The 128,338-nt window shown below is 39.3% G+C and overlaps 3 protein-coding genes across 13 annotated transcripts; 1 reads left to right on the top strand and 2 right to left on the bottom strand.

Annotated features, from left to right (window-relative positions):
* Window positions 1-11,608: 11,608 nt before the first annotated feature.
* On the bottom strand, window positions 11,609-42,539 carry ERCC8 (ERCC excision repair 8, CSA ubiquitin ligase complex subunit). Of its 10 annotated transcripts, XR_007505089.1 has the most exons (14): window positions 42,440-42,539; window positions 40,238-40,333; window positions 39,987-40,088; window positions 35,218-35,341; window positions 34,569-34,650; window positions 33,866-33,934; window positions 31,372-31,438; window positions 28,460-28,563; window positions 25,530-25,654; window positions 20,607-20,804; window positions 16,385-16,437; window positions 14,474-14,560; window positions 13,167-13,339; window positions 12,700-12,775 (listed from the first exon to the last, which is right to left on the bottom strand). XR_007505089.1 is itself a non-coding variant. In XM_049795381.1 (12 exons), exons 1-12 carry the CDS (start codon window positions 42,514-42,516, stop codon window positions 12,707-12,709), a joined length of 1,200 nt encoding a protein of 399 aa, XP_049651338.1. In that variant the 5' UTR covers window positions 42,517-42,539; the 3' UTR covers window positions 11,609-12,706. The 10 variants fall into 10 exon arrangements, 6 of the variants coding, with proteins under 6 accessions (XP_049651338.1, XP_049651339.1, XP_049651333.1 ...); XR_007505088.1 differs by lacking the exon at window positions 42,440-42,539 and having other exon boundaries at window positions 25,530-25,651; window positions 40,238-42,235; XR_007505087.1 differs by lacking the exon at window positions 42,440-42,539 and having other exon boundaries at window positions 40,238-42,234.
* Window positions 42,540-42,756: 217 nt separating this feature from the next.
* NDUFAF2 (NADH:ubiquinone oxidoreductase complex assembly factor 2) lies at window positions 42,757-110,186 on the top strand. Its single transcript, XM_049795400.1, has 4 exons — window positions 42,757-42,942; window positions 82,046-82,135; window positions 90,922-90,962; window positions 108,902-110,186. Exons 1-4 carry the CDS (start codon window positions 42,816-42,818, stop codon window positions 109,157-109,159), a joined length of 516 nt encoding a protein of 171 aa, XP_049651357.1. The 5' UTR covers window positions 42,757-42,815; the 3' UTR covers window positions 109,160-110,186.
* A 1,153-nt stretch (window positions 110,187-111,339) lies between these two features.
* SMIM15 (small integral membrane protein 15) lies at window positions 111,340-112,895 on the bottom strand. Of its 2 annotated transcripts, none has more exons than XM_049795402.1 (2): window positions 112,803-112,895; window positions 111,340-111,855 (listed from the first exon to the last, which is right to left on the bottom strand). In XM_049795402.1, the coding sequence occupies exon 2, from the start codon at window positions 111,826-111,828 to the stop codon at window positions 111,604-111,606; it is 225 nt and encodes a 74-aa protein (XP_049651359.1). In that variant the 5' UTR covers window positions 111,829-111,855; window positions 112,803-112,895; the 3' UTR covers window positions 111,340-111,603. The 2 variants fall into 2 exon arrangements, with proteins under 2 accessions (XP_049651359.1, XP_049651361.1); XM_049795404.1 differs by lacking the exon at window positions 112,803-112,895 and adding an exon at window positions 112,016-112,256.
* Between the last annotated feature and the right edge of the window lie 15,443 nt (window positions 112,896-128,338).

Here is a 128,338-nt window from a genome sequence, read left to right as displayed (position 1 = left end):
TACTATTCTCTCTTACCGTTTTTAAACCAGCTTGTGTCTGTGTTGTATATTGAAGATGAGGAAAAAGAAGTTACGTCCAAGCATATTTGTTTCTTCTGGTGGCAGTATTTTCATATACGAAGCCATATAGGAATTCGTGCTCTTTATCAGGACATGTCCCCTCATCTTTCTGGTCTACAATTCTGCAAATTGCAGAGGATACTGAAGTAAATCATCCTACATACTACCAGTTGATGTAACAACAACAACAACAACAACAATAACAAAAACCCAATAAAAAATAAATAATTGAGAAAAGCCAACATCATTCCCTTTCTCGCACTCTCTTTTTGGTTGGCTTTTGCATTAGTTCTTGTCCTAGGATGTTCAGTCTTTGATTCTGCTAGAGGATCTAGATGTTTTCAAATCACAAATGAATATATAATAATACTAATTACTTTTATTTTTAAGGTGGAAATTGAAAAGCCATTTTAAATTTCACTGAAATTCCTAAAACCGAACAAATTTCACAGTCTAGTCTGCCTTACAGTCTTTCTTTAAAAAGAGTTTAGCTAATTCAGTCCAAATGGTGAAATGGCTTCTACCCTGATTTTATGGTGAGGTAGAAACAAATATTTCAATATCACTAAAAAGGGACTATGCAAAATGCTGTGTAGGAAACATCTCACTGACAACTGGAAACTGCTTTTGATCACTTTGTTTAAAGGGAAGATCCAAACATCGGTTAATCTTGTAGGGAAATCCGAATAAAGCTTTTGAGTTTTGAGCATTTAGACCATGTTTGGCCCCCAAATTCAGCACGAGTGTAGATACCTTTTGGAAAACTCCTACCAGTGCCGTAGCAGTGAGTTTTCTTATCTGAAGCATGTTGTGTGCTCTGAAACAGTAAATTCAGAGCTTTGCTCTTCCAGCTGCACATGCACATCATCCTCTCTAAAAAGCCCTTTTTTGTTTGATGTCCCCCACCTGGGCCTGATTTGCTGCATTCACCCTTCTTCCTCTGTGCACGGCATGTGTGCAGCCCTCCTCGCTCCAACTCTGAAAGTGCCCAAGCCACTCTCAGAATCAAAATCTCCCCAAAATTGTGCCACTGAAAGACACGTTCTTACACTTGCTTGCTCTCAGTTAGAGGCATTTGTGGCCCCCCACCCAGGCATATGATAGTAACCTGCATTTGTGTATTTTCCACATAGGATCTGAGCTTGTCTTCCTATCAACCTGTTAAGCGTGAACAAGCTGTTGAAGGATTACCAATAGCTGAGTTTCAGAATGCGGGCGGGCTGGAGTCAAGTGTCAGGGAAATGTGTGCTTTTCCACAGATGCTTTAATGGTTAATCTTTAACAGTTAAAAGGCTTTTAGATTAGAGTTCCTAAGAAAACACCCTGGTTTTCCAAACAGGCTACAAAGAAAGGTGGGGAGGATGAGAATGGTCTAAGTAATATAAAAGGGAGATGGATGAGACAGAAAAACAGGAGAGAAATAACCTGAGTAGACAAAGTAGGGGAGTTTCCCTACAAACTCCTTCCATTGTGCTGGATTTGTTGTTAAGATTTTGCCAAAACATAGCAGGATTTTCATGCATGGAAAGTAAAGAAGCAATTCAGTTCTGTGGCAGGGCTTTCCTTCTTGCCACCTGAGGAGAGGTGAGGCAAAGTTAATTTTAACCATTTTGAACTCTCTCACCCAATTGCCAAGGACGTCCCTGTGCCAGTTTGGCTTGTCTCTAACGGAATAGCCCTGAGGGGCTCAAACGCTGCAGATGCTGGTGGCTGCTGTGGTGTAGACCAGGCAGACAGAGGTGGTGGAGACACAAACAGGCCACTTTCTGCCGATTGTCCCTGACTTTGTCATCTCTGGTAATGCCTTTGTCTTCTCGAATAGGTGATAGCTGTGAGCGGGATAACATTGGGTGGATTTGGAATAATGCAGAATATCTACTTACTTGCGGATTTCTGCAGAGTCCAGTCACGCAAATCTTCTCTGTTTTGTGCAGCATGAGCTCAGATTTTATAAGATTTGGGAGAACTGTTATTTTCCTCAAAGCAGTTTTGAGAACAGCTTTTAACAAAGTTAAGCATCTCTGCCAAGGCACTGTAATGCAATGTACCTTAGATATCCCCTGTATTTCTTAGTTAATTACCTTGTAATAATTTAGAATACACCCACAGATGTAATAAACACTGGGGTTTTTTTCTGCTAATGTTAGATGAAGGTTTACCTCCTATACTAAATCATTCATATGTTTACTATACCTGTGTTACAGTATCGAGTGATGTGAGTACTGACACAAAGAAGGGGTTAAAGCTTTAGGACATGAGAAAGGAAGAGGAGTGGATGATGTGATCCTGCAAAAGAAGCAAGGTCTAATGTTTGTCAGCTATGGCAGTTGTCCATTGTTTGGGTGAGTGATGGTCTGGACACCCATGACAATGGGACAGCCCGGGATGCAGCTGAAAGCACAATGCAGAAACATCTCATGAATATTTAAGAAGTAACCATAAATAAACATCTGACTCATTTTCTAAACTTGAAATCTGCTAAAAGTGGAAAGTTACAACCTGGGTAGACCAGCTTGGGGTAAGGTAGTAAAAAGGGTGGAGAGAGTTGCTGGAAGAGTAAATGAACAAAGCTTATGGAGACAGGCTAGGTAAGAATTACGAAATTTATTGAAGAAAAAGAAAAGTGATTTATTGAAGAGAAGTGAAAAGAGCTGTGTGTGGGCGTGGCTGTGTGCAGCAGAGAAAGGAGAAGCAAATTAACAGCAATGGTTATGAACAGCCTGCTGGGGAGAGAGGAAGCAGGAGTTGGGAACCATGAAAGATACGTATTTAATTGACCGAAGGTAAAGCAATGAAGATGGAGGGAAGACGGAGCGGTGTGAAAACCACTGCTTTCATGGCTCCCATGCACTGGCCCACGAGGAGCAGGACCTTGAGCTCGGGGTTTGGGAGATCAGGGCGCCACAGAACTGAGCACTGGCCTTGGCGATGCACCACTGCAGCACAGAAGGTTGTCAAACGTGCACACCCTGTGCGTCTTGGGGCACAAGTAGGGCTCTGCCTTTCCTTCTATAAACTTGAACGGCTCCTTTGTTTCCTTTCTCTATGTGCTGGGTTTGGTTGGTGTAGAGTTAATTCCCTTCACAGGAGCTAGTATGGGGCTATGTTTTGGATTTGTGCTGGAGTCGGTGTTGAAAAGTCAGGGATGTTTTAGTTACTGCTGAGCAGTGCTTGCACAGAGTCGAGGCCTTTTCTGCTTCTCACCCCACCCCACCAGCGAGGAAGGGGGGGGGGGGGGGGGCACAAGAGGTTGGGAGGGGACACAGCTGGGACAGCTGAACTGACTACAGGGATATTCCAGACTGTATGACGTCCTGCTCAGCAATAAAACTGGGGGAAGGTTGGTGGGGCGGCCGCTGCTCGGGAACTGGCTGGGCATCAGTCAGTTGGTGGTAAGCAATTGTTTTCGTTGGTATTATTTGTCTTTCTTGGATTTTAGTTCTCTCTGTTATTTTCCTTTTCATTACATTTATAATTATTATAATAATATTTTATTTCATTATTAAACTGTCCTTGTCTCAATCCAAGAGTTTTCCAATTTCTACTCTTCCCCTTCTCATCTCCCCATCCTGCTGAAGCAGGGAGAGTAAGTGAGCAGCTGTGTCGTACGTAGTTGCCAGCTGGGATTAAACCACAACACTCTATCTTCATTTTTCTTGTGTCTGTCAAGCTTGGTGCTTGAGCAGTCTTCTGAAATCCTGGTCCACCTTCCACCCTTTGACTTGCATCACTTTTCATCTAGCTGGCAGGGAAAAATCTTTGCTGGCACAGTTTTCAAAGCCACTGGAATATATAAGAAGCCTTCCTCCTGATACAAGATGTACCAGTGAGACCTTATACATGTTTAGGGCACACAGAGCAAGCCTCCTGAAGTCCTGAAAACCTGTAATCCCACACAGGGGAATTCTGCTAAGCAACCGTATAATTCTTATACCCCAGAGTTCTGCATGTCTCACAGGTATCTACATTTAATAGAATAGCCCATCACTGAGTGTTATTTAAATTACTCTGATATACTTAATTAGTCAACCTAAACTTTAATAGTTATCCATAGTGGCAGAACAGGATGAAGCAGCTGTTTCAAACATTCATTTAGGCCCTCAGGTACATTAGCTGTCTGCAAAATGATTAAATGTTCTGGAAACTTTCTTTATAAACAATGATGAATAGCATTCACATGGCAAAGTTTCATGCAACTCCAGAGATGTATTTTTTTTTCCTTGGGAAACAATTTATGTACTACCCTGAGAATGTGCAATGCACTCCAAGTCAGTGCCAAATGTCACCATTTCCCGCAGAAGATGTGCAGAAGAAATGCTCAGTATAAGGCTCTTGTTGCACTAGTGGCAGTGCAAAAAGACAGAACAGCATCAGATACTTAAGATACTTAGCTTCAACTCACATAGCCCTCACAAGATATGATTCAGGTACAAAAATATATTCTCTGGGCCATATACTCCATGTGGAAGAACTAGTGATGGGCAAAAGAGCTTCATTCAAATCTACTATTTTATAAAGTCCCCAAACGTTTTTTTTCATGTTTGCTAGCATGAGAATCATAATCAGCTGTTTTCCTGAGGTGTTACAGAACAGTGTAGGAGGTGATAGCAACAGTAATTAACTGTTGAGCAACATGAGACACTCCCTACTCACTGCCACAAAACATGAGAACTTGATATTCTTACCATACACCTACTATTTGGTATATCTTCTATCACAGCAAATATGAGCTCCCCAAAATGCTGCATTCATTGTGCCCTGTTGACACAACATATCTACAGAAATTAGGAAAGAAGCATATTAACACAGTAACAAAGTAGTCTAGCCATGACGGTATTAAGCTTTAAGTAGACGAACTGATGCAGCATCCCAGCAAAGTACATTAGCCTGCGGTGGAGTTGCTCACATAAGCTACGGTTAACATCTCTGTATTACATTGCTGACTGCAGAACAGACGTACCCCTAAGTTAGAGGAAAGGATTATCTTTTTCCTCTTTCTTTTTCCTAGGCTACCCCCTTTCTAAAATGGTACTGACAGATTAAAGATCCATCATACAGACCAAGATATACTTGTGTGGATGAAAGTAAAACATTGCACACAGGCATTAATAGCTACAGTTCCTTCAGACGCCATCCTGAACTACCAACAGAGAGGATCAAGAATGAACTTTAAATTTTAAATGGAACTGGCTGGCTACCAAATATAAGTTTATTCTTGCCAATGATCTCCAGCAACAGCATAATACATTTCTTCATTTATCATGAATACATTTTTTGAACTAACTTTTCTAAAAATATGATACCAAATTTTCTTAGAATGTTTTAGTAATTCTGTTGGAGGCTAAGACCTGTAACTAATACAAAGCAAGTGTCCTGTTAAATAAATGCTTTGCAGTCAATAGAAAAGAAAAATGCCCAGTATCTTTCAAATGTGGCTGCTAAGAAGAGCAAAAAAAAAAAAGTTTTAATAACCCCCCCTTTCTCTGCCCCCCCACATTAATCTATTCTGTATTAAACAAAGGCATATTATTTTTGTTGCTGAATAAATTAGCCCATTCTTGTTTAAACATGTTACTCTAGATTACAAACATATGGCTGTAAAAATAATTGGTTGGACTGATTTAAACTGCTGATTTTAATCTCCAATTTGGCATGAGGAAATTTCCTATAAAACCTGTTTAGGATTGCAGATGCATCTCTGTCCCATAGCTGCAAGAAAAGGGTGCATTGGTAATCTTCCAAGTGTAGAGACCTCAGTGACTGAAAGTCACTAAGTTAAGCTAAAATGCTTAACTAAAAATATCCTGGTTTCTTCCTACCTTAATTTGAAAGCAAATGGTGATAAAATGAAAATTAAGACAAAGCTGTATGCCTATGCAATTAAAAAGTTCTTTCATATGTAAATAGAAAACTGCCTTAATAGTCCCAAATATTTTTTTCCAGTCTCTTGGGCTTGGTGGAATTTGGCAGGATTGGGAGTGGTTAAGGGTTGCCAGCATGGAGGATGACATTGGTTAGCTGTCATCTGGGCAGAATGTGTGGGCTGGTGGACAAGGCTGACTACACAGCACACAGATATGATTAGAAGGGTGAAGTTGTGTGGAATAGTTATGCACCTGCCTGAATTCCTGGCCACTCAGTCATCCCATTATATTCTCCATTCCCACTGTTTTTACAAAATAGACTAAAAGAAAACAAAAACAAGGGGAGGATGGAAGAAGGCATGCTCATTTCATAACTCAGCTTTAACCACACCAAAGGACTTTATTGATATGGTTTACATAATTTCGTTTAGTTGGGTATTATAAACATTAACTGCTGTCCACTAAAACCAACACACTGCCTTCAAGAACATCTCTGAGGTGTCAAAACCTCAGCAGAGATCTTAGTGACTAAGCACATGGCCAATACTCAAGCTCTCTTTCTTTATGGACTACTTTAACCATCTTAGTTCCTATGTTTTATGTGCCAAAAATACATGCCTGGACAGTTCCCATGGTTTAACTGATATGCCCATAACTGGACTATGTATCGCAAACTTTACTTGTACTAAGCTAACAATAGGCTTACCCATTCATTGTGGCAGATCCTAGGCCAATGTGCACTGAAGAGCTTACCATTCTCAACTGTATGCATTAGACTTTTACCTGCATTAAAAAATGAAGTAGGAAAAAACCCCAAGAACTATCCTCCAATGGTGCCAAAGCAGTAGTATTTAAAATATATTTATATCTTGTGTGCATATATATATGTGTGTGTGTGTATACATATATATCTCTGTATCTCCATTCAAGGTAGGATAAGGACTGTAACACAAGGGTAAACATAAAGGAAAAAAAACCCCAGTCAATTCTATTGATGTCAAATCTAAGAGGTTTTCAGCTTTACAGTGAGAGGGGTCTTAAATTCTGGGCCCTAAGCTGACTGAGCATATAAGAAACTCATTCTTGATGAAAAAAACCCCCTCACAGATGTCTTGTACAGTGAGAAGCCTGGCCTGACTACAAATTCAAACAATGCAAAAGAGAAACCACCAACCCAACAAAAACCAAAAGAAGCAGTAAACAAATCCCTGCATTTTTAGTCTTGTCAGCCTGCGTGTGAAAGTACGTATACTGGGGACACAGAAAAGGGCAAAGGGAGTTAACCACATGGTGTTAACTCGTTCTTCCCAATACTTGGGAATTAACCATATTTAAATTCTCAAGTGCTAATGCTTTCTTCTAGGTCTGTGTACAGGAGGGAAAAAAGAACCAGGTTTTTGCTTGGATGTCTCAATACCAGATTCCTTCTGAGCATCATAACTTATACATAATCAAGAGTCCTATCCTACTGTCTCTACAGAACTCAACTTTCACTCAAGTTGAAGGAGGCTTGTCTTATGCTCTCTGGATTTCTTCACCTAGGCTGGTTCAGACTAACTCCCACCTCCATTGTTTCCTTAGGCTAGAAGGGAAAGGAAATTCTTTGATCTCTTACAAGAACAAATAAATTATTTTCCCTCTTTTGGTACCTGCTGTATCAAGCTGAAATAAAAATCTCTGCCTTGGCAGGCAAAGCAAGTCTTCTAAGCAACAGTCAATACCCAGAATAGCCTGAAAAGATGAAAGCACTTCTCTACATATTCTGATGCAGAGTATGACTACTAAATCCCAGTACCACTACTGCGATAAAGGTGCAGTCCATTCCAGTTAAAACTCTCTTTAAACTCTTAACTTTCTTACTGTTTTTAACAGGAACTTAGAATCCAGCTATCAGCTAGTTGCGTTTCAAGTGCATAACTTTATTTCAACATGAATACAGCACCCCTTTTGACACCTGATGGGATTTTCAAATGTGCTTTCTTCCTGATTGACATTAAGGATGGGAAGTGCAATTAAGTCTATACCACCCCACTTGCTGCATTTCTGATTCTGAAAAAGCTCTGATACTATAAAAACAGATGGTATAAGCACAGAAACAGAACAGGCATAAATTAAGGGGAAGACTCAGATTTAATTGTCACATTTAACTTACACACAAGCAAGAAATGCACAGTTGCAACTGACACTGTTGGCTTAGTACTTGGTTCTTTCCAGTGAAAAGTAATACAACATACCATCCTTTAAAATTTTTTGTTTTGAAGTTACCAAAACTCTAATTAGTAATTAAGTACAGCCACCATAAGAATGCAGTAGAAATAAAATAAAAATAATCTTTTTTTTCTAGGAAAAAAATAATTACCACATCTACAGAAAACTAGAAGTACTGAAGGAAATCGTAACAAATATGCCACTATCCAAAGTAGAATTTCCACAGAAACTGGTGTTTGAGATACTGGCTAGTACCAAGAGGTTTAAAAACTCACGAACTAAACACCACCTAACAGCTACTGCCATTATATGGAAGGCTTGCAGGTGCTGGATTGTACAATGTCCTGGATTCTTGCCCAGATGAGAGACAGATGTTTTTAATTTCCCTCACCAGAAACACCTGTCCTTCCAGCAGAGAACAACAGTCAAGAGGGATAATAATGACATCATCAACCAGAAGAGAATTTGGAAAGATTCCTGTATAGAAGATACTAGCTGTTAGTAGGAGCAATAAGCCCCCAAGGCAACTAATTTCTATTTTCAACTGTTTGGGACAGCTTCAGACACTCAACCAAAAGGTGTCTGGGTGGACAGCTACTCAGGCAAATAATCCCCAGCCCACCTCTTCCTGAGCTGAACCCCTCATTGTGTATTCATGGTGCAACTTAGCAAAACGGATATCAAAAAGTTATCTAGCAAGAGCATGAAAATGAGCCCCATAGAAGTATAAAGGAAAGTTTCCGCATTTCCAAATGGATCCCTATTCAGGGTTCTGCCTGGAAGAATTCCATGGGATATGGCCCTGATGAGAAGGAGGGTCAAGGAAAGCTGGTTGAGTTTCAAGGATGGTCCATCTCCACATGCAGGAAATACAGCTAAGGTGGAGGGATGTCTGCATGCATGAAAAAGGAGCTCCTGACAAAATTAAAGATGCAAAAAGGAAGCATACAAGAGGTGGAAACAGGGAAGAATACAGAGAAACTGTCTTAGCACGCACAGATAATGGTTATGAAAGCCAAAACCCATCTGGAGTTAAATCTGGTGAGGAATATGAAAAGCAAAACTAAAATCTACAGGTATATCAGTAGCAAAAGGAAGATTAGGGAAAATGTGGGCCCATTGCTAAATAGGGCAGGGGAACTGGGGACAAAGGACACAGAAAAGGTTGAGGTACTCAATGCTGCTTCACCATGGTCTTTAGTGGTAAGACTGGACTTCAGCAACCCCACATCCCTGAGAACACTAGAAAGCCTGGAGCAAAGAAGGCATACCGTTGGTGAAGGAGGATGAGTTAGGGAACACTTACACAAGCTGGACACACACAAATCCATGGTACTTGACTGGATGCACCCACAACTGGCTGATGTCACTGCAAGACCACACTCAATTGTCTTGGAAAGGTCATGGTGAGCAGGAGAGGTTTATGAGGATTAGAAGAAAGCCAAGGTCACCCATGTCTTCAAGAAGAAAGATCCAGAAAATACAGGTCAGCCAACCTCACTTCCATCTCTGGGAAGGTGATGGAGCAAGTAATCCTGGAAACCACTTCCAGACACATAAAGGACAAGAAGGTAGCAGTCAGCATAGATTTATGAAGGAAAGATCATGCCTGACCAACCCAATAGTCTTCTGCAACATGGTATGTTGCTTGGTGGATGAGTGGAGAACAGTGGTTGATGTCTATCTTTACTTTAGCAAGGCTCCTGACATCTTCCAAAACACTCTTATAGATAAGCTGATAAATTACAGACTAGATAAGTGGACAGTGAGGTCAAAAACTGGCTGAAGGGCCATGCCCAGAGGGTTGCAATCAGTGGCACAAAGTCCAGTTGGAGGCCAGCCACTAGTGGTGTAGCCCAGGGGTCAGTACTGGATCCAGTCCCATTGAACATCTTCATTAATGACCCTGATGATAGAATAGAATGTGCCTTCAGCAAGTTTGCAGATGATACAAGACCAGGAGAAGTGCTTGATACACCAGATGGTTGTGCTGCCAGCATTCAAAGGGACCTCAACAGACTGGAGAAATAGGCAAACAGAAATCTCATAATGTTCCATAAAGGCAAATGTCAAATGCTGCACCCAGGGAGGAAAAAGCCCAGGGACCAGAAGAGGCCAGGGACTAACCTGCTGGAAAGCAACTTTGTGGAAAAGGACCCAGCACTCCTGGTGGACACTAAAGTGACTACAAGCCAGCAATGTGCCCTTGCAGCAAAGGTGGCCAACAGCATCTTGGGTTGCATTAGGAAGAGTGCTGTCAGCAGTTTGAGGGAGGTGATTCTTCCTATGAGGAGAGGCTGAAAGAGCTCAGACTGTTCTGCCTGGAGAAGAAATGGCTCACCAATGCATAGAAATATCTGATGGAGCCAGAGAAAGAGACAGAAAAGAAGAGGAAGTCAGACTCTTCTCAGCAGTATTCAACAACAGAGCAAGATGCAATGGGTGCAAATTGAAATGCAAAAACTTCCATTTAATTCTAAGAAGAAACTTTACTCTAAGACTGTTCAAACACTGGAACAGGTTTGTAGGCTGTAGAGATACTCAAAGCCCGACTGGACACAAGCCTGAGCAACCTGCTTTAGGTGACCGTGTTTTAACCAGGGAGGTTGGACTAGATTATCTCCAGTGGTCCCTTCCAATGTCAGTGATGGTGTACTCAAAGCACAGGAAAAAAACCTCATGAGAAAGGCCATTCCAAAAACCAGGAGAATTAATACAACATTCTTATTGATGGGTTTAATTGTTATGATTTCCTACCTTTTTAAATAAATGTAATTTTTCCACCTCTCCCATTTTATATAACGTTCCCAGACCACCATAGGGCTGGTGGCTTTTTGATTGTTTTAAAATCAACACCATTTATAGTCACATTACAGATAACTGAAAACTGATTGAAAAAAAATAATGCATTTACTCTTGGATAACTAGCTCTATGATTTACTGAGCACATTTTTAGAAATTCAAATACCAAATACAGGCACTGTAGTTGGCATATAGAAATGATATGCACAATTATAACATGCAAAAAAGTCATCCTCTTCAAGAGAAAAATCAGAATGTGTAATCTTTCTTCAAATTTGTTCCCCAGTTTTTCCAATTCTAGAAGGAATAGCCACCATTGGTAATGAAAACTATCATTTGAAAAAAAAATTAAAAATTCTCTGCTGTATTCCTGTAAAGTAAGAGTGTCAGGCTGGCCCTTAACTTCAGCTGAAACTTCTGGAAGTCTTCCATCCTGCAGCTATCCACTTAATAGTGGGTCTCTCCCCACTATATGCACTACATATGAAGCTTGTTTAATCACAACATTCCCCTGATATGCCCACTCCTCGCTTTGTATCATTTTACAATACTAGACTCTAGATTGATATAGAAACAGACAGCCTGCATCTTGTATAAATACTGAAATACAGAAGCACAGTGAGTTAATTCTAAGATGCATACTAATCATAGAAATAATACACACTATACAAAGATTAAATTATCATCTTGAATTTATTTGTACAATACTTTTTCATTTTGTCTGAATTTGTGGTCTTAATATCTACTCTGCTTTGGAAGGAATTTTTCCTTTATGGAGCTGCATCTAAATCTGATGGGAACCTCTAATGTGGCTTTCAGCTTGGTGACTACACTATATCTGAAGCACAAATTAGTGATTGAGATGACACAATAAACCCACGAAGCTCCTTCCTTTCAAAACACAGCAAGCATTAGGACTATAAATTCAGATGAAAACAGTTTTGAAGCACTACATTAATATTTCTAACTTGAAATGCGATCCAGTCTTTGCCTTGTACTGTACCTCATGCTGTTTCTGTCCAGGAGTTCTTCACACTGGCTAGGGAAGTGTGAGAGATTCATATGTAGAAGATTGAGCTTAAAAACCTGCTAAGAGGAGCAACAAAACCTCTCATTAAACTTGTTTCTACTCCTAACTTTCTGGGAGAGATTCAGATACTAGTTGATGAGGTCACCATATAAATGCTTGAATGGAAGATCCCAGCTATACCTCCTTCTGAACCAAAGACTGCATTTATGGAGAAACTTATGCAAAACTGAAAATGGAAAAGAACAGGCACAAAATCCTGTTGACTCTCATGGCACATAAGCCCTTGAAAATGGACACAGTCTGCACCATCTAGACATTGATAAAAGTAAGCTGGAAGTATTCCTGAGCTCGTCCTCCTTCAGGCAAAATCCTCTGTATTGTGTCTCTTGGAAACGAAGGGATTATCTCCTTATGTATTAGTGATACCAGAAACAATGCAGTATTAACTGGTCCCAAGAGCTTTTGTTTTTCCTTTATGAGCTGTTCAACACTGAATAAAGTATACCAATGCATAAGGATAAGTATAGAAGTCAGTAAGTATGAAAAAGTAATCCTTTAGATTTAACTGTAACAGTAAAGAAAGAACACAGAGAACAGTGGAAAATTATTTCTGAAAGACCTTGCTCTAACAGAACCGTACGAAAAATCCAGTCGTAATACATCTGACAATATCCAATTCTGTAGATAAATTCTGTGAATGCAGTGCTTGAACATCAATTTTATATCAGCACATAATTGAAATTCAGCCTTCATCATCGCTGCTGCTCCATGCGTCTTCATATGCTGGATTTAAATGTTGTTGAGGCAGAGACTAAAGAAAATAAAAATTCTCTCAGTGGTTTGCTTAATTGAAAATACTAAAATCAAATAAGGCCAATGCTAAAGGCATTTCTTAAATTACTATATGTAGACAAACTATTGTGTCTCTCATGGGTACTGCATTTTTTTTAACCACTTCTTTGGCCATTCTGCTGATTAGAGACAGACGATAAATTATGAAAAGAAATAGTACTCTATTTAATTCCAGTTTCAACAAAAAATATCTGGAGCACTAATGGGAAGTTTCATAAATATCTGGTATGAAATATAACAGATATTACTGTCTTTTGTTTGTGTCATTGGTTTTAAGTCATAATTTCCTGAGCACTACTGTCTCAAGAAGTAGTCCTGGCCTCTATCCACATCCAACAACTATTCCTCACCTCAGCCCCGCTACGGTCAAGCTAAAGGGTTTGTGCAGCTATGCAGTGGACTGAATCACAGTGACTCAGGATAAAATTCTTTTCTTGTTTACTTCTATCCTGGGTTCAGATTCTGGTCATAAAGGCACTCAAATGGCTGTTCTAGCACATCAGAGGTAGTGGGAACTAGTGGCCTGTGGAGAACAGAACTGCTTCTTTCAGAGGCAGTGCTAATCTACAACATTTGCAAACAGCATATGCAGCTTAACAGATTTCAAAACAATGGCACATATTACATACCTCCACCATGTCAAATTTAAAGGGGCAGTTCTAATCAGAGCTGGGTAAATAATCTTTTTGCTGTGGGTTTGTTTTTGCTTTTCAGACTAAGAAAAAACAATTCACACACATCAAAATTCTCAGTTACGGCTAAAATTTTAATTTCAGGTCAACTGAACACATTTTGGGTTTAGGGTATCTAACCTTTGAGACTACTTTTTTCTTCTTTGCTTAAGTGTAGGATAGTTTTGAAATAAGTTGTCTTACAAAGCAAAGCAAATGTTACAGAAATTTTATGCTTCTTATTTCCTCATCCAAAATGCAACATTCAAAAAATCTAAAAAAGTGGAATTTTTGTATGCTATGAGCCAAAACATTAGTATATCCTGAATTTTTAACATTAGTACAGTTAGCCAGACTCTGATTCTGTGAATGGTTTCAGTTCCTTAAAATCTAGAATTTTTCATGCTCAAACTGATTACTGAAATTTTGATGGCCCAGCTTTAATACTAAGAGAAAGAAAATACTCTCCTGGAAAACAATCTTTCATATGATCTTCCCTGTAACAGCCTGAACGTCTTGCCTCAGATGCTAAAATAAGTTTGTTTAGAATTTTATTACATTTCTGCATCAAAAATATATGAGTATGAACTGTGGCATTCCTAATCAGTATATTCTTAAGCAATTTAAAATACAATCTTTGGCACCTTTCCAATTCCAAAATAGCATAAACTACAGAAAACTTTTTGGAAATCAAGGAAGCTAAAGTAGAAATTGAAAGACTGATAGCCAAATAACAAGTACTACTTTTAAGTGAGAAGCTAGAAGTCTGCAAAAGATTTTACTAGACTATGAAAGAAAATGTCCTCTCGAAACCCCACAACAATCAAAAATTGCACAGAAACAGCAGGTGATTCTCCTCTTAATTAGGAATTGTTACAACTTTTGATGGTGAAAAACATACTTCATATTTAATTTCCACACCATCTCCCCAAGTATAAAAAGTCCCCTGCCATAAAAAGTATAGTTCAAACTCTCAAACTCATTACCTTTTCAGAAACGTCATCAGGAACTGGCTCTCGAAGAGCTGGTATCCAAGCAAGGATATTGCAATCTTTGCTACCACTATAAAGTTCCTTTAAGAAAACAAGCAAAAATTACCTTTAGACAAATTTATTGAACAGTCACATGATATAATGTTGGGAAAAAAGTGTATGAAATATTTATTTTAAAATAAAGATATAAAATTTCGAATTTGTACTATAATCTTGATAAACAGTATTTTAAATATGCCAAAACAAAATTAGTAAGTTTTTATATTTTTCCCAGATTGCTCACCAAAACAGCACTACCCACATTTAAATGAACTTTATTGCTTAAATGCACTTTTCTTCTTCCCTCTCTGTCTCCTGAAAAGACACCTATTTTAACAGTTAGGACGCTTAAGAGATGATTTATATTCAATGAAGCAGCAAGATGAAAAAAAAGGGAAAGATTTTTTATTATAATTAAAAAATCTGAATCAACTCAAAAGCATCTAGTAATACATGCTAGAAGAGTGCATATGTATGGAACAAAGAAGTATTAAGTAAACGTAGTTTCAGTATGCCTAGGGAAGGAAAAGAACAAATAAAGAACAATTTGAAGCCTGTATCCTGTTGGGACGGCAGAGATCAGAAAGACCAATTTATTATTTTTAATATAAATAACTCTATTTATTATGGTAATGACTAAGGACTGAGATCCCATTGTGCAAGGCACCCTGGAAACACATGGAAGCAAACAGTCTCTACACCAAACAGCTAACAGTCAAATATAGCTTAGTTTTTTGCACTAATAATGCTTCTATTTTCCAACATGAAGATATTCTCATATCCCTTCAATCTTGAATCATACTCCTGCATATTATATGCAATGTCTGACAACACTTTGGTATTGCCGTGTGTTTAAACTGCCTGAATGAAACATAAATTTCTTCTGTATTCAGGCTGGCAGTATGAAAGCTTTGCTTTAAGCATGTTGGCTTTTACACTTAAACTAGCAACTCTGTGCATATCTGCGCATTATTAATATGTTGATTTAACTTAAGTTCAATAAATTATTATAGTTCTGTCATTGCAGAAAGTCTCCTAAATTATGTATATTTAATTCTCGAATTATGCATGAATTACTTTGACAGTTGGTGCAGGAACTTAATGCCCAATTCCTATAAATGCTCATTTATGTGGGTAATATTATTCAAGAGAGCTGACACTCACTTTTGTAAAACTGGTCCCATGCACGAAGTTGTTCATGCATAAAACACATACAAGAATAAAGTTTATAATTTTATGAGAAAGAAACATCCAACTTATCTTGCTTAAAAGAGGACAAGTCAGTTACACCAAGGTATAGGTCAAATCCCACTTTATCTTGTCAGCAGTACCCTACTCAAACCTCCTGTCTTTGACAGGATTCAGAATATCACTAGAACTTTAAAATCTCTTTCCATGCCAAAATCTGACCTTGTGAGCAATGTCGTAGTGACATCAGCATACTTCCATTTAATCTTTACTACCACTTGTCTCACTTTCGGATCCTGGCACTGCAAGATCTTCAGTTAATATGCACTGCATTGAGTAATACTTACAATTAATTATTACAACCTGAAATGGTGACTCATACCTTAAGCCAGTCAAAGGAAGAGCAAGCCAGTGAGGTCCACGCATGTTTATGGTACAGTATAGAACATACACATACATTGTACTACCAACATGCTCCATGCATATTTATGGTACAATATATGGAAATATTATGCTTTAAGACTCTGAGGAAAGATTGCAAATAAAACCTAGTTTAACGTTCAGTTATCTTTACTTAGTAGTCTACCACTGGATTTGACGCCTTTGCAGATGTCACTGGCGTTTCTTGAATGATAGAAGTAGCTATAATTTAAAGCTAAATTATTTCCTGATGCATACCTAGTATTTTGTGACATGTTATTTGTGCATGGTGCTTTACTGCATTTCTTTTTCTGAAAGGGAAACAGAGGTCTTGTTTGTTTACTTAAATTATTTTAGGCAGCTAATATAGTACAATGGTATCTAGCAGATTAGATCCAACAGTAAACATCATCTAAGAGATTGCACAATGCAGATTTCCTCTTCCACACCACCCTTGAAATTACCGACCTCCTATTAAATTAATAGCTCTTACTAAAGGAACAAATTCTGCAGTTCTTATTACTCAAGCAGACTAACATCTTATTAACTTTACAGAGATATTCACATAAGAACAATTTAGGCCAACAATAATACAGTAGATTTTATGGCTCTATTCCCAGGATCTCAAAAGGCATATATATACACACATTAACTAAATCTCACACCACTCTGTGGGGACAGCTCCACACAGTATCTCAAACACAAAAGGTATTCCACACAAACCTAGTAATTAATTTGGACCTCATAGGAACAGATAAAGACTCGTATCATTGGATTGCAAATAGCTAGCTGCTTAGGTATCAGTGATCATATTTGATTACATGGTTCTGAGCAAACAGAAGACACTTCTCACCTCAAACACATAATTGGTAGCAAGTTAAAGTTCCTTTTAGAGCCTATTCCAGCTACAAGGTGAAACAAAGATAGTGATTAAAATACAGGTAACGAATAGAAAGAACGTGAGGGATGGGCAGCAACCAGTAATTCAATTAGAAGTTTTGAACACAGAAAAAAGAAACAGAAAGAAAATCTAAGGGCCAGATTTGAGGGTGGGCAGGGCAAAAATCACTTAGCAGGGTTAAAGACAGCAGAAAAAGTTTAGAAGACTTAATGTGAAGAAAACTCTTAACAACAACAGAGACTCACTACTAGATGGAGATGGTAGAAACTATGTAGAAAAGATGTAGACCTTGTTTCATATGAAGATAGTGTACCAATTTCAAATGTGTTAATAAGTAAGAAAAATGTTAGAAAGCCATCTGCTACACATTTCACCAGAAGATGCATAACATATCAGAGAGCCTTAGAAGAGTTGTCTAAGAAAACTTCCGTCTTAAGTTAATCATGTTTTAATACTCATTGAAATACTACAGAGCTGAAAGTGAGCTAATATGCCATTCAGAAGAAAAGAAAAAGTGGAATGGTATAGATACAAATGAGCTAACTGACATTTCTTTAATCCTAAACAAGACAATGGAAAAGGTGATTAAATGGTTCAGCTACTGTACAGTTAAGATATAGGAATATAAACAACATCAGTCACCACAGTTTGCAACAAAGCAGGTTTTGTCCAGCAAAACTGATTTTACTTACAACTACTGACTGAAAATAGAAATGCACAGCTGTGAAAAACTTTGTAACATATTTACTTAATATTGATTGCAGGAGTAAAATAAAACAGGTAACTATAAATTTTACAGATAACTGCATTCTTGGAAAAGGAATTTTAACTGGGAAATCATAATTTCTATTGGAATTATATGAAGACTGATGAATGTACTTAATTGTCTCGAGATAGAATGAGCTATTTGGAAGCATAGGTATGAACACAGTCAAAATAACACTACCACTACTTTTGGTGTTGACACACTGACTGTAGTAATGTTATTCCATTAGAGTAACAATTTAACGCAACTAAAAGCAGAACATTTAAAGAAAAATAAAATCCAGTCACAATTCTCAAATATAGAACTGAACTCTGGAGAAGGGTGATTCTGAAAGAAAATCAGGAATCACAACAGGTAACAAATGAAGTTGTTGCCAACAAACCTATGGCTACAGTGACTGGTGCAGTTCTTGTGTTCACGCTCACATGAGTGATCCTTTTCTGAGGATCTTAAAAGCCAAGATAGAGACTCTTTATAGAGATTTGCATTTCCAGGGCTGGAAAACAGTGAGAGTCAATGAGCCTCACCCCTTCAGCCTATCAAAAAGAACAACAAAGATGACTTAATATAAACACATGAGTACTTTTGTTGGGAAACTATTCTTAAAAACATAAAGGGCTTTTTAAGATAGCTAGGAACAGTCCAGAAAAGATGTGCCACAGTTATACTGTAAATATTCCACCTTTCGGTGAATCTAGTACCTCACTGCCTATTCATGCCAGGACTGCTTTCCAGGTCTAGCAAGACTTATTAGCTTGGGCTCTACTGCCTCATCTGCAATGTGTCCAAAACTTCCAGTGAAGTCCACCTCAGTGATAGGGAAACGTTGTTTGAGTCAAAGTTACTGGACTCAAAGCAAGAGCTTCCAGATTCATTTCTATGATGCATTATATGAAAGGTCATGAAAAGGTACCCACGTGCCCTTTCTGCCTCAGTGTATTAGGTTCGTGTGGTGGGGTTTTGGTAGCGGGGGAGGGGCTGCAGGGTTGGCTCCTATGAGAAGCTGCTAGAAGCTTCCCTGGATCCAAGTCAGACCCGACTCTGGCCAAGGCTGAGCCCATCAGTGATGGCGGTAGAGCCTCTGGGTGAACAGATTTAAGAAGGGGAATCTGCAATGAGTGAGGGCAGTGGGATGCAAGAGAAACCCCTCTGCAGACAGCGAGGTCAGGGAGGAAGGAGGGGGCAGAGGAGCGGGGCAGGAGGGGATGCCCCTGCAGCCCGTGGTGAGGCGGCAGGCTGTCCCCCCAAGCCCATCGAGGGGAGTGGGGGAGCAGATGCTGACCTGCACCACAGGGAGGACCCCACGATGGAGCAGGCAGATGTTCCCAAAGATGGCCATGACTCCATGGGAAAGCCTGCGCTGGAGCAGTCTGTGCCTGAAGGAATACAGCCTGTGGAAAGGACCCACACTGGAGCAATTCATGAAGAACTGCAGCCCGTGGGAAAGACCCACATTGGAGAAGTTCATGGAGGACTGTCTCCCATGGGAGGGACCCCACGCTGGAGCAGGGGAAGAGTGAGGAGTCCTCCACCTGAGGAGGAGGGAGTGGCAGAGACACTGTGTGACAAACTGACTACAATCCCCATTCCCCATCCCCCTGTGCCACTGTGGGGAGGAGGTAGAGAAAACTGGGAGTGGAGTTGAGCCTGGGAAAGAGGGAGGGGTGGGGGGAAGGTGTTTTAAGGTTTGGTGCTATTTCTCATTATCCTGCTCTGATTTAATTTGTAACAAATTAAACTGATATTGTTTTTCTTCCCCAAGTTGAGTCTGTTTTGCCTGTGACCATAATGGATGAGTAATCCCTCCCTGTTCTTGTCTCAACCCATAAGCTTTTCTTTATATTTTCTCCTCATCCCACCGAGGGGGGAGGAGCAAGCGAGCAACCGCCTGGTGCTTTGTTGCCAGCTGGGCTTAAACCATGACAGTCAAATATTTCTGCCCAACATTTCAGAAACAAAATACAAGAAAGGAGAAGCTGGAACATGAAGTACAATCCTCAACACCTGACAGCAAATATGTAACAACCTTAAAATCCATACTAACATCCATTCTGCTCTTGTTACACCACAAGCTGTAAGAACAATCTGTTGTAAACTATGTCATAATAAATTAAGCTTTGTTATCCTTAAGTCTTTTATTACAAGAGAAAAATATACCATAGGGGGAGAGGAAAAGAAAAAAAAAAAAAAGCAGGCAAAAAAAAAAAGGCTGTCAGCACCATGAGTCCCTGTAATGCTATGGTATTTCTTAGGTGAAATGTTCTCAGATTAATTTAAGAAGATCATCAAGTTCTCAACACTTCATCCAAACTGTTCATAGATCCAGTGATTGGTATAACTAGAAGCATTTGAGCAAGACCACCTTAGCAAAGTACTTGAGAGGTTTCTCAGTACTGATAGCAATACTAATGCACTTCAACTAAATGCACTTCACATTCATTCTTACTGTGATTGGTCTTAGGCATCTCAGAGAAAGACAAATGCCTCGTCTTCAGTCTTACAGGAAACAGGCAAAAGCCTTAATGCATATAATTTATTACTGACAATATAAGACAAAAAAATTACTATAGGTATATTGAAAAGTTACCTATGTGAGATGAAATGAATAGTGGAAGGAACCCTATGTAGAAAGGGCCATCCCAAGAACTTGACCAAACTTTCCTTGCATGACATATAGGCCACAGAACTCCCTCTTATGTCAAGATCTTTGATTAAAGCACATCCCTGAAAACTTAACACTTTTTGTGCAAATGGTTTGGCAATTTGCATAAATACTCCAGGTTGTCTGGAATACTTTTTTGTACTCTACTTACCTGAAAATTAGGTTGAAATACACAGCAGTCGACAGTACTGTAATGCCCTCTAAGCATCGTTATCAGTTCTCCTGTGAAAACTGTATAAACAGCAATGGTACTACCATACGGAACAAAGGCAAACTCTGGACTACAGCCACAGGAGACGGTGAATTTGAGTCCTTTTCTACTTTCATTACAGACTTTCCCATAATTCACCTGTAAAATGAAGGATTATGCAGTGAGCTATTAACTAAAAATACAGGAAATAAATTACAAGAAAAGGTCAATTTCCTTTTTTCTTTAACACCCAATAAAATTAATTTTAAGCTTCCCAATGTTAATACAACTCTTGAGAGTTCCAATTACAGTTGTCTATCATGAGAATAATTTTTCTGTTCATTAAAGTTCACTCTCCTTAATATCAACTTCAAGAAAGGGAAAGAAAGATACACCTAAAATTTAGCAGTTCCAAACTAGAAATAGAATTTGCACAGGCTGTTGCATGCCCAATCTAGACTGAGTACCTAAACTACCACTGAAATTAGAACTGGTTGAGGAATTACTGCCTTAAACATTTTCCTAGATTTTCCAACACAATAATTTTCTCTCAGATATTCAAACTATCTGAGAGAATATATACTATACTCCTTATGCACAACAGTATACAGTTATAAATCATAGAATCATAGAATAGTTTGGGTTGGAAGGGACCTTTAACAGTCATCTAGTCCAACCCCACTGCAATGAGTAGGGACATCTTCAACTAAATCAGGTTGCTCAGAGCCCTGTCCAACCTGACCTTGAATATTTCCAGAGATGGGGCATCTACCACCTCTCTGGGCAACCTGTTCCAGTGTTTCACCACCCTCACTGTAAAAAATTTCTTCCTCCTATCTACTCTGAATCTACCATCTTTTAGTTTCCAATCATTACCCGTTGTCCTGTCGCAACAGGCTCTACTAAGAAGTCTGTCCCCATCCTTCTTAGAAGCCCCCTTTAAGTACTGGAAGGCCGCAACAAGTTCTCCTCCCAGTCTTCTCCAGGCTGAACAACCCCAAGTCTCTCAGCCTTTCCTTACAGAAGAGGTGCTCCAGCTCTCTGATCGTCTCTGTGGTCCTCCTTTAGACCTGTTCCAACAGGTCCATGTCTTTCCTGTACTGAGGACTCCAGAGCTAGACACAGTACTGCAGGTGGGGTCTCACCAGAGGGGAGTAGAGGAGCAGAATCACCTCCCTTGACCTGCTGGCCACGCTTCTTTTGGTGCAGCCCAGTATACTGTTGACTTTCTGGGCTGCGAGCACACATTGCCAAGTCATGTCCAGCTTTTCATCCATCAGTACCAAGTCCTTCTCGTCAGGGCTGCTCTCAATCCCTTCATCCCCCAGCCTGTATTGGTACTGGGGGTTGCCCTGACCCAGGTGCAGGACCTTGCACTTGGCCTTGTTGAACCTCATGAGGTTCACACGGGCCCACTTCTCGAGCTTGTCCAGGTTCCTCTGAATGGCATCTTGTCCCTTAGGCATGTCAGCCACACCACATGGCTTAGTGTCACCTGCAAACTTGCTGAGGGTGCACTCGATCCCACTGTCAATATCATTGACGAAGATATTAAACATTAGATCCCAACACTACAAGACTTCAGTCCACAGATTGAACAAAAATTGATCTACACTACCTTCTACCCTGTAAGTGCCCTTTGTTTATCAGAGTTGACTGATGTTCCAGAAAACTACGTTTCTGAAGGCTATGTCAGTAGGATGGCAAAGACCAGAAGCATCAGTCTAGACAACACAACAACTAGCCTGAAGTATTTCTCAGCAAGTCATCCTTTGCTCTGCGAAGAAGGAACAGAGGACAAATGTCTGCAATGTAGGGAAAGATTCTGCATCACTCCCTCACATGTTACCAGGAAACAGTGGGAGATGACTAGGCAGTATGAAAACAACTGTAGGGCAAGCAGAAGGATGGTATAAGTAAAGGACAAAGTAAATGGATTAGAAGAAAGAGACTCATGAAGTAGAAGCAAATAAAGAATAATTTGCTAAATTATTATGGAGTAGATAAGAGTGATAAAAAAGCCTATTTTCTAACCAAAGCTAAATCACCACTGAGAAATTCCATACTGTTCCCTATAAGGGCAGCTAGGATAGGAGCAAATGCTACATTTCTAAGACCTGGCTTGTGAGGTGTATGGGAAGCCTTGCAAATAAAAGTAGTGTAAGAAGTATAGCTTACTAGCGTCTGTATGTTTCAACATCTTGACAAGTCCTATACAGATATAAATCTCACTAAAAGTTGAAAGTGGAAAGTTTCCAAACATGCTAGGAAATATTCCAGTTGGATGTATCAGTCTAATTAGGTCCTATCAGACATCAGAAGTGTATTCATGAGAAAAATGCAGAAACATATTCATTAGAACAGTACAGCTTACCTCTAAACAAACTTAATTAAAACAAAGCATTAGAATTTTGACAAATAAAACATACACATATAAATTTTTTTTCATTGAGGTCCACAATGAACACCTGAAAGTCATACATTATTTTATGATTTAAAAGAAGTATTTTTTCTAATAAAAATAACAGTATTTTAAATTTAAATTCATTAATACTACAGCGCTTTATATATAAAATATTTTGTTTTCAAGTAGTATTGCCCTACAAGCTATGCTCTTAATTTCTGCTGAAAAACAGAGATTCAATTATATATACAATGTTAGCAAAGCTCTCTGTGTTAATTTTAAAGCTCCCTACCTAAACATCATGCCCTACAGTTAAAAAAAAAATATAATTCCTAAGTGTGAAATCTTTTGACTATAAGCTAACAGATTTGTAAAGTTTATCAAGTAAATATTCCAATACAAATGTCTTGCTTTGTCAGGTTCTTGATCCATACTATATCAATTGCCTGAGTCCAAAGTTTGAGGCAAATGTAAGCTCAATCAGCATGACCCAGGCAAGGAAGAAGGCTACTTGTTGCTCTATTCTTAAAGTATACTCTTTCATAGCAAAGAGCACTTACGTAAGAAAAGTATAGTAAAAAGAAGTCCTGAGAAAATCTCTCTCAATCATAAAAATGTATACAAAGAACGTGTGAACAGCATACAAGTAGGTTGATATTTTTTCATGGAGAGGATATTTTCATGAGATGTGGAGCTTATGTCATGTCCTTTGTGAAAAGTACTGCTGATTTTGTAAAGACTGTGTTTGTAAATATTAACTGTGTTAAGTCTTGTTAATGCTGGTCATTTTAAGAGGCATATTACTCTGCTGGTACTCCTTTACATAGCATGTGAGCTCTAATGGCAACAACTCCCAAGCCACAACACTGCTCATAACAGAGACATGTACAACGAAAGGGAGGAGTGGAGGCTGGGAAAAGTAAATTATATGGATATGCTTGGTGTAAATGTTCCTGCCTGACAGAGGAGCAATGGAAAGGAAAGGATGCTGTCAAAACAAGAACTGAAGATCTTAAACACTGGCTTTGTCCTTTGAGCACACAGACGAACAGAAAACCTGCTTCCTCCTGTTTGATTCTTCCTATACTCAGTGAATCAGGGCTTTCTATTCTTTTTTGTGATAAAGGATGTATGCAAGATGTGTACGACTCCAACATTGATTTCTCTTACTAACTGAAACAATCCACTAGGGCCCCAATTGGGCTCATTGCTCAAAAAAATTCATACGCATGGCTTAATTTCTGTACCTTTTGAAAGGTATAGAAAAAAATTGTGGAGATCAAAAGAACTGGCTTGTAGGGGAAATAAAGGGACTATGGTGTGAACTTTTATTACCTGTAGATGTATTCATTTGTCTGCTGGTGCCTTAAAATTGTTTTAAGCAATACCTCTGGGCAGTGTGGGAAAATACAGTACTCTGGATCATATAATTCTGGACTTGAAAAAACAAGGCAGGATCAAGCTATTCCACACCAAATAAGAAAACTGTAAAATAGCCTATGAAACAAGTCAATGAACTAACAGGCACAGAAAAACAAAAAACAGTGATCCAGCTGGTGACAGGGAAGTGAACAAACTCTATTATCTACTTTGGTGATGGTGATTTGAAGACAGAAAGATGTCTGTATATGAAGTGCTCAGAACAAGCTGGCAAATATGGGTAGCATGGAGATAGAAGAGTCCTTTTATTTGAATGTCTATAAGGAATTCTTTTTGCTGTGTTCTGAAACTCAGCAGCAGAAGTAAAAGATTTCTAAGGCAGAGTAAAATTTCTTCGTTTCCTGATAACAATGACAAACCATAATCAGGATAAGCTAAAATTCCATGGAAACTGACTTGCCTAGTATGTTCTTCTTTCAAAATAGACATAGGAAGGAATTTTCTTTACTGAACAGAAAATTAAAACAGGAATCTTCAGAAAAAAAATAAGCCATAGAAAGGACTCGAGCATCAGTAGAGATTTAATTCCGCACCCCCACCCCGTTTGGTTGCAATGCAGATGTAGAGGGATAGATATTCTTAACACTGCTACAAATTTTCACAAAAGAGGTTCCACAAAAACGCAAAGAAAGTTGCAAGAAAGCCAGGCAGTCAATCAGTGAAACTTTCAGGTATGGAAAACTGCCCTGTGGATAGCACACTGACAACTTATAGTTAAAAAAATAAAAATTTTTATCAACAGTAACTGCATATTAAGGTTTTCATTACTGTCTGAAGTGTTTTCAGCTATGCTTACAAATTAATGAGCTTAAAGTTACCATATTCAATCTTTAAGTAGATCCAGGCTTCTTCATACTCTTATTTTTTTATAAAAAGTAGAAATAAGGAAAGAAATCTGAAAAAAATGCTCACAAAATCTCCTAATGATAAGATTAAGCAACTATATCCTTTATGAAAATGAATAAATATCCAAAGTTATAATGACAATTGAAGAAGTTAAGTGCAAGTAAAAACATAACGAAAGATCATTGAAAACTTACTAACGTGTTTTCTCCAGTGGAGCTGTTCCAGAGTCGCATGCGATCATCTGTACCAATGGTTAAGAGATGAAGTCCATCATTCGTATAGCATAAACCATTAACTCTCCCATTGTGAGCAGTGCCTGCTGTCAAGAAAAAGATCTGGTTCAGATTTCTATAGAAGAATTATTATTTTGTATGTGCATTTTCATTTCAATGTATAGTATGGAAAGTGCTGTTTAAATGGTAACGTATCTCTAAATTAATAATTTAACTCTTGGTTTATAAAAGCATCTGGCCAGTGGCAAGTCACCAGCAGTGTTACTCAGGGTTCAATTCCAGAGCCAGTTCTGTTCAATGTATTTATTAGTGATCTGGATGCAGAAGTTGAATACACCATTAACAAATTTGCTGATGATACCAAACTGGGAGGTGCTGTTGACTGCCTTGAGGGACAAGATGCCTTGCAGAGGGATCTAGATAGATTAGAGCACTGGTCAATGATTAATGGGATGATATTTAACAAGTCAAAATGCCAGATTCTGCACCTAGGATGGAGTAACATCAGGCACAAGTATGAACTGGGCGAGGAGTGGCTGGAGAGCAGCCCTGCAGAAGGGGATCTGGGGGTGCTGGTTTGATGCTAAGCTCAGTAGGAGCCATCAGCGTGACCCGGCAGCCAAGAGGGCAAACCGCATCCTGAGTGCAACTAACACAGCGTAACCAGCCGGTCAAAAGAGGCGATTATCCCCCTGTAGTCAGCGCTGGTGCGGCCTCACCCTGAGTGCTGTCTGCAGTTCTGGGCTCCACAATTTAAGAAGGATGTTAAGTCCTTGAATGCGTCCAGAGGAGGGCAACAAAGCTGGGGAAAGGGCTGGAAGGCATGTCCTGTGAGGAGCAGCTGAGGACTTTGGGCTTGTCTAGTTTGGAGACAAGGAGGCTGAGGGGGGACCTCATTGCTCCCTGCAGCTTCCCGAGGAGGGCAAGTGGAGAGGGAGGTGCTGAGCTCTTCTCCCCGCTACCCAGGCACGGGACGCAGGGGAATGGTTCAAAGCTGCGCCAGGGGAGGTTCAAACTGGACATGAGGAAGCATTTCTTTACCGAGAGGGTGGTCAAACACTGGAACAGTCTTCCTGGAGAGGTGGTCGATGCCCCATGCCTGCCAGTGTTTAAGAAGCATTTGGCCAATGCCCTTAATAACTTGCTTTAACTTCTGACCACCCCTAATTTGGTTAGGCAGTTGGACTAGATGATTGTTGTAGGTCCCTTCCAACTGAATGTTCTATTCTGTATTGTTTATACAGTACTATAAATTAGTTCTATCGAGTTCACCCTGCAATACTGCACGTTCTTAAGTATGTTAAAGTAGCTAAAATACAACTCAGTGCTACCACAGCAAATCTAATTATGGGGCCCATAAATTAACTCACTGAAAAACGGATAAGGTATCTGTGCATTACACTGTAGTACACAATTTGGACAGATCTCTTAGGTAAAGTGTTACCTGATTTTCAAATTTTTTTTTTTAAAAATTGTTAGCTGCATTTGGTTTAGTTCAGCTATATTTCAATATATTTAATATCCTAGTCTATGCGATTGGCATTAGATTATTAAAAAATCATCTTGAACCTGTCAGACAGGGGAAAAAAGTTGAAAAGAAAGTCATTGTGCTTGAACAAGTCAACACATCTTTCAAAGGAATGTATAAAATGGCACTAATTATCTTGGGAGTTATATGGAATTTTGTTTTTCCTAAAATAAAATTTGTGCAATTTTTTCATTTTTCCTAAGTCTTAGATTTCTTTAGAGCATTTTCATCTCAGTAATTTCTTGAATTTCAAGGAAATTTAAAATTGTCAAAACCAAACATCTGTATTACCACACTACAATTTACATAATAGAGAGCATGGTTATTAAAACAGATACTTACTGATACTTCATATCCTCTAATTGTACATATTGGAAAATTAGTTTGACTTTACAGAGATTTGCAAGCATTTTTCTACAAACAATTTCAGTTGCACACAAGTCAGACTGACTTGTAACTTTAATCACTGTGATTTATGCTATGCAAATCCCTTTGTTTGGAGCCATGATACAGACTTTCTACTTTATGATTCAATTCAAAATACTATGTATTCCTACCTCAGAGCAGTTCAAGTACTGTTTTGGCCTGCCAAAATTAAGTATCTTCTGTCCAGAATTAACCAAAAATCATGAACTGTAATTTAAAGTTCAGAAGCTTCCCTTTAATTTAGTTGGATTTTTTTGTAGGTACAGAAATGTGACCTGAAGATACATAAAAAAAGTTAATGCTGTAGCTAATAACGACTGATACAAGGCACCATTAATGCATTTGACTGTACTAAGAGTGTAATTTAGCTTCCTGTAAAATTAAATATAATCATAAATTTATACTCAATTGTATACTTTATGCAGTATAATATAAAAGGAATATAATTGATTTTACAGGACCACATAGGAGAAGATATTTTAGAGGCTTGCATTGGAAGCAAGACTATTTTAAACAGGAAAAAAAATGTGCTTTTTTTGGGTTTTGTTTTGTTCTTTGTTTTTAAAGGAGAATAATTAACTACTGGAACAGTTTATGAAGTATGAAGTGATTGCTGTTTATATGAAACCTATTCTACAGCAGGAATTAATTCTTCCACCCATAAAACAGATTTAAAATTTCCCATTTTAGGGGGAAAAACATTTAGAACAGGTACAATACTGTTGCCAAGAAGATTTCTCTACACAAGATCCCCAACCACAAACACTGTCTTTGTAACAGAAGTAACTAAATAAAACTCAATGGCCTGTGTTACACAGTAGGTAACAACTGGATTATCACTAGGCTCCTTGCTGGTCTTAGTATTCAACACATTCATGAAATAAAAGAATGCTTCTAGTTACACATGGACTACAACACCAGTTATATTCTGTACTACCTGCCTCGGAAGATGCTTTGGACTTTTCTTCATTGTGCTGATCAAGCGTACGCAGACATCCAGATGCTCTCCTCACATCCCATAATTTTACTCTATTGTCAGCACTAAGAAAAACAGATTTGCATATATTAGGGAAATTGTGTGCTCCCTGGTTCAATAACTGTCTTTAGGCAACCCACCCAGCACTCACCCTCGTCTGGTCACTATTCTGAACTGCTCCTCATGCAGTTACATTCAAGCCAATAGAAATTTCATGAAAAGATTTGCAAGACAGACTTCAGACATTCATTTACATGTAGTAATAAATATAGCTGGTACTCTACAGACACCCAAGAGTAAATCTTTGTCTACAATACCAATACGCTTGCCTCTTTGTCTACAACATAACACCATTGCATACATACACCAACTAGGAATAAACTTCCTAATTCTTCTGTTGATTAAACTGTAGCTACAGACTCCAGCATTGTCTGGGAACTCAGGCTCTTGCTATCACAAATCTATCTAGTATGACTGGTCCAGAAGTTGGCTACACATATGTAGGCTGGATAGGTCTATATCCTCTGTTGTCATACAGTGCTATGGCAGAGAAACCCTGAGAGCTTGCTTCAGTAGGAATTCACTGGCATTGTCTATGTTACCAGGGTGGCACAAGTTAGGAAAGACTAAGGTTCAGGCTGCTGTCATTCATTCTGGTTCCCAGGCTGCATGCTCATGCTTTGCTCACACTGGGTCTTTGCCAGCAACAAAAGCTACGATGACTGTTGGTACTAGATACATGCTTAGACAGCAACACTGCGGGCAGTGCACTTTGTATGGCATCTTGATGTGCAGCTTGATTTGAGCATTCCAGTAGCATACTTCCACGTGTACCATAAGACTTCTAGGTATAGATAGGCAGTAAATTCATAGAAAAGACCACTTCCCATGCACTAAGTCACCAGTGTAGATGTATTTACTGAAACTATTTAGAAAGTTCCCAGCAGCTTACATGTCCTTTTGGAGAAAAAAACAAAAAGCCAAAACATAAATCACTTTTCATGCCAGCTGAACAAAACCAACTGCATCCCCTTGATCTACAGCTGGAAAATATATGGAATGAAACTGCTTCTTAGATATGCAGTCTTTACTGAAGTATTACATGCTTTTTCATGTGTGTTCTCAAGTTAGATCAGTGCATTAATATCGGGAATATATATATAGTATACATATAACAACTGACAAAAGCAAAACCAACTGTTATTCCTTATCTGTTCTGCATCTGACAAAGCTAATGACGAATTTGTTCTTTTGTGCTCCCCTTCACTACGGATTGATTCTGTTAACTTCCAAATGGTATTCCAATTGAATATGCTGACAACACATTACTTTGCTGCAAACAAATATTCTAAGACTATGAACAGAGATATCGCTGAGGTCTGAGCTCACTGTAAAGTGAGCAACAAACTCCAGGTAGTTCATTGAAATGTTTTTAATAAAGGTGTAGGAAGAGCTTCCTTATTAGAAAAGCCTACAGTTGTCCATTTTTGTTGATGCAGTTTCTACTGGCTAATCTTTTCTAGACAGTTCTAATGAGCAAGAATGTGCTTATCTTTTCTAGTGCCTGAAACTGAAGTGTGTGAAAGACACTCAGAAACATGTCTCTTCCCTGACTGTTCCAATTACCTGCCAAAACTATGGAAGATCCAAGCATCACAGAGAAATCTGAAATAACAAGTTTCGCATGCAAGCCACATAAAACCCCAAAATGTATTTTCCCTCCCCTGAAGTGATCACAAGCAAACATATAATTGTCTTGGAAAACCGTAACATCTCCTGATACGCAAGATTAGTCCAGATTCTCTTTTTAGCAGTACCAGTCAGTTTCTCCTCACTATCTCTTCATTACTTCAGTGTTGCCAGTTCTTGCCTGTATTTGTCTTAGCAGATGGTAGAACTGAGTTATGTTATTAGGAACTAGAAGTCCAATTATAGTACTGAATTAAGTAATGGAGCCATAAGAAACATGTTTAATATGCAATTATCACAAGGCAACATGACAACATGGGTAGATGCAGTTTATAGTTACATGACTTTGAAGCATAATGTTTCAGGAGAGATCAATAAGTCAATATTTAATAAACAAATTTTGCTACTATTTCTGTGATGGAAAAACAAGGAAATTATTTTTTATTTGCTAAAACAAACAAATCACAGTTAGAAAATTTCCCAACTATGTTGAGCTTTTCAGAAGCTCGGCATCAGAAGCCAAGGGTATGCAATTCTGGTATCAACAACTTGTTCAAATTTTCACTTTCAACTTATAAAATGGCCATTCCTCTCTGCAATTCAAAAGAAAAAGCATGCCAACCATGAAAATGAGAAATGTCATATTATAATCAAAAGCTAACATATGCAAAAGCTATAAGAAAGCCAAGAGGATCTTTTACACTGAAAATGACTGGAATGGAGAAGAAGAAAAAAAAGAAAAAAAGAAAAAGAAAAAGCAGCTTTGGAAGTTATTACCCATCAGCTAAGCTACTTGAGTTATGCACTTTGACATAATTAGGTATGATTAACCAGGATGGCACTTTGAGCTAAACATGTTTTACTTCATTATAAAACAGATTAGCAAAGCGCACACTAGTAAACAGTAAGAAGTATCTCTATAATGCTCTATCACTTTCCTATACCTTTAAAAGCAATGACTATTTTAAAATTCTCTACAATCTTCCTATAAATAAGCATCACTGGGATAGCTCTTCAGGCTTAGTATTTTCAGGCAAGATCTAAAAAACTGTGAATAGGTTAAAGTAAATGATGAAGATTAACTTTAAAAGTGCATTTGAATCGTAAAAAACATGCATAATGAATATATAAAATTTTACCATCAGACATTTTTAGTGCACATAACAGTCCAGCAACATCCCTACCTTGCTGTTGCCAAAACGTACTCATGACGTGGGGACCAAGACACGGCCAATACTTCTTGCCTGTGACCTAAAAATTATATGAAAAAGCTTATATACACCATTTTATGTACATAACTAAAAGTAAAAGCACATACTTAGTTCTATTGGATCCACCAATCCAGAAGAATAATCTAAATTGTAATATGAATTTGAATTTTGTGAAAATACATTGTTTTGGGCTAGAGGTTTTTTCTTTCTTCCTCTTGCTCGAGTGGGATTGTGGCAAGCTTAAATGATACATGGAGTATTACACATGTATAACTTTTGATAACAAAGATGGTTTCACCTGTGCAAAAGACATTATAGCACAGTCACAGCTACTGAGTTTACTCTAAATACTGTTATTAAATTTCATGTTAGCAGTGGTGTTCTCACACACAGAAGGACATTTCCATTTGTTTTCCTTCAAATCCTTTTGAAATGTTTAATAAAAAGTATATTTGCCTTACGTACTTAAGCTTAAAACTTTATTCAGCTTATCCTCAAATACTCGTCCTGAATTTGGGAAATTTTTTTCCTCTAATTAGGTCTGAAATATTAAGATATTAAGACAAATGTCTTAGCAATGTCATACCCAGTGCAGCTTAGTGACAAGTAATATATATATACACACACACTCTCTTTAAACTTGGAAATTTTTAAAAATGTTAAAAAATACAGACAAGAAATGAAAGATGGCAATTGCACTTCATGTAATAAAAGAAACACATTGCTGAAAAATAAACTAAGTTATACAAATACATTTTTGCCAATGCGGTTTAGAGCTACGTGAACCATCTTGTTTCTGGCGCATCTTCTAGTAGCTGGTTTTCCATTACCAAAGTAATCAAAGGGCTGTGATGCCCAGGATAATGGAAAAAACCCAACCCTCCATAACACAGATACTACAGGATACACTTGGAAGGCGCAGGGCAAACACATTTATTTGGATCCATTAAGTAAACTACAGCCAAACATTTCAGCTGCTAGATTTAGCCTATGTGAAAAATATTCATACCTATTTTGAAGACACTATTGAGTGCTTCAAGTTCTGTACAGAACTATTAGATTATGTTTAAGTGGGGGACATAATCTGCTTCCACTTGTTCCTCTGATATTGCACTTGAGCTAACTGTACCAGGCTGCGTACAAAGACACAACCAGCTTGGGCCTGGAAAGCACTAACTGTTATGTCAAAATCAAGAAGCCCTGCTGAAAGCAAATTGATTCTCTAGAAAGCTATTTTTGTGTCTGCACTCTCTGGTGCTCTCAGTTCTAGAAACAGAATATTGAGATGCCCACTGTGGCCTATTCAGTTCAGAAGGGCTTAATGGCTTAAGCTCTGCATCACACAAAAACACCTAGGCTACTTTTACACTTGAGTGGACCAGTGAAGAAATAGAGCTGCATTTGCACATTGCTGTGTCTGACCTAACGCATCGCTACAGTTTCTAGATCAGATCTGGCTCTTGCCCTGCTAGTTTGAAGCATGAAGATTTACCCTGCAATTGCCTTTGCTTGAGCATGTGTATATATACTCATACTCCAGAAAGTAAACATTGGACATTAAGGGCAAATTCTCATTAAGTGCAAAAAGTAATAGATTACGGAACAATAAACCTCTATGTTTACTGAACTAGGTAAATGCAAAGGATTGATACTACCCTTCTATAGCAAGTAGTACCTTACCTCTTACACAGAAACTTCTAAACAAATCCATGCAAGCACCTCCACAGGATATTTTGTTAAAAATAGTGCAGGTTTTTTTGGTTTGTGTTTGTGAGGTTTTTTTGTTGGAGTTTTTTTTTTGGGGGGGGTTGTTGTTAAAAAAAAACCCACAAACAAAAAACATCACAAAAAACCCCACCCAAAACAGTACCCCAGATTGAATTTCCACGAACACAAAACAAATGCCTACACTTAACCATGCCATAAATAGCAATCACTATTAATTAGTAGCAAGTAGTACCTTACCTCTTACACAGAAACTTCTAAACAAATCCATGCAAGCACCTCCACAGGATATTTTGTTAAAAATAGTGCAGGTTTTTTTGGTTTGTGTTTGTGAGGTTTTTTGTTGGTGTTTTTTTTTTGTTTGGGGTTGTTGTTAAAAAAAACACAAACAAAAAAACCCACAAAAAACCCCACCCAAAATAGTACCCCAGATTGAATTTCCATGAACACAAAACAAATGCCTACACTTAACCATGCAATAAATAGCAATCACTATTAATTAGATCGTGAAAAAGCCCAAACATCTGTAATAACTTCATTAATTAATGTTTGTATTCTCCAATTCATTAGCACTAGACTAACGCCCTGAGGAACGTCTTGCCACTGTGTAACTTTCACAACTGGCAATAAATAAATTCGTCATGTACTTACAAAGAATACATTGTATACAGTGTTTCTTTATAGGACTTGTTTTACTCAAAGTAGTTATTGTTTAACATTTATGTTTCAGACTAAAAAGTACCCTGCAGAATGTGAGAACAGGATCCAGACTTCAAGTCACAGAGCTGTACTTTGGGGCTTTTGGTACCAACTGTAACAAGAGAAACAAAGACAGCTAAAAAAACCCAACCCACCAGCATTTGAGAGAACAACAACAAAAAATCTTAGCAATGACAGAAAGAGAGGAAAAATGTTAGCTGCATCACAGTTCAGTCAGACCAATGCATGCTATTAATAGAGTTACATTTTTAGTCCAAGTAAATTTACAATAAAACAAACAAAATTTAGAAACTGGGGATAAACAGGCCATTACTTATGAAGCTTAAAAATTAAAAATATCTCCTCATTAAATATTTTTTTCACTAAATATAATTACATTGTGTACATGTAAGCAATACACACATGCACCTGTTTACACAATTTACTATGTTTGGATCTAATAAACTTCAAACGTTAACTTAGGTAATGACAGGTAATGTAATTATGGCTAGGAATTTTTATCCAGAAGGAGAATTGATTGATGTATTGTTTCAGAAGAGCAAATGTGATATTCTCATTGACATCATCTGACTAACCGCTATTCTATTTTACCAATGACCTTACATCTTATGAAGAATCAAATTATGTAAAAGACAGGGGAGGAAAAAACCACAACCCTACACTGGATATTGCTTGCTACTATAACCCCAAAATGCATAGGGCATTTCTTAAAAGCACATACATACCTGCTATTAAACAATGCTTTGTAGCAACTGGAGACATGTGATGGCTATAAACTGTTCCTTCAAAGTGAAATACATCTGCAGGCTGATAATAAAAAGATTAAATTAGTCACAGTGCAAGTATGTTAGCATAATGTAAATCCTCATTATTAAGTATTTTTCAAGTAACAGCTACAAATGAGACTGCATACTAACTACGTATTAACAATAACTCTCTTGGTGAGAAACCAGATCACCCAAACGACACAAAGTAAGTCTGTTTCCAACACTAGAACAACTATACTAAAGGTCAGAGATGACTCAAAAAAAGACAAAGAAAATTGGCTAATTAGGAGCATGAATGGAAATTATTAAAAAGTGATCAAAAATTAAAAACCTAACAAGAAAAAACAGCAAAAAAGAAGGTTATAATATGGAGATAGAAGTCAACAGGAAAGAGGCACTTAGACTAAATTTAGAAGCCCCTTGTCATTCACAAACATCACATACTATCTCCAGTTCCTCAAAAAAACCCCACACCAAAAAAAAACCCATACAAAATTATTAGCATCCTTCTGGATGCTTGGTCCTGTTGGGTTCTGGGAGAACTGCAGATGTGGAATGAATAACATGTACACAAAGAAGCCAGCAAACTGTAAAAATTCTCTCTTACTTGTAAAGTATTTGTATCCCATATTTTCAAGGTTTTGTCAAATGAGCTGGATGTGAACATGCCAGTGTCATGAGGGTACCACTGGACTGTCTCCACACTGAATCTATGTACATCAGGATGGCTCCTAAAAATCAAGGAAAAGATTCCAATTGGTTAGAGTCTTGATAATCATATTATAATTGTCTTGACATTTGACGGCAAGTTAAAAACATAGCTTAAATTTTTATTTTTTTTTTAATTTGTACTGAGGTTTTTAAGAAGAACTAGTGGTTTTGGTGCCTCGATTTTCAGTCAACCAATGTTACTTTCTTTGAAGAGCCCCCATTTCAACTACAGATCATTTACCTTTTCAAAATATGGTATCTGTTGCATATCTCAAGTTAAGACTTGCAGTGTGAGGCATAAAAGGCACTAATGTAATTTAAAATTTTAAAGATCTAATGTTGTCTAAAGATCTAATGTTGTCTAAAGATCTAATGTTGTCTAAAGATCTAATGTTGTCTAAAGATCTAATGTTGTCTAAAGATCTAATGTTGTCTAAAGATCTAATGTTGTCTAAAGATCTAATGTTGTCTAAAGATCTAATGTTGTCTAAAGATCTAATGTTTAAAGCGAGGGCCTAACACTAAAAAACATGTTTCCTACTTGGAAATGGATCCACTGAAAAATACAACATATACAGTTCAAAAAATTAATGATTATTAGCTAATAATTACAGCTATACAGTTATTGGAAAATCACATATCCTGAAGTCACCAGATAGCAGTGGACTGAGTTACTGAGAGTTAATTATTTTTGCATTCAAAAATGAAAGAGGAAGAACAATATGAAACTTTCAACTCAATATGCCTAGTATGATTATTAATACATTAAGAGTGGTGGGAAGAAGGGACAACAGAGCCAACCTTGGCAGCTCCAGGATATGATTCAACCGCCCAGGCTCTGAACAATACAGGTTCTTACACATACCTGCTACACCACTCATATCTGAGCTGGATCCATCTGAATCCAGCTTCAGGGCCCAAAATCATGCTCCCAGACTCAGAAGTACCATGCTGTTGTTGGTTAACCCTAGGCAAGCTAAGCACCACCACAGCCACTCGCTCATTCCCCCTCTGTGGTGGGATGAGAGAGAGAATCCAAACGGCAAAGGTGAGAAAACTTGTGGGTTGAGATTTAGACATTTTAATATGGAAACAAAACAGCCCACCAAAAAAAGGAGAAACAAGTGATGCAAAAGCAATCCCTCATCACAGGCTGACTGATGCCCATCCAGACCCTGAGCAATGGCAACCCCCGGAAAACTTCCCCCAAGCTTTATTGCTGCATATGACATTGTATGGTATGGAATATCAATATTGGTTCAGGTCAGCTATTGCAGCTGTGCTCCCTCTGAGCCTCTTGTCCACTCCCAGCCTACTTGCTGAGGGTTCAGAGTGACAAACAGAGAATGCCTCGACTCTACGCAAGCAGTATCGAAACATCAGTGTGTTATCAAGACCAGTCACGAATCCAAAACATAGCACCATACAAGCTACTATGAAGAAAATTAATTCCATCCCAGCCAGATAGAGTACACATGCAAAAATAGTCCAGCTGACTACATCTGCAGCTAGTGAAGGGGCCACGAGATTTCTTCATTTCAGCTCTTACCTTTGCGTTGTTCTTTCAAGTGCCCTGGCCTCCCAAGCAATAACTATTGCACAGGTATCATTGTGTAAACACAGATGCAGATCTTCTGTATAGATCTGGCACTACATGTAAGCTAATACACCTTCCTGTTTACTTGGGTTGCTGGAAAGCACAGAAGATGTCTTTAAATAGAGTTAGCCTGAAGCCAGCACTGACAATAATAAGCAAGAGCTATTGAGCAAATGTTGAACTTAGTTTAATAATTCCTGCATTGCTTATCTTTGAGGTGTACCTTAGAACTGCCTGTTCCTTTGCCACAGTGCTAAAAATCAACAGATTTTGTGCACTTATTCTATTGCAGGGTCAAGCTAAAAATCTTCAGTACCTGAAGTGCCAGGAACTTCTGACTAAGTGTGAACTTATTCCTGCAGAGACATTTGAATGCACTATGCAGAAAAATCTAAACTGACGGAACTAATTACCCTGGTAAAATAAATATAAGTGCACAACACTGGACGGTGTTCAGCACTGCACCAGAGCAATCAATTCTGTCATAATCCAGAGTGCTGAGGAATGAACTGAAAAACTCTGGAGTAGCTCCACAGGAATCACCTTTGATCTGGCTAGGCTTAGTAATGGCCGCATGCCATTCAGCATGGCTTCATGTCTCAGGGCTGCATGCTACTCCCAGTTCATTCTATATGCAGTATTTTCTCCCATTACTCAGAATATCCTAACCTTTTCTACCAAAAGAAAATACAGAATTAATTCTATGGGTAGTAAAGTCGCTGCCATTCATTCTTCCTAGACAGGTTTTGGGAGACTACCTTAGACGCAAGCATCAGCTACCTATTACCTAGAAGCTGGTACTGTTAAGTTACTCTCAAATGCCAGTTTTTGCCACAGAACAGCATGGATCATGTGAAACCACGTAAAGCTTGATGTGCCAACTCCTAGTGGAACATGGAAAGCTCTTGTTTTTTGCAATAGTGGCCCTACATTCTAGATGAAAGATGCCATGTAAATCACAGCGTACCATCAGGAATTATCTCCTCTGATGGAGGATAACCAGACCCTCAGCAGACCCAGTTCAGAGCCTATTCAGAAACAGCCTGAAAGGGCCTCTACTGCTTATTCTTTAAGCAGTTTTGAGACCAGAGTTGCATTGTACCCTGCAAACTTAGAACACAGGCAAACTTTTGCAACATGTCATTATCATGTGCTTCAAAGATAGGAGCCAGATAGTCAGATGGGAAGTGTTTCTTCCTGGTAATTATAAAGTAATTTATGATGTCAGGAATGCTGCATGAATAATATTCCAATATCTGAAGCTATATCCGCAGCTAATTAGCTACAATAAGTACTTAAAACATGCTAGGAAGCTACATGAATACTGGGAATAAATAGTTGAAGTAAATAACCTGCTATAGGAACTTCAACCAATAATAATAATAAGCCTATCATTTAGAACGCTGTATCGCACAAAATCAGATTCTGTTAGTATCTTTTATGTCTCTACTCAACTGATAAGAAGATGCATCTGTGCAAATTAACACCTACTCAAGAAACAGACTATCAACTAACGATGCTCATGAACAGACTTTTCAAGTATGGAGTATTTCTACTGACCTAATAGAAGTTAACAATTGCATGATTTTATCACAGATTTGCCAGTTTTTATGCTGTGTCTTCTCAGCATGTATTTCTTCAGTTTGCTGTGTCTGTTTCAGAATCCATTTCAGTTTTGAAATTTGGGGATGTCTAGTCATTATTGTCCTTAATTACAATTTTAGTTAATTTTGTTCAAGAAGTCTCAGCCATCAAACCTTACCAAATGCAGCTTACTTGCAGTAGATTCTGTTCCTACCCTGTTGTTTTGATGCATGTTCTATTAACCTTTTTCTGTCTTATGGTCCAAGATACCGCTTAGGCCTTTTATTGTTACAAATCTGCTCTGTTCTTATTGATCTTACTCATGAGATTCTTAGACCTCAAATAATTTGAAGACTGGGAAAAAATAAAGGGAAAGTGTAGCTACTAATCTTTTCCACAATAGGATATATCTTCAGAGTCTGAGATAAAGTCCTAACCTAGTAGGTAACCTTACTATCTAAACACAAGGAAGAAAACAGCTTTTGCTAGAAGACTTAATGCCCGTAATGGACAAATTTATACTGCCTGCAGGTAACACCTGAAAAATCAATAAAGGCTTTGAGCCTTTATATAGATTACACACAGAAAGGTAGTACGCTGTTCTTCAGAAAAATATGTCCCATTTTTGTCAGTAACACATCTGTCTTCATTCAAACATATTCTTAAGAAGATCTGTATTAATTACTCCTGCACCTGGTGAACTTAACACAGCTGTTAGTAAAGCTGGGAGCAGGGAGAAGAGAAATAAAACCAACAACTGCAAATCTGTATTAGATTTTTTTTTCAATCACATGAACAGGGTTACGCAAAGATAGTTTTCCTTTTGCTTAAACATAGATTTATTATAATATGTGAATTTGAGGGATACACAAGGAATATTTCTGCAACAGTCCCAAAATTACCTTCTCATAGTTACTGGCACAGAGTCAGCAAATTTCAACATGAAACAATTAGAAAACTCACAGGTGAGGAACTGTGACCTGGAAAAAGGTTGGGGGGTTTTTTGGGTCTTTTTTTCTAGTGTTAAAATGTGAGATTGGAGTACTAACCCTGACTTTTTTGCGGGCTCTACAGCAATACAAGCCTCTCTAGATTCCATGTGAGTATAACTAATATCCTCCATTTTAACTTTTGAACTGCCAAAAATCTGCTCAAACAATATCAGCGAGCCATTGTACATATATCGTAACTGTTAGAGCAGACACATCAAGAAAAAACAATTAGCTCCTGCTACTTAGTAAATCATATAAATCCTCACAAAGTTTCTTCCTTTTTTTTTTTTGTTTGTTTTCTTTTTTTTTTTTTTTTTTCTTTTTTTAATCATGCCAAAACCCATAATGGTTCGTGCTAGCCTTCAGGTTTCTGGTACTATTTTCTGCAGTCTTTTTATCCTAGAAGTAAGAACACACATTATTTTGTGAGTTTAATGCTAGTCACACAAGAGATATCACTATGAACTTTTAACAGAATCTTTGAGTACCTACCTTCCCACAGAACAAAGTGCTTTACATGTGTAACTTGGTTTTCTGCTCAAGTTTTCAAGGTCATAAAGCACAATAACACCATCTGATCCACCAGATAACATGCTGAAAGTATTAATAAAGCACACAAGTTACAACACTCATGATCTCAATATGCTCAATACAACTGAGCATTCAACAAGAAAATAAATCCATGGTACCAAAACACAGTGAAGTACCCATACACATTTTTACCAACTAAAGTATATACTTACTATCTTCCCTCAACAGGTTCAATATCAAGGGTGTTGACACCACTCCTGTGTATTCTTTCCACATCTCTATCTTTATTTAATTCCAAACTTAGAACCCTTAAAATAACAAGGGAAAAAAAAGCAACAAACAAAGATACATGAACAACAAGAACAGCAGAATCGTAGAATGTTACTAAGTAGCTCTGAACAGCCCAAACCATAGTTTAGTGCTTCCTCAATGCATTTAACCCATCTCTTATTTTTTGCAAAACTAGACTCGCAGACGTGATACATGGCTGGAAATAAGTCCTGTGAAGTTGGCAGAAAGAATATTTTATTCTTTATGTTGTTTGGAAGGTAAGAGAGAAATAAATATGTAAAATAGGCTCAAAGATACAGCAGAACTGCATTTGTGGTTAACATATGCAACAAAAACCGGAATGTAATTTGAAAACATTACCAAGCAGTTGTTGCAGCTGCAACAAATATCAGTTACTTTGAAGCTTCATCATGTACCATCCTTCCCAGCTTCATCCTACTTGGAACTACTGACACCTAGTGGGCAGATTCATTTAGTTTAACAAATTACAGTATTTCCTTTAAGGAAACAATCTTTGCGTGTTACATTTTCTGTAACATTAAATAAAAACTAGGCTATTCACATGATGAAGCTTCCAGGACAAACTTCCCTGAACTGCAATTAGTATCTTGTACTACTTAGTAGTAGCCTGTTATCGTGAAATACGCTAGTATTACATAGTCAAAGAGAGATTCTGCTTCCTTAAACCATACGACCTGACATAAAATTAGCCTTACAAGATGATCAGAGCTTCCTACAGCGCTATTTTGTAAAAACGACTATCAACAACAACATCACTAAGTAGACAGACGAAAAGCTGTAGAGCAGAGCAGTCCTACTCAGCTTCAGCTTGAGTGGCAAAAATCTCGATGGGAGAAGGTTAGGCTGTTACAGGCAGACCCCCAGCAGCATGTCTGTTAGGCATGCTTCAAAAGCAGCAAGTCATTTAAGCTCTTTTAAAAACATGTGAAATATAATTACGCAAGAGTTCACCTAGAATAAGAATTTTGACATATATAAGACACTTAGTTTAAAACTTTTGAGCTCAAGATTTAATTTTAGTGAAACAATAAATCCCCCTAAGGAATTGTTATAAAACATACGACTTCAAAATGTAGATATAAACACAATCTACCGCAGACTATAGATTATTTCTTTTTAAAGTAAAATTAAAAGTTTAGGAAGGCAAACGTTAGGTAGACGTTTGCGTCACAAGCGGCATAAATTCTGCCCACGGTGCTTCCATTCTTAACACTGAACGCTACATGAGCGCCGAGGGCACAGGAAGGATGCAACCGTGTTGTCCAAATGCACACAGAGGAGCTTCCTGAATCACCAAAATGCATGTCAGTTTTAGACAGATTCTTTTTAGAAAGATACAGCCCCCAGAGCTGTAAATCACCAACACAAATCCTTCCTGCCGATGGAGTGGTGTGAGCAACTGAACCGAGGTTGGCTTTATTGGATGCACCTTGAAATACAGCTGCAAAACTGATTCTCTGATAACGAACAAGTATTATCACATCACGACCTTTAGCAGGAATATTAGTAAGCCTCTCCACACAGCCACCGCTTTCCACAAAAGCTGTTGGGAACCTAGCAAAACCCCTGCACCTAGTTCTTCTGCAACCTGCCAAGAGGCCAAGTTGGGAAAGAGGGAGGATGAGGCGATGCTGGCACACAAGCATCACCTACATCTCGCTTCCGCACAAAGCGGAACGTGGCGGCGGGCAACCCAAAACTTCTGCTGAAACCGCCAAGACAGCAAGGGCCGTAATGCCGAGGTACGCTTTATTGCCCTGCCCCTACTCAGCCCACCCCAGGGCTGCTAATCCACGCACGTTCACCGCAGAGCCCCACGGGAAACTCCCGAGACGAGGCACACGGCAGGCACGCGGGAGCCTCCGCCGGGGAGCCCGGGCCGGCCCCGGAGGCTCCCGGCTCCCCGCGGCCGGCGCACACAGCGGGGCTGCGGCAGGGCAAACCTCCGCCCTCCCCTCAGGCCGGCCCCGCTTGGGTCGGACGAGGCCTCCCCGGCAGAGCGGGGCCGGGGGCTGCCGCCTCGCGGCGCCTGAGGCGGCCGTTCCGGGGCTGCGCCGCCCCGCGCTCCCCACCGGTCCCCACTCCCTACGGGTCCCCGCTACCTCCGGGTGGCCTCGGCCCGGCGCAACCGCCCTGGATCGTCGAGCCCGGCCTGGCGAGCCGAAATGAACCCCAACATGGCGACACCGCCACGCCGCTACCGCCCCTCTGCGCCATCTTGGGCCAGGCGTGGCCGGGATTGGCTCGGGGCAGGCCGCCCTCCACCAACGGCGAGCGGCGTTGCTGCCATGCCCGCCACCGTCGGCGCCGGTTGAGCGTGGTCGGCGGGGCGGGGCGGGGCGGGGCGGGGCGGGGCGGGGCCCCGCGCGGGTCGGCGCGCGCGGACGTGACGCAGCCCGCTGGGGGCGGGGCCCGTCGGCGGCGGCGGCGGCGGTGGCGGTGGCGACCTTGGCGGCGGGATCCCCGCGCCCCGCCGGGATGAGCTGGGCCTGGCAGGCGCTGCGCGCCCTGCGCCTGCGGCTCCTCGGGCCCGCCAAGGAGCTGGTGGGCACCGACCAGTTCGGCAACAAGTACTACCGGGTGCCCAAGCACGAGACCCGCGCAGGTAGGCACGGGGGAGGCGGCCGTTCTGACGGCGGGGCCGGGCCGGGCCGGCGTCGTCGTCGTCGTCGTCGTCGTCTGGCGGCGACCGCCCCGCGCGGGGAGCCGTGCGCGTGCGAGCGCCCGCCTCGTGCCGCGGGGTCGCCGCTGTCGTCATCCCCGTCCCCGTCCGTTCCCTCCCCGCCCCCCCCCCCGCCGAGCCCGAACGGTCCCGCGTGGTCGGCGACCCCGTTGCCGCCGTTTGCGGCGGCTGCTGCCCGGCTGCGAGAAGGAGCGGCTGCCGGGCGGAGGGAAAGGCGCAGCTGCCGGGGGAAGCGGCGGTGGGCCCGCTCGGCGCTGCGCGCTTCCAAAAGCGCCTTCAGCTTCTCGTGAGGCTGGCGCCGTGACGCGGGGGCAAACCTGCAGGCGGGCGTCGCAGGGTCTGGAGTGCAGCGGTCGCCCCGTGGTCGGCAGGCGGCAATAAACAGATTGACTCTCCTCGGTGAGTCGGGGCACTTCTGCATATGTTCTTAAGTGAATTCCTGCACGGGTGTTGGCTGCGCTCCTGAGGAGGAATAGTTTTCTGGGTTTCTGCCTGTGTTCCAGGAGCCTGGGTGCTCTTATGGCATGTCCTCACATCGTTCGTTACAGATGCTGTGCTTACGCTGCACGGCTACGTATAACGTGTTGAAGGCAGCTTCCCTGAAGGCGTTTAAGTGCCCATGCTGTGCCGTAATAATAATTTACGGTCCTCTTGCTTCTCCTTGCGCAGGCTTGTTTATCTGCTTGCTGTACTCCGTGTGTTTTGTGTGACTGCATCAACTAGAGCACCCCCAGGCTGTGGACACCTTCTACTTGATATTCTTCAGAGTACAAGGAGAAGCAGAAAGTCTGAGGCCGCACAGTCACTTAGTACCCTTCCTAAAAGGAAGGGAGGGAAGGGGCACACACTTCCCCTTCAGAAACACGTAATGTCTTCTGGAATTATTTTGCCTTCATGCGAGCAGTTCCCCTGACCTGTTTTGCTGTGCAGCTTCATGAACGACTGGCAGTGACTCGAAGCAGGTCTGCCCAAACAAGTGTCTGGGAAGAAGATGTGAACGCCCTTTTGTCAGCAGTGTGGTTTTCCTCCGAGTTAATACGACGGCGTAGCACTTCCAGGCCTTCTGCATCTTGCTTTCAGCTTTTGGTCTTCTCACTCTTGGTGACTTTCAGGGGTGTACAAAAGGCTGTGTCTTTTAACATACAGGAAGCGGTAAGAACTGCAGTCAGATTCCTTGTGTGTGATGACTGCAGTGTCAGTCCTTATTTACCAGTAAAAATGACTCTTCTTATCAGAAATACTGGCAGTCTTTTTTGTCAGTGTTTGAATTTTTGGTGGCGTGCCTTTCACAGTGATAGCCCTCTGCTGAAACTTTAAGCGTGATCTCTGGGTTTAGAACTTAATTATACTGTAGTTGTAGTGCCAGTTAGAGGGCAGGGGAGGTGGGACGAAGCTATTGAACTCAGCAGGAGCACAGTATAAGAGGCTTTTAGAATTAGTAACGAATTGAAATAGTTGTATCTTAAGATCACATTGTGGCAGCCTTCATGTTTCCCAGTTTTTCTTCAGACAAACTGTAGGAATACTGGGTATAAGACTTTGGAGGTGAAGTTGCACTGATTTTGCTCTGAGTAGGGAGGGCCAGCTCTTAAGTGCTCTCTGCACTTGCAACCTCTGGCTGAAGTCTTATGAGGAGCGGCTGAGGGAACTGGGGTTGTTTAGCCTGGAGAAAAGGAGGACGAGGGGAGACCTTATCGCTCTCTATAACTGCCTGAAAGGAGGTTGTAGTGAGGTGGGTACTGGTCTCTTCTACCTAGTAACCAGTGACAGGATGAGAGGAAGTGGCCTCAGGTTGTTGCCAGGGGAGGTTTAGATTGGATAATAGGAAAAATTTCTTTACTGAAAGGGTTGTCAGGCATTGGAACAGGCTGCCCAGGGAAGTGGTGGAGTCACCATCCCTGGAGGTGTTGAAAAAGTGCGTAGATGTGGCACTTCAGGACATGGTTTAGTGGGCATGGTGGTGTTGGGTTAATGGTTGGACTTGATGATCTTAAAGGTCTTTTCCAACCTAAACGATTCTATGATTCTATGAATGAAGTCAGTGAGAACAGCAATTCTGTAAACCTTAAGGCTCTTGCACATTTATTCTATTTTAGTGATACAAGAGACACAGTGCAGTTCTCCTGAATTATCAGTACTCCTCTGTTATTGGATTTTCTTCGTTTGTTCTTTCACTTGTCTTACTTTCTTTGTCTTGATACATTGAAAATTCTGCACCACCAGCTTGCAGTAATGCAATGTGGTACTGCCACCAAAAGGGAGAGATCTTCTCTTCCCCCTATTTTCTTTCTCGCTTTTCACTGTCATTTATTTCACATTCCTGTAGAAAACTTTTAATAGAAAAATGGATTAAAATGACTTGACGAAAAATAAATTGCAAGCTGGAACTGGCACGGAAGTGGGAATGAAGAGTTTGGGCTGTTACATAGCATAAGGTTATACAAGAAGTCTTGAAACAAAGTGAAGAGCTAGAACTTCAGAGTCTCTAACACTTCCTAATCATATTCAACTCAGTCTTCCTCTGCCTTCTAATAGTTTGCTATTAAGCTTTTTAATTCCTCTGATCTGACCCTAGTCAAATGCATATTATCTGGGAAAAATTATGTATTTAAAAAAAAATACTAAGAAGCAGAATAAAAACACCCCAACTGGCAAAGGGCTAATTTTTTATTCACTCTTCCCAGGCTTCTCTTTTATCTTTGGAATGAAAGTAAGGGAAGGGTTATTATAATTTAGCTTTATAGACTGAAATTTGAGATACTTAAAAGTAATATCACATCTTCCATAAATGTTTTCATTCACAGTCAGTTAATTCTCCCTTATTGTCCTTTTTTTATGTAACTAGAGAACAGGAGACTGCATATGAAAAATACTACTACTGGAATTCTGTGTGAAAATACTACTTTAGAAAATTCTGTTTTCTGTTAAATTTACTGATGTATATTCAACGCTGTGCACTAGCTGTGGCTTTAGAAGATCTGAAAAAACCTAACCCCTCAGCATCAGCGGAATGAGAGAACTCTGAAAGGAGTGAGTGAGGCTTTCCCACACAAAGAAGAAATTGATGGTGAAACTTTTTCATGAAAGCGTTCAAACTTTGCTCTTTATTCTGTTTATTTGTTCTGTGTTATATTAATTGACAGAACTCACTGTTACAACCACATTTGACCATGAGAAGTGGGATGTAATAGTCATTAAGGAGGGAGGAAAATAACTAGAATGAAAACAGCTTACTTCAGGAAAATGGGCTTTAATAAATTCAGAAAACAGGTGGGAGATAGCTGTGAGTGTGTAAGAAGAATAAGTGAAAAGGTATGTGGAACAATTCATACCTGTACCTCTTCCAACTGTTAAAGGCACAAGTATAAATAATCCTAATGTCGATGAAGGCTAAGAAGTATAGCAATAAATTAACCTGGCTAAATTATGAGTTTTTAGTGATCTCAAAAGACAGAAACTCTCCATGAATCAGGTTAACTGGTGTGGGTGCTGGAAAAATAGAGGAACAAGTAATAACTTGTAAGTATATTCACAAGGTAGCAAGTGAAAACTGATGTGAAAGTGTTGGTTTGACAAGATACGTTCTTACCTGAATTGTTTTCTGAGTGGACAATACCTTGATGTTTTTTAGACCTTCTTGTGTGCAAAATTTATGACTATGGATTATGAATTTGCTATGTGGGTGCACAGCAGGTTGGAAACTGTTCTTGGAGTAGTCAGAAATTTTACCTTGTCAGCTGGAGGGGAGTATCCAGAGCGATTCACCAGCTGTCTGTCAAAGTTCAGAACTAAAGTTTTTATTAGTGATTTGGTTGAAGAACAAGAAAGTATTTTTATTACATTTGAGGTCAAACTATGCAGGAATAAATTGGGAGTAGCTGTGAGCATCTTATGGCAGGTCAACTGTCATATGATTCAACTGGGGGATCAGCTGGGATCAAGCCATGCTTATTTCTAAACAAAGAGCCTGTAATTTAGTGGTTAAAGGGTTCTGAGAATATGGATCTACACAACTGACAAATTTTTTGTGGTACAGCATGTATCATATTAGTTCTGTTATAAATCTTGTTTCTGTGTTCTTTTAATTTGCGTACGCATTTTTTCCATCCATTTGCAACTTACAGACTATTATCCACTTTCCTTGCAAAACAGACTTCCTCATGAGTGTTTATTACTGTTATTTTAAGAGAGAGTCTTCCCTGAACCTAGCCAGCCTCTTGTGGCAGTCCCTTGTTACTTTGGGTTACTTGAATGTAGGAGATGCTCTATCTGTTACATTTCCCCACCCACTGTAACTTGTGCTTTTACTTCTGTGGATGGCAGTTCTTGGGGTGCCGGCAGAGAAAAGACACTAGGCTTGGTCTATTCCAGCACAGGAAAGTACGCCTGTCCTCCCTCAGGTTTGTATTGCCTTGTGGCTGAGGGTAAGTCGGTTCATTCTGTCGCTAGGGAAGTGATTACATGTGGTGACACCTGCTGCCTTGGGTGGTGGTAACTAACTTGGTCTCAGAACATTTTTGAAGAGCATCCTGTGCTGATCACAGTTGTGTACAACAGGGTCACACCAGAACTTGCAGGCTTTTGAAACTGGTGAAGAAGTTTAAACGTACACGATGGGGAAGGAAATTTATTTTAGTCTATAGAAACTAAGAGGTACACATACAGAAAACTTCTGAAGCTCAGTTTTTAAAGAAATTGGGAATTTAAAAGTGTGGAGGAAGCACTTTTGGAGAGCATTATTTGTTGTACATTAGGAAAATCTGCAGCATATATAGTTTGTATCTTACCCTGTGTCCTAGCCGTATAGAGACCAGTGCAGGATGGGAACAGCACTGGAAAGGAAAGGAATTCTAACGGAAGCCTTGTAGAGACACTCAGCTGTTGTGTCCAGGTTCCACTGAAAAGTCACTGCATTGTGTCTGCACCATGCTTTGCTGTCCTCCAGATACGGGGAGGACTGAGTAGCTCTAGCACAGTGCCAGGGCTGATGTGCTTTATCCCTTTGTACTGTACTCGAGCAAATAAGCTTGGGCAGAAACAGAATGCAGAACAATCAGGTGCTGCTTTCTCTTTCTTGTCTTAGGCATGGTAGGTCTCTCAGGATCAGGCTGGGCTTTGTTTCAGACCAGCAGGGAGATCCCATCTTCAGCTAGAGGTGAGGATGGATGGCATAGGTAGTATCTATGGCTTCTTGTGCTTCAAGCAAAAGCTGGCTGACAACTTTCTTTTGGCCTGCTCCTGGTCGTTGGCAGGGGTTTAGAATAGAAATACATGGCACCTATGATGCTAAGAACTCATGTTAAGTTTCCTTCAGTTGTGAATTACTCTCTCCTACACTCAGTCCAGAGTCCAGGACACTCTTCGACCCTGGGGCTTGTCTACATTAGTAAGGAGTAGTAGGAGCAGATCAGTGGATCCAAGTGGTTGATGTTGAGTTTTCTCACACCTCCATCACATGGGATTCAGAGAGTTTACTTCAGATTAAACTTAGTCTGTTTCCCAGTACTGAACGTCTACAATACAGGTAGTTTAAAGATCTCAAAATGTTAGGTAAATGCTGCAGGTGTGGCTTTCACGTTGCCTTGGCACATAATATCCTCTTAATTTTTGAAATGTTTTATATGTGAGGATTTCTTCTTAAAAGCAAGTTGTGCACACAGAAACTACTTTGAGATCCAAATCAGCATGTGGTAAATAGAGCCAGCACAGTATTCACTACAAAACCACACTTGCTTTGAATCAAGTCAGTGCTGTAGATATCAGGTCAAGCTCAAGATGTAGCAATGGTACCCTGAGACCACCTTTACCTGTTTGTAGTCACTGGAAAGTTATCTTGCATTCCTGATTTTGGCTGTCTCTGAATAATTAGGTTATTAGAAGAAGAGCTAGCAACTTGAATATATTTCATTGTGGAGATTTCAGCAGTGATAGGTATCAGCTGTCAGTGATGTTCAAAGGTGCTGATTTTAACAGGTGTTTTGCCTTATTTTAAAAAGGTTTAATGAGTAATGGCAAAATTATACCAGCTTGCAAGGGTATCATGGTTCTCCTGGTGGAATATAGAGAGGATTGGCAGTTTGGACAGAAGGGAAGGAAAATGTAAAGCTGAGCTGTTTGAGTCTGGCTGTGTTAATTCTCTGGAAAGAAAGTGAACATTGAAAATCCGTAGACTTAAGAATAAGAACTTAGTAGATTCAGTAAAGAAAGTAATTGCTAGAAATAGAAAAGGAGTTAAGAAAAATTTGAGTGTCAATACAGAGGGGGAAGACCCTGAAAAAGGAACTGTTCTGCCCACAGGAATACAAAAGAATTTAGAATTAGTTAATTTTCTGAAAACATGGAACTTCAGACATGGTGGGACTGAGGGTACATTCTTTAATGTTTATCAGAGACCTTTATTTTCAAGTGGGAAGAAACTGTCATCTTCAAAGTCAAGTCAAATCTTCAACTCTATGGTGAGGTAGGCTCGTTTGGAAGAAAAGATGACTCTGACATTTAATGACATTCTGCAAGTGGTATTTTTTTACAAGATTACCTTAAACTGATGACAGTGATTAAATAGTACAATTACACTACGCTTGTCATGAGAGGAACATCCAGCATAACTCATTAACTCTGAGATGACTCTCCAGTTGCCAGTCCTGAAACAGGATGTGATGGAAGATGAGAATAGACAGTTGGGTATTGGTGGCTGATGACTCATTTCAGTATCTCAGACAAGTATAGCACTAAACAGACTAGATTTATCAATGTAATGCATTTGTTTTTCTTATTGTGTAACATACTGTCAGGGCATTGCTATAGCTTTGCTGCATGATGAATTGTTTTTGCTGCAGAACATGGAGTGATACTTAAAATGTTAGTATTTTTTAAATTGCAAAACAAATTCCTCATACAGTTTATGCATTTATTACAACCAAATATATCTCTCAGGAAATAGCTGATTCCACTTTCCATTGAAAATAATTTATAAAGACTCTTAATAACCAATTTGTTAAAAAAATGCAGGAAGATAAGAGGCACTAAATATTTAAGATCTGGTATATAATTTTCATCTTTTCTAAAGGCTGATTAATGAGCAGCTTATATTTAAACTTTTTCAATATCTTCCTTTATACTCTCATCTATTATAATGATTAAGAGTTAAAATGAGCAGTCTGTGAAATACCAGCATATGCAAGTTTTTATAAAAACAGTACATCAGCAGCAAGAGGGTAGTTTCTTTAAAAGATTATGTATCAGTGCTAAAAGCATGGGTCAAGTTTTAAGGTTCCCTTTGGGCAAACTCGGGTTTGACTTGATTTGGAGCTGCAGCTTACCAGGAGCAGCTGGAAAAAGCCCGAAGCATTCTGTATTCCATAGGTTTTTGTATGTTGCATGAAGTCTGCATTAGGGGGCGTTAAGTGGCCTGAGCCTGTGATGATAGGAGCTTTAAGAAGGAAACTGGCAAGCTAAACATGTTTCTTGGTATTCTTATAAATACCATCTGAAGCAAAATTGGCATTACCAGATTTCAGTTGTAAATTTTGTTGCTAATAATTGAGTGCAAGCACTGACTTCTTTGGGAAACCTTTTGTTCATTTAAAATGCCCACTCATGTCTGCCTAAAAAGCCTGTATCTTGTGAACTCTTTTTCTAAACAAACCAGAAATGTGCAAATAAGAAAGAATCTGTATAAGGAAAAGAGACTAAGTGCTCAATTGCATGAAACATGTAGGATGTGCTACATCTTACTGAATCCAGACTTCAGTAGAAATATATGCATTTTTTATGAAAACCAGAATTGCAATTCTTTTGAGTTTAAAAGCACCGTCTGTGATTGTTTTTGTAGCTGCTTGTTTTCTGTTTTAGTGGCCTGTTGCCTTCCTATGAACCAGAAGTATACAGAAGAATATCTACTTTTCTTCAAAATTTACTATAAAATAAAATTTCATATTGAAGACTAGACTGAAACATTCCTGTAATGCTTTATAGTGAATAGGATAGAGTGGAAGGAACAACATCTTCTCTCCAAAGTGTGTTTTCTGAGGTTAGAGCTATGGTTTTCTTTTGACTCTGAATGTTACCTTTCTCTGTAACAGGAATAAAGTCTGAGGAAGAGGCAGAAACAGATTCTGATTGTATGGAGCATTCGTAAACTGATTATCAAGTGTTGCAGATAGTTGTACAGAATATTGCTGAACGTAAAAAAAAGTTTTGCAAGCTAGTTTTTCAAGTGGTGGTGGAAAGCTAATAAACTCGTTTGAGTTTTACATTTCTAATGTTAAGATACTAAGGAAACACAGAATTTGAATTTTGATTAATGAATATGAAACCAAATTTAAAATATTTAATTATTTTGGATATGGAAATAAGTGTATTGAGAAAGTGTTCTTTGTGTTTTTTTCACATCGGGAGTTTTTATCCAGATACGTAATACTCTCACATCCAGTAATAACTGGCAGTTACAGCTTTGTCCAAACAGTGGCAATGTTGTTTCAGAAACAGTGCATACTGACAGCTCGCTGATACTCCTTTCGGGTGAGACTACATAACAGAGAAACCTAGCTCTAAAATTATTGTGTGTGTGTGTTCGTACAGAAGTAAAACTTGCATTGCAGACTGCCAGCTTCTAGGACAGTAACACTGGAGTGACGAAATAGCTTTTCAGTCTAGATGATATGTTATGCAGCAAAGCAATTACAGTGGGCAGAGCTCACTGCAGGTTATAAAAGCATTAATATTTGAAAAACAGTGTTTGAGTGCAGTGATATGTTTTTCCTTCAGCTGCCAGAAGTGAACTGGCAACAGGCATGGTATATTAATCTCACTGACTTGAAAACCAGAAATAGCAATGAGTAGTCATATGGACAGGCAGTAACTTGCATGTTATCTGTTGCTATGGCCAGTTTTGATCTTCAGTGTGTACACCAATGTTAAACTGAGATGCTGATCTTGTTGAATTTTGCCTGCTAGTATTAAGCTTTGTAGGCTGTACATTTTTTATTTTTAATTATTGTGGGTTTGGTTTGAGAACCTGTTTTGATTCTTTCAGTGGAGGTGCGTGGGGACTTGATGGTTTGAGGTTTATTTTTTTTAGGTTTGTTTGATGGCCAAAAAATCAGATCGTAAAAAAAATAATAAATTAATTTCCTTGTGTTAATAGCTTTCTTCTGTTGTGTTTAAGAAACAGTACAGTATTGGACAGGTACATGTTTTTAGTAGGTGGAAAAAATCTTAGCTGTTTTTGGTAATCATGCTGATTTAAACACCTTCCACCTGCAGTGTTCAGAATAACAACCCTTTTCGTGGTTGTTACAAACATGTTTCATTAGGCATATCTTTTCAAAGAGTTAAAATAACCACAGGCTACCTGTGCTGTCTTGATGAAGCTCTTGCACTTTGTTTTTCTACCTGTATGTTTAAAAGTGAGTTGACTCACAGCTACATCATTCCATTGTAAGCTAGCAGAGGTGAGCCTGTTGTGAGTTCACAGTGGCAGAAAGAGGACAAGCTGTCCCAAAAATAGAGGTTTGTTGCATTCCTATGAAACTGTCAGTCATCTTGCCCATATTTCATCCTTGGAACTTGAACACTAGAGCTATGAGTGTGTTGCAAATATGATCAGTATATCAGTCAGGATTGTTGGCATATTATTCCTGCTTTATGGCTAAATTCTATCGCTTTTAGTGTCATTATCCTGAAATACAGGGAGAATTCAACTTATTTTTCTGGTTCTGAAGGAAGAAGAAAATTGATGATTAATATGTATAAGAACAACAAACCACCTACTCTGTATAAAGCTTTAGGGGTTGAAATTGTATTGGCAAACTGAAGAAAAGATATAGAAGAAACTTGAAGTATGTCTGTAGGTGATACAGGAAACATTTTTCTGATAATGTCTGTATAATTAATTTCAGCTCATTATATATATGAATTTGGGTTAAAATTATTAATACTGTCCAAATGCTTTGTTAATTGTGATTGTCTTGTGAAATTTTCGTTGTCCACTTTTGCTGTCTTGTGAAATTTTCGTTGTCCACTTTTGCTGGTACCTTATTTGGTATCTTTTAGAAACTGTTTATTACTGTAAAATAAGACCAGAAAGAAAATCAAAGCATTTAAAAAAAAAGTGATGGGGCTACATTATTATTTTAAAAAAAGAAGATAGAATAGAAGGATAAAGAGCTGAACTAAAGAGTGCAGTTGAGAAACCATAGTAAAAGAGAGGTTAAATAAAAGGAGCTGAGGAAGGTTGGCATGCTACCCTGTGGGCCACTGTAACCTTTTCAGTTTCTCCTGAAGAATAGAGAAGGTGGTAAGGAATTAGGTTTGACTTCTGCTTTGTACAATAAGTTTTTTGTGTTCTTTATAGATCTTTAAAATACCAAATAAAGTTTCTGTCATAAGAGGCTTGATAGTTTTAAGGTCAGATTTGCAGAGATAAGAACTGCTTTGCTTTGAGGAGAGGGAAGAATGAGTTTCATATTCTGCCTCTGGGTACAGGAGTTGCACAGAAAGGAAGAACACCTAAAAAGGAGTGTGACAGGTTGAGGGAATGAAAATGATGAAATAGGGAGGTAAGATCTTAATTTCTATGTGTCCCTTGTTTATGGCCATGTGCATATGAAATGCAACGTGTTATCATTTCACCCTTCTTGAATTGAATGACTAATTTGACTAGCCTCCTCCATCTAGATGATGTGGAGGCACCATCAAGAGGAACTGCAGTCAGTATGAAATTTGTTTCTGATGAGGAGAGGTCAAAGAAAGGATGGATTCTGGCAGACTGCTGCAGGTAGTGGCCAGTGTTGTAGTAACTGAAAATGTCATAAGCTTTGGAACTCACGCAGTGCATGGACTGATTGATGTTTTGTACCTGTAAGAGGGATATCAAACTCAGGGATGAGGAAAAGTTGGTCCACAGAACTACAACCAGAAAGGCAGTATGGAAGGGATACATAGCACTATGCAGCAGGATGTCCACTGCAAAGCCTGAGGAGCACCCTGAACATAGTAGCCACAGCAGACTTTATCTAGCAGAACTAATGTCATTGAAAGGGGGTCACATCCAGTCACTGATATCCAGAGAGAAAGTGAAAATGGATGTCAGTGAGAGTGGCATCACCTCAGCCAAAAATGTTATTGATTGTTATATTTAATAGAGAGAATGGGAGAGCACAGTTATAAAGGGGTCCATTGCTTGCATGTCATCGTATTTGTGAAGGGGTGGTGTTTGGAAGCATATTGGAAGAAAATGCCTGTTTGGCAAATAGATGCCTCTGCATCTAGTAGCCTGTCTGCATTGGCTTGAGTTCTATTTCAGGCTTGCAGCAGAACTTCCTATAATGCAAAATTTCTAAACACTGTAGTTCTGTAAGCAAATAAGACTTCCCACACCCTCAATAGTAGCTATGTATTTTCATCAGTCATTTATTTGCTTCTCTGTAAGAAGGCAGCAAAAATGTCCAAGACATAAATTGAGGCTTTTCTTCCAGTGCTATCAAATTGTTTCTTTTCTACTGAGGAATCTTAAATTAAGAGGATCTAATGAAGCAGCTTAGAATAGCAGAACACTACCAGTATCTCCCAGCTTCACAGTCCTGCCCATTCCTTTTTCACCCTTATCCATAAACAGTATTCATATTTTTTCTCATTTTTGCTTCATATATAGCAGTCACTCGTTAGTATGGTCAAGAATGCTCAAATTTAACGGTTGTAACAAGAATATAACTGGGTAGTGAAGAAATTAAGGTAAATTAATTGAGCTCAATTGCTCCTTTGTATTTTGTTGTGTAGAAAATTAAATGCATCTACCATCCCCATTTGGTCAGTAATATTTTTTGTCATGCTTTGTTGTCTGGATCGGGATGCACCACCTCAAAGGCTGATGGCAGCCAAGATGAGGTTCTGCCTGAAGCAAAGGAGGAATTAATTCAGGAGCTCAGTTCATGTTTGATTAGTATAAAGGTTAATCATGTAGGTTGATAATGAAATTTACTACTGCATTGTTAAACTTAAGTGAGCTGAACTGTTGGTATTGTTTCTCTGAATGTATGGAGCATAAGAGAGGAACCGAACATCTTCTAAACTCAGCATCATCAGTACAATAAGTTGGCATTCAGAGAAGACTTCCTTTTGTAGCATGCTGGCTGCTTCTGCTCCTGTAATGCAGACTGGGTGATTATGAATTGAGCAAGGGGGAAATAAAGTTCTCAGTCATGCAGAGTGGTAAAATTTGTGGGTTCCAGTAGGACTGCAGGCAGTTGTCTCAAGCAGATGCATCCAGCAACAGGGTAGTAAAGGAACACCTGTTTTGCCCCTGTGACCAAACTGATCCCAAAAGATTTAATCCTTTTTTTTTTTTTTTTTTTTTTTTTTTTAAAGAAATGGAAAGAAATTTGAAAGGCACAGCTTGCAGTAGCAATGTGTATGGAAAAAACATAGGAAATTTTAAAAGACCTTGCAATTTAAAAGAACTTCAAGGATAGTTGTTTTAACATAAGCCATATTTTTGCAAGTTCTTGTGGGGTTGTTGTGCCGTGGTTCTGTTTGCTTGGTCCCTGGATCTCTATTTCACTTTAGATCATCTTGCGTCAGGTATTGTCTTGTTGGTGGTCCTGTGTGCCCGTTCAAGGTGGTCCTTGCTACTACTTTTTCAGACCAGCATGGGGCCAGGGCACAGTGAGTTCAGTGTTAGCTTAACGTGTTTATATCTAGCAGCTTTTCTTGTTCGTCTACCAACAAGCGTTTATTCTGTGTCAAAAGAAAAGAAAAAAAGGTAAGTCTAGAGAAGAGGAGCTTCATGCTATACAAGAGTTGTGAAAGGTTCAGGTGGAGCAAGAGAGAAGCCTCAGAGCTGGTTATTAGCAGGAGATTCTACAAAGATGGTTTCAATATTATGGCTGAAAAGTGTTACAGCTGTCTATTTAGCCATCAGGTCTTGCATACTTGTACTTCAAAAGTGGTGACTTTTTCTAGTATACTAGCTAGAAGTTGAAATACTGAATGCTGGTTGGTATAGTCATCACAATACTGAAACAACTAGAGGTTATTTTAAGCTTCAGATGAACTGATCTTCCAGAAGCTTTAAAAAAGTTTGTTCTGTTGTCAGCCACCTCTAATTGTGGAGCTATGAATGTTTCAGTTATAGTGATATGACTTTTGTAAGCAGATGTAATGTATCTTTTTCTATTTTTACTCAGTCAAGAAATGTTAGTTAATAAATGATGACTTGACTATGGCCAGACCTATATGTTATGCTTTCTCTTTTACTAGATCAGATTTTTAAGAAACAGACTTTGAACGTTTTTCCCTAAGAAATGAGAAGAAACTGATTCTGCTGAAGTCAATGACGGAATGTCTGTTGTCTTTCAGAATTTCACCTCTCTTTTTGCCATTCTTGTGAAATACCTACTGAGAGAGTTCTGCATGTAAATGTCTATTTAATTTAATGCATGTGGCATGTGTTGATGTTTAAACTGATGTAAAACCACAAACTGTAAATGCGTGATCGAAGCTATATGCTAGAAACACTGGACTCTAAAATTGCCAAGAAATGAACTGTTCATGGTTCCATTTTCTGCAAAACTACTTGGCTATAGTACAACTAACATCCAGGTTTATTTCCATGATAAAGTAAATCTCTGATCCGAGGGTCAGTAGAAGCTAGTATTTCTGTCAGAAAAGGCAGCAGTCCTCTTCCCTTTGTGTGGCTGTTCATGTCTACCTTCTAACGTGGCCTCTTTCTCATTACAAGTGTATGTGCAGCCTTGTGCTTGGTCTGTCACCTCTCTAACCTAGTGCGCTTCCTTTTTTTGGCAAGAGTAGTTACCAGGTCTCTTTCATGGCGCAAACCATGTAAGGAAGCAAATGGCGCCCAGGGATGAGAACAAGGTGGGGCTGCTACTTGCAGTGGCTCTTCTTGCATGAAAGGCCAGTTGAACTGCTAATCCAGGTTCATTGTGGAGGAATTCTAAAGAATCAAGGGCTGCACCGTTTATTTTTACCTATCTGTAAATAACCAGTGGAGATTTGCAAAGTACTGGTATTATTTTTCTTAGCTCATATTTGTAATAGCATTTAGAACTTTGCCACTGTTACCTTATCATACAAAACAAAATTCTGAATTAAACCTAGTATAACTATTATAAAATAATCAAAAGAGTAGTTTTAGAAATAAATATTAGTTATCATTTGTCTAGGATATTTTTTCTTTTACTCAGTGTAATAGTTTTGTATCTTTGTAAGAATTTCTTCAGAGGAAATACAGACATTTGTCCATGCCATAAAAATGTACTTGATACTGTTATATGGATATTTCCTCATTTAAAAAAAACCCCCATAAACCTTTGCTTGGTCCATTCCTGATTTGAGATCCAAGAATATAGTATTCATAAGCAAATAATGGCATTGCTTCAGTGTGATGCACCAAAATTTCCTAGGTTGTTCTTGAAATAATTAAGTGGGAAAATGACAGGTAGTTTATGAAAGCAGCTCTTTTTGTGAAATTTCTGAAATCTCAGATCAAAAAGACATGCTGTGTAAGCAGTTTCTGAGCCAGAACTGGAAAATGGGCAGCTCCTGGATTTGGGTCTGACCCAGATATGTTATAGTATGGGATAAAATCCAGACAACTGGATCCAGGATCTCTTGTGAACCCAAAGGTAAAGGGAGATTGACTCAGTTAATCCACATAAGTTTGCAGTTGCTGAAAGGGAGAGATCTTGTTCATTCTTTACCCTTCTCTCCCTCAAGCTGGCAGCAGCACTCATGAGACATGTTGCTGTACCAGCTAAACACAGTAGAAAAAGTTGAGCAAGTGGTCCCATGAGCTATGAAGCTGGGACAAAGGAGAAACGTGGAACCTTTGAGCTGAAAGTGGGGTTGCTGAATCTGGCTTGGGGAACCTAAGGGACTTGTCAGGGAGACACATCCCACCCTCCTTTTGTAGCTTAATCATCAGTGTTTTTGCAGGAGATTCTGATTTTTGGTTTGTGTTAGAATAAAACATGGATCTCTTATATGAGAAAGAAGTAGTAGTATTTGCTGAAATGAGACGTTTAGTGTGATTTGTTGTGATGATCATAGGTTTTTGGCAGGTATATTAAACATTTTTCCAGTCTGGGAAGGAGCCATTTAACCCTCTCACCAGAAGAGAAGATTGCCAAATTGAAGGTTTGTCCTGGTTTCAGCTGGGATAGTTAACTGTCTGCCTGGTAGCTGGTACAGTGCTACAGTGCTATACAGACTTTCTATAAAGTTTCTGTCTGTGGAATCTGCTAATATTTGACTTACCTTTAGCTGAAACAAAGGTCCACATGGTCTGCGCAGATCCCATATGATGGTAAGGTAATGCTTCTGAGCTCCTTGTCCAGGCCAGGACTTTCCTCTAGGAGGGGTCAGGGCATACAAATGTGACCTCTCTTTGTAGGTCATATTAATTTTTAGTCTTTTGCAACAGCCACTGTATTCTAGAGTGTGATTAACTCTTGTCACTCTGTCCACTGACACAGGAATATAGGCAGACTCAATTGTATGGTTTCTGCTGTTCCAGTGTGCCACAAAGCAGTTCAGTGCAGTCCATAACTCTGACCTTGTCTCTACCATGTCCTTTGGTTGTTCACATTTTGCCCTCAGTAAAAGAAAGGTGACTATTACAAATCAGATTTCAAGGCCTTGGATGCCTAACCACAACAGCCTACCAAAATAGTCTAAATAAATGTACCAGAAAACCAGCAAAAAATGTGCTCGTTGTGTAAGTCACATAGTTGCAAGCTAGATGTTGTCTACTTGGTTTGCTTTAATAACATTGAGGCAGCTGGTGAGCAGGTGGTTCAAGTAAGGAACAAACACGGGTCACTGAAACACCTTGGAACCAGTTACAGTCATGCCTGCAAAAGAAAGAGAGCTTCAACCCGTAACACACCCTGACCTCGCTCCCAAATGACAGCTATGCACTGGCTGGCTATCTGGTTTTTACGAATTGTGACTCTGTATGCCTCTAAACTTGTGATTCAAAGAAATTAACTCAATAGTTTGATTAACTATTAAGTAGGTATTCTTTATTGGCAGCGCTGGATGCATGGGGGATCACTCCACCTATCGTGCACACCATCGAGTCTAATTGTGCAGGTTAAGTACATGTTCTACATACATATTCACTAGATTTCTGAGAAATGTTATACATATTCATTAGTTTTCTGGGAAACTATTAGCATATGCAAATGTCCTTTACGCAGGTGCATTGAAGGTCTCTGGTCTTCAGGAGTCCTCTGGTGGTCTTCCATAGTCTTCCTTACTTGTCCGCTATTTGACCCTCCTCAGGTGATTCTGTGCAGTATGGTCTTTTACATGTTTTGATACATCAGTGCTTGTTAGTGCTCTTATTATCTAAGTTTTCATTAGTGGTGTAGAACCATATGGTTAGTTTAAGCTAAATTATCTACAAGGACGAGAACAAAGGCAGGAGTTCTTATCTTTTCTGGCCCTATCTATTTAAGCAAGGCCTCTACTTGCGCCTTCTCGACAAGATCATAAATTCATCAAACATTTAATTAAGTTTTGTGATTGTTCATGGTTCCTTCTTGCTCATCACTCCCAAGTACCAGTCTCTGACAGGCTTAATCCTTGACAAACACCAGTCTTTGGTATGTAAAGTTACAGAGAGACAATCATTAACCAATTAGCAGTTCGTTCTCTATATCACTTGTAGTAAGCTTATGTATAGTATGAAGAACAGTCATCAGAATATCTTGTGGTAATTAATTTGTAAATTATTAAAGTACATAAAACGTCAGGACTTCTAATGCAAATTACTGTCTCGTGACCCAACAAAGACTGCATTGAATTTTATCACATGGTTGCATAGCTATAAATATTGTTCGTTTGCCATGGGAGGGAGTCACCTTGTCACAAGCAGTGTAATTCTGAGGGAGGGACAGAGAAGGGGCAAATACTCATGTTGTACTACCCAAGGGAAGATAGAGATGTCTAAGATACTATTGTGCTGGATGTCCACATCTAAAGGATGATCTAAATTTTCACCCTGGAGGCCTGCTGCTACAAAAATCTTGCTGCAATGGATCATTAACTTTACCATGAAGAACAGTAGGAAGACAGCCATGCTTTCCTATATTTCCCACCTTGCCACCCTCTCAGATAATGAGAAGAATGAATCAGACGGTGGGTGAAGATGGAAACTGATAGTCAAGGATTTGTGTTAGTTATTCCTTGCTAGAATTTATGAATCTGTTCTGATGGAAAAAAACGTTATGTTGAATGCTTTTTTTGGCTCAGAACATTTCTAAAGTCTTTTGCAGCTTAAAAAGTTGATCTGAATTGTCCTCAAAAGTTTGGAAGAGCAAGTTTAGATATAAACTGATTGTTTCAGCTTTCTTACCAACTTCCATGTACTTTTACTTACCATGCAAGTTGAATGCATTCAGTGATCTGACTTGTGGCAAATTTTTATGCTTAGTTGCTACTCTTTAAAAGGGGATGTCATAGAAATGCTGGTACAAAGCTATGTTACCTCTGATAATCAAGACAAAGGAACTGGTGATTAAAATACATCCATTTGCAGACTGGCCTCTTTTGAGCTGAAAGGGATTGTGTTCTTCAAGTGTTGCTTGGATTGTATTATTCTGGGTGCAGAGTTCATGAAGAAAATCTTTCTGGGAGAATCCTAGGAAATCTAGGAAGGTATGGCATAATGTGAAGCAGGAGTACAACTACCTAAATGTAAATGGGGAATTAAGTGGAAATAAATTGTGAAAGCTAGAAGAGCAGAAATTGATAACCTGTGATAGTCGCACAGTGGAAGCCAAAGGCAAATTCGATGTGATGCTTTGTTCTGTTCAGATGTGTAAAGTGCAAATACAGGCCCTCTTCATAGGTGGGTGAGGGAAGGAAATAAATTTTACCTGCTTGTCTTTAAAAATGTTTTTGCTTTTTTTCCTGTTGACAAGCATGTCCTGAGACCAGGTGTGGCTTCAGTGGATGGCTTCCTGGCTGGCTAGGTGGAATAGACGTATTAAACAGCTTAGCTAAAATATTGTTAGGTGTTACTTAATGCTAAAATTTTAGCTACCAGGTCATATGTTCTGCAGATTGATCAGGTGTGGATTTATATAGGCTAAGTGGATTATAGGCATCTTTACTCTTACGCTGACATTGCTCAGTGTAATGCAATAGGAATGATGATTCCTGGTCACTGTTTCTGGCAGTGCTCTTTACCATATCTTCCTTACTTCAAGTGTTTAAAAAAAAGTTAGGAAATCTCAAATATTTAACTTCCTCCTTACTCCAGTTTCATTATCTGTAGAGACCTGTTTTCTTTCTCCCATATTCTACCAAAAAAATCTTAAAAAGAAGCACCTCCTTCTGAAACTGAAAGAATACAAAAGAATTACATTAGGAGAAAAATTAAGTTCAGTTGCTGTTTGTTAATATACAGTTATTTCAAATTGTTGACCTTATAGTAGGAAAACACCCTGCTGTAGAACTGCTTCAGAATTTTCTGTACTACTGTGCAAAGAGCAAGAGGCATCTCTGTAGTTTAAATTTATTTAGAGATATTACTCCTTTATTTGTAAGTGTATTATGCTTATGAGCCACAAACCATTGTCTTGCATCTCTGAGTAACTGCTTGGTCATTGGGACAGAAGGATAGTCTTTATCCAAAGTGTTTAAAGTTGATGCATAAGAAAAGGTACTATAGATAAATATGTATAGTAATGGTCATACTCATTTGCAAAAATGTAACCCACCTGCAGCCTGACTAACTGAAGTTTTTGTTTTATACTTCATGGCAAAATAGAAGGTAAAGAAAAATTCTGAAATCAGTTCATGGATATTCATGGAGTTCCTCTGTCTGGCCAAGGAGGCAGAAAATAAATTTAGGTTGGTTGATACAGACCCATACGTGATAGGAGTCCACCCGTCTCAGGCGATAGAAAGACAGAGTAGGGGACAGCTTGCAGAGGAGTTTGAAAACAAAGTAGCTTGTAGCCAAAGTGAAAATGGAGATCCTGTGGTGGGTCTAGAGACAGAATTGAAGCGCTCACATTTTCTTACTAGAAAAGCAATCTTTGCAATGGTATTATAAATTCATGAGTAGGGTAGGATGGATGTGCCAAGTCAAGAGAAAATGATGTTGTAGTAATTGAGCCTGGATGACAGATATAGCAGTGTGGAAAATCAGGAAGGTTTTATTTTAAAAAATCTTATGCAGAAAGAACCTATACATTGGAGAGAAATCCTGAGTATAAAGACAAGAGAGTTCCAATTCTAAAACAATACCAGAAAGAAAGGAGAAGAGTGATGGCATTCTTCATCATGATTGTGCAAAAAGGAAGGAGAGTAAGATCTGGTTTAGACATGCTGATTTTAATATAAAGATCAGGCATCTGTTTGGAGGTGTCAGAATGAGAGATCTTAAGGCAGAAAGAGGCAAGTCTTGAAATTCTTAGAAGGATTTGGTTTTTGTATGTGTCATGGTTTAACCCCAGCCAGCAACTAAGCACCACACAGCTGCTCACTCACTCTCCCCTCCCCCCCCCCCCCCCCCCCCCCCCCCCCGCAGGGGGAGAAAATTGGGAAAAGAAGTAAAACTCGTGGGTTGAGATAAGAACGGTTTAATAGAACAGAAAAGAAGAAACTAATAATGATAACACTAATAAAATGACAACAGCAGTAACGAAAGTATTGGAATGTACAAATGATGCGCAGGGCAATTGGTCACCACCCACCAAACGACACCCAGCTAGTCCCCGAGTGGCGATTCCCCGCCCCCACTTCCCAGTTCCTATACTAGATGGGACGTCCCATAGTATGGAATACCTTCTTGGCCCGTTTGGGTCAGGTGCCCTGGCTGTGTCCTGTGCCAACTTCTTGTGCCAACTTCTTGTGCCCCTCCAGCCTTCTTGCCAGCTGGGCGTGAGAATCTGAAAAACCCTTGACTATAGTCTAAACACTACTGAGCAACAACTGAAAACATCAGTGTTATCAACATTCTTCGCATACTGAACTCAAAACATAGCACTGTACCAGCTACTAGGAAGACAGTTAACTCTATCCCAGCTGAAACCAGGATGGTATGAGATGGGTGAACCCTGATAGTAAACTCAAATCAACTACAGACAGGCCTTAGCAGTAGTTTTTATTGGAAACAGTCAGTGGAAGAGACTGGCATTATGTTATGGCATCCTATAGTACAAATATTTGTCTGAAGGGTGTTTGTTTTGCAAAGATTGCAGTGTCTCCAGAGGTGAAATACAGAAAGAGGGGATCGAGGAGAGCCAGTGCCATGAGGCAGTAGACTAGTAAGTATTGCAAGGTAATTATTAGTTACGTATTTCTGAGAGCAGCTGTTAGAAAAATTGCTGCAATCCCTGTAGTGCACTGGAGCTTTCTAGCTCATCTTGCTGTTAAAAATGCTGACACAACAGAAAAAACTGGAAGCCAATGAAGTAGCGTAAGTGAGAAAGTGTAGCTATAGGAAGAAAGGGCATGGTGGAGGTTTTTTGAAAGCAGTGTTGTTGACAGGCTATATAGAGGAAGTGTCATGAAAGGCCAAACAAGTATACATTGGAAATAAGGTTAGAGGGGGCAAAGACTTGGATCAAATCAGAGATTTTCTTCATAATTAATATAGTTAGAAATAAATGGATTTAGAGAGACTGAAAAGTTAAAAAAAGCACTTTTTGGTGGGAGCTTAAATGTTGGATGATGATTGGCATTTAGGGTTCAGTCCATTTATAACTACTATTGGAAGCAATAAAACAATTCGGAGGCGGGGAAGAGAATAGAAATGTCTATGCATTTGAGATTTAGGAGAGTCTCACCCTGCAGACTTGTGGGTGGGATTTTTTTTTTCTTCCACCAAATATGGAATGTCTGGTTTTTTTCTTACATTAATGCACTGTGCATTAATGCCTATTCTTTCTTCAACATTTAGTTTGAAGTATTGCATAAATGTATAATGTGATATAATAATTTCAGTTGAATCTCTGCAGCACTCAGTTCACTTTGGGATGGTGCACCTGCTTCTTAGAAGGGAGTAGCTTTCAGCTTAATTTGAATTATATTAAGTATTGGTCCAGTTGACAAAAAAATGAGAAATTCCATTTCAATTGTTGCATAAAAGAATGTTTTATCTGTGAAGCACAATATCATATCTAAAACTGACAGCATAATCTGTGGGGTGGTTTTTTTTGTTTTGTCCCACTTCCCCATGTGTCTCTTGGTACAGTTTTGATTAAAAAGAAGTAATTCTGTACTTAAAACCAACCTGTCTCAAATGATGAGATTTTTTTTTTTTCTGTCATTTTTCTGGCACTGCAGTGGCCAGGCAAGTTATGATATGTGTGCACTATTCACTAGATTTTCCACTTACTTCCCCCTCACACCCTCAAGCTGTGAAGAGAATAGCAACCACTGTGCTTAATTTTAGTAACAATTCACAAGTAGCAATAACATTTTACCCCTTTATGAATAACCTGCTCATCTGTAGCTCGCATACCGCTGAATAGCTGCATGCACTCCCTTCGCTCAGAGTAGCTTTGCAAGGTGTGTTCTGTGGCTTGCCTTCTGTCATGCCGAAGGAGCTCACAGATGATGAAGCTGATACTTTTGTGAATTTGGAAGTTTTGCATTCTTAGATCAAAGTTTGTAATTTACTGAATATTGCTTTATTGTGAGTCTTTTCAGAAGAGGTCCAAATTTATTACTGAAGAGTTACTGGCAGACTGGAGCTTTTATCCTATGTTACTGTAGTTAAAGTTCACACAGGTTAAATCATAGTATCACTATTTAATATTTTTAAAGTGTTAGCACTTCAAAATGACTACCTTGAAATCTTACATAATAGAAGACCTCATAACTGATAGGTGAAATTGAAACTCTTTATAGGAGGTAATGTAATGTCTAGGCAAGAGTTGATAGTCTGCATGAATAAGACAGGGCTTGAGAATAAGCACTTGGACTGACACTGCATAATGGGGTTCTGAATGCATTTTTAAAGTGAGGGAGCAGGGATATGGAGATTCTGAAGTGTTTCTGTACCATACTGGGCTGTTTCAGACATTTTCTCTGAAATTCTGTGGGATGAGATTCAAGAATGCATTGTCTCTGTGTTTGAGCCTGTGAGGAGATATGTAGCTGTAGTCCAACTAGGTGAACAAAGCTGGGGGTCAGGAAAGAGGTTACTAAGGTGAAGAATGAGCTGAGTAAAAAATGATGATGTTGTTAATTAGGAAAAGACACAACGTAAGGAAGTTGGCCAGAATGTGAAAAGGGACCTGGAGTTGGCTCAAAAGGAAAGATGTTATTGGGTGCATCTGAAGATTTGCATAAGAGTGGATGAGTAATAAATTGCTGAAGATTAATGAGGACTGAAAGACAGTATTTAATTCTGCATAGAGAAAAAGAACCTCGAACTTGTTATAAAACAGGAGACAGAATGCAAAATATCTTTAAAATACACAACAGAAACTGCCCGTTAGAATATTGCGATTAATTTTTTTTAAGTATGAGAAGTATTAAGGACCTAACAAATAGTATGTCTGCATCTGACAAGCAATAAAATAATGGACTAAAAGGACAGTAATTGGTAATTTCCTCTGTATCAATATTGATAAGTACTTAGATAGTGTACCTAAAAGATGCTTAATCAGTGCTAAAGAAAATAGAATGGAGAAAAAATTACTAGAAGACACCTTGTCTGAAGAATGTATGGGTTATGATGTTGGATTAGTCTGATAGTTAAGACTCTGTATCATACATGGGACACCCTGTTGTGAAATGTTAGTTTAACTACCCTTTCCCCTACCAGCTTCCAAAAAAGGTGGATCTCCCATCCTTCCTTTTTTTGCTATTCTCAGTGTGTGGAAAGCCTTGGATGGAAGAATCCATACAGGTAAGTATCTATGCTCCTCTTTTCCTTTTCAGTGTTCTCCTTTCCTTTTTCATCAGGGGAGTACTCAGCCTGCTATTTGAGATGCAGATTACAAGAGCAATTAAATTCAGAGAGCCTTTAACATCTCTGTGTGCACTGTTGACTGCCAAATTCTGAGACTCATGCACTCCAGGGAGGAAGGTTTGTGCAGAGGACATGCTCTGTCATATAAAGCATCTGTGAAATAGTTTTTTATTGATGGTGGTTGGTTGGGTTTTTTTCTCAATTAAGAGAAAACACTAGAATAACAGAAAGGTGTTTGGGCTAATCTTTGAATAAGTTAAGTGAAAGAAAGACATTGAATCTTGTGCTACTTTTAGGAGGGACTAGGAATGCAGTTGTAAATACTAATGAGCACCGACAGCTAGAATTTGATGGCAGATACCTAAAAATTAAGTTTAGTGCTTGTCATCTTCCTGTTACATCAAAGCTGTTGAGAACTCATGTGCACACAGCCTATTTAGGATTTTTTTTATGATTGTAAATCTTATTGTTGATGATGTCATTGATGGAAAATATTTCAAAACTACACTTCATGTGTAGAATCACAGAAAAATGATAGTATGTGCCTGATTATGCATTAACTAGCATGGCCTCACTCCACATGAGGCTTTTAAGGCTATCATAAATAACACTGGAGATCACTGAGCAACGTGATTATTCTTAGTTTTGCAAAGTGTGCAACAGTTCTGGAACACAAGCTTTTCCAGAAAGTTGCATGCTACTGGGAACTATTTTTGAGAGACTGAAGACTGACCATGTTTTCTTTTAAAAGATAAACCTTGTGTGTATATTGGGGGTGAGGCAGTGTTAGTATAGATGCCATTATCCAAGAAATGCTTACAGAGTCCTAGAAATGTTTCAGGTTTTGCCTGAGGGATAAAATAAGCATTTCCATTCACATTTTAATTTAACTAGGGCTTTACTTGGTTAATATGACAATTTTTCTCTATGGATCCAGCAGCTGATGGAAACACTCTGATTATGTTTCCTCCTCCTTCAATGGCAACAGAAAAGGAGAGGCCATTGAAAGAAATCAAAGCAGAAGGGAGAGGAAAATGCAAGCCAGTAGGAACTAAGCTATCTCCAAAACGACAGATAGTTTTCAAGTTGTAATGTTGTTTCTTTTCACCATTCTTGCAAGCCTCCAAATGCTTTTCCACAAGCTTTCCTAAGAACATTCAGGTACAGGGATATCACACTGGACAACCTGCCACTGTTGAAGTGTTAAGCTGTTCCCTGTGTATCACTCCTGTGTTTCCTTCTTAACATGCCATGAACTGTGGAGATAGTGTAGAAAGTATGCAAGTTAATGCTCCCAGAGAGGGCATGTCTTTTATGCCATTGGGTGAATTAATTGACAATCCTGCAAATAATATAGTTTTAACCACTGCATATTTTTGGTTCTGAGAACTATTTATTATTTGCATTATAAGGCTTGGTTAAACTTCATGTCAATTTTCAAGAAGATATTTATAGAGGTTTTTTGAGTGGAATGATTACCTTACTTAGAGATTGCCATGTTACAAAATACCTTTGATGAGAAAGTAATTGACAGTTAGAAAAACAAAGAGCGAAATCAAGCCCTTTTGTTTATTTTTATTATTCACTTTTGCCTGCTTCTGATGTCAATGATCATGCTGTATTTAAAACAAAAATCAGCTTCACAAGGTGGTAGTGCTACCAACCTTTCTAAGGAAAACCTTGTTAGATGTCATTTACGAACTTTTCCACTTGTCTTAGGAAGCAGGTGAGAAAAAGGAGATCTTCATGAATGTGTGTGTGTTATTAAATTAAAAGCAGAGTTACATCAACTGTTTAATATTATTGCCTATTGAGTAGAAAAGCCAAGGAAAATATTGTGGTGAAGTTTTAGCCATGATTGTTAAAAGAGATGAGCCAGGCAAGGTTTCAAGATAGAAGGCAATGTTTTTATTAAAACAACCAATATATTTTCATAAAAAATAAACAGACTGACTTTTGAGCCCAGAAACATATCTTCAGTTCTGAGTCAGAAGTCAAGTATTTCAATGATAAATATGTGAGTTTGGGGGCATCAGGAAGGAGACTAACAGTCCACAGATGGTGTACCTTAATGCCATAAAAGCTACTATTTTTGTTTATTTGTAATACTTCTGACACCTTGCCAAAATGTAAGTTTACTATTATCATAGGTTTATCTGTCTTGTGACATTACTACTTGATGCATTTTTTTATACCAACAGATGACTGAATTCCCCTCCTAATGCAACTTTTTACATGGCATAAAATTCTAAAACTGTTTTGCTCAGGATCAGGGCTGTTTTCGAGTGCTGTTCTTGTTAAACATGCATATGTAGTTGATACACTAACGACTTTCAAGGTTATATTGGAAGGAAGAAGAAATCACACTTGTTTAGTAGCTGTAACTATGGTGCCAGAAGATGGCACTGAAGAAGTATGTAGCACATCTTAGATTTTGTAGGATCATATTTGTTGGATTTGTACTACAGTAGTTTTCTTTTCTGCAGCTCTGTGTTGCTTAATAACAATAACACTGTTTTCAATTTTAATTTTCTTCCCTAAGTTTTAAAGTACTTGGGTGTTTTCAGTTTTGGTAGGATGCCGAGTTGGCATGTCTGAGTCCACACAGAAAATTCTGCACTTTGATATGTTAGATGGAAGTTTAATCAGCTCCCTTTGGAAGTGCTTCAATACTCTGCACTTTAATAAAGCATCATGACCTAGAACTTGGGAGATACAGATAAAATGGATGTAATTGTTTTTGAGAAATAGAGGTGAGGTCTTAAAATTATGCAAAACAAAGCTAAACCCTAAAACTGAACAGTAACAAGTGCCCAGTAATGGTGGATTAATATGATTAGGATGGATTCTCAGTTGCTATCCTTTACATGTATTACAGCAAGCTCTATTAGTACTACTTTGGAGATTTTGAGAAAAAGAACCACCTTTTCTTGTTATGCCTCCCTTCCTTTCTGGCAGGCTCCACAGATAAATGTAACCAAACAATGCAATATTCAAGAAGCTGTTACAATGAAAACTATTAGAATACATTCAGTAATTACCATTCTTGATATCTGCCCTAGCAGAATCTGCAGCTATACTCGGGTGTGAAAACTTGTGACTGGAAACTGTGTGTTCCAGAACATCTGCTTCACTATATAAAATCACTGGCACTAGAGCAGATCGGTGTGTGGTTTTGTTGTGCTGTTAAAGCTAATAAATATATGACCATGTGAAACTGAAATAAAGTCCTGACATTATTTGATCTGGGATGTTGTGACTCAATGAAGCAAACCCAGAGATCTGTTGAAATAATGTTTTAAGCAAAGTTGAGGGGGTTTTTGTCATGCTGAGCAGGGAACTTGCATTCTAATAATAGCAAGTTTGTAAGAGTCAGTTTAATAAGCATAGTTTAAAAGAGAGCCCAGTAGTTTTCTCTGAGCACCTTGCCCCTCTGACCTGCTTATTTGCCGGAGCACAAGATTTCACCTAACTAGTGCAAGTCCCTCCACAGCTGCATGCCAGCATTCTTGGGCCTTTTTCTGAGACAAACATGATTTTTGACATAGACTAGTTATCTTGCTTTTTCTTTTTTTTTTCTTTCTTTTTTTTTTTTTTTTAATGTAATCCGTAAGTCTAACTTAAGGTTAAGAAACCAGTCAGGGAAATTCTATAGATTTAGGGTTTGGAAATAGAATCAACTCTCAGGTCATTCCAGTTCACATAAAACAGAATCCAGTACAGGTAACCAAGGGAGCCTGGGTGGAGACTTGACCAAAGAAATGCTGTGGTGACATATTAAGAGTGATAAAACCTCAGTACACTGAAAGTCTGCAAGGGAATTACTCTTTACCTACTTATTTTTAGGTTTCTTTCCTCATTCTGATAATTAACTGAAAGTTTGTTGGATGCAAAAAGAAGATGCCCCAATGAATTTTTTACAGACTGAAAGACAGTTGTGTGTTTTGGAATATGGTATTTGTATGAAACATCCAAGCCAGAATCATTTCTTTCAGTGTTAGTAAAATACAGTTCAGTAAGTCCCCCACCCACCCCACCCCAGTATCTCCCTGGAGAGGAGAAAATAAGTAGAGAGACAGCCTGTTCTTAGCTACATGAATAGATAAATCATCTTTATCAGTGAATTTCTCTTTGTGAATGGTATTTTTATATATGGAAAGGACAGGAAAATAATATGTAATAAACACGATTTAGTTTGCTTGCAAATTGGAAAAGTAGTAGTGTTTTACGTATTTCATGTTAATATCTATAGAAGAGAGAAGTAAATATTTTTCTAAAGCAAAATATTTGATCTGCTATAATATACCTGATAGGCTGTGTGTGCTTTCTAAGCTACTGTAAGAAACAGTAATAGAATAAGAAATTGTATTTTGCTTTACTGTATTCAGAGAACAGCAAACTGTTCAAAATGTACTGTTTCCATTTTAGTCATTTATGTATCTATTTTCTTTTTTCCATCAACTTAATGTAAGTCGAGATTTAGATGAAACAAACTGTCTCTGTGAACTGAACTTGCTCTCCTTGAATATTGCATGATTTTGACACTATAGGAAATTCTTGGAAGTTTTTCTGGGGCTAATTTCTGGGGTTTTATCGCTGTGAAATACTGTAAAATGAATAACAGGTTCACGTAACTGATTTGAGAGCATTTGGAATATATTGAAGGCCTTTCTATTTGCTTCTACTACTAAAAAGAACAGAAATTGTAATTTTTTTTTAATGTAAAATTTATTTTTTAAGGTAAGAGAAAAAAACAGGTCATTTTTCATAGGTTATTATTTAACCCTTTCAATGGTAGTGTGAGATAATGAGGGAAAAATGACTTGTCTCAAGCTGGTAGGGACTATATCTGGGCTAGCTCTATTTTAGTGCAGCTCGAATTCTAACATGAGAAAATTGCAGAAATTTACAATTCAAAGTGTGTTTCATCAGGGAGAAATCCACAGATTGTTTTGACACTCAGTTAGAAATTCAGCATGAAGATGGACGTCTCATGAAATTTGCAGCTGCTGATTGAATTTATATTTCCATAAAGGCCATCAACAGTAGCAGCCTGCAGGGGAAGTAGGGGAAAAAATGACAAAAATTGTGAGGCTAGCATTTTTTCCTCAGCCTTATAGTAGCAAATTACTTGTAATAAGATCCTACACTGACCAGGATTAAAGAGAAATATAGGCAGCCAGAAGGGAATGATTTCTCCATTTAATTGATTTGAACTAAAAATGTCTGAATTTGATATTTAAATATATGTTTAGTCATTTGTACAGTATGTAAAATGCAACTGCAAATCAAAAGTGTCCTAAAACTGAAAAATAAGACTCTTACTGGTAATTACAGAAGGTTTATCACACAGGTAATTTGATTTTATAATAAATTCCCAGGACAGAAAATGAATGTTATCGGGATGTGCAAAAGTAGGTCGCCTTTATTGGGGTGAAAATCTCATCTCATCTCTGGCGTGCTTAGACTCATTCATACATTCATACAGATAGTATAGGATGTGTAAGATCTGAATTTATTTTTCTGACTAACAACTCATTGTGTTGATCATTTAAAAAGCAAAAGTGCATTCACGAAAACAAGTCCATATTGTCAAAACAATTAGTAAGAAATGCCATTGAGGCAAATGCTAAAATAAAATTGAACAGTTTTATCTTTGTCTTTGTGTTTTCATGGAACGAACAGGGCTGTGGGGAAAGTTAAATATTTCTAAGTATCTTCTTTTTTGGTAGAAGCAGTAACATTGTTATCATCCTTGAGTGATTCTAACTCCCTTAACACCTTTGTTTCAAAATACCTGTGCATCTTAGGACTACGGGAAGGTGTAATGTTTAGGTGTTTTCTTTCATCTTGGTGTTGGACATTTCTGCATGTAACTCCCAATGGCATAGCAAGGCAGCTATACTCGCCAAGTTGCGTTCAGAAGCCTTTTTTCCTCATAGTTAGTAGTCTACATCTGTGCGATCCTATGCTGCAGTTTTGTTATGCCTTGCAAGCTAAGGAAGGCCAAGAAAAATTAATTTTGAGGTCAGTAGACACCTAAATGTTCCAGAAACTGATCAGGGAGTTCTCCATAGCTGGACAATGCAGACTTGTGCTTTAGTATGGTGAAACACGAGTCATGTAGTCTTGATATCAGTACAGTTTCTTAGTGTATGGAGGTATTTAAGAAAGAAAAGTGCTTGTGTGACATCTTAATATAAAAACACAGGGACTACGTATCTTAGCCAGAAGGAACAAGTTAGAATTCTAATTAGATTAATTGAATAACTTTGCAATAATGAGAATCTCTATGAATGTCGTTATTTCTGAGAGTTTACATTTTAGATGTTAAATTGGTGAAGTGTAGTAAAGTAACTATCTTTAATTTTACTTCCAAAAATTAAAATACAGTTTAAGAACCTAGAAGTCTTTGACGTACAAGGAAATGAAATTATTTGATTGTAGAGTTTGAGTATCGCAGCTTGTTCTTTCAGTGGTGGTAAACTCTGTGTATCAAACACTTGTATTACAGTTATTAAAAGCTATGCAAGTCTAAGGATTGCCGTCCAAAGGCAGTGTTTCTTCTTTTTTTCCCTGGCATCAGCATAAATGCTCTCACATAGAAACTTTTGTATGTACTTAACTGGCTACAATAGTTGTGCTTGGTGCTTTAGTTTCTAGTAACAGCAAAATACTCTAAAATCAACGGGCACACGATTCAGTACTTAAATACTTGATTATTAGGTACATACTGTGGAAGCACATAGACATCAATATTTGCTGTTTGGTCAAAAATGTGCTTAGTTAAGCTGTAACTGTGGAAGTAGAAAGCAGGAAAAACTATTAAGTGGGGACTGTATGTTGCTTTTTGCATGTCCATTTGTTTTTTCTAACTTGCAAAGTGACCACAGAAACTCTGAGCTTTGACTAGAAAAATAAATTCATGGGTTGACTCAGATCTAAAAAGTGTTGACTTTCAGGTAGTCCTTGGTCTCTGCTGTTCCACTTTATCCTTTACCTGCTCAAAGTAGCTTTGAAAGCAGATCAGTTATTGCTGCAGTTCCTTGGCTATATGCAGTTTTTTAGTTCTTCACCACCTACACCACTCTGAGCTCACCAAAACCAGCTAAAATGTTGTTTGTTTGTTTTTTTGTTTGGTTGGGGTTTTTTTCCCAGATTCAGTGTTACTGGGAAATACCTTAACTAGTGGGTGCCTGCAGGCCAGCTTAAACAAACTTTTGAAACAGAGCTTTGAAAGCAGCCTTACAATATAAAGTAAGGATTAAATCAGACAAAAATTTTCAGCAGTCGAAAGGTAAATGATTCCATGTTACTAATATTAGTCCACTAAATTGTTGTACTTTCTGGTAAGTATTGTTTAATTTCATTTTTAAAAAGTACCAGTTACCTTTGAAATACTTGTTTATCTTAGAACTCTAACCAAGTAAACATCTTTTTATTTCCATATATAATGAAAGGTGACATTTTGCAAACTTCAAATATTAAAAGCTGTAGAAGTACATACTAACCTGAACAAGAATACATAAGCTCTTATAAGCATTAGTATAGCTTTCTTTTAATTCTTTTAAAAAGCCTACTACTAATTATGCTTGCAATTTATTTCCTATTTTTACTTCAGTGCCTTTTTAATAGATATTAAATATTATATGTAACATGTATATAATAAAGATATATGAAAAAGCATACTAGAAATATATTTTAAATATAAACTTGAAAGTAAAGCAAAATATAATGACTGAACATGAAATCTTATTGCAGTCGTATGCCAAGTGTCAAACTAGTGAGTCAGAAATATGCTTAGAAAGATGTTTCCGAACTGGTGTGCATCCTTTTTTAGATACCTTATTTTAGGGATCTCCCATTTAGCCTTCATACATTTTAAACAAATTAGGATACAAGAGTAAAATTGTGGGGAGCTTTTTGGCCTATTAACTGTCTACCCAGCTTCTTCTTAAGGATCCTGAGGGTGAAATGCTATAATAATAATAATAAATATAAATCACAAAGGGTGGGGCATATCCTCTGGTTGTTTAGAACTGAGATAGCAGTTTTGAATTCAAGGTGTATAACCCTATCATAATATTATAGATATGGAGTTGTCTTTAAGCCCTCTTCAGTAATATTTTTTCTTTCCTACAGTGAAAGCAAGGCATGATTTGCTTATGGGGAAAGGTATTCAAGTTCAGTCTGAGTAAAAAATTAATCTTTCAGGTTGGAAATAAGTGATAATAACATACTTTTATTGGAACTCACTGCTGCAGTATGTATGTGCTACATAATATTGATATTTATTTTGAAGCACAGGAATTTTTTGTCATAGCGTTTTGAGCTGCAAGTTCAACTTACCATGCTTCTTTCCCAGGTCAGGCAGTGTTCCTGTTCTTTGTTTTGTTGCAGTACCAATTTTTGTTTCGTGTCAAACGTGATTATTCAGAACTGGTCAAAGCTCAATCCAAGTGAAAGGTCTGTGTTTTCAGACAAAAACTTCAGTATTGTTTCATGTAAAACATGAATAAAATATCTGGATGCAGAAGAGGGTTGCACGATCCCGCTCTTCGGCTGCCAGGCCTGTGGCTGCGTTCTCCGTTAGGCAGCAGTTGGCCTGGTGTCCATGCTCGGATGCTGTGGGGTAACATCGTTTGTCATGTTGGTGGCTGTGCCGTCACAGCCCCTTCACCCGAGAGCTGAGGGGAAGGAGTCCCTGTTGCCGCTTCATGTGGTTGTGTCGATCCTGACTGCCTCATCTCACAAGATCTATCTTTGCCATGAGGTTATTTATAAAAGAACAAAACTTCCTGTTAGATCCAGCTGCGTGATGAAGTGGAAAATGTTTTCTCTTTTGGCAGCCCTGGCAGACTACCGTTATCTACATTTATTTCAGTCCGTGTTAGGTATTTTATCTCCTTGAAACTGAGCAGTGTTTCTCTTGACTCTAGAAGGCTGCTCTTAGCAGACATCCCTGCGAACCATTTGTGTGTTCAGGGTCATGCTGTTGTCACTTGTCCTGTCGTATTAAAATTGCTTCCTCTTCTCCCAAGGAAGAGCTCTTGCTCTTTCCCGAGATCCCTGTCAGGCCTTGTCTTGCTAGCAGGCTGTCCCTCTGAATCCATGCTAACCTGTTCCCTTTATCAGCCTTCCTTTGAAAACAGCATTTTGGCAGTCATCACCCCAGCTAAAAACGTCGGTGAAATGCAAGCCGAGCTGCCCAGGTCCCACCGGTGGTGGTCTGTGAGGACCACATTGTGTTTAGGCCTTGATACTCCTCTCCCCTCATCCTCCCCCACCTTTTTCCTTGAGCTTTCACAGCCGTATTTCTTGTTTTCTTCCCAAAGCCATGTTTTAAACCATGAAGAATAGCTTTTCATCTGCTGGATGTACTGAGAGGCTTTTGTGAACAGAATATACACATTCAGCATGTCTCCCGAGTGGACTGTGACATTTGCAGAGGGAGTCAGGAGGTCAGTCTTCTTCTACTCAGTTTTCCAACACCACCACCAACTTCAGAGCCCTGTTGGCACATTTAGAAGGGGACCCCCTTCACCCCTTCAACTTCTGCGTCTGAAATATTAGGACCTCTGTTGACTTCTGGCTCAGATGTGAACTTTGCAAGTTTTTGTGTAGTTGCTTTATAGGTGAGAACAAGCAACTTAACCACAGTAGGAGTTTATTTGTTGTATTACATTGATGTGTTTGCATCCCACTTTTTCATCTGAATCTGTATTTGTGAGACTTCTGTTAGTGAAAGGACTAGGTGGGTTTTATATATATATACACCTTCTCTTATGTTAAAGTGCTCTGTCTGGAGTATACGAATAGTGCAAGTGCAGCTTCACAGGATAATTTTGTAATCTGTGTGATAAAATGAGTAGCATATAAGTTGTAGGATAAAGAATAATTTTTAATGCTGTTTAAAAGAAATGTCTATAGGATATGCATGTACCTGAAATGAATAATATTTCTCAAAGGACAGGTTACTTTAACTTCCTTTTCTTCAGAAGTTGCACTCTTGTGTTGACTGTGGCTAAAATACATGAGCGTTCTCTGCTATACGCTGCAATGAAAAGCAAACACAATAAAATAGCAATACTAGTATTCTTTAATGCTTCAAGTGCTATGCACAGTATTAGCTGTAATTGTGGTCAGACCTTGTATAAGACTGAATTTTCTTTGCAAATCTCAAGCCTGTAATCATTCTGTAAAATTTATTAAAACATGCTAAAAAACAGAAATAGCATGAGCTCCTTGAGTGTGTATGTGCAGCTAGCTGTAATAATTCCATTTATTCTGAAAAAAATGGAGACGCTAAATGAGCATTTGCAAATGATTTATAATGTAACTATAATTAATCATCCAAACCAGACTGTAACACTGCTGTGTTGGGTCATATTGCTTAATTGATGTTCTCCACAGCTGTAACTTTCTTTTCATTTCATTTACAATTCATACCCTTGCTGTCATTTGCCCATTTCTCTTCCCTGCATGACTGCCTTTTTGTTTGTCTTCCTGCATTATGTTTTTATTTATAGAGTACAAGTTATTGTACGCTTTCTATCTGCTTGCAAAATTCCCTTTATACATGCTAAATCCCCATTTTAAGCCATTTTTTATATATTTACAGAAAAAATTCACTACATCATTCCTTGATTTAGTCACATTTTGACAGTAATTGATAGAAGACTGTGTCTTGAATCTCACAGACAAAAACAAACCAAAAGAACAGTTGGGAGAAAGCTTCTGCATGCCAGAGCACCGAGCATCCATCAGCTCTCCAAGGAAGTGGCATTTGTACTAGTATCATTTACACTTCAGTTGTAAAAGGGATGTAATGTTGCAAATTTCTAGAAAGTTTATCGTAGATTTGCTTACAAAACAGTGGTTCTTTGTAAAGGTGTAGTATTTGTTGGGCTTCATGCTGCTTTGATGAGGTGGAAGGTACAAGGGTTTCCAGTGAGCAGAGAACGGGACCTGGTGGTATTGGTGCATCCTGCTGCCAGATGAAGAACGCTCAGGGACTAGAATGACAGTGGGCGTTTAGCAGAGGGTTTTTAAATCTCTGTCCACTGAAGGAACTTGCTTCTTGGACAAACCGCAAGAAAAGGTATCTTTACTTGAGTTAACCACCACAGTCCCAGAAGCAGCAGGCTTTCAAAACATAAAGGTTGTGTGAATGTATGTAAAAGCCATGGGCTCTGATCCCTCTGAAAGTTACAGGTTCAGCATTTTCAGATTATTGAATTTGTCACTCCTAAAAAGAATACAGGACACAGGATGCCTTTTTTCATATATATATATATATATATATATATATGACACAGATGTAAGTGAATACACATTGACCCATAAGTCTGATCTTATCTGTGTTTAAACTACTTAGACTATAGGGGTTTTTTTAAGGTACGTTGACTAGAGGCTGCAGTAAATATATACGCTGTTTGGGCTAGTGTTACCTGCTGGGGCTGAAGTCTAAAAGACTGTCAAACTTGGAGATGAAGTGGGAGAAATTATCAAAGCCCTGAATTTGCTGTGACTAGACTTTCTGGGATGTAAGTAAACTTGCTCAAAACTACCTTGGCCATCTTCACCTTCTGTTGCAACATGAGTCTACCCTTAATCTTTTTGTACCATGTCAAATCCCTTGTTAGTGGGATACAAATAATATTTAATAAATTGTGTTGGTAAAATCTGGCAAACTGCTTCCATTTTATTGGACGTCAATTGTAAATGCTATAGAAAATCAGAGCAAGGTGGGAATAATTATTTTGGTACACAGTGTGGCATAGCAGGAACAGCAATTAATACAAAATAACAAATAATATGAAGATGGTATGGCTATGACCCTGGCACTGTCAGCTGGCATTTCTTTTGGGAAGTGAAAAGGGACTGTGAGGCTTTTACTCCATGTGAGTCTTTTTCTTTGACAGTTATATGTTACTGAAAATTGAAGCAATCGTCCTGACTTCAAACCTTCAACAGAAATCTGGAGAAACAGATCTCCCTTTGGAAAGAAAATAGTACTTGCAGACAACTCTGTAAAACCAAGTGTATTGTTGATAAGATGTAAATATAAATAGCAAAATCAAAGCGTGTTTTTCTGACCCTGAGTGCCTGGTACTTGAAGCTTTTTTGGGCTTGCTCATTCAGCACTTACCAAGTTTAATATTGCTTGATCCTGCATCAGTGTAAAACTGGAAATTACTGATCCTGGTTCTTTTGAGGTTAATGGAAAACAGAACCACAGAACAAAGCATCCTATGGCCTTACTTGCTGCTCTTAGAAGTTGAAATGAGTTTCTAATATGATTTTATAAAGCATAAAGAGCTTTAGATTACTTCAAATGTATGAATTACTGGAAAAAATATAACCACATGCATAACTGAGAGATGTTAGGTGCAAATATTAAACTTCCTGTATTTTATTTTTAATACTGATTTATTGTATGAATAAATATAATGAACTATTGAAAGTTATTAATTTGTCATTCAGCAAAAATTAATTAACTTCATAGAAATCTAAATTTTGAAAAAAAACCCCAAATTGGAATTATTTGCGAGAAAATTATTATCTTAAAATGTTTACGTCTTTCCTAAGGTGAAGATTATTATTGCAGAAATCCCGGAATTCTGACCGTGAGGTAACATGAAGATGGTCACCAATGAACAGGGTCCCTCAGCTAAAAATCTGTGCAAAGGCAGGATCTAGGCTTGCACAAATCAATGTTCATCTTTAAAAAGGTTGTTTTTCCCTTTCTTCACAACAGACTTTTTTCTCCTCCAATAGAGATGAGAACATTGTATCTGAAGGTGCAGCCTATAGAGAAGAAATCTACTTTTTGTTGCCTCTAGAGAAGTAGTTCTTTCTCTGCTTTGTGTGAAGAACTGCTGCTAGTTCCGTTGCTTTGCTAACTGAAGTACTGCTTCATATTTAGCAAAAACTACAGAGTTTGTTGAGATGTTGCCAGACAAGAGGAAAGAAATGGAGGATCCATTCTGTGAGCTTTATAAGATACTGCTGAAAAATTTTTTAGAAACCTTTGTTTCTGGAAGGCAAAGCTTATTTTATATTACTGATGATGAGATAATGCACTGTTAGTAAACAAAGTACAATATAATCTCTTCAAACTACATAGTGCTTCAGCAAATAGGTATGCTTTAAAAATGCTTGTTTCATCATAAAGTTTACAGCAATGCTGTGCAACTCAGATTTAGTCTGTCTTAAATTAACAGAGGCTGCATATTCAGTCTGTGAATTTTAAAAAAAAATAATTGTTTTCTCTAAGTATCTAATGAAGTGTTTCTTCCACGGACTCTTACAATGCAGACAGTGCAAATCAGCAAGCCAAAAGAGTCCCTGTCCTGAGTTCTCATGAACATCTGAGATTCATTCAGTTTGCTGCTTTAACATGGTAGCTCCATGCATGCATGTGTGTGAGAGAGTGATCCCACTTCCATCTGCTGACTGTCAAACATAGTGGCATTTTATAGCCGGCAGGGGCTTTTGCTCAGTTCAGGTACTAAAACCATCCAGTGTCCTGGTGGTGGTCCCATTTCTCTTCTCACTGATCATGTAATCCATAGTTTGTTCTAGCTGTACACATTAGACAAACTTGTTTGGAGGTTAACAGAGAAATATTTTTAAAATAACAGTTTTCTAAACAGTGAAAATCAATCTAGGGCTGCTGGAGATCTTTAAAATAGTGTGTGTGTATATAGATACTGTTTTAAGAAATTGATATGGGAAGAATAATAATTTGGTTATAGAACACCAACAAGTTTGGCATTGTTCATTATTTAACTTCATTTTGATCTGGAAGGTTCTTCAATGGGTTTTTCTTAATGCAAATACAGGTATATCAGATTTAGTCAATGGAAACAACTAGGATGTTTTGCCCACAGAAGAGAGGCTTTTCCTTAGAAGAAACTGAAAAATTAAAATATCCATTTTAGGACGTCTGTGCATATCTACAGTTAACCATGTTTTTGTTGTGGAAATATAACTTAGTTTCTAGGATTCGTGGTCTATAGATAGGGCTGTAGAAATTTAGAAAATAATTCATTAAGTTATTTGCTACCCCTTCGCATTTCACTTACTATTTCCCTTGCTAGTTTTGGCTACCCCTTTTTCATGCCAGCAATCTGCCTAACTTCAGTTAAACACTTTTGTTTTCAGGCTTTTATACAAATTCACGTCAGTCATCACACACTGACTTTCAGCTAGACTGGGACAGAAAGGGTTAGAGAAAATATGTTCAGTAAGGAAGTATATAAATCTGAAATGTGTAAATAGTGTATCACTTGGTGAAAGACCTGTCCATTACTTAGACTTGTTGGCTATTTTGCCTGCTTGTAACTTCTGCAAAGTTGAAAATCTTGGCTATTTCAGTGTTTTGTGTAAATGATGTTATATCTGAGTGTTCTATGTGAGTATTCTGTACATCTGTTAAACTCTTTCTGAAGTAATCTGCTTTTTGTTTTGAGTTATCGGCTGTTACTCTTTGGATGTGTTGTGTTTTATATAATCCCAACTTGAAGTATTAATGTTTTTTCTATGTTTCTAAGATCTAGTCGTCACATGAAAATGAAGTTAATTTTAAAGTTAAAAGTGTAAATAGCGGTTCTTACATTGCTATTTGTACTTGCTTCATATGTATACATTTATAAGTAAAGTTTCTTGAGTTGCAGTAACAAAGACCACAGTATTTATTGAAAAACATGGGAATGAATTAATATAAAACAAAATAGTCAATATCTTTAGTATGAAACTTTTCTAAACTGTAAAAGGTTTTAGTTGCATCTAAAGAGGCCTCAGTGTGATGATATTCAGCAGAAAAGTCCATGTAAATTATTTGTCAGTGGTGGTCTGCAAAAGAAACCTAGGGGACAAGGCAAATCAGGCAGTCTAAGTTAATCAGTGTTGTGTGTACATCACAAATGCAGTGAGGCTTAAAAGCCACCAGCACTACTGTGTGATGATTCTTCAAAATAACATCTTCAGGAAATAATTTTTGGAATTTGGCTCTACAATGTGATTTGGTTGTGGGATCTGGAGAATAAGTTTTTTACATGTGTCTTATGAAAGCCTCCAGGAGAATGGAAAGTGTTGTATTTTGTTAAAAGTAGATTAGTTAAAAGGGTTTTATTTGGGAATGCATAAAGATATAACATCAATCACAAGTTGTGGTAGCAGGTAGAAAAATATACTTCATTACTTTTGGTTATGTCACTTTATTCAGACTGTTCTATCTGGGTAGGAATCAAATTATGGACAGTTCTTTACAAGGTGCTGTGCTAACAGTAAAATCTAGTGACTTTCTAACCATGGAGAAGAGTGTTAATTCTGAGACATGTAGGATCAGACCTAATTAGATAGGTCTTCAGATTTTCTGGAAATCTTCTGGAGGAAAGAAAGTAATTCTGTACTTTTGTTTTGCTTGGTAGATGAAGAGTTTGAGAAATGGAACTATCCATGGTATTGTTGAAAGGAAATAATTTTAAAGCATATATATGAAGTATGATATCTTTAGCATATAGGAATCGTGTACTTATGAAACAAGTAAGTATAAATCATATATCTTTCAACATTGATTAAAAATATCTAATCGTGGAGATGAAATTATGCTACACTATTTTCTTTGCCTAATGGCATATCTGAAGCAGTAACAATGTTGCTTTGTTTAAAAATAAAAAGAAATATTATAAAGCTAAAGAAGGTACTTCGAAAAGGAATTGCAGTTTCTCTACAAGTTCTTATTTTGCTGAGACGCTAAGGTGGATAACCGGGCTTGAAATATATTTGTCATTAATAATCCAAGTCAACTGTAGAACATGCAAGCTTTTGTTTAAAGTTACTGAAACATCGCATTTCAAATTGACATCTAGATGGTAATAATTTTCTCAGTATTTTAATCCTTCATTTTTATCCTGTAGAGTTCATTGCACTTGTGTGATTAAGTACAGTTCTTTCAAAACAATAACATAATAAGCAAATTAAATATTGTATAGAAATATATTTAACTGCCTTTTTTCTTTTTTTCCTCTCTCTTTTTTTTTTCTTTTTTTCTTGTAGGGCAGATTATACAAGAAAGGAGATTTGTGGAAGCAATAAATCGTCAAGCATATCTGTATGAAATGGGTGACTTTCCAATAGAATGGGAAGGTAAATCCTGAATATTTTGGTTTTATTTCAGGATAATTTTGCCATTGAATGTAAGTTCAATATTTTTAATGGAGAGCCTGGCTATGTGAATAGATTGTCTGTTATCTTTAATATTGAATAATGCAGGCTTTTGTTTAACTGCATAATTATTATTAATTCTTAAAGTAACCCCTTTACAAATAGGATAAATTATGTTTAGGAAATCGGTACTTAATAAAAATGTAAATAAAGCCTGTATGATCATGACTTTCGCCTATTAAATGTGAAAATATTTGTGCCTGAGGGGGATCTGATAGAATAACCAAAACTAAACGTGTTAAACTTCCTAATTATGCCTTCACTGCAGTGTTAATTTGTAGGTCAGTTGAATTATTGGTGGCACAGTGACGGGGCCTTTTTTTTTTCTTTTTGTGGTGGTATTTGGTTTCCTATACTCATTCTTGCACAGTCTTGTAGGGAGTTGGAGAACCTGTTAATAATTAATCATTTTTTTTCCCACTGTTACTGATGACAACTGTGTCTGAAAATTTGGGACATAGAAAGAAATTCAGGGAGGTTAGAGAAATTCCTTAGGATTAGCTTAGAGAAAGAGGAAAAAGCAGAGAGGGAGTATATATGGGTTCTTGAGGCTGTAGGAGCTTGAGCCAAGTGTGGGGTTAAATGTGGCTTAAAATCCAGGATTCTATAGCATAAGCAAGGAACCCCTGAAATAGTAGATAGAGTCTACCCATCATTCAGCATGCTTTTTGGGGAGAATAATATCTAGGCTTCTCCCAGAAGTGGGTAGATTAAAAGCAAACAAACTTAAATTTTAAGCAGTATGTAGTTAAACTGTGGAATTCCTTGTCATTGAATATTCTGTTTGCTGGAAGCTTGCATGTGTTCAAAAAGTGATTACAAGAATTTGTGGTAGAAAAATCCTTCTTGTACGTGGCCATTGCAGTGGTTTAATTTGTCAGTGAGCTGCAAATTAATGGAGGCTACATTGTGTTTTGAGGAAATATCGCAGTATACTTGCTTTACTTAATTCTCTTTCCTTTGTGCTCACTGTTGGCCCCTGAAGGAGATGATACTGAGCTAAGAGAAAACTTTGATCCGATTATATCCCTTCATGGAGTCAGAGAAATATCAAAAGTTCCCATCTTTCAGTTTATCATTGTCATAACACTGATTCCTGTGCAGTTTTTCTGTGATCAACTAAGGCTAGTATTAACAGCTAAAAGCTTCTCAAAGGTGTTTCAACTCTATCAGCAGCACTTGCCAACTGTGGTGAAACCACAGCATCAACAGCTTCTGTCTTCTACTGCCGCAGTACCCACAGTTGGCTGGCAAGTCGTAATCTAGTTGCTCCTGGTTCTTTACAAGTCCGAGATAGCCATCTTCTGAAGGAAAGCAGCAGCCTGGTAGGCTTGTCCTTAATAAATCATCTGGTGCTTGAATGGGTATCTACTTAATCCAACTTTCTGAAGGTCTACTTCCTCATCCAAAAGTTCTGCAGCCAGTGCTGGTTATCTTAGGTCTGTGTGACTGTCATGCAGTCACTCTGCAACAGAAACACTGAGAAGCGCATATAAAGCCTCAGGTAGCTCTGCCCTGCTGTGAACGAATTCTCATCTAAGGCCTGCTGCTGCCTCTTAAGGGTTGAAAAATGCAATCTGATAGCCTCTACCTGCACTTGGCTGGAATTAAGAAGAAACAACATGCACAGTCGGACTGTCCTAGGTGCCTGTGGGCTAATCACCCTTTCACAATCTAATCACAAAGGGTCTTAGACTGGTTCAACTTGCTATATGAACCTAACCTTAGGACTGCTGGAATCGGTGGAGCACTAATAAGCCTGCACTATATCTGTCTTCAGAAACCTTAGCACAAATCCATGTGGCTTGACAGTGTGGTGCATGGGAGGGTACAGCTGTTCGGAAGGATGCTTTTGGCAAGCACCAGTACAGACACCTTGGAGTGAAGGGTCAGGTACCCTGCAGTATGGACTTGCCTAAAAAGATGCAGCTGCCAGACCTGAGATGCACTTTTGCAACTCAAGGCATCTTATTCAGGTTTGTTTTAAAGAAGAGAAAACAATTGGCCGGTCCCATTTTTATGACCTGCATTTACTCTTTTAAGACCTAACTTGTCTTCGTAACTGTGTTTTTTTCTTTGTGATTTTTGTCAGCAACAAACACAAAGAATTCACAGAGAAGAGGAAACTACACAGTATGCAGATAGGTAACAGACTTTTTCTCTTAAGTACTGAATTTCTCTAGAAACAGAAGGAAAAGATACATGCCTCTATTTTCCCCACTGTGCTTTTCTTAAGCAGAATGGTATGTAGTGCATGTTTCTGACAGATTCCACAAAAAAGGCTAACTTGTATTTTTTTTTCCAATGCCAATTTAAACATTACAAACAGCTTTGTGGAAGTATAACATAATTTTAAATACTTCTGCTGTTGGTATGGAGACTGTTCAAAGAACTATTCTGCCTTTGCTATATATTGGGGTGTGAATTAGGGATGTGGGATGATCTGAAGTTCAGTTCATCACTACTTTTCTGCCACCTGTAAAATGGAAACTTCTCAGTGAGTAAGACATAGGAAAGAATGAAAAGAGTAGAGGGTTCAAGTAATACTATAGAAGCCAGTTACCTGAGTGGGAACAGTTTAATACAATGTTTAGACATGCTTTGCTGAAAAGCTCATTTTGTCCCTATTTTTTCCTCTTTAAGATTGGTCTAGAAGTTTCCCAGGTCCACAAGACCTGTGCTGAACTTTCACTCTGTATCTTCTGTCCAGACTCCAGTGTGTTCTTTCTGTGGGTGTTCACTTTATAATTCCTGCTGTCGTGGATGCTGATCATTCCAGCAAATAGTCTGAGACTTTGCAGAAGGATTTCTAAAATACTTGCTGTTTTCTCTGAACAGTAAAAAGACGAATATAAGGTTAGAAAGCTTTATAAAATTTCTTACTTCTGTTTTCACTTTACTTTTGGAAATTCTGTGGAATTTTAGTGTTCTAAATCCTCTCTGCTGGGCCCATGCTTATGTCTCCAGGGGCCTTCTCTCCAAATCCTGTGTCTGCACTTTGACATCTGCAGCCTCTCTCCTTCAGTTTTGGCTGGTTCAGCAATAGCAGTCTTCTTGCCTAGCCTTCTCAGGTTTTTCACTTTAAGGACTATGCTTAAGTTTCTGTTGCCTTATTTCCTCTCCTTTTTCTTGGGATCTTCAAAGGGCTGCTTTCATCTGTGCTGTCTTGGTTCTACCAGGACTTAGGTTTTTTTCACTTGTGGATAATCCTTAATGGCCACCTGATTTAAAAGCAGTCATCTCAGCACCCTTTCCCTCTCCTTGTTTCCCTACATCACACTGTGCGACTAGAGAAGAAACCTCTTGTGACTGAAATGAATAAAAGTACTGTCCCTGGAAATGCTTAAGGGCATGAGTTGTCTGAGGAGAACTTGCACAAAACCAGGGACAAGGGATTGTTTAAGGAGAGGGAGCAGGCTGTAGTGAAATTTGAAGAGGGTCTGACTTATATCTGGGTCTGAGTTATATCTCGTTCTGTATCTAAGACGTTCAGCCTGGGCAGCTGGTAAACTAAGGGGCCGATTTTGGTCCTGTGTTGATGAAGTTATAAACATGTAATAAGGTAACCGAGACCAAGTAGAAACCTATAAAGCAAGTAGATAAACCAATCATCCAGATTACAGACTCAATTTGTGCAAGTTGTTTCTCAGACTCCAGAGAGGATGTTTATGTATTAGTCCTGAGAGTTTACTGAATACAAGGGCTGAGGGTTTACTCCTGAGTGGTTTGCCGGGATTTTTTCTCCTGAAGATGTTAGTTTTAGGTGCTCCACAGGATTAAATTTCCTAAGTTCTCAGACCTGTGACTTTTATAAAAAAGTTCTGAATGTCCATTAAGGCTCTTGTAAAGTTGCAGCATGCTCAGTATTAATAGAATCATAATCCCTTGTGTTATCCTTAGCCTTAGCTAGTTGTGCACAGAAAATTGATTTTCATTTTAAAAATCCAAAAGTGTGTTTCCTTTTGTACTGTAGTTTTGAATTTAGAACATAATCTGTACACACAATACAAATATTACCTGGTTTTGTTTAGGTGAAGCCTCTTATTTTACTACAAAGTGGGAGTGCATACTTCGCTTTTCCCTGGGCAATATGGATGCACACAACAGATAACCTTTCCCTAATGTTAATTCTGAATGTTCACCTACTGTAGAATGTGTAAATTACCTCCTCCGGACATGTCAATAGTGCTCCTGAGAGGAGATCAGTAATTTTACATACCTATAGAGATTCCTGAGATTGCATGCTTCATGCAGCATTTTATTGCCCATCTATTCCTAGTATTATTATTTTTTTACTGGTAACATTTAATGATTAATGGGAGTCTTAATTTGCACGCTCACTTTTACGCTCATTACAGTGTCTTATGTGCCAGTAGGAGTCTTAAAGTTCAATGAAAATCTCATGCATACTAATAAGAATGCAAATGATGATGATGAAAGAATGCGAGGGTCTCAAGGTAGGAAATGACCAGCTATCTTGCAAAATTCCTTTTAGACAGAAGTAGCATTACAATGAGTACAGAATGCAGGAAGTGCCATCCAGATAAAATTAGAAGCAGCAGCATAATTAGTTTGAAATGGAGGCAATGATTCATTTTCTTAAAGCGTTGGGGGGTAGGGAAGCATGTTCTGCTTGCACTCAGTACACACATGTTACCTTCTTGACTTTACCAGGTTTAAAACATCTTGGCTGACAATGGTGAGGGCATTTGGTTTTGTTAGCGTAGGGAATGGGAGTGTTCATGTGAAAATCTTTTCCAGGTATAACTGTCACTGGACACTTTTTAACTAAGTATATGCATATGTGCATATGTTGTTCAAATAATATGTAATAAAGCACGTACCTGCCTTGTTTTCATCAACAAATATTTAACTGTGGTATAAATCTGTTCAGTAATTTAAATCTGCATTGACTAAAGGTGTAATGGAGAGTGCAAAGAAAGGTGGGAGAGCTTTTCCATTGTTAAATTGTATACATTGACTATATTTTTCAAGGAGAATGCAATATGCCTTAATTTCAAGATATCACTTAATTGGATTTTGTTAAAATTAGTGCTAACTCAGTAGTAAATCACTGGTTATATTTTTGTACACATTCATTCTTCCTTTAATTGTTACTATGAGTTTCTCTTATGCCTGAGTTAGGAGGTATTGGTGGGTTTTTGAACCTTGTGTTGGATGCTCAAACTATGATTGATAACTTAAAATTGAAAGGCTTTTTAATTTTTCTGTCTGAAAGAAAACCACCTGAAAACTAGTGGGGATTAAATATATTAGAGTCCTCCCATTCTTCTCCCCAAAGACTGAGGAGTGATCAGGTGAATTATTAGAAAAAATGTATTGCTTTTGAAAGACTGATAAAACTATTAGATGCTAAAGTACAATATACTAAAATATACTCAATTCAAATGATGTTTTCTTAGCTTTTAATCTTGTAGTGTATCTTGAGCTGTGCTTTACACGCAATGTTTCAGAAATGGATTTGCACAGAGGGAATATTCTATATTAAAGCTAACTAATGTCATCTTATGGCTATAAAGAGATTTTAGTAAATTTTCTTACTGTATTTCTCCCTCAGCTACATAGCAGTGAAGGAATCTTTCATTAAATAATGATATTCTAGTACAGCTCATTAGAGATGTTAAAATGAATTTACCTGTAGTAATTTGGAAAATTGTATCCAATCTTTGTGTCAGCAAGTTTTATGTAGGGTTAAACTGAAAACAATTTCTAGTTCTGACATTAGAAAGATGGAAGGTTGATGGCTCCTATAAAACCATGCATTCACATGCTTGTTACAGCTGGAAAGAAAAATAGCACAGTCTTATAACTGTGTGCATTATTTATGTATTTAAATAGATACAGTCTGATAATGGAATGTTTGATATGAGAAATCTTCCTAAAGTAAGGATTGTTTTGTTGCTTTTGAGTGTTGGTACTAATTGAGATCTATTAATGAATGAAAAAGTGTTGTGTAATGCTCCTTGCTTCACAGCTTCTGTTCTTAGAACATGTGTCATTGTGTTACCCTTCACTGTTCTGTCTGTGGCTTGTTAAACTGAAGCAGATAATTAAATGATAAAATCTTTTAATAGAAGTATGCCATTCATCTGAAAATCATTAACCAAATAACTGCCTAAAAGTCCCATCTGCTATTGAAAGAAAATCTATTGTAAAGGTTACATTTCAGCAGTAGTTTCTAACTGCAACTTAATTTTTTTAGAATTTCAAATTCTAAGAATTTTTCTTCACTTGAAGTTAAAAGGGAGCTTGTATTTTAAGAAAATACTGGCAATTTAAAAAAAAAAAAAAAAGCAATTTTTAGGTGCTGAGAGCTGTGGAATTGAAACCAGTGGTACTGTACTTCCATCTGACAGAAGCAAGGCACGGCAAGGCAGAAGATGATACTTTCTTTGTTGAAAGTAATCCCTTAATTTTTGAAGATTTAAAATTTAATTTTTTATGAAACATTTTAAACAACTATTTTTCCTTTTTTCTCCAGCTGTATCTTTTATTGGTCAGTGTCTGTATCTCTACCACTTTGTTGCTTTTCTAGATGTGGTTGGAACTGTTGCTAAGTACAGATAAAGATGACTTCTGTCAGGAGGAAAGGCTTATGTGCTATGATTTTCTCTAATGGCATCATTGGTCCTTTTACAAAGAGTGTCTGCAAGGCTGCCAGCTGAGAAGTGCCAGTCTCAGTCATGCCAGTTTAGTCTCTGATCTTGCCAGATTTTTGCATTTGGAAATCCTTGTAAAATTTAAATGTTTGAAACTGCTACAGGTACACGCAAAATGTTTTCTAGTTCTGTAGAATTAACAGGAGGTAATTTAGTTGTATTTTGGATTATCTTAATGGGCTGTTTTTCTTTCCACTAACATAAAACTTTGGCAGAAAAGGTGGTGTTGACTGTTCAGTGCTCAGTCGCTTCTCCACGATGGCAAATTTGGTTCTAATCTTTGTTAGAACCAAAAGACGTCTGAGAAGAGTTGTCAGGGACTGCTTTTAAGAAAAGGTGTTTGAGAATACTGTTTAAAAGAACACATCTTCTGAAGGTGTCGTCTGATAGACAAGACCCAAAAGTAATACTTTGTTTCATATCATTACAGGTATTTTACCATTACCCTTGAGTTAAGGCCTTGCCTTCATGGCTAAATTCCAAGCTATGTAGTGCCATTTTCTTTCCGTTAATTCCATTCTTATGTTAATTGGAAGCTATTCCTCCTAAAACCAGTTTCATAATGTTGCTGAAGCAGAGTTGTGTTAGTGTTTCATCCTATGTGTAATTGCATTTTCGGTAGGGAGATGACACTATGACTGTGCAGCTTTTAGTGTTTTGGACTTGCTGTCTGACTCATCCCTAGTTCCCCTCAAAGTACAGCACAGATGGTATTACAGAATTAAAATTTGGAATAGTTCCTTAAAGCATGTCTGCAACTTTATAGACAGCTACAGGTCAGACCAGGAATTTGGGTGATAATGAAAATGTCATTTTTGCTCTAATTTTCAAGCACAGTAACAAAAGTCTTAATTACCCAAACAAACATACAAGAGAACATTTTGCCATGTCTCAGCACTTGGAATTGGCTTTCCTTATGTTTGTCCTTCTGTTCATTACTGGCCACTTGCATTCTGCTAGTCATTCATTTGAAAAATATGAGCAGAAAAGACAAATGTCTACAAAATACACAACCCAATACCCACCAGTTGTGTGGATTGAAAAGGCATGAAAAGAATGCTACGGTAGTGATGTTTCTAAAGAGTGATGGATATTGTCCTGTCCACAGTCAGGCAATTTGTTTGTCTAAATAATGTCTGTAATAGTAGGAGCTTTCTCTAATAATTCACCGACTGAGTGAAGCAAGACCTGACAGAGTGCCGCTTCTCTGTCTGCAGCGGGATCCCTTTGGATTGCTACCTCCAGTCAGTCCGCGTTTGCAGTGGGAGTGGGCATAAGTCCATTGATTTTGGTTCATCACGGAAAACCTGAGCCACAGGACAAGTGCCATTGCCACTGCTTTCGTTCCTCGGCCATCTTTGCCCGCACAAATTGACTGAGATGGAGGGAGCCTTCCCTGAATTATGGTACCCACCCCGGCCCGGTGCAGTGGGGAGTCCCACAAAGCCGAAGGATGTGGGGCAGTCAGGGCTCTGCAGCCCCTCAGTCAGGTTTGGGGCTGTACCTTGCATCCCTGTAAAGGAATTCTAGTTGGCATTAAAATAAATAGGTTTTCAGCTTTAACAACATCTGAGGCATATACAGGAATCCTTTTTCTCCAGAGTGGTCTAAGGCTGTTCATACTTTCCAGCAGTCATCTTGTCATTTTCTCAGGGTGAAGCTCAGCTCTGTATAGCAAGCTCAGCAACAGGCCTGAGCCATGAGCCCTGCTTTTTAAGCCCTGTTTTGGCAGTCAGGGTGGTATGTAAACTGTGCCCAAGCTCTCCTCACAGAGGTGATTTTTTTTTTTTTCCCCCTCCCCTTTTCCCCCTCCCCTTCCTTCTGTGAAGACTGAGAGTATTGGCGTGGGAAATAACATCTTAGGTCTTTGTATTTTGGGAAATGATAATGGCTGACCAGGTTTTGGCAAATTCTATTATAATTTTTTATACAAACATTTGCTTTCTGTTACAAATTCATCATAATTGTTAGTTTTAATACTGTATGTGATCTTTGAAATAATCCATTTGATTTTTATTTCTTTTGCAGCATGGATAAGAAAAAAAAGAAATGATCCACCCACCATTGAGGTGAGAGAAAGTGTCTTTGAATTTTCAATTGTTGTAATTAAGGTACAATAACTAATTTATAGTGGACTTATCTGTCCAGTAGTTTTTCACTTTTGGGGGTGAATTTAGTATGTTGCTCACCTAATTGATGAAATTACACACAGAGTAGATATCTAACGCTTAGGAAAAGAAAAACAAATGGAAATAGAAACTCCAGTGTTCTTTAGTTGTTACTTTTATCTACGTGAATTCTTTAAGATGATCATGGCCATTCAGGACTTTCTTTAATTAAACAAATTCTGAAATTACTGCTATGAATTTTTAAAATAGGTCCTCTATGTATTAATGCGAAGTTTTTTTCATGGTAGTTGACATTAAAATGCAGGTTTCAAATCCAGTTGCCAGTGGATTCATCAGTACAGGAGAACAAATTGCACTAACATTTTACAATGCTAATGAGATGGGGGAGTTGCAGCCATGACTTTTTCTGTAAGTGGTTTCTGATGGAATGAAACAGGGAAATATGCCACAGTCTTTCATGCTGATGGGTTTGTCAAGAGTGGAACGAGTTTGACTCTTGATCTGCATATACAGACCACGCTCATACACTGTTTGCCCTGGATTTGTGTTACCAGTTGCCAAGCACCAGCTAGGAATGAGTGAGTAGATGAGGCATGGTTTACTACAGAAGATGCAAACTGACAGCACCCACAGGAGCAGATACTTGACTGGCATCAGTAGGAATAAATGTCAAATTCAGTGAAGCCATGTTGACATGCTCTAGCCAAAGATTTGGTCATTGAGATCTTCTGGAATATAGTGGTTTGGTAAAAGTTGTCCTGCCTGTGTGTTAAGATGACTTGGGGAAGCTTGTCAGCTGATGTTTTCAAGCCATAACTCATTGAAATGCTCCCATGCAACTTACAGCTTTTCAACTAATTCTCTCTGCCTCTGTTTCGCACTTGCCACTGAGGTTGTAGACATAATAAGTGGTATAATACACCCATAAATAGAAGAAGTTTAAGTTAAATTTATCCTCAGAGCTTTTTAGGACTTAAAGCAAATTAACACACTTTTCTTTGCATTAACATTTGGGGAAGTATTAAGTGTGATTTTTTTTAAAACAATTTTTAAATTTTTACTTGTGCAGACAGATAACTACAGCAGTTGTTCTGTCTAAGCGTGGACTGATCTCCTTTTAAGTAGCTGTGACTAATACTAACTGTATGCATACAACTTTTACTGTTGAAATTACCACCTCATGATACTTGAAGATGGGGGGTGTTGCATGTCTTTTGTCCTATTATTTCCATAAGCTGTACTGCCATGATAACTGTGCTAAGGTAAGCCTGCTCCAGAGAACATGGGCAGCTTTGGGTTTGGAATTGGTGCAACAAAGCTTGTCCTGGCACTGGAGGTGTTGGTTCTGTTTCAAAATAGGAAGCGAGGAGTCTCCACAGGTGAGACATCTGTGGATCAATAGAGTTCTAAACATTTTACCTTCCAGAAAAAGCAATTTATGGAGAAAGAAAGATTATTGGGAGTAATGGTGCATTCTGAGTTACACGACTGCTTATACCTTCAGTTTCATGAGGTAATAGATCTGAAAAATAAATTAGCAGCTAGATACTTTGCCTGCAGGGCTGTGCATTAACCTTATCAGAGCAGAAGTGATATACCAGGAATTCGAAAAGTAGTTATCATTTCTTTCAAGTAATCTCTAAACTGTTTTTTCCTGTATAAGAAAAGGTAGTTCGAATGTATGTGTGTTAAAAATTCTTGCTAACATTTTGAAAATAATGCTGCATTCACATTTTAAATGATAGTGCAGCTTTTTTTTTTCCCCTGTATTAGTGTAGGGGGTGATATGTATGATCTACTTTTCTCCTGATTTGAGACTGTTGCACCACAAACCCTTATACCACAATATAATTATAAATATAATTTTACTGGTGAAGTACATACTGAATACTGTTTTGTCCCTATTTGTAGGACTGATTTGCTTTAGTGTTTTAGCTACATAAACTTTACTGGCTGCTTTTCTGTATTGTATTCCCTTTTTGACAGTAATGCTGACATGGTAAACTGCTGTTTGACAGCTATGAAACAACGGAATATTTGTGACCATATTTCATATTGAAACCCTGTATAACAAATCTCCTTGTTCTTTCACATATTCCTCATGAGAGTAGACTACTTCTGAAAAAGGATGCAAAACCCACAAATTTTGCATTTTCGCTTTAATGACATTTTACTGTAAACATCATATTGTAACATCACAAAACAGCATTACAGGTCCTAGAGCATAAGTTTCTGGAGTTGTGCCTAGGTTCCTACCTTTGTGGTCTGTAATACCATTTTTTTTTTGATGGTTTTCATTTTTTCCTGTCCTTTGCCTATCATTTTTTTTTTCCTTTTTTTTCCTTCCTAATATCAAATGTCATACGTTAAACTTCATTAAAATTTCTGTTCCCCTTCTATGCTCTGTTTGCCTACCATCTCCCTTTAGTATTTTATGTTTGGTTTCTTTATATTTGTCAAACTTGTCTTTTATTCATCTCTCAGGTATGGATGATAGAGGTTGCCAAACTGCTCAGGCTGTCAGGTCTTATGATGAGCTCTGGTGACCAAACTTTAATGGAATATATTGCAGAGATATGGCTTCACAAATCAGCTGGATCTTACTGATAGCACTGATAACCACATTTTGGGAACCAATGGTTTGGCGAATACTGTAGGCCAACAAAATGTCATTCATAATCATCATGATATGTCAGTCACTTAAGTGAGAATGAATGTGCATTGTCCGTCCTTACATTGGTCAAGGTAGCCGCATGATGACACCAGCTAAGTCTGTTGACCATGTGCTAAAGACTTGATAATGTTTTGGGTTCAGGCCATTCTTTCCTCCACAAACACCTAACTGATCTTTTTTTGTTTCCATTAAAAAGCTTTCATTTTGTCACAGAATAAATTGCTTTACATCTCTTTTTCTTTAGATTCTTTTTTTTTTTTTAATGGAAGAATACTGCAGTGATTTCACAAGGCAACTTGTTCAGCGTTAAGTGTTTCACATACCTAATGGTTTCTTTCGTCCCTGTACTCCCACCGCTTTTTCCCCATTTTTGGAGGGAGTCACTTAGAATTCTGTGTACTGGGCTAGTTGTAACCCAAGAATGCTGCTCATCTCCTTGGTCATTTCTAATCTGACCAGTAACATAAGGCATGTTAGTGGTTGGAAGTCCTGGGTTTTAAAAGCCAGCTTCTGAGATACTGTGAACAGTTGGTTGCCTTTTGATTTTATTACAGCTTGAAATATGCCAAGTCTCAACTTATTTATGATGAGGGTGATAACTTCACAAATGAATGCGGATCAAGTTGTTTCTTATCTTGTGCTTAAACATAATCTGTTCCTATGGTAGTTAGGGGCTCCATCTTGATAGAGAATTTTGGATCACATCTTCACCCATTGTAAGCATGTATGTGTGTATACACAGGCATACACACATACTGCTTTGTAACAGGTGAGAACCTGAGCTTGTATATGTGTATTTTTGCATTATTATAGCATTCCATCATCTGTCCCTTTATATATATTGTATATGGTCATATATGGTAGGCTGAGGAGAATTTGTCATTACCTTTATTCCTGTGCAGCTGTAAATTATATTTTAAACAGTTTAACAAGTGATAATTACTAAAGTAGACTATTTTATTTCTTTATTATGTATGTAGGAAACTAGATGTATATACTATGTTTTGGGGCAAATAGGAAATGTGTCCTCGTCTAGAGATCTTATGGTTTTAAATGAATGTTTTAAAGGCTACAGTTATTAAAATATTTTTAATCAAATGCTATTTTGTGGGAGCAGATTTAATAGCCTATCACTTTACGTGCAAATTAGCTTACCTGGTAAGCATTAATGTTGTCAGAATTTATTAACAAAAATTATCTTGGGATATAGCAGTTGTATTACAGGAGTGATGTTCCATCCATGCAGATTATTTCTTTAGGAGACTATTCCCTTCCATTCTTCAAGCCATAATCCACTTTCAGTATGGTTCATCAACTAGATTGTAAGGTAAATGTAAATGTGGTGTCTTGCATACACTCCTACCTCCCGGTTTTCCTTCTGGCTACAGATTTCCCTCCTGATTTGAAGCATGGCATCTTGGTTGCAGAAGAAAGAAAAAATGCTCTCGGGAGGTGGGGGAAAATCCTTCTCTTCAGGACTCCCTTTTTTGGGCTTATGTTGCTATTCCATCACCAAAGTGAACTCCCCAAATTTAAAAGATATTAAACTATGTAACACCTGTAAGGCCACTGGGTATGCCTCAATCTTTTTATGCACCTTCATGAATTTCAGTCAAAGTTCTGCGGATAAGAACTTCTTGAGACTTCTCAGCACTTCGTTGATAGGCAACTTTGCATGGCATTCACAAGCTTTGCTGTGTTTTACATCTCCTGTTTTCATTCTGGGTCACACTCCCTGTAAAAAAAAAAAAAAAAAAAAAAAGCCTTTTTTAAAACTTGAGATAGCATTATGTAAATGTATTAAAAATACTAATGAAAGAAATCATTATTTTCTGTTGGTGCAGCTCCTAATTGAGATAGTGGCTGGATGCATAAGCTACTTGCAAGCTTTGGTTATGGTGCCTGTTTCAATACAGGTATCTGCCTTTCTATCTGTCTCTCATCTTTATATGATCAGTGCTTATGTAACACAAAGCCAGGTTTTCCCCCACATAGATAGTGGGAGTCATCTAAAAATTGGTTTAGATATCTTGTATCTGGGACACATTGAGTCTTCAGCTTCTAAACCTGGAAGGAACCAAGAGGCATATTTTTAAGGATGTAGCAAACCTTAAAAATATCAGGCATATAGTGAGTTTTTAAGCCTTTCTGTGCCTAACTTCTATTCGATTTCTTTAGCACTTCGGATTTCAGAGGCATCAGATATGTAGGGGCTTTTAAAGAATCCTAATGTCTGTAACATGAGGTACCTGGATGTATTTAGAAATCTAACACTTATTTTTTCCCGTAACAGACGGTGTAGCTATGCACTGCTTCTGACAATGTCCTGAGGTTCAAGAGTATCCAAGTAACCTGGCATTGTTTATGGCCTTGTCTGTAGAATGGTGGTAGAAATAAAGTTACAGACTATTTTGTGGTGCCAGAAAATGCATGAGGAAAAAACAAAGTAGGTTCTCATGGCAATGCCTAGAGAAACTGGTATGGAGAGGAATATGGTTTATCTCCGGACCTGTCAATGTGATATCCTGCAATTGCAAGATGTGCACTTACAGTAACACTACTCTGTGAACACAGATCTTTGTACTAGAAGTCACGTCACTGTTAAACCAGTTGCTGCTTCCTCTGTAGTGCACCCAGGGCTGCATAGCTACAAGTATTCTCAGTCTGAATTGAAATCTTACCATTGATTTGTATTTATGTGTATGTACATTAATATTTCATGGGAAGTAAAGTAGAATTGCATGTTCCTTTAATTAGTGTCAAGAGCCTGAAAATAGTTTGAAGTAGAAAACTGCAGTAAAGGACTGCTTTTCTCATGCATTATGCACTTGTTACACAGTAATAAAACTTGGTGGCTTCCGAATTGCACAGTTGGATAAAAGGTGAAATGTTAAAAAAAAAATAAACTTTTTGTGACAGCTCCTGTCTTCTTTCAAAATATTTCTAGCATTTTCCATAATAATCTGTTTTGACAACCTCATTGTCAAGGGAGGAAGAATGTACTTCAATGAGTTAAAATAAGCATAAGCTTTCAATTATTGTTTCTCCCCCACACCGCTCCAAATAATTACATTAAAATTACATTCTGTTTGGTTGCCACAATGCATATCCACTTTTCCCATTTATTTGATCATAAGTACTATTTCTTTGAGAGATGGTATGATCAAAACTGGCTTCAGTCATGAAGATCAGTTTACACAGAATTTACATTCCTTTAACCAGAATGGGATGCGCTTTAGAAAAATTCTTTGTTTGACACCGGTGGGGTTGCACGTTACAATTTTGCTTCCATCTTTTTTCAGATGCTTCAGCTGAGAAGTTTTAAAATGAGAACTCTGACATATAGATTGTACATTCTTACGTAGAGAATAGGGCTTAGCAAATGAGTATTTTACTCCTGAAGCCACAAAAAGCTGCAGATTATGATTTACATTTCTGTGAAGTACTATTTTAAAAGCACAAGGATAAACAGCTCTCTGAGCAACATATTTTCCACCATTGTTGTCCAGGATCACAACCAGGATTGAAGATTTTGAGACATATTCAAATGACTTGACTTGCACTAAATAGCATTTTGCATAGCAAATTGTGCATGATTCCAGAGAGGATTATTACTCAGTGTGAAAGGGCAGTAAAATTTGGCAATATGAAGAGCTGAGGTACAAAGGTCTAAAAAGAAGGGGGTGGTCAAGGAAGTGATTCAAAAAAACCCCCAAACCAACCCATCATCTTTTAGAGTTTCCCCTTCTTATTCAGTTTAACTTTCTCCTCAGGTTTGAAACATAGGTGCTTGTCAGTCTCCACAGGAGAGTATCGAGGCACCAGTTTGTCCCATTACTTCCAGTTTACCTATGCGGCAGATCCGAAGGCTGTAGGGGAGAAAGCCCTGCTGCTTTGCTACTCCTGTCCACGTGGGAGGGAGTGCATGGAGCTTTGGCTCTGTCTCCTAATTCACTGTCAGCACAGCTGAACGGGGGTGGAGGGAGAAGTAACGTGTACCAGGAAAAGGGCTGGTACAGATTACATCATATGTAGAGTAAGGGGAAAGCAAGGACCGCACTGGAACTGAGTGACAGCTACAGTTCCTTGTTTCCTCTGTGGGCATCAAGGCTCTGCATTGCCCTTTATTCAGGGCAGAGTGCAGTGGTGCCAGGCTAGTTTGTGATTTTTGTTGCTTCTACACAGTTTCATCTGCGATCTTGAACGTATATGTAGTTCTGTACAAAAATCTTTGCACTATTATAAAAATAATTCGGGCACAAACCCGTACTGACTCCATGTGTTGCTGACATGCTTTATATTCCAGTGTCTGCGCCTTTTTGCTTCCTTTTGCCTCTCGTTACATGTTCTTGCCAAAAACATGTGTGCTACCCTGTGGTGCCCTAGAGACTGTGTCAGCTCCTGCCAGAGATTCTGTAGCTCAGAAGTAGCTATATAGTAATTTAGTAATAATTAGCATTGCTTCTCTGTAGATTTGATTTAACCAAAAATTCCTGTGAGTTGGAATTAGTATTTAGCTGATTGAGCTTGGTAGTAAATGTGGTATTAGCACTGCATTTAAAACAACATGTTGGGCTGTCATCAAAGCATATATTTGTACATATATTTGTAATCAATATGTTGGTTTAACACTTACTCATTAACTGTGGAGTGCTTTAAGCTTTAATTGCAATTTTTGTGCTGTTACTGATTGATTCCAAAGAATTAGTGCACCTCTCATTAGAGGATTAGGAACCCGAAATGCACAAACAGCCTTCATCTAGAGTGAACTGTAATAGATGATCCTAAGGAGTTACCTTTGCCCTACAATAGAATGGGAGTCCGAGTTTCCTGTTTCAAGAACCTGTGATACCATTAGAGGTCCATTTCTGTATCTGCTTATGTTTAAGGGGTTGTTGCAGGTTGCAAGCAAAAGTAACTATTCTAAAACAGGAGCTATGTTAGTTTAGTAATTTGTTTGGATAATTCATCTGATTTATGTTCAAAGGTCAAAAAAGCTGTTCTACAAAGCCTAGACAATGACAGGTGCCATAAATTGTGATGTATCCAACCAAGATCATTCAGATCAGTTGACATTTGAATTATGCAGGCTACATCCTTCTAAAAAATCACATTGAGTGCACAGAACACAGTCCATATTTTAAAATTGCAGCTGATCAGAGATTTGCTTGAAAACTGTCCTGAATAAAAAAAAAATCTTACATTTATTTGACTAATGTTGATTGTCGATTGACCAAAGATATTTAGTGCATATGTTCTTTACAGAATTAGCAGTTAGTTGGCTCAGTGTTTGACTTAAATAAGTATTCTAGAAAACCCAGATATGCTTTTCTAATTCAAACTGCTCCTCTGTTTTTGCCATGCACTGACACAGCCCTTCATTTACCACATTGTTTCTTATTCCCAACCTGGCACTGCTGATCTTGTGCTCAGCTGCTGAGTTAACAAGACCTGCCCTGGATCAGAACATTCAGTGCTTCCCAGTGATGAGGTCCTCTCTGTGCCTCCTACTCTTGAAATATGATGTAATATCTGATTATTTTGTCTTGCCTATTTAACTTGTTGAACTGGAAAATGGAGTTTACTTAACCAATTTGGCAATATTATAAAAATAGGTGAATTGGCTTAACTTCGAGCATTTTGCTGGACTTTTAGTTAATTTGTCAGTGAAGAAAAAATTCTGACGTTAAATTGTCTTATAACAATCAACTCTTTTAATATTGTTCCAAACCAGATTTTTTTTCCTTTCCGTTTGTCATTTTTTAATTTTTGCTAACTTGTATATATGAATTTTTAACAGGCAGACTTCAAGTTCATTCATGATTGTAAAACATTCAAACTAGACACCAAAATGCAAGTATTCTATGAATATGTAGTGTCTGTACAATTCAAAGAAAAAACATTAATCTGTCCAGATGTTTCTTAGTTCTGGCATCAAATAATAGTTAGCTAACCCTATTCAAATCAAGAGAAATCATGAGTATTTCAACATACGTAATTAAGGTAAATTAGGAAGTTGGAATAGTTTCTAAGACAACATAAAGAAGCAATTTATTTTTAATCTAATAAAAATGCAAACCCATCTGAAATGAAATGTGACATCTTGCTCAAAATTAATAATACATAAACCCCTTGTATTTATAGATTTGGGTATAGGGTCTTTAGAAAAATCATCTGGAAAGAACAAAACCAAAACAAGTACCAGCCTTTTAAAGTCACCTTCAAATAATCCCTCTTGGAGATCGCTACATTGGTACTGTATGTCTAGCCACCTGCATCCATAGAGCTACTTATGAACAAGTTTGGGTTGCCTTTTGCCTTCAGGAGATAGAAAATGCTCCGTGAGAGGCAAGTGGTGTTATAACTGATGGCTGGCTTGAGGACCAAGAGGGAAACAGTAAGGAAGTAAGAGGAAGGGGAGGAGGAGTTCCTCAGATTGTGGGGTTCAGGAGGTTCTGCAGGATAGAAGGGGTTCAGTACAGATACGTGCCTGTGAAGAAGACTAACAAGAAGTGTTCAGTAACTAGTCACTACTGAGCAAGACCCCAGGGGAAGGAATAAGCAAGTCTACAGAAAGCTCTTTTGTATTTATGACAATTTCCTACCAGGAGGAACTGATTTTATTTATTCTCTAAGGCTACTAGTTTATTCAGAAAAGGGAGAGCAGTGACTATGTGAGGTCCTTTAAGTGTGAAAGAACACTCCATTCCCAGTCTTCAGCCTACAAAACAGGTCTTCCAGTACAGCCTCATAGGCACTGAAAATCGTTTGACTAAAGACAAACTTCTAGATTTTTCTCATTCTGTGGAGTAGAGGTGAATACAGTTTCCAAGCAGCAGAGGATGGTTGGTGATACATCTTAGCTGCCAGACTTAAGTAAGAGCTTTAAACAAAAATACTGTTAGCAAGAAAAGTGGAAATTTCATGCCAGTGGCATGAAATACAGCCAGATGCCTTTTGCAGCAACATACTTGGAAGACAGCAACATGTCTTGGGCTGCTTTGCCCCTGTGAGCAGGTCTTCTTTCATTCTTTGTTCAGGCAACTCCTAAGATGTCAGAATATGCAGAAATGCATATTTTCTGGCTGAAGAAGCAGCTGCCTCAAACTCCACATAGGGCCATTTTGGCATTTCCATAATAATAATGTTAGGTTCTTCAAGAAAACCTTACAGATCACTTTCTTAAACCCTGTTTTTCAAAGGAGGGAAGGCATGCAGCTCCAATCATTAGGAGTATTAAAAACCTCATAGAGCTTGCAATAATCACTAAGGCTGGGCAAGTAGTTACTTGCAGTGAGTAAAATTTCTTCTTTTACATACCACCTAAAAGTAAACTGTAGAACATGTAGTTGGACCTAGTTCTTGCCACATTGTGTGTATCTTGTTCCAAATGCTGGGAGCTGATGCATTTCAAGGTGAACATCTACCTGTAAGGTTTTCAACTGGTATAAAACATGGCTGGATGGCTTCAGGCATTTTTTCATTTTTTTTTAGTTTTGCAGCATAATCCAAATAGTGAGATTTCTCTTTTAATAAAAATGATGAACGGCATTTCTGATACTCTTTAGATGCCCTGTGCCTCCTGAGAACTGCAGGTTCAAAGGCTTATATCATTTGTTTGTATAAAGAAAGTGTTGGAAGTACAAGCTAACCCTCAGAAAACTGTGGTTACCTGGTAGATCCTGTGTTCTCTGTGTTGGATATTTCCTGTGTTATATTTCCTTTAAAGGTCAGAGCACATTACATACTCATGTTCTCACATTTCAGCAGAAAACTTAAATGGTATGTTTTGGGGGGCATATAAAATATTCCAATTCATCTTGGAGGAGGAGAGAAGATAAATGTTCTGAACCTGCCAACATAATAATAAAAAAAATAAGAAAAAAGTTGTTTAGCTCCTGGTCGCTGTTTACAGTATATTGAACAGTAAAGGATTGGGTAGCAACAGAGCCTCAAAGTGAAAATGTAGCTGAGTGCAGTTGAGTTGGAAGAGCCTGTAGTGCCACGCAGATTTGCAGACTACTTGTCATGGGTAGAAGAGCCCAGCAGATGTCGGCTTTTCTACCACTGTTCAGCAGGTGATAGGAAGCCCTGTAGGAACAGAAGGATGTCTGGGGAGGAACCTTTCTAACACTGACTGTATTTAATTGCGGTAAGCCGTGCAGATAAACTGAAGCCAAATTTGGAAGATTAGTTATGAAGATCCTGCACATTTCTAGTGTGTTTTAAGGATAATTCCTTCTATAAATATGCATGCAATAGTTTCATTAAAATTTGCATTTTGAACCAAGTTGATTATCATATTCAAATCCAGAACTACTTGGATCTTTTATTTAAATGCTTGTAATGGTGAGGAAACTTCGGTCTCATAACTGCTTCAAACTGCAGTGGCTATGGTAGTTGAACCAACAGTACTTAGAAATACAATCACAATGTTTAAAAAAAAAGTGTATGTTCTAGTGCAAACTGAGAATTAAATATTTGCTGGTGATAATATTAGAAGCAGGAGGGACTCGGTGCCTGTGAGAGAATTCCACAGAACAAACTTCCAGTATCAAAGGACAAAATATTTATGCTAAGAAAACTCATCTATTTGACCCAGTTTTTCTAATGTGACTGTTGACACAAGACTCCTGATTCACATTTTCTTTAGTTTGAGTACAGGAATGCTGATTTCAGTGTACCTATTAGTGGCATGAATTTAATGCATAAAATGGATGCATGCAGATACTTTGAACTTGAAATATTTTTGTCCTGGTGTAGATTGTATAGAAGATTCTAAGCAAGTCACTTCAGTATTTTTTTTCTGTGTTTGCTAATGAGGATCATTCCTCATGCTTTTTTCAAGATCAACATGGTTATTTTATTAGATCACAACTATACTTTGGCCAGTGAAAGCTGATTAAAAGGGCCTTACTTGAGTCTGAAAACCAGATGACAATTATACATCAACATTTAAAATGGACTTGAAGCATTTGGAATTTAGTTACAGATGCTATTACCTGACTAAGATTATGGAATCATAGAATGGTTTGGGTTGGAAGGGTCCTTAAAGATCATCTAGTTCCAACCCCCCTGCCAGGGGCAGGGACACGGACACCTTCCACTAGACCAGGTTGCTCAAAGCCCTGTCCAGCCTGGTCTTGAACACTCCAGGGATGGGGTATCCAGAACCTCTCTGGACAACCTGTTTCAGTGCCTCACCACCCTCACAGTGAAGAGCTTCTTCCTTACATCTAGTTTAAATCTATACTTTTTCAGTTTGAAACTGTTATCCGTTGTCCTATCACTACATGCCCTTGTAAAAAGTCCCTCTATGGCTTTCTTGTAGGCTCCCTTTAAGTACTGGAAGGCTTCAATAAGTTCTCTCCAGAGCCTTTTTTTCTCCAGGCGGAACAACCCCATAGGAGAGGTGTTCCAGCCCCTTGATCATCTTTGTGACCCTCCTCTGGACTCACTCCAGCAGGTCCATGCCCTTTTTGTGTTGGAGGCCCCCAGAGCTGGACGCAGGACTCCAGGTGGCGTCTCGCCAGAGCAGAGTAGAAGGGCAGAAACACCTCTGTTGACCTGCTGGTCACGGTTCTTCTGATGCAGCCCAGGATGCAGTTGGCTTTCTGGGCTGCAAATGCACATTGCTGGGTCGCGTTGAGCTTCTTGTTAACCAACATCCCCAAGTCCTTCTCCACAGGGCTGCTCTCAATCCACTCATTGCCTAGCCTGTATTTGTGCTTGGGATTGCCCTGGCCCATGTGCAGGACCTTGCACTTGGCCTTGTTGAACTTCATGAGGCTCACATGGGTCCACTTCTCAAGCCTGTCAGGGTCCCTCTGGATGCCGTCCCTTTCCTCCAGCCTGTCAACCGCACCACACAGCTTGGTGCGGTCGGCAGACTTGCTGAGGTGCACTCAATCCCACTGTCCATGTTGCTGACAAAGATGTTAAACAGCGCCGGTCCCGATACCGACCCCTGAAGAATGCCACTCATCACTGCTTACGCTCGGACATCAAGCTGTTGACTGCAACTCTTTGAGTGTGACCACCCAGCCAATTCCTTATCTGCCCAATGCTCTATCCATCAAATCCATGTCTCTCCAATTTAGAGACAAGGTTGTCATGCGGGATAGTGTCAAATGCTTTGCACAACTCCTAAGTTGCTCTTCCCTTATCCACCAATGCTGTAACCTTGTCATAGAAGGCCACCAAATTTTTCAGGCATGATTTGCCCTTAGTGAAGCCATGTTGGCTGTCACCAATCACCTCCTTATTTTCCATGTGCCCTAGCATAGCTTCTAGGAGAATCTGCTGTGTGATCTTGCTGGACACAGGGGTGAGATTGACTGGCCTGTAGTTCCCCAGGTCTTCCTTTTTTCTCTTTTTAAAAGTGGGGGTTACGTTTCCCCTTTTCCAGTCAGTGTGAACTTCACTGGACTGCCAGAGCTTCTCAAATATGATGAATAGTGGCTTAGCCATTTCATCTGCCAGTTCTCTAAGGACCTGCAGATGCATCTCATCAGGTCCCATGGACTTGTGCACCTCGTTAGATAGTCTTGAACCTGATCTTCTTCTACAGTGGTCAGTTCTTCATTCTCCCAGTACCTGCCTTCACCTTCTGTGACTTGGGGAGTGTGGCTGGAGCACTTGCTGGTGAAGACTGAGGCAAAAAAGTCATTGAGTACCTCAGCCTTCTCCATGTCCTGGGTAACCAGGTCTCCCATTTCCTTCTGGAGAGGGCTCGCATTGTCCCTAGTCTTCCTTTAATCACCGACGTACCTGTAGAAGCTTTTCTTGTGTCGTGGTTTAACCCCAGCTAGCAACTAAGCACCATACAGCTGCTCACTCACCCCCCTGCCCAGTGGAATGGGGGAGGGAATTGGAAAAAAAAAAGTAAAACTTGTGGGTTGAGATAAGAATGGTTTAATGGAACAGAAAAGAAGAAACTAATAATGATAACACTAATAAAATGACAGTGCACAGTGCAATTGCTCACCACCCGCTGATTGATGCCCAGTTAGTCCCCGAGTGGTGATCCCCCCGCCCCCACTCCCCCCCAGTTTATATACTAGACGTGACACCACATGGTATGGAATACCCCTTTGGCCACTTTGGGTCAGCTGCCCTGGCTGTGTCCAGTCCCAACTTCTTGTGCCACTCCAGCCTTCTTGCTGGCTGGACATCAGAAGCTGAAAAATCCTTGACTTTAAACATTACTTACCAACAACTGAAAACATCAGTGTGTTATCAACATTCTTCTACCAAACACAAAAACATAGCACTGTACCAACTACTAGGAAGACAATTAACTCTATTCCAGCTGAAACCAGGACATCTTGTTGCCCTTGGTCTCCCTGGCTATTTAATTCTATCAGGGCTTTAACTTTCCTAAACTGATCCCTGGCTGCTCGGACAATTTCTCTGTATTCCTCCCAGGCTACCTGTCCTTGCTTCCACCCTCTGTAGGCTTCCTTTTCGTGTATGAGTTTGTCCAGGAGCTCCTTGTTCATCCTTGCCAGCCTCCTGGTGTTTTTGCCTGATTTTCTCTTTGTTGGGATGCATCACTGCTGAGCTTGGAGGAGGTGACCCTTGAATACTAACCAGCATTCTTGGGCCTCTCTTCCCTCCAGGGCTTTATCCCATGGTACTCTACCAAGCAGATCTCTGAAGAGCCAAAAGTCTGCTCTCCTGAAATCCAGGGTTGTGAGCTTGCTGTGCACTCTCCTCGCTGCCCTAAGAATCTTGAAGTCCACCATTTCGCAGTCACTGCAGCCAAGGCTGCCCTTGGGCTTCACATTCCCCACCAGCCCCTCCTAGTTGGTGAGAATAAGGTCCGGCATAGCACCTCTCCTCGTTGGCTCCTCTATCACTTGGAGAAGGAACCTCCTGGATTGCTTATGCCCCACTGTGTTGTCCCTCCAACATATACTGGGGTGGCTGAAGTCCTTCATGAGGACCAGGGCTTGTGAACATGAGGATGCTCCTATCTGTCTATAGTGGGCCTCATCCGTTTGGTCTTCCTGGCCAGGTGGCCTGTAGCAGACCCCCACTATAATGTCACCTGTCCCTGCCCTCCCTTTAATCCTGACCCATAGGCTCAGCTCCTCATCCATCCCCAGGCAGACTCCACGCACTCCAGCTGGTCACTGACATAGAGGGCGACACCCCTTCCTTGCCTTCCCTGCCTGTCCTTCCTAAAGAGCCTGTATCCTTCCATTCCAACCCTCCGGTCATAGGAGCCATCCTACCACATCTCTGTGATGCTGATTAGATCATAGCCCTACAGGTGTGCACTCGTCTAACTCCTCTTGTTTATTCCCCATGCTACGTGCAGTTGCATAGAGGCTTTTCAATGAAGCTGACTTACTGGCTGGAATTCCTTTGTGCTGCTCTTCAGGTGCTCTCTGCTGACCTGTGATGCCTCTCCAGGCTCTGGGCATCTCTTGCTGGCACTGGCATCAAACTTCTAGGAGTGGGATGGATTGAGGTTCCCCTTCCCTGACAACTTTAGTTTGAAGCTCTCTTCACCAGTTTGGCAAGCCTATGGCCAAAGATGCTCTTCCCCTCCTCTGACAGATGGACCCCGTCAGCCCCCAGTGGACCAGGTTTCTCGAAGTGAGTCCCATGGTCTAAGTAGCCAAACCCCTGGCTGTGGCACCAGTCCCATAACTATTTGTTGATTTGCGGGATTCATCTGGCCCTTTCAAACCCCTTCCCTTTGAGAAGGAGGATTGAGGAGAAAACTACCTGCACTCCAGAGTCCCTTATGGCAGCTCCCAGGGCTCTGTAATCCTTCCTGATACTCCTCAGACTGCTTCTGGCTGTATCACTGGTGCCCACGTGAAACGACAGCAGTGGATAATAGTCAGTGGGCTGTACAAGGCTTGGTAGTCTCTTGGTGACATGCCTGGCACAACCCCTGGTAAGCAGCACGTCTCTCTAGACAGCACGTCATGTTGGCAGATGGGTGCCTCCGTACCTCTCAGAAGAGTTGCCTACTACTGGAACCCATTGCCTTAGTTACTGGTTGTTACACGGGGAGCAGATCATGCTGCCTTACTCAGTTCCAGTGTCTCTGCTGATGTGACGGGTCTTTCCTCTTCAGGAATAACTTTGTTGAAGTAATCACTGGAGAAGATTTGAAGTTTGTAAGTAGCTCTTCACAGTAAGTGAATTATGTTCGTATTTTAATAAATCATTTCATGCTGTTGTAGCAGAGACTATGATGCAGTCTTCAGCTATCACAAAGGTCTATTACCTTGTTTCTTAGTAGTGGGGTAATGCAAGCACCATAGGAGTGCTGTCCTTGAAATCAGTAAGGTCATGGTAGATTTATACAGGCATGTGGTAAACAAGGACAGAATTGAGAGATGTTATAATGAGGTTTTGCTATACCGACTGTTGGAAATTTGACTTTGTTATGCTTGGCAATATTTTTATCTGAGTATGGGAGAATTTTCTTCCCCCTACCCCCACTTCAGTTTGCAAAGTCGTTTCTGTGCTACTTGTGTATGTTCATGCTATATAGGTGTGTGAAGTGTTTTGCCTCTGCTCTGTGCATCTGTGAATGTAAGTATAGAGGCAATTAATGACTAAGAAGAAGGTGTTAGTTTTCATGATATCTCTAAGTTAAAGTTTTCTTTAAATACTGCTTTTTTAAATGTTCTTAAATGTTCACATACTTGCTATCAACTCTTGGCAATATCACATGTATTTTAATGCCATTCCTAAAATAATGTCATGGTCTAGTCGAGTTTCTCCTTAGCTCTTCCATATAATTGTAATCATCTGGAGAAAGTGGTCAGCCTTTTTCCTCCTGTATCCCAGTCTGAATGTGGGTATTAGCAGCTTCCTTGTTACATGGTGTTGGTTACAGTTAAGTTGTATTTGGATTCAAAGCTAACAGAAGTTTGTATTGCCTTTCTGCTTTTGTTTCTAATAGTCTTCACTATCTGCCCTTAAAAAAGCACAGATAAGTCTTGTTATCAGAATTTGCAAATCATTCTTCTAATAGGAAACATATGCTAACAGATGAAAACCAAACTTCAGTATTTTTCAGGGCTTTTTGTGTTTTGGGAGTTCTTTGTGTTTTCTTCTGAACAAGGTGGCAAGGCCTACTAACAGCTGTTTTTGTATTATACCTGTCTGCAAGCCAGTAATTGCCTGAGCACATCTCAGTAGAAGCAGCCACATCCCAGTTCAGGTCATCTTTAGTAGTGAATTTCCAGCTTTAACCTGTACCCAGCCATGTTTCAGTACAGAGCTTCATGAAGTTGCATCAACAAGCTTTATGAGCCTTCTCTGAATACATGCCCTGGGTGGGTTTTTTGGCCTCCTAGTAGGATCATGCATCAGATAGTTGCTTCAGTTTATCAGGGGTGGAGGTAAACCTCTAAAACTAGATCACTTTCATTTGAATTTTTTTACCTGTGCAGAGGCAGTAGGTAAGATTTTACACCTGTTATGAATGCAGTACATTTATTTTAGCTAATACGCCTGGTGGATACCTAGAGTTAACATACAGCTTACCTAAGCGGTGCTGTGCTTAATGTGCTCATCACATTGCCCAGTTCACCTTTGCTGGCCAGGCAGTCATCAGCTGAGGATGTGTTGAGCTGCCTCAGCTGATAAGCTGAAGATGAACTCTCTGGTACCATCTCAGGAGTTTCAGTTCTGTTCTAGCTTTTTTTTTTTGTTGTTATTATTTATTTATTAATCTTGCATGGCTTTGGCTTATGTACTAGTAGAGTCAAGGTTGCATACCTGTTTCTCCCTAACTGCACCCTGGGGCATAGATACCTAACGATACAGGCATAGTGAGTTACAGGAAGAAATGCAAGTGATAAATAGCTATATAGTAGCAAGTCCCACATAGAAAACAACATAGAAGTTAGCCTTATTTTTAATGCATTTTCACATTTGTTGATGACTGTATTTAATTTTCCTTTTTGATCTGATAGAATAGTGAAACTGGGACACCGCAATGCAGTTTTGCTTCAACAACATGATCAAAATGTGAAGAACATTCTAAACTAGGGCTGAAATTGCAGTTGTAGAAAACCAACTAATTTTGCCACAATTAATTTTGCCTGCGTACCCAAAAAATTGGATTATAAAATGAAGAAAAAAATGACTTGTTTAAAATGTTTTATTCCACCATTACGTATTGCCTTTGCTTCTGATTTACCTAATTATCTTTCTGCTGTGTTCTTAGGAGATTCTTAAGAATGAGAATTATAGAGAAGAACTGAAACAGAAAATCAAAGATGTATCCGAAAAGGATAAGCTGCTTCAGGCCAAGGAATACAAGGAGGGACTTGTTGCTGAACCAGCTCACACACAGGTTAAAGGCCACGCATCTGCCCCTTACTATGGAAAGAAAGAGCCTTCGCAAGATCCAACCAGCACTGCAAATACCTTTCAGCCAGGCTCCTGGATGCCACCAGGCAGTGGTAGTAGTCATAATAAATAAACAATTGCAATGTACAGATATTGCTAATGGATAAATATTTTAACAGACAGCATAAACAGCTGTTATATATTTGAGTGAGTGTGCAATAAAGTAATATGAAAGCAGTTTCATTTATTTTTGCTGAATTGTTCAGATAGGCTTAATCATTTAATAAAAAACTACTCTAAAATTTGGGGTTTAGTGAAAAACAGGATGTGTTACTAAGTAAGTTTGGTTTTGACAGTTGCTATTCATCAGTTACTCTTGGACTCAGAGGTCACAGGGTTTCTAGCCAACTTAAATTTTCTTAAAGAATTCTAAATTGTTTTTTCCTTGAAGACTTTTATTTTTAAAATTGGTTTTGATGTAGTAAATTTTAGTTAATTAGTACACTTAAATTTTCCCAAACCTAGGCATCAGTTTAAGATAGTTCTTCAGAATGCTTGTAAATTCCCTTGGCAGTGCCAGTGTGCCACTGTCAAGTGGATGGAAAAGTTGGGTTTCATTAGCAGGAATCACTATGACACTACACTGACTATGCACTGTGTTATTCTTAGAGACATTCTTGTAACTTAGATTTAACAACGTATTTGAATAATGTTTGATTTGCAGCCAGCAGTAAGCACAGGATAAAGTCCCACTAAGTTGAACTACGTACAACTACTATAATAGAGGTTAGAAGCACTTGGTAAAGCTGCTAGAAAATAACACAGGGGTTGAGACAAGGGACTGTCACTAATAAAAAGAAAATAAACATATTAGTTGTTATTGCCGGTGTATGCAGGGACTTCCCTAAATGATTGGATCTACTTGGCCATAGTTTAGATACACAGAATGTGCAGATTGTTTGCTTAGAGGTGATGTTTGAGAACTTGCAAGTCAAAATAAAGCCCACACAATTTTTTGAAAAAAAGTATCAAATTTATTTATGCAGTGCCTCCTTCATCAGTTCTCCTCCATGTGTTTTAAGTTATGTAGGTATCAAAGGTGGAACACATACACACTTGACAACACTTGATACAAAAGGCAGAGACTTCATCCCCTGTATTTATAAAGTGACAAAATGTCATGTTCTAATAATGCTAGCTTTGACCAACAAAATTGACAGGGGATAAACAATACTTCACATTTACTTTAAGTCATTTCAGTTGGACTCTGCACTTGTAATCCCCCTTAGTGTCAGCCAGCTCTATAGGTCTCCTCATTTGAACAACGGTATTATTTTAAGGTTTTAATTTTAAACATAATGAAGGACTAGTTGCTAGAAAGCACAACTCTGCTGCTGTTTGGAAGCATGCTAAGTCTAAGAACTTAGTGACTGCCACAAGCCCTTTAGAACTAGACTATTAAGAAAAACTAGGCTTTGAAAAATTAATCCCCTCTATTAGGAAAACATGATTTGGAATTAAGATTAAATAATTTTGGCATATTTACAACACAAACCCCACTTGGACTTTTTCCTGTGTGCCAACATTTTGCAACCTGGAAGGCAGCAGGCTTTCAAGAGCCACGAGAAGAAAGATTCCACCTAAACTCACAAGGTCCTAAGCCAAACGTAGCCAGAGGGTTAGCAAGTAGGAAGAGCTACTGTCACTAGCATACCCACCCTACTCGTGGATTCTCCCCCAGCCACCTCCTATAGATCACCAAGACACAAAACAGTAGGCCACCTGGGCCTTTAGTCTCACCCCATTTATGGCTATTCTTTGAGGCCAAAGAAGTTTCTGAAGGCAGAAGCAAGTTAGCTGCAGGTGGAATGTTCAGGTCATCGTTAGGGCAAACCAAACAACATAGTAGCATATTTTGTAGAACATGAGTGGCCTCAAGACAAATGAAGGTAGCAAGAACAAGCCATCAGTATCCTAGAGTTTGGGCTGAATTTAAAGACTCTTGATGGCTGGTAGTGCAGGAGGCAGGAAAAGCTAAGGTAGGTTCTCTTTGCAGACAAGCCCCACCATCAAAGACACTAGAGCAGCCCCTATGGGCACCGCAGGGCCACAGGCAATGTCCTTAAAGGAGACCGGTAAGGTATGCTGCCTAGCTCTGAAGCTAGCTTCTCTCTACAGCTCTGCTGAAGGTACACCAAAACGTGCCTTTCTGTAATCCAGTTTACCATTCACATTTTCCCTATAATTTGATGAGTTTAAGACACTTGTTAAGTCACAGCTCAGCTAAGGAAAAAAAAATAATCCCACCCAACAAATTAAGTTTTTTTAATTTAACATGCTAATTTAGAAAAGCAACCTGCACTAGAGCACACGTAGTAGATTCAATGACTGTAACAAGTGTCACTTGAGCAGACTAAGACAAATCATCTCAGCAGAAAAAAATACGTTGAAGGTATTGTTCCATACTTCAAGAAATAACAGGCTCAAGTATCGAAGGACAGTTAAAGCACAAAAGGTACAAGTGTTTCATATTAAAAAAATGGATTCTTTGCATGAGGAAGGCCTCTTTTGGCCCATTTAATCCTTCTTTGTTCGTTTGGCTTTTGCAATATTCTCTTGGCGTTTGTGTTTCTTCTTTTGCTCTCGCTCCCTGGCCTCAATCATTTTTGCAAGCTTCCATGAAAGGACTGCACTAATTACAAACAACGGTGTGAGGGCCAAGATCACTGTAGTAAGAAAGCCGTATGGGTCCTTTGCAGCCCACTCCACGATGTATTCAGCCCAAGCCTTAAAATCGAACATCTTTTCTGCTTTTCTATTGGCAAAACCCTGCAGAACAATAAAAAGAAAATAATTTCAGGGTATTCGGAAAAACAAAAGCACACGTACACAGTTTTAATCTCTCATGATTAAAGAGCAAGCTCGGTTTTGCTAGAAGTTCAAAGTAGCGCATAGTACGTGAAAGCGTAATACAAAGCGTTGACCCTACCTTGAAGCACAGTGTTTACAAAATGATTAGGCTTTTTGTCCCAACGGAGCTTCAGATACCACCACGAAAAAAATTGCTACACGGGGAAAAAAAAGTGAAGCCTGTGCTGCTTTGGAAGAACGGGAAAGAGAGCCCCGTTGGTTTATTTATCCCTCGGTAGGGTTTATTAGGGAGGCGAGGGAGCGTACTGCTTTGAACAGTCAACTAGCAACGCTGGGCAGCCCAGAAACGACGTAAAGACCGTGTCGGCAGCGGCCACGGCAGCGACCACGACGGCGGCGGAAGGCCCCGCAGGCCGCCCGCCCGCCCGGGGCCGCCCGCAGACCCGCAGCTGAGCCCCTCGGAACCCGGGCGGCGGCCGCCGCCGCCGCCCCGACACTCCCTCCCTCCCTCCCTCCCCCCCCCCTCTCCGGTCGGCGCAGCCGTTGCGCCGCCCGCCGCGTAACGGCCGCCCGCGCGCCCCGCCCCGCCCCCTCCCAGCGGCCGCGCTGCGGAGAGCGCCGCGCCGCCCTGCCCTCACCTGCGGCGGGGGGGGCGGGGCGGGGCGGCCAGCGCAGCTCCGGGCACCCCCCGGGCCTCTCGAGCGACGGAAGGGTGGCGCCGAGGCCCCTGCGGGGAGAAGACACAAGGCCGTGACGGAAAGGCGCCCGGCGCCGCCCGGCCCCGGCAGCGGTCGCCTCAGGCAGGCAGCGCCGCTCGGCCGGGAGGCACCGCCGGGGCGCCCGAGCCGTGCCGCGCCGTCCCGCCTCCCCTCACTTCCCGCCCGCCGCCGCCCCCCGGTACCGACCTGGAGGACGCCGACCTGCCGAGCGGAAACAGGAAGGAGAAGAAGGAGGAGGAGGCGCCGCCTCCACCCCTGCCGTCCGGGCCCGGAGGAAATGGAGTCCGCCCGCCCCCAGGCGTCACTCCGGGGACGGGGCAGCGCTAGCGTGGGCGGGGCAGCGCTAGCGTGGGCGGAGCGCCCCCCCCCGCCCCGCCCTGCCACGCCCCCCGGGTGGGCTCCGCCCCGCCCCGCTGCTGCGGCGCTGAGGCTTTCGGTAGGGGTCTGGGCGGGGGGGGAGCCCGTAGCCAGGAAGAGAGAGGGCTCCCGCGGAGTCCGCGTGGGCCCTTCGCGCCGTGGCGGCCGGCGGCAGGACGCGGCCCGTTGCCCGTGACCGCCTGGCGCTGGTCGGTGAGCCACCCGCGCCGGCGCGAGGCGGGGAGCCGCCGCCCCGCGGGGTCGGCGGTCCTGGCCCGCTCCGCGGGTCCCGGCGGGGTCGGAGTGGCTGTTGAAGCCCTTAATGTTCTCGCAGGGAAGACTCGGGGTTTGAGATTTTGCCTTAGGCGCGTCGCACCGAGCCTTCCCTTCTCCCTTCCTGCGCGCGTGTGCGAGCGCTCGCGGACGTGGATAAAAACCTCGTGGTGTTCCCAAAGCGCGTTTAAGGAGAGGTTAGCGTGTTAGCTTAGTACACGGGGAGATCCTGCGGTCACCTCAGCTTGTATCGCTCAGGCCAGGAGTTCCCGTCTCTGTAGCCTAACAGCAAGTGCCGGCCGTAAGGGCACTCTGCTTTTGTATGTCTTTTCTTCCTGTGAATGTTTATATTATTCAAAGGGCAGCAAACAGGCAAGTGAGAAAAATACATTTTTGTCAATGAAAGAGTCATTGACAAGACATCTGACTGATCTAAAATGCTTTAGGCTGAGCATGGGGAATGCAATTTTGTGCTGTGTGCAGATTTTCACTATTTGTGCATTCTTACTCAAAACCTGTCTGTAGTGTTCAGGCCCTTGTAATATCTCTTGAAAATAGAGTAGAAAAATTAGAATAGAATAGAATAGAATAGAGTATTCTCAGTTGGAAGGGACCTACAACGGTCATCTAGTCCAACTGCCTGACCCATTCAGGGCTGACCAAAAGTTAAAGCAAGTTATTAAGGGCATTGGCCAAATGCTTTTTAAACACTGGCAGGCATGGGGCATCGACCACCTCTCCAGGAAGACTGTTCCAGTGTTTGACCACCCTCTCGGTAAAGAAATGCTTCCTCATGTCCAGTTTGAACCTCCCCTGGCGCAGCTTTGAACCATTCCCCTGCGTCCCATGCCTGGGTAGCGGGGAGAAGAGCTCAGCACCTCCCTCTCCACTTGCCCTCCTCGGGAAGCTGCAGGGAGCAATGAGGTCCCCCCTCAGCCTCCTTGTCTCCAAACTAGACAAGCCCAAAGTCCTCAGCTGCTCCTCACAGGACATGCCTTCCAGCCCTTTCCCCAGCTTTGTTGCCCTCCTCTGGACGCATTCAAGGACTTAACATCCTTCTTAAATTGTGGAGCCCAGAACTGCAGACAGCACTCAGGGTGAGGCCGCACCAGCGCTGACTACAGGGGGATAATCGCCTCTTTTGACCGGCTGGTTACGCTGTGTTAGTTGCACTCAGGATGCGGTTTGCCCTCTTGGCTGCCGGGTCACGCTGATGGCTCCTACTGAGCTTAGCATCAAACCAGCACCCCCAGATTCCTTTCTACTACTTTGCCAATGTAACTGGGCAACAGCTTCAGAAGATATTAGGGGGAGAAGGACACCAGAAAATGTAATTATGGAAGTTCTGCTTTCTTAGAAAAACGATTTAAAAATCCCTACTTTTTGTTTCTTCCCAGCCAAGATGAATCAAGCACTTTCCTCTTTAAATCAGTAAGGCAGAGAAAACATAGAAAAACCAACAGATGAGACTGTTACGTGAAAGACTGGAACTGGAAATTAATTTTGCAGCAGGTCTAAAGGTGGTGATATTAAGCAGCTTGTATATAGCTGTTGTCTAAGTGCTTATTTTGGCTTACATACCTGAATTTGACATCCAAGCATCAGAAATATAGCGGTGTCCGGTCTAGCCTGATAGGCAATTCTACCAGAAATATGCTATACTTACATAATAGCCCATCTACTTTTAACTTAGCTACACCGCATTCAAAAACGTCTTATGATACCAATAGAGATAACACCTCATAACTAATACCTAAGCTCCGATAAATTTAGGTTGTTATATTTTGCTAAGATTTACAAATTACAGACCAAACAGGGACTCATAACACTAGGCACGGGCTGATTCTGAAAATTTTAGGCATCTCCACAGAAATCTCATCCCCCACGAACAGTGGAGAAAGGCAGCAGAGAAAGAATGGTGCCTCTGAGCAGTGATTCAGACCCGCCACGATGCGAGTCACTCTCTGAAGCTGCCCGTTTCCTCTCTGAGACCATAGAGGGCACTAAGGATTGAGGATAGTGTTCCCAACTTAAACACCTCGGTTAAATGACAAATTGAAGTGCAAGGAACCCAAACCAAACACCATATCCTTCGATGAATCAACTCCATGTCTTTATGTAGGTGGTAATATTGATCCACCTTAAAATATTTTGAGGTTGTTGAATAAAAGAAGTGGTGCCAGTATGACTATTAGTTGAACTTTCAGGATTCAGATTTTGCTTGATTTTGTAGAATTTTCAGTTTAAACAAGAAATTTATGTCTATTATAAAGCTGTATGCGAACAATTGTTCTGAACACAACCTTTTCAAATTCAGGGAGTATAAGTGCAGTTCTAATACTTCTATTTGTGGTCTTACCCTATTTTTATTAAAAAACTTAATAGAAGTTGGTGTTTCTACTGGGTAACTAGACATGTCCCCAAAACTGTGTACAGGCAGGTTCATTTGTGTCTTCTTCAGCCAAGAAGCCAAAATTGAGGAGACTGATTGACATTTAAGTCTTAAATTACATTCTTTTTAGAACTTAACTATTATATACTCTAGGGTAAGAAACTTATCCTGCTCTGTATGTACTATGTCTATTCTGAGAACTAGAGAACCAGAACCATACTTCTGCCTAGCCATCACATTTCATAGAAGAGCTAAGCATAGTTACTGTTTTTACAGTTTCTTTCCAAGAGCAGTAGGAAGTAATGATACTGCTGCACTGCCACAGCTGATTCACCAGATCACACTGTCCCTAACTGGAATTGAACAAATGTCCCAGGATAGTGCCTGCAAGAACCTCTTTACCTGAATCATTGTGCTCTGCATACGGTGTAAGAATGAGGTCCTGATACTTGCAGTAATAGTAACTGTACTGTATAGTGTTTCGGTGCTCTGAAGTGTTCATCGCATAGCCAGGGAATCTCTCTCACAGCTGCTCTAGTGTCCTTGCTAAATTCTAGTTCAAGTAACACATTTTCCTAAACAAAAATTCCTTTTTCACAGCTCCAGTGATTTTGATTTCCTTGTTACAGGGTACTCTGATCCAGCGTAAAAGCGAAGTTTGAGACTTTCATTATAGGATATACTTTAATGACTCAGGACTGCTGTCATAACAAAGGACTGTGATTCTAATTTCTTACTCATTTTGGGGCAACTAGATCTATATGCTATGGTACTCTTTCCCCGTGTGCTATATGGCTGCCATTTTCCATCTGAACATGGCAGTATCTTTTTTTTTTGCTTATGTGTGTTTAGAAACACTTTATAAAGCATTGTGAGCTCTCTGCTGATGAAAGACACTGTATAAATGTTCACTACTGATAGTAAGTGCCCATCCCAGTATTAAATTAACTTACAACAGTAGTATATGTATGAGTCACTGAGATCTGAAAGACAGGCAGCATTGTTGGCTGCTTCCTTCTCTGTCTTATATGGAAAGAAACTGTTGTCAGTGGAAGTGGGAGTCTGTACTTTATCTGAATTCTTAGTCCTATGGAATGTAATGCTATAGCCGTCTGTAGCATTATGTGTACATCCCTCCTGCCTTCTGCTCAGCAGTGAAGTAGTCTTTAGCAAAACAAGAAAATTCTAATATGTTCCCTTACCTAGTTTTCATGCTAGAGTTAAAACACCTAAAGTTAAAAGCTTTTCAGTTCCTTCTTAGCAAACGATCAAAGAATGATCAAACATAAAGGAACATTGCCAAGACTAGAATATCTAGACATCAGCCAGTCTTGACACTGATTTTTTTGGTCTGAAACACCTCAGCTTCAGGATCACGTGTTTAAATGATACTGCATGTTCAAAAGACAATCAGAAAAGATACGTGATTCACTGCTATGAAACTTGTACTTATTTCCTTCTTCCTCAAATTACGGAAGCAATGTTCTCAGAAATGCCCTCACAACTGTGATACCTCACTGACATAAATTTACCTTTATCACAACAGCAGTGGTCAGTTTTGCAAAATATATAAATGTATGTTCTAGAAATCAAATTGTTAATGACATGCTTATCAGTCTGGGTAACTGTCAGCTTGCCTATCCTTGCCAATGCCAGGTCTGCTCCTAAGTTTCAAACATATGGCGTATACACTTCGAACAGGCATCACTTTGCAAAAACAGCCAAATGAAATTGCGTAACTTAGATTGTCACTGAATACAGTAGTATACATCTGGTTTGTTTAGAAGCAGCTTGGTAGCTTAGCTTGCAAAGCTCAGGCAACTGGAAATCGCAGTCAGGATGTTTCATTGCTGCAGGAAAATCAGGTGCTTTTTCCTTAACTGTTTCTCCATTCTGAGGCACACAAGAGCAGTAGATTCACTCACCTGACTTTCCTTTCTCTCAGTAGCAGAAAGCCTTTATAGAAGAGATCAGATATGTTTTTAAAGGTCGAAATATTCCTTCCTGTATGCATGCTTTTTAAGAGCTCTACCCACAGGATTAGCATAGGAATTTATTCTGTAGCCTCCAAAGGTTCACAGTCATACTTGGCAGGAAAGAGCAAGGGCAGGCCACTTAGTGAGGGAAGGTGAGCCAGGGGCCAAGGCAAACAGGTTGGTGGCCTCACTGACAAGGGTGCAGCAGTCCCACAGTACCTGACTGCAAAGAGCAGAGCAGGCCTGGTGATGGTAGCAAGGTTCAGCCAATGGTTCAGATCACCAGACGAGCCTGTAGTGATGAGACAGGTTGAAGATCAAGCCAGAAAGTCAAGCGAGCAGGTCAGGATCAGAGTCAAGAGTATGGGAGGTAGAAGACCAAGCACAGGCATTCCTGCAACAAAATGCAGGCAGAGACTGAGAGCAAGAGCTTGAGCTTAAAAGCAGCTCTGGAATGAAGGTGGACAGGACCCCACTTCCCACAGCTTTTTTTCACACCACTCTTTCTACACGGCCTTCTGACTCAAGGTCACAGAGCTTCATGAAGCTGGTGCTGAGCTTGAGCCATAGGCAGCTAAATCATAGAATGATAGAATATCTCAAGTTGGAAGGGACCCATAAGGATCATTGAGTCCAACTCCCTGCTCCTCATAGGACTACCTAAAACTAAACCATATGACCAAGAATGTCATCCAGATGCTCCTTGAACTCTGACAGGTTTGATGCCGTGGCCTCTTCCCTGGGGAGCCTGTCCCAGTGACTGACCACCCTCATCTTAAAGAATCTTTTCCTAATGCCCAATCTGAACTGCCCCTGACACAGCTTCACTCCATCTCCTCATGTCCTATTGCCGGTCACCAGAGAGGTTGAGATCAGCACTTCCCCCTCCACTGGCCCCCATAAGGAAGCTGTATGTAGGCTGCAAGGGGGTCACCCCTCAGCCTTCTCGCCAAGATGAACAAGACAAGTGACCTCAGCTGTTCCTCCTGAGTCTTGCTCTCAAGGTTTTTCAACATCTTGGTCACCCTCCTTTCTAACACCCTCACCCCTCTAACAGTTCGATGCCCTTCTTATCTTGAGGCTCCCAAAACTGAACACAGTACTCGAGGTGGGGCTGCAGTCCCTGGAGAACAGACACACTTGGGGCCTAACAAAGCTTGATACACCAACTGCGTGTTTATTTAGTCTGAGTTGACTTGCTTTAATGTCTAGAAAAAAAATAAGATCCACACCTGTAATTTTGGGCATGGTAAGGTGAACTGTTCTGCCTACAGTTGATACAAGTTAAGAAGCTGGCCCCCAGTGTTATTGCCAAAACTTTTAAGTGAGCGGCCAGCATCCAGCTGAACCTGTGTTTGTAGTTGTTCTCTAACATATCTGTCGAAGTTATCTGGTTTAAAAACATCTACTAAAAACACGTTTAAGATGAACTGTGTTTAAGGTATGTTTAAGATAAACTTAAGTCATTTAACAGAACTGGGTTAGGGAGCAATTACATACGCACTAATGCAGGTTGGCCTTTAGGGGACGCAAGCTCTTAATTCAAATTGACTGTGGCTATATCAGGATGTCTAAAATGTCCTCACATACTTCCTGCTCTAAAACCCCTAGTTTTGGATATTAAGACAGGAAAGTATCTTCTGAGTGGTTTAGTCCTATTGCAAGTGATTGCTGGAAACTGTCTTCTAATCCTGTTCATAAACTGATCAAATTCAACCTCTAAACGGTTTTTTTCCTGTTGGAGGGTTTGTGCAGAATTTCTTCATTCTGAAAGTTTGTAATGTTTAAATTTCTGATCTAAGTGTATTTGTGGCCAGCTTATAAACTTTTTTTTTTTCTTTTTTCATGCCATCATCATCCTCTAGTTTCATAGAATCACAGAATGGTTGAGGTTGAAAGAGACCTGAGGATCATCTAGTCCAACTTGAGCAAGGGTCACCTAAAGAAAGATGCTCAAGACCATGTCCAGCAGGGTTTTGAGTATCTCCAAGAGTGGAGTCTCCACAACCACTCTGTGCAACCTGTTGCAGTGTTTGGCTACCCTCACCGTAAGAAAGTGATTTCTTACACTGAAATGGAATTTCCTGGTTCATGCTCATTGCCTCTGGTCCTTTCTTTGGGCACCAATGGGAAGAGTCTGGCTCCATCTTCTTTATACCCCCTCTCTTCCCACCCCCAATCAGGCATTTGTACAGTTTGATAAGATCCCTCTGAGCTTTCTCCTCTCCAGGCTGAACAGTCCTGGCTCTTTTCACCCTTTCTTCATATGACAAATGCTCCAAGCCCTTAATCGTCTTTGTTGACACCTGCTGGACTTGCTCTGGTCTCTTTGTCTCTCTCGTAGTAGGGAGCCCAGAGCTTGATGCAACTCTCCAGATATCCAACTTCGTCATCAACAAGTTACTTTTTATGTCAGACTTATTAATAAAGAATAAACAAAACAGATTGTCAAGATTATTAAAGTCTACTAGGAAACATTTCACTTTATTTTTCAACAATAGCTGTTGTCAACTACCAGTTCTTTACCTGCATTAAACCCTATTTTGTAAGCAATTTCTTTTGCTTAAAGCATTTATTTTGTTTAAAAAAAAAGAGACTTTTTTATCAAAACCTGTTTTGGATAATATGTACCTTCCCTAAATTTGTAGTACATATCTTCCTCTTTCATTAAAAAATGCTGTAAATAATTAAAAGCTAAATAATTTATTAAATAGAAGAGGTGTGAATGATTATTGGAAACTTTCAAAGAAGATTTTACTAGGTGTCCCAAAATCAAAAAGTAGATAACACAGTGTAAAAACTCATTTAGAGAGAACATTTAAGCATCTATTTCAGAAATAAAATGTATCAAGAAACACAAAACTGAACATCTATTCATATTCTAAAGCAGAAGGTAGGAGTTGTAGAAAGATGGTGGGAGAAGTAAATACAGGAGGATGAGCTTGTAGCCAGCAGAGTTAAGGATAACTAGGAGTTTTGATTATGTTCTCTTCTAATAAAAGAATTGGTCCAGGAATAGTTGAAATGTTTGGTAAATATTTATGATCTACATCTGGAGAAGAGTCTTGTTTATGGCCTAATATATGCGTGCACTTACTTATAAAAGGATAGGTCAGGTTTACATATCTCAAAAGGACCCTTTTCCAGGGAAAGAGTGATTCTGTGAAGAAGCTGGTTCAAAGGAATCTCAGAGCCAGAGTCAAACAGGAGGTAGAATAGGTGATCACAAGGGATTTCTTATATTACATATTTAATGAATATTCTGTTGAATTGAAACCAGTGCTTCTAGTGACAATGATACCAGTTGATAGTGGCAGCTGAAGAAAATTTTTGCCTCCTATACTTAGTTTTTATTTCCAATTAGAAAATGTAATTTTATCATTATTGCTTTTGAAACAGTCTTAGTCAATCGCATTTTACATTGCATAACAATCCTCCAAATTAAGGAACAGGATGGTTTTTGTTATTCTGTTTCTTTTTATTTCCCACCAATACTATCTGTCATCTAGCTTAGATGATGAGGTAGGTGTTCATGCTCTCTGTCACATCTCCTCAAGTTGTTTGGTCTGTTATTTCACACATTTTATATATAATGTTTGCTGCAGAAAGCCAACGGCTTTGGTGTCCTTTTTGAATGGAAGTGTTTCATAAAGTGGTTGAAGACGATGATGTTTCAGCTTAACCTTTATATCATGTGGATACTGAATTACCTACTCTCACATTTCAAGACTCCTTCAGTCTAGTATGACACAATGTTCTTGATTCTGAGACTTGCAAGTAAACTGTGATTAACAAAGAAACACCTGCATAACTAGGACTATTTCTTCCATGCCAAGTTTTGCTTCATTTCTCTCCTTGAATTTTATCGGTTTTCTCCCAGTTTGCTTCTGAAAAGGGAAGCCTTTTCCTCTCTGATCCCATCAGGCATACATTACAGGAGGCAATGTGTTTTCTCCAAGTAAAGCTTTCACTTCATCAAGAATACCAAGGAAGTATTCAAAAAAACAGAGGGCACACTTTTTCCTGCTCTGATTCAAAAACATTTTTCACATTAGGCATAGTCCTTTTCAAGGCAGGGAGAGGCGGGGCCCCTCATTTTCATTCTTAAAACACTGAACCAAACAAATATGTTTATAGTCAGCCCGGAAGTTTAACTGCTCTGTGCTCGTTGTGTTTATTTAGTTGCTCAAACATTTCCACTGGAAATTTTGCTCTCTCCATCTTGGAATGGAGAACAGAAAGACGTGAGTTCTGGTGGTTCCCACAAACTTCCCCAATAATTGCATTGCCGACTCCAGCAGTGGGAAGAACAGCCCTCAGGCTCCTTTATTAGGTGAAGGATATTCATGACTCCTGGACCAGTTCTGCCTTGCTGATTCTGGTATTGAACTTCCCATTGACTTGATTGGAAGGAGAATCAAATTCACAGAAATGACAGTGGTAAGAATGATGCAAATTTTATACCACAAAACCATTGCTTACATCAGTCTAGGAGAGGCAGGTACTGAATTATTTGGCTTTTTGGAAGCTGCTGTTTGATTTTGAACCACTGGAGAATCTGCAGAAAAAAAGGTTGAAGGCAGAGGAGAGAGGCTTAGAGATGATTGCCTATGCTGAATTTGCATGTTGGGCAAGGGCCTTACAAAATTCCTTTACCTCAGGGAGCTAATAAATTAAAACAGATGCACATAACCAAGACAGGTAAAACATGTAGGAGGACTTCTTCCTTGCACTACACTTCCCTCAAAAATCACAGAATGGTTGTGTCCCAATCCCATGTACCACGGATTCAAATTAGATCCCTTAATGCTAGCAGTGGCTGACTGGGGAGGAGATGTTCTCAGATACTCTTTGCTCTCTTCAACATCCTGGTAGTGCCAGAGAAGTATAAAACAGCTTTAGTGTAACTGAGGATTGGGCTGCCACAATGATAGGTTTGTTGCTTGTTTCATAGGAAATGCCTATATTAATTTACAAACACTCCCATAAATCACAGCTGGAAAAAAATGTGTAAGTTAAATATCTTCACTTTGCTGCTATGTGGTAGAAGCTGGGACCTTACTGGCTATTTGTCCTTTGGAGAGAAATCAGTAATGTGATGTTTGGATATCCTCCAAGTACAACTTCGGCATTCATCCCTTGTGAGAAGTGCTGATAAGCCACACCCAAACAACTCTCTTTTCTCAGGAATCTTCAGTCCTGATTCCAGTCAGTTCCATGGAAATTACTTTTAACAAGACTATGTTAAAGACTATGACTAACAAGACTATGACTTTCTATCAACTTTAGGCTGTGCAAAAGTTCCCCACAAAGAATCTGCATTATAAATAAACCCTATGTGACCCACTGCACTACTTGTTTGTCTCTCATGCTGTGTTTAGCATTTTTTACCCGAAGTTGACAATGCATCAAAAATGTATTGAACACAATATAGTAAATGCAAATATAATAATGCAGACATTTCATGAAATGGTATCAGTTTGATGCTCCCTTAAAAATAATCTTTTATAATCTGACCTTCAGTTCTTTGAAATGTTGGCCAGTTCACTAATGTGGTCAGTGAATATAGAAAAGAGCATGAGATTCTGACATATAGCTTCAGGAATAGAGTGCTTCACTTTGTTCACAAGCTCTGAAATGTTTTCTTGTATGCAGGTTGCACTTTGATCTTGGTTGCAATCCTCATATATTTGGTGTTCAATACAGAAACTTCTTTGACCATACCTTAGCCAGGAGTTCTCCCATGGCTCCACTTCTCTGCTAACTGGCAAAGTCTATAGCGAGAATACTGTAAAATGGTGAGTGCTGAGGTGTTGTTAAAGCTCTAATTTTAATAATGCAGAAGATAGGAAATGGCAAACTTATTTTCAGAGATGTTTCTTCTGTCATTTTTCACTGTTACACCCTGATAGGGTCTTGAATTGCATAATCCCAAAACATCAAATACCAAGATGTAATATGATGCAGTCAAAACTGAACTGCAGTGTTGTCTGTAATGAGCCATGCAGATATATAAATATATGCATATAAATACATGTACATATATAATTGTACACATACATATATATATAAACACACACAGAATAGTGTTCTATCATACTGGATTTGGGGATACGTATTGTAAAATCATGCAATATAAAGGAACACTTAACAGTAATGTCTATTAAGTGCCTGTTAAAGGCACTTGGGATTATGCTCTGTGAACAACACAGAGATTCAATTTAATGTCTGTGCAGAGAGTGGTAGAATAAGAGGGAACTTCATTCTATGAACGCAATTCTCAGTTACACAAAAGCTTCTTTAAGATGGGCCTAATCGTATCTACATTTATGACTGCTTTAGTGTCCTTGAATTTTGTCTGAGTGATAGGAAAGGGCCATAATGTGGATATGTCTATCTTTGTAGTTGGTATTACTGCACTTATGTTAAAGATTTTTATTGTTTTGATTTTGGTTTGGAGCAAGATTTGTATATTTATTACTTGTTTGGTTAACGATTATAGTATAAATACAATGTATTAAATAACCTCACAGGCTGCTGAAACTAGATGTAGCTCAGACCAGTTTTCAGACCACTTCAGTATTATTTTAGCATTATTGTATGAATCTTTCTCAGTTATGATTTGTGGTGTTTAAGAATGTTATTCTTATTGACCAAAATTCCTTCAACCATTGCATTTTACTTTTTCTCATAAAAAAATAAAAGACAACATAGTGGAATGCTTTCTTTTTACAGCCTACATTTCTTTTTATTTATTGATTTGATTTCTGCAGCACCAATTTGATTTCATAGTGTATAAGGATACGTTAGTGTCTCTTTAAATCACTTGTGAACCTTTTAATAGCACCCGCTGTGTTTACAGAAGCTGCCAGAAACCAGTCAGAGCAGCAGCATGCCCCTAGCTATATCTTGCATGTTTGTGTATTATTTAGTAAGTGCGGTTATTTGGGACTCAATTATACTGCAAGGTTTCTTCATACTGTTTTTGTTGTGGAACAAGCAAAAGATGTATAATGACCCACAGCTCTTAAGTACATCTCAGCATTTAGCATGCTGACAGCCCACGAGGTTTCAGTACATACTTCAGTTCATCAGAATTTCCAACTGTGAGTGCTCCTATTTAGGTATTCTCCCACAAAAAAATAAAGACACTCTAGAGACCAATGTTATGAAACCCCACGTACATTGTTCTTCATATTTCCAGCCCTTCCGTCTCTCAAGCCTCATCCTCTTTGAATGCCTGCAAGATAAGAGGGACTACGTAGCATGCCTGGAATGTTTCTAAATCCAGGAACTAGTAGACCAAAAGACCAAAGAGGGAATCAGATTCCAGAGCCTAGGGGCTCGCATGGGGAGTACTCTGTTATTCTTGAACTCCCAAATAGTTTGAAAGTGTCAGATTTGGGGGTCTGCTTTTGGTCCACAGCTATGTAACACATATGTAGTGATAACGTACAAGAAATGTGAAGAAGAAAAAAAGGAATATGTAGTTCCTTTGTCTAAGTATTGGTCAGTAGCTGTAATTCTGAAGGCTAGAAGATTTTTCTCTTCAAACATAACTATATCTTCACAGAGAATGCATATTTAATACAACGATGTTTTCTGCTTATTAAATACATGTAATTAAACTCAGTGTTCAGCTATTTAAAGAGGAGAATTCTGAACTAAATAGAACAGGAGCCAGTGTAAAAATGTGAAGTGTCCATTTCAGGGAGACTGGCATTTTCTATTATTTGTCTGAAATTTACTCTTTCTAGAACGTATAATGCAGTGGTTAAGAGCCAAGTGTTTGCCCTGTACTTTGGTCTAATACTGCAGATGTGTGCAGAGACTGTGGAAGATACAGGCTTCTTTGTGGACTTGATTGTAGTATCACATTTCTTACACCTGTTCCCTCTTTCCTAAGAGATATAGTTTGAACCTAGAATTTCCATTTTTTCATAAAAGTTTTACAAAACAAGTAATTACATGGGTTCAGGGCAAATACACTTTGCATAAAGCAGGAATTGAGAGGAGTATGCTTTGAGACAGATTTTATATAGGTCAAGTTTAAGAAAGGATACTGAATTTTATTTTTCATCTTTTTATTAGCTGTGCATTATTCCTTATGAAAGACCATGTACCACTACTACCAGTGAGTCAAAGTATTTTTATTTGTAAAATCCTTACTGCAAGCTAAAAGATCGCCTTTCCTAGATTAGATTCCCACCAGATTTAACAACAAAACAGCTGCATACTTGGAACTCGACTGTTTGTGACTGTTAGTTAGTGTAAAATAAAGTGGGATAAGCATTACAGAATAAGTCTGTTTGTGGACACTCATATTGTGTAAAGGGGTTTTCCTGTTTACATTATCTACTTCCAAAGTAAATTAAAGGCAATAAAGCTCGATTTTGCCTTGGATGCTAAGAAATTTGGAGCTGCCATGGCTGCTCAGTCCTTTGACAAATGGTTGTCAAATGAACTGCTGATTTTTATGTGAGGTTAGGCCTCTAGCCCATTCCGCTGCTACGTGGATAAATGCCAGCCCAGGTGAAGGGGCAGGACCCATGTGCTAACATTGCCCTATGCACACACCACTGCTTCTCTTTCCTTGAGCCAGAGAAGTTCCTCCAACACACACACCTTTCCACTTGCCAGGGCATGAAGAAAGAGCAGTGGGGGGAAAGAATTGCCAGTATTGGTAGCATCTGGCTGTTAAATTTCTTTGGCTATAATGACAAACTACATCATCAGGAACCAAGTCATGGAATTCATTTGCTATACAACGGAATCACATCAGGTCTTCTGTATCCAGGTCCTTCTGGGGATGAGATAGGATATGATTCTCTTAGATACCAAGAATAATACAGAGCAATTGTACTGCAAAGCAAGACTTTCAGATGGTGGCCCATGGACCACCTCTAGACTTTAGGGCATATCAACAAGATCTGATTCCAACAGTTTCCAATCCTTAAGATAGATGTAGGCTGTAGTGTCACCCACCAAGCCTTTCATATAACTCAGAGTAAAAAAATTCTAGAAGCTCCCATTTGAATTGGCTCTGCTAGGCATCACAGTATCTGCCATCTGCATTTTCAGTTCTTCCAGGCAAATGGATAGTGTGGTCAGCAATATTGTGGAGGTCAGAGAAGCCTGCTCAAGCAGGATCCCACAAAATCTTTTGCTTCTTCTGCATTGCATATAGGCTGAGGAAGAATCGCTTGCATTTTGGTGCTATGCCAGGAAGCAGCTGTGCCCTGAGAGATCAACTCCATTCACTCATTTACACTATGCACAGTGTTAAACTTTTTGTCTTCATAGACTTCTCTCTCAGGCTGCTGGCACTGTATCCCTCCAGCAAAGGATGGGCCCCCTTCCCTCCCTTCTGCCCCTAACGCTCCCCCATCCCATCGCATCCCCATCCCCATCTTGAATCAGATCCCATTCCTGGATGGTTTTACACATGCCTCTTCCTCTGCTTCATGCACTGTATTTTTTTTCTTCCCTGCTTCTAATTCAGCTGTGTCCCTAACAGGTATTGGTGGAAGGATTCATGTTGCCTACCTGCTAGAACTGAGCCCTAACACATCATTACAGCTGCTAGAAAGAACTGCCATTTAACAGCAAAAATTGTCTGACCCAACTCAGACATTCAGTTTGGGATAAGATGAACTGTGACCCTTGAAACGCCTGGATGTTTCTGCAGTGATGTTGAAGGGACTTCACGTGAGTAGATGATCCATAACCATCTACTTACAGTTCAGTTAATCCCAAATGTATGTGCTGCTCCTCTCCTCCTTCTTTTCATGCTGTAACATAACAGCCCTCCCACCCAAAATTACTTGACTCCCCCTCATCAGTCCAGAAGCACGTGTGAGTTCTTCAGGAACATACTTTTCAAACTGGACACCTTAAAAAGCTAGTATAGCAGCCCTCACACAAAAGAGAATGGCATTCAGGAGACATTTCTCCCCCAGTGGAAAATGAATTTGCACTGTATAGTTTTCATGACTAGACTAGGCTTGCTTTTCACTCTACATAAATGTTTAGTAAAAAAGATTCTCTCCCTGCCTTCAGAAATAAACACAATTTTATGTTTCTATGTTTTGTGTTTCAGTATAGATTTTTATGTTTTCTTTGCCTGCCACTTTCCAGAATGACACTGTGCTTATTGGATTGTATCATGAACTCCTTGGTATTGCCTGAACATCTTTGAAAGCAATTTATAAACCAGAAAGTAACATCCAGGAGAGCCTTTATAAATACACAAGAGGATCTTTTCATTACAGCTGGAAATTAAAAGCTTTTGTATTGAGAGCATATGGCAGAAACTAGGGAAGCAATTTTTAACATGCATACTTGGTTAACCTGTTTGTCTGTAGAAAAAAAATATGAATAAGAAAAGAAAAATTTATGATATAAAAATATATGTCTTTGTTATCTTCTAATAAAAACAGTTTTATTAATGGCAACATTGTGCATATAAACATCTATATGAATTTGAGTATTGCACATCACATAAAGGAGAATAGTCTGGTCTCAAGTCAGTGCTGTCCCACATAACAATAAAATTATGTAGAGAATGCTGCAGCATCCTGGCAACAGAATCTCCTTGGAGTCATATGATGAGGAGGTGGGATTTTGTGCTTACATGCATACCTATGAAAGAAAGCGCACAGAAAGACCTTTACCAGCTAAAGGAACGTCAGGGTCCCTGTCAGATTGCATTTCTTCTTCTTCTT

This window comes from Accipiter gentilis, chromosome Z (genome assembly GCF_929443795.1).
Source record: "Accipiter gentilis chromosome Z, bAccGen1.1, whole genome shotgun sequence".
In the NCBI taxonomy this organism is placed as follows: Eukaryota; Metazoa; Chordata; class Aves; order Accipitriformes; family Accipitridae; genus Astur; species Astur gentilis.
The sequence above is the reverse complement of the archived record's forward strand: the minus strand, read 5'-3'. Positions and strand labels throughout refer to the sequence as shown.

Bases quoted from the DNA above. Each gene is read 5' to 3' on its own strand.
- NDUFAF2 (XM_049795400.1), top strand. From the start codon at position 42,816: ATGAGCTGGGCCTGGCAGGCGCTGCGCGCCCTGCGCCTGCGGCTCCTC. The intron at 42,943-82,045 runs GTAGGCACGGGG...TTTTTCTTGTAG, and splicing joins CAAGCACGAGACCCGCGCAG to GGCAGATTATACAAGAAAGG. The intron at 90,963-108,901 runs GTGAGAGAAAGT...CTGTGTTCTTAG, and splicing joins ATGATCCACCCACCATTGAG to GAGATTCTTAAGAATGAGAA.
- ERCC8 (XM_049795376.1), bottom strand. From the start codon at position 40,437: ATGGTTTGGGCTGTTCAGAGCTACTTAGTAACATTCTACGATTCTGCT. The intron at 35,342-39,986 runs GTAGGTACTCAA...CTTGATTTTTAG, and splicing joins GCACTTTGTTCTGTGGGAAG to GAGCCATCCTGATGTACATA. The intron at 12,776-14,473 runs GTAATGAGTTTG...TATTTTCTTTAG, and splicing joins CTGATGACGTTTCTGAAAAG to TCTCTGCCTCAACAACATTT.
- SMIM15 (XM_049795402.1), bottom strand. From the start codon at position 111,828: ATGTTCGATTTTAAGGCTTGGGCTGAATACATCGTGGAGTGGGCTGCA.